The 131421-nt window shown below is 39.6% G+C and overlaps 2 protein-coding genes across 4 annotated transcripts; one reads left to right on the forward strand and one right to left on the reverse strand.

Moving 5' to 3' along the window:
• The first annotated feature begins 439 nt into the window (after positions 1–439).
• Positions 440–4916, forward strand: SPC25 (SPC25 component of NDC80 kinetochore complex). Of its 2 annotated transcripts, none has more exons than XM_083865416.1 (7): positions 440–578; positions 1218–1386; positions 1482–1547; positions 2305–2451; positions 2598–2702; positions 3009–3107; positions 4040–4916. In XM_083865416.1, the coding sequence occupies exons 2-7, from the start codon at positions 1233–1235 to the stop codon at positions 4177–4179; spliced, it is 711 nt and encodes a 236-aa protein (XP_083721542.1). In that variant the 5' UTR covers positions 440–578; positions 1218–1232; the 3' UTR covers positions 4180–4916. The 2 variants fall into 2 exon arrangements, with proteins under 2 accessions (XP_083721542.1, XP_083721541.1); XM_083865415.1 differs by lacking the exon at positions 440–578 and adding an exon at positions 852–896.
• Positions 4917–15427: 10511 nt separating this feature from the next.
• Positions 15428–110929, reverse strand: CERS6 (ceramide synthase 6; the record flags this gene model as incomplete). Of its 2 annotated transcripts, XM_083864754.1 has the most annotated exons (11): positions 15428–16952; positions 19753–19776; positions 20781–20937; positions 34252–34358; positions 37752–37880; positions 45350–45442; positions 47989–48039; positions 60902–60959; positions 75858–75988; positions 78265–78370; positions 110760–110929. In XM_083864754.1, 11 exons carry the CDS (start codon positions 110927–110929, stop codon positions 16791–16793), a joined length of 1188 nt encoding a protein of 395 aa, XP_083720880.1. In that variant the 3' UTR covers positions 15428–16790. The 2 variants fall into 2 exon arrangements, with proteins under 2 accessions (XP_083720880.1, XP_083720879.1); XM_083864753.1 differs by lacking the exon at positions 19753–19776.
• Positions 110930–131421: the final 20492 nt, after the last annotated feature.

The raw sequence follows: 131421 nt of genomic DNA on the forward strand, positions 1-131421 counted from the left end.
TATTCAAGAAGTTTGTACAAGAGTAATGGAACTAACAGTTGGTGGTCCCAGCTCAGACTTTACTATGCATTGCACAGGTGGAAGATGGTAATTAGTACTTTTAGACAGCAATCCTCAAAGCCATGCTAAATATACATTATTCTGAGATTATCTAAATAGCACTGGCATAAACTAAAATTAGGAGTAATTCATTAGCTATGGTAACAAAATTATTAGAAGTAGGTTTCATAATAAACTGAAGGCTGGTGCCTTGGATCACAAAGTATCAAGAGCTAAAAGGGAATACAAACAACTGGAGAAAAACCAGTCACACTGTCATAAAGACCAAGCTCACAGAGGTTTATGGCATTTGTTTGACAGGCAGGGTACAGGCAGGGCTACTGTATGGTGGTTTTGTTCACACCAAAAAGGACTGCGATTACCCCTGCAGGTAGTCGAGCTTCATCCACATTCTTGAGAGAACTCGCGCCAGGCGAATTAAAAGGCAATTCGGAAACTCACAAAATTTAAGACCGGCTACCGCAAGCGTGTTCCGTGGCTAAACCAGACACTGGAAACAAGCTGCGGTTCAGAGCAGCGTAAGTGACCCGGGCTACTTGTTCAGCACAGAACAAACTGATTCCTTTCACGGCCCCTTCAGGCAGCCCCCGACAGAGCACACCGACACGGCACGCCGAGGGGCAGGCCGGCGCTCACGGCCCCCGCCCCCTCACGGCCCCGTCCCGCCCGGCCCCGCCCGCCATGGCGGCCGCGCCCTTCACGGCGGCCACGCCTCGCGCTCGTTACCGCACCAACGGCCCGGCGGGCGGGGCGGGGCTCGGCCAATCAGCGGCGCGCTTGCTGCGGGGCGGGCGGGAGCGGCCGTTGGCGGCGGGAAGCGGCTCCGCTCGGGCGCGGTGGGTGCGGGCCCGGCCCGGGAGAGGCGCGGGGGCGGCCCCGGGAGCGGCGGGCAGGGGGGGCTGTGGGGGGACAATGAGGGGGCCCCGGGGGGCAGTGAGGGGGCCGTAGGGGGGCCGCGGGGCCTCCCCGGGCACAGTAGCCGAGGGCTGGGAGAGTTGCGAGGGAAACGCGGTTTCCACTGAGTCAGTGGTAACAACAAAAACAGCTTGCGCGAAGAAGTTTACGCGGAGCAGTAAAACCAGCCCTGAGCGTTTGTCCTGTGAGTTACTCCTGCTGCTGTTCTCCCGTGTCCTGACGCTGCATCTCTTCTCTTGCAGGTTTGGTACAGCGCTATGAGTAATGCACCGGCGGAAGATGAGGTATCACTCTTTGAAAAAGATATGAAAGAGTTTTGGATCCAGTTTAAAATGAGTTATGGCACCGAACAGAACAATCAGACTTCAGCGCTGAGAGATTTGTGCAAGGAGACTATAGAAGCTCTTTCAGGTAAAAAGGCACAAGGCTCTGTGGTCCTATTAACTCTCCTTCTTGCAAGTTATCATCAAACTTCTTCAGATAACTAAAGTAACTTTCCCTTACAGAGAAATGGTCCAAGAAGTTGAAAGAAGAGGACCTGATGATTGACAAAATTCGGGAGTATAACAATGGTACAGTTATTTATTGTATCCAATCTTTATATAATTAACAATACAGCTGAATAGTATGTTTAACTTCACATTTAAAAAGGTAAGTAATAATATCAGAATGAAGACAAAAAAACTCAAACATAATTGGTCGGTTACAGTGTAAATTTCAAGTTGAAAGCAATTTGTTTTAAAACTTTATTGATGGTGCAAAAATATAGAAGTTTTCTGCATAGAGCATGACTATTTAAAACAATAGAGTATCAGAATTTTTTGAGTGCAGTAGGAAAAATAAATTGAATTGCTTCGTAAAGCTGAGTATTGTGAGGTTATTTATGCCTTTTCCATATTAATAAGAGAATACTTTCAGCTCATCAGTCTATGGTTAACATGTCTGAATTTTGTAAACTTCAGAATATCACATAAAAATTATTGCAACTCTCATATCAGTCAGTGTTTCCTTTCTTGGCTTTTTTTGTGGGCAGGAGCCACTATCTTCATGCTTTGAAGATGTATAATAATGCTGGCACCAGAAACAAATTTCATCTGATTCAAGTAGCAGAGCAGCTCCATACTTTATAGTTTCTCTTAGGAATAACTTTCACTTTAAGCTTTAATTTGATGCTCTTGGTGTAGCTGAGGTGACTTCTCTCTGCAGCTAAGGTATCATGCATCCCATTGTGTTTTATTCATATAAATAATTTCAAACTACTTAAGTTTTAAAATAGCAGGGACATACTTAATCAACTGTATATATTTGTATTTTCTTGCCTCCTTTCAGAGATTCTCCAGCAGAACAAATACATAGCAGAAAAGGAAGAGCAGTTGACAGAAATAAAAGCGAAGATAAATCAAGAAGAAGAAGAGCAGAAGAACTTGAATGACAGCATCCAAAAACTTAAAGAAGAGTTGAGGAAGAAAATGGAAAGTAAGTAAGAAAAGGACAGTAAGTAAATTTTCTTAATAGAAGAAGGGGTTGTTTTCAACACTTGCTCTTTATGGGTTTTCTGCTGTTCTAAATGGTTTTATGTGCTTGTTTTGCCTTTGATACTTACGATGAATTTTAAATTCTAGTAAAATCTTCTAAAAACAAAGCTGCCAAGGAGAAAGTGGAACAAGTGAGCAAGATTAAAGCACTGTTTGAAGAGCATCTTGCATTGGAGATACGTAGAATTCACGGTAGGTTTCTGTAGTTTCCATAGTTTCTGTGTGCATTGATACAGTGTGCTTTGTGTTGGATTGTGCAGTGAAGAGCATACAGCTTACACACCTGAGCAGCTGGCTCAGCCCAGCTACCACAATTGTCCCTTAAATGGGAAAATATGCTAAGATACATTTGTCTTGCAAAGAGACCAGGGTTGCTTAATTTATCAGTGTTCTAAGAATATTGATGGAAACTAACTTTGTATTGTGATTTTTAGACATCATTGTGACTCTGTAGCACAGGTTAATGGTGTTAATTAATTCTGTTTGTGTTTATTTTAGATGAGCAATTACAGTTTATATTCAGACACATTGACCACAAAGATCCTGACAAGCCATATATATTTACCCTTTCTATAAATGAACAAGGGGACTATGAAGGTATGTGAATTTTGAATAATTAAATAAGAGGACTGAATTTGACACTTCTGTTAGAAAGAAGGAGAGGGGTAAAGTGAAGTTCAGTTGTAATCTTTTATCTTCCAATTGCTGAATGGAAAATCTTGCAGTGGTAATATTGTTTCTTTTATTATGTAATGGTATTAATTTATATGAAAATACAACTGCATATCTTCGCTGCTTTCAGTTTGTGGAGATGCTGTTTACTTTGTATCAAGCAAAGCAGGAGAAGGAGGATATACAGAGATAAGGATGCTTCATTTTGTAGCTTGTTTCTGCTACAGTGGTGTGTGTGCTGACAGGCATATTTCAACTTGTCCCAGAAGCCTAGAGGGCAGAAAAAAGGTGACATAGGTGAAAAAACAAAACTTGAAATCCAGCATTCCCCTTCTGTAAATCTTTAGGATTTCAAAGCTGGTTTGGCTATATGGATCTTACTTCAGTTATGGAATTTGAGTGCTGGATAGCTTCTAGACAGATGCTTCTGGGGCTCTGCCATGCCTGTAGGTATGAACTGAACAGATTCCTGGTTTTACTAATTCAGATTTAAACTGTTGAAGCTAAAACTCTATCACATGCTGGGCTACATCAGTTTACAATCTGCTTGCCTGCAGAGCAACAAAACGGTTTAGGAATGTGTTTCAGTTTTTCAGCAGGCTGTAGGTTCCTGGGAACTGCTGTAACAACTCAGGTAGGAGCAAAGCACTGAGTGAGAGGTCAGTAAATCAAAAAACCTGTTATGTTCTTTGAGGCTTTCTCTTTGCTGAAAGAAAATGAGGCTACTCAAAAATAATGCAGGTGGTAGCTAAGACATAAAAAGATAATAAACTACATTAGTATTTCTTAGGTGTGAAAAAACACTTGTTTATTTTCTTAATAGTAGTCTAATCTTTTGCAAATTTGTGTCATTATAGTGACTTCCTGTACTCCTCCTCTGGACTGTATTGCAGAGTTACAGCTCAAACTGAGAGAAACTAACAATTTTTCTGCATTTGTTGCCAACGTCAGAAAAGCTTTCACTGCTTTATCGTATAAACAGTCTGCAGGAAACTAGTTTGTACCTCTCTTGCTGGGTGTAGAGCACTCTTCTTTCCTTCCTGTTGGTGAAATGGTGTATTTATCCATGTCTGGCTCTTAATTTCTAAATAAAGATAATAAAAGCAGTATTTTAGTCCACTGTTACCTAGAGACATTTTGGATCATTCTTCAAACAACAGTATCACCAACTGCTGCCTTAACTGAATGTCTCGGGTGTTTTTGATCCATGATGTGCATTAATGATGTAATGATTTGTATTTAGCTACTCCAGGGAGATAATCAAAATAAAGAACCTTCTGTATTTGTGTATCTTTTCTAAAAGCATTGATGTGTCTTTCAGGTTTCTGTGTGGTTGAAATAGGCCTGAAACCTATTAAAAAAAAAGTGTGCTGAAGCTTAGCACTTACTTCAGTTACTTGTGTCGTAGGTCATTGTCTTGATTTTTACCCTGACTTGTTCTTTACAGTGGTAGCATTTCTATTCATGCATGGTTGTTTTTCTTCTGGTCTGTTAAACTTTGTCATTGGAAATCTTTTGACATGGCAAAGCCTGAAGTGTACTGTATTAATGTATGAAATATAGTGGTGACAGATAAATCGTGTGTACTTTGCATCTTATCAAGAAGGCTATTACTACTACAGTGCTCAGCTTTGATTTAAAATACTCTTTTTCTATCTTGTAAAGTGTGTTCATTTTTACAGAATATTTAAAAGGACTGTTGCAACAAGAAATAAAATACTTGATTTGATAATATACCATAGTTTAAATAAAGTCTTGACTAATTTCAATCCTAGAAATTCTAGTGAATCAAAAATTGATATGTAGGACCTAGTCATTTAGGTATGTTTAAATCTGGTGATCAGATCTTATCTGATCTGATGAGATATTCTTAGTACAGTTGGAAATATTTCCCAGTCAGATGTGAACTGTATTTTAAATCACTTGGTTTGTCTAACCTTAACCATACAGCTTGATGGATGCACCATAGACTACACCCTCATCTTCTAGGAGTGCCACATAACAAACGAAAGTAAAAGATACAATCTTCTATTTCTTCTTCCCTATAGGGCATAATTTGCTGTTTTCTAAGTAGTGCATCATTTTCCTTGGTGTGCCCTATTGATTTTTTTTCCTTGTGTTAATCCCAGTTATACACAAAGAGCAGTAAGAAGGGTAAAGGTGCCAACTGATGACACTGCAATTTTGGAACAGAATGCCAGCAGGGAATTACTTAGCACTACTATAATGACATCCCAAATCAAACAAATCCTTAGTTTCTGCTTTGTCCATAAACCCTGTGTCTTCCCTGAGAATTCTGTAACTGGCAATGGGATAAAGAGGCAAGGGATGGGAGCCTGACTTCAAGGTTCTCATTGTTCATTAGTGGATTTGCTTCCTTTTCAATCAGATTAACAGGAATATTTAAGTTGCAGGTATTTCTTTCAGCTAACTGCTTCTACACTAAATGCTGTAGGCCTTTTTATGGATGTCAGTAGACAAGCCAGGAGTTTAAAAGAATGCATTGAGCCAGCTCTGCACTTCCCACTTGTGTCATCTCTCCAAGGCATTATGGCTGCTCTTGGCATCTCTTCCTTGTACAGAAGCGTTAACTTCCATGTGGGAAAGCCTGTCCCTGCTGGCTTCTCACTAATGGCATTGCCCTCATATCCAGAATGACTATTCATTTTGAACCATACCCTTGCCCTACCTGTCTGTGCCAAACACCCCATAGCTGCTCTGAAAGTAAATTTCAGCATGCTCAACCCAATAGTTTATAGCTGTTGTGTGAAAGCAAAAAGACATGACACAACCACCTCATTTCCATGATTTGAAGTGGAGCTGTTTAATCATTAAGGGTGTACATATTGCTCATACACCCTCTGTAACATATGTGATTTGATCATCTTCACAGGAGAAAAACTGAAATGCCTCGAGTAATGAAGACAAATGTTCAAACTTAGTGCTATTTTCTTTTCTTTTTAATCCCAGGCATGAGTAGTTGGTGACAAAATGAATTTGTCAAGATTGCTATGCATGGAACATAAAATATGTGACAACTACTTTATTGGAATATACATTCTTAGAAATTATTTGCTAGAGAATATGATGTGCCTGGTTGTAAGTATCCTGTGTATATGCCTAAAGCAAGAAGTGTGAAATATTTATTGTGTGTAATATAAACCTTTACAACTCTTTTTGGAGCTAGAATAATGTACCTGCTTATATTTGCCAGAGAAAATCAGACAGTGATCTTACTTCCACTAAAACAGAGCGACACATTCCAAAAGTGGGTTAAAGCTAGGATAGTGTATATAATAGATATGCTGCTTTACTTACTCTAAAATACGTGTAAAACTGGCCTGTGACTTCCATGAAACAGCCTCATTCTAGTGGAATATCTGTCTTGACATTTTAAAACCTTTGTTTTCAATGTGCACTTAGTGCTTACAGAATGCCACACACCTAGATCTCTGATAATTTGGAATTTTCTATTTCCTATTTGTTATGAAGCTGCACAATACAGTGATATCAAATAATAGTAAAGACGACTAGGCTAACACAATAGACCGACCCAATATATATAGTTACTGGGAACCCAGTGTGCTGGATAGTACACAGATGCAGACTGAAATATCCGAAAGAGCAGATGGGAAAGCTCTTGAGCTCAAAAGCAGTATGCAGCTTCGGCGCTGTGACACACATTCAGCCAATTCTAGAGCTCCATTTATTAGCAGGATCTTAAGGCAGACGTAGATTTTAAAGATCAGTAAAGGCTTTTCCCATAAATCAGTTTGCCGAATGCTGAACATTGCTTTCCCTTTTGAAGTGCTGACCCATACTTAGCTACCAAGGGGAAAGTCTGAAAAGCATGGGCCATGAACTCATGCTGACCACAGAGCAAACTGCTGACGTACAGGTGCTCAGCACCTCATCAAATTTATCTCATGTTGTAAAAATCTGGGGGAAAAGTGTTGAATTTATGAGATACTAGAAATACACTGTGAATTTAGACTGCTGGGAAGACAAAGTAATATTAAATGTTAATAGCATATGTATTAGATATACTTAATCACTATTGTTTGTATGCTAGCTGGATGTCAGATTTGAAAACAAATCAAATTACTGTGAGTGTCTTTCTGGCTAACAGTTTTTTACACACCTATTCAAACGAGTGGAGGTGGTTACTCTTAGATGTTTAGATGTATTTTGAAAAGCAAACAAGTATTGGCTACACTTGTGAAAATCAAAAATTATTAGAAGTTATGTTGTGCTTGTGTCATACTCTCTTCTCTAATGTGTCAATAAACTAAATTTATTAAGTACCTTGAAACTGTGTAAATTAGTTTTGTCATAGTAATCCTGTAATATTGCTGTGAACTCACTTGTGATTTATAACTTTAAAAGCCCTGCAGAACTCAACATAACAAACATATACACACATAAATCAGTCCCACAGGCAGAGTAAGAGTATGTATTTTAACTCTGAATAAGCTATACTAAATGATTGTATTAGCCTTACCTTTTTAAAAGCAGTAGTTGCAATTCAATTATATGAGGCATCGCTGCTGAAACAGGATTGTATGCCTGAAGGGTTGGGAGAAATGGCTTTGACTGCCAGACAGTGACACTTCATTCTTTTTATCCACATTATCCCTAATCTGACAGCTCTACACACAGAGAACCCTTTAGAGTCTTCAGCTTATTTGTAAGTTGTTGCAGCAGAAGCAGAGGCAATGAAGCCTGATTTCCTACAGATCTGTGGGTTTGTCCTTACACAGTGCCATTCTCTTCACTGAGACATCTCAGCTCTTCTTTACAATCTGAGGATCAGAGCCATAGAACCACTCCCAAGTTATGTCAGTTTGGCCCCTACATTGCTGCTGCTAAAGCTGCAGAACGCCAGTTGCACTCGGCCTACTCTTCATCCAGTGATCTGTGACTCTCCTCTTTACCTGACTGCTGACTTTTAAGTGCATTATAAGGACAGGGATAAATTCAACACAATCTTCTTTTCAAATCTGGACTAATTGAGCAACATATTTGAAAGTTGTTGGGGAGACTGACAGAAGCTAAAAGTAGTGTTTAGTCATACAAGTGTGTGATGGTTTTTCATATGACATTTTTGACATATATATAAATAGTTATGCACTGAAAAGATTAATTGAAATAAGATACAATTAACATCAGTGTGATTTTCTTCCCCTTCAGTCACAGCATGTTAAACAATGCTAATTGCTACTGACTCACCTGTTTTGTGACTGATGGATAACTCTCTGTGTGGAAACGTGCTCTTTGATTTGCCTGAATGGATTATTTTGCACTGGCTACTGGATCATGGGCTCAATTCTTCATTATCCATTATCTTCAACACTACAGCTTCAGCTGGAATAACTGGCTGGGCAGAGAAACAGGTCTGTTAGAACACCAGCTCTGTATCATAATCTTGATGTAGAAGCATGCTACACTTCATACTGATGGCAATTGCAATTACCATAAAGGAATCCAGGCTTTTAAGAGAAGACTGCATATATTAACCTTTTGGCTAAGTCGAAGTGATAGGTGACCTCGTGGGTGGTTTACTAGCTAAGTTACAGCACAATACATTAATGGCAATGCTTACCTCATAGGGTAAAAACAGGGAAACAACTAATACTTAACTTCCCATGCAAAGCTAATGAGAGAAATTTGCTTGTCTAACTCCATGTATGACACAACCTCCTAATGGAAAGACAATGTAGCCAATTGGTAATTGTGGGTTTTTTTAGTATTGTATCAGCATGACTTCCTGGCCTGTATTTTCCTACACTTAGTGCAAAGGTAGATGAACCATTTCATAAGCCGTGTTTCTAAGGAAAGAGGAAAATCCTCTTCTGGCATGCAATTCTCAATGCTGTCAACTGCAACTCTGCAGCAATTACCTGTCATTTTAGGCTCCAGCCATCCCTAAGGTTAGTCCACAATTCTGCCAGTCTGCTTGGGACTCTAGTACACTAGGGATCACCTTTACTAAATGTAGTGCTAATGGCATCCCATTGAATCAAAATATGAAATTCACAGTCACTATGAATGCAATTTCCATGAGAAAGATGCTTTACTGTTCCCAACTGCTCCTGCTGTTTCCCTTTGCTGCCAGCAACCCATTCTTCTCCTAAATAATACAGTTAGCAGTCTATAATAGTTACCTGTCAAATCTTATAGAGGAGTTTGTAGTGATAGGAGTTCTTCTATGCAAAACAGCTCTGTGCTGGATGCTTGGGCAAGTTGCAAGAGTAGTGCAGACCATCACAGCTTAACCATATGTAATCTCAGTGGTTCACACACACTAACAAAAACCTTTTGAAAAAATGAGATTCAGTTAGTAGGAAATTGGTATTAAAGTGGAACAGTTATTCAAAAAAATCATGTGAAAAGGCAGCTGCTTCTAGTCTGGACAGCAGTCCTGCTGTTGTTTACATCCACCCAGTCCAGGGGGTGCCACAACTTGTGGCAACTTTCAATTCCTTTTCTGGAATTGAAATACGATTAAACTATCCCATAAATAAGCTATGGGCAGTGATCTTACCTGGGAGATAGTTCATTGAGAAACCACATATTAAAATGGGATCCAGGAACACCTAAATCCTTTGTATGAATTAAGTTTAAATGAGAGACTAAACAAAAATAACTATGAAACAGCAAGCCTTTCTGGTGGGAAACAGCTCCTTCAAAGATACGCTAGGGCAACAGTAATTAAAATTACCATTACTGGGAGTTAAAAGATGAGGTTATCTTCGTAATAGGCTCAGAAATAGGATGTAAAACTGCTAGTTAGACTAATGTGAGAAAGCCGATGCAAGTTTAATTAAGGAAGGATCACATTTCATCTTTGGATTTCAGGACTTTATTGTGAGGGGAGATTGCAAAAAAGTTGTGAAATATGCAAGAAATATGGCAGTTGTACAGGAACTTTGCTTGGTTGTTCTGGAAAAGGGAGTAACAACCTGCTCAGTATTTTCTGGGGAGACTACCTTACACTTTGAACTGTTTAAAAAGTATGAAACCCCCACCCACGATGGTGCTTTTCAGATGTCTTTGAAAGAGCAATCATTTGGGAATATAAATATGTGTTGCCAGCCAGTAGCTTAAAAGAGTACGTTACCTTTTCATCTAATCAGTGAACTATAGCAGTAATGTTCCAACTAGGTCATGTTGCTCTTATGACAAAACCCACAATACTCAACTTCTAATACATAATTTTATATTGCACTTTCCATTGATTAAAAGCTAACAGTTCTGTGTCACATGTAAACAATGACCTTTGAAAGACAGAACCTCAGGAACACATCTGTGTTGCACACAACTCTGCATTTAAGAAATCCCTCTACAAGAATCATCATTGGTTTGGCAAACTTCCTCATCATCTTTTAATGCTGCACCAGAGCCTGCCTGATAATGGTGTTTTGTAGGCTTTAATTCAGTGAGCTGCAGCTTTTCCTTAGGAGAACCACTGGGCAAAAGAGGCTCTTTTCTCTCACTTCCACAAAGGGTTAGTAGGTGGTGCTTTGCTCAATGACAGTTTCGCCTAAAAGAAAACATCTGAATGTCTATTTCTAAGATATAGAAATATGTCTTAGAACATATTTCTGCTCACCTAGACTGAAAAGAGACAGCTTTTCCAAAGTGGGCCCAGTTGGACATTCAAAAGTTATAACTATGCAAAATTTTGATGTTTAAATCCTAGAAAAATGTCCCTTTTTTGGTAATGAAAATCTTCTAATTTGTATAGAGAGAACTTGTCCTTCCAACACTTCTTGTTACAGTTTCATACAAGAAAAACATAAAATACTGCAGTGATGAACACAGCAAAGACATACTTGGATCAGTCCAAAAAGTGTGGGAGTCTACTGTGTGGGTAACAATCTCTGAGCTAAAACAAAAGAAAACATTGTCTGCATCTCATAGAAAAAATAAGAAAACAAGAACTACATTTCTAATAGTTATGTTTATTATGAAAGTGTCTCCAAATTAAAATAGCCAACAATACTGGTTGGTTCCAGAGATTTTATGAGGAATAATTATTCTCCATATTAGAAAAAACCCCAAACCCAGTCAAATAAAAGACAAAATCACTCCCAAAGTTCCACACAATAGCTATACATAAAAGGACTTCTAGCTAGTGCATAACTGTATCCAGAACAGTGGAGTTCCTACACATCACTGCATTTCTGAAAGAGTTGCTCAAGCACAGGATTGTCGTGAAAACACAGGTGAAAATGTGTCATCTGCCTCACCCTGACTTGCAGCAGTCAACATGCACATATGGTATGAGAGCTTGTGTGAATTTAAATCCCAGAACAGCAAAAGCTGAAGCTCAGCAGAAGCCAGAAAATGTGTTTTGTTGCACCCATTTTATGTCATGTAAGACAGTATTTTTTTCCCTTTTGTCTGACATATGTGATCATCGACATGACTCCAAACCTCCTTTCATGGTATTCCCTCCAGTTTTTTAATTGAAAGCAATTTCAAAGATTGAGAATTCTGTAGCGACACACTCAAACACTGTGTTTTCACTGCAACTACAATCAGAAATCTTTACAGTTTAAAGGCTATACATGTATACCACCTTTCCAAACCTCCACTAGAGCTTTTTAAAAGAAAGAGAAAAAAGAATAACATTGTCTTACTGAAGTTCACATTAGGTCTCTGTTCCAAATCAAAACCAGTCAAAATAAGTAATACAAACTGGTTTTCCATGGTTTAAAGGCAACTGTAGTTTGCAGAACATTGAAGTTAGGCCTAAGAGGGTCTACATTACAGGAAGGGTAAAAAGTATTTAATACTCCTCTCCCACAAATGTCACAGGAAGTAGACAATAGGAGACATACAAAAATGAGTTGTAGCAAAGAGATTAAAAAAATACCAAAGCATCAGCTGTATAAAACCAATGGTAGCCCATATTTCTCTGAGATACAGAAGGCTGTGGTAATGAGAAAATGAATGAAATGGGCATGAGGCTTCCTGTGAGGGCACTCTGTGTAAAACACTGAGTGTCTCAATCAACCAGCATTGATCATCAGTGACATGTGCTGCAGGGTCACAGCTTTCGCCCTCATGGCCTGTTCAGAACCAGAAAGTGATTTTCACCTGAATCAGATACAGATTTAAGACAAGATTCACTTCACTGTAAGCAAAGCTTTAGTGCATGTACTTGGGTCTCAGAAAAAGCATTTGGCATTGGCAATCAATCACATGGTCACAGAATGGTCACAGGCTGAGGCAGGAGATATGAAGCTGTGACACCTGTACCAATTCTGCTGGAATCATTAAATAAATATCAGGTAGAAAAAACTACAAAAGGGCAACAAGGAAACAGCATGGGGCACTTTGGTATTTTAAAACTAGCACTACTTAACATCGATCAAGACCCAAAAGACTCCAATGTCCACCCTTGTTGTTTGATCAGGTATTTTTACCATATTCTGCAATGTTGTTCTTTATGAAAAACAACCAAACAAAACCATCGACCCACCATGTATTTTTCTTTTGATACAAAATATGCCAATATGGGAAACAGCACACAAAGGGTAACCTGAATCTTACTTTACTATAATCTGGGCTGTCTAGGAGAGAAGACAAATTCTTACTATTTACTAATAAACTCTAATTTCCTCAATTTTCTACTTCGACATCTCAACCACTGTGTCTTGTACTGTACTATAAACAAGGAGCATAGAATTGAAATACAGAGAGGTTATAGAGTACAAACTCTCATTTATAGAATTACTAAATGACAATTCTACAAAAGGTGTGAATATACAGAACCTCTAAAGGTCTCACATTTACCATGAACCATGCGAATAATTTCAGTCAATCTTCTAAAATATGTGCAATTAACCTCTAAATACTTAATGGCCTCCAAATGCACCTTGCTAAGCTCTTCATCAGAAAAGCAAACAAATTCAAATGAAAAAGGAATCAATTGCATGGCATTTTCTCTGCAGAGTGGAAGATGAAGCCAAAGCTTTCACACCTATTAATTAAAACAGCAGACTGCCGTGTCTGATCACTAAATCACTTGGTCCTTCCCACTAGAGACAGAAAAATTGTGAATTTGTAATTTTTATGATAAACCTCTAGCTTGAAAAATCAGTCATGGTTTAGCACAGGTGGGTGAAGTTCTTAAGGCTTCCCCTTATCCTATTTCCCCAAATGTGTAATTTGAATTTCTTACCTCACTTACTTTCCAGACACATCTGTATGAAGTTTATCCTAGACTGCTAAAAACAGACTCTAAAAAGCCAGGATTATAGGGGGTAAGTATGTCATTGGGTGTTAGCTGAACCAAGGCAACTGTGTACATGCTTCAGCACATCACAGATGCAACTGAATTTAAACCTCAAAGGAAGAGTTTCAATGCCAGATGCGCCATTCAACAGTGGGGATCGAGGGCCCTTGACAGGCTTGAGAGGGGGGCTGATGGAAAACTCATGAAGTTCAAGCAAGCCAAGTGCAAAGTCCTACTCCTGGGTTGTGGCAGTCCAGGCACTCCTACAGATTTGGTGGAGAAGTGATTGAGAGCAACCCTGTGGAGAGACCTGGGAGTGATGGTTGATGAACTTAATGTGAACCATCAGCATGCACTCACAGCCCAGAAAGCTAAATGTATCCTAGGCTGCATCCAAAGGAGTGTGGGCAGCATGGCAGGGGAGGGGATTCTGTCCCTCTCATGAGACTCCACACAGAGTACTACAGCCAGGTCTGGTGTACCCAACATAAGGAGGACATGGAACTGTTGGAGCTTGTCCAGAGGAGGGCCATGAAGTTGCTAAGAGGATTGGAGCAAAGAGGAGAAAAGTTTAGGTTAGCTATTAGAAAGAAATTCATTATTTCAGGGATGGTGAGATACAGAACAACTTGCCCAGGGAAGCTGTGGATGCCCCAACCCTGGCAGTGTTCAAGACCAGGTTGGATAAGGTCTTGAGCAACCTGGTCTAGTGTGAAGTGTCCCTGCTCATGGCAGGGGGGTTGGGACTAGATGATCTTCAAGGTCCCTTCCAATTCTGTGATACCCTAACCACATACGTAGAGATGGTGAATCATCTCAAGGGCTGTAGCCTTGACCCTAGATCTGAATGAACATTACAGAGCATTTCTGAAGAGGACCAACAGGGACCAAAGTCCTCTGGCACAGGGATTGTTATTGGGGACTGCTCTATGCCCTGGTATCACCAACATTGCAGCATGTGGTCTATGTTGTGCATGTTGATAGTTCAGAGCAACATTCTGTTCTCATGTAAGACAAAATATTTTGCCAGAATGTCATTTCTGTAACCATCTTTGCAGAAGGGAAATGGTTCAGTGGAGGCAGCAAACAAGACCATGAAAGAGGTGTGTTTAAACTGATATTATCTATTACCATTTTAGCAGGTCAGATTTCACAAATTATATTCTTAATTTAATACATCCCAGGATAGTTTTATTTTAAAATCTTGGCATAATCTTTACAGCAATTACTACACAGCTGCAAACACCATGGGTAGGATACTTTCTATTGCAATCAGTGTATTTTCACATGTATAACCTACCATGCAGATAACTGTATGAAATCAAATGCACAGGAGACATGAAAAAAATTAGAGGAGAAGAAACTTTCTGGGGAGAAGGAGATTTAAGTAAGGCTCCCTTGCTCCCTCAGATATACTCATGGACATGTAAGCTATGCAGCTGCTGGATTTCAAGGTTATCTGGCTTTTTCAAAAATGCTCTGTGGGTAGTAGAACTGGCAGATCTTTTGTGATTTACAATTTCTGAGTTTTCTTACCTTTATTCTTTACTAAGTTGAGGTACTATTTCCATTCATGCCATTCCAATCTTGCTTTTAGCACACCTCCTTTTTCCTAACACACAGGAGTTTCTATGGTTAATAAAAGTTTTAGAAGTTTTCAAATAGGACAAATCTCAGTTTTCAAAAGAAAGAAGTGACAACACAACTTTCTTCAATGAAATCTGTATAAAACAGAGTCTTTAAACATGTTTTATGGCATCAGAAACCATTTATATTTTACTATTTGCATAGGTGGAAGGAATCAGAAATGACCTCAAGACTCAGGTTTCCATTTGAACACAGCACCCTTTCTATATAGAAGACACGCTTAAGATTTTTTTTCCTGGTTTGTTCCTTCCTTTATTCTTTAAATTTTATATATATATATATGTATCTATATGCATATACATACATACATACATATATATGTACGTCTTTGGTCTATAAACACATTGGTTCTGTGTGCACACACACAATACTGTTGAACAGTAGGTTGCATAGAGTCTGTTTCCCAAGAACTCTGCCTACTTTTGGCACTGCTGTCACAAATCATAGAAGAGTGTCCTTCAAGAGCTGTAAGATCTTTAGCATCCTACCTCAAACTTTGATCTAGAGACTGGAAGAAGTATGTATATAATGTTTAAAAAGATGTTTACTTAGGGTGTAACTTTGTCTTCTTTGGGACACTATTTGGAAATCTTGTATGAAAAAGGAATGCAAGATTGTTTTACAGATGTTCCCTAATTTTATTTGTAATGAAATACTGCTGAGCATGCAAAGGTTGCTGTGAATTACACTAAGTGAATTTTGATCAAGTTCTCACACATGTAAAATAAACTAATTCTAGTAATGTATGACATTCTGCCTTCTCCCTCTTCACCCTGCCAAGGAAGTGCAATAATTTTGAGAACAATACCTAGACTGAGCTGTGTCCAAGGAAGCAATGAACTTTTCATCTGCTGTTTTTCCATTACACCCTTGCTCTCAATCAGGTGAACATGCAAGAGCAATTTCAGGAGTTAGGTCTGGATTCAGAACGGTACATTTGAAGAAACACCTTTTTACATGGAATCTCTGCAAAAAGCTAAAATCTGCAGAGGTCAAAAATTGAAAGGCCAAAAAAAAAAGATAAGAATTAATTATCCTAAGTGCTGACAACAATGCTTTTGGGTATTTGCACAACAAATCAAGTCTACTTCTAATGCAATTAACCACCAAATTGAATTTCAAATTACGCTAAAAAATGTTCTACTATTACCACATTTTTTTCCCAAATTGTGTTGGAGGAACAGTAACTGTGATTTGATAGGCAGTTTCAAAAACCAGTACTTTAAAACACAAAGATAGCAAAAATATCTGAAGCAGATCTAAAAATCTAAAAAGCTATGCTCTATCTTACTGTAAGTAACAAATCAAGCAACTATTACTTATAGCAGATTCAGCAAAAGCAACAGGGATGGACAGAAGAGATCTGAGCATGATGCTCTCCATTACCAAGAATCCAAGACATGAGGTTTGAGAATGGATATTCCCTTTTGTCCAGAAGTTCCCAAAAGAATAAAAAATAAATATTTCAGACCATACAAGTGAAAATACTGCTCCCATTGTGTCAGTTACATACACATACAGCATGCCTACGTATACAGAATGGTGTGCTGTCTTCATCCACAAACAGGAAATATGGCAGTGCGCTATCAGAATGCTTTGACACTCCTAATTTTTTCTGCTGCTGAAATACATGAATAAACCGCATTCACAACTTAGAATTTGCTTCCAGTAGCAAACAGTTCATTCTGTTTGTGTCTCATGATTGAACTGAAGGATTAATGCTCCTCTGAGGAAGTGGCACCAGTAAGATACCCATTTGTCCCATTGGCACCGCTTGTCCCATTTGTGGCGACAGTGCTGTGCGGGGCCTTTGAGCGAGGTACTGTCTCCTCCTCATCTGAGCTTGACTCAACATCACTTCGGGAATCCTTTGCTACCTGTAGAATGTGAAAAAGAAGTAAGCAGTAGGTAACTGTAAGGAAACAACTCAGCTTTTTGGTTCAAGCGAATCAGAGAATTCACATATATTTTCAATTTGAGCTTTGAAGACAATGTCAGCTCTGGCACACTTTGCCTGCCTGCACTCACTTCAAACACACGTCTGCACAGATATATGCCACGTGCAAAGGCAGGGTGAGAACTCAGCACTGGTGCACTGAAGGTATATTGGCCAAGTGATCAAAGCAAAGGGTTTTGCACAGACTGAAGTAAACAACAATCCAAGCTCCCAAATTCAACATAGGCTCAGTCCCTCTGCCCTCCTACTAACTACAACTTTATTTCCTGTCCTTCATCTGGAATGCTGCTCTTTGACCTGGCAATACAAAATGTTAAACCCAACTTCCTGCTCCTTATCTCCCAACTCACTGGAGACCACATGGCTCCAGGTAACAGTGCTGCGTGTTTGCAGGAGGAGACATAAGTACTGCTTGAAATAAAACTCACCACACCAGGTAACTGTAGTCTCTGACTTCAGACAAATGGTGAGAACAGCACTTGCAAAATGTGGACATAGTCCAGTTCAGTCCCTAACACAGGAATCACAGTTCAACTGTGTGCCTCACTGTGTCACTGGAAAGGTGTTTCAGAACCAAATGCACCTTAGTTGCTAGGGATTTCCTGCTAATTTTTGGCTGACTTCTTTGACAAATCTTGAAAATCTCTGAAACTAGCAGAAGTCCACTAGATGTAGTACAAAAAACCAGCATCGACAGAAAGGTCTGAAGTTTAACCTGCCTGCAGCTCTACGGATGCCATTTTCATGCCTGCTTCTAATCCTGTTTGCATAGCTGAGCGTCCCAGTTTCTTCACAATCTATCCCTGCTGTGCTGGTTGCCACCATTGGGCAATTACAGCTGACTTTACTACAGCAAATAGACATAAAAGGGGGCAAAATGTATGATGAGTCTTTTTCCTGAAGAGCTAAAACCACTTGAAGAACAGGGCCACTGCGTGTAATTTTTTGCTTACAGTAATCCTCTTCTCCTCTGGAAAGTCTTCAAGACAATGCCACTCTCATGTCAGAAGGGGCCATTTGCCTTTGGGGCTCCCAGTGTTGCCCTTGCAATATCATAGTACCTGAGAGACACTATTCTGCTTGGAACGAGTGAAAAAAGAAAACAGTTCCCATATAGCTCCCAGTAAGTAAAGATTTTAATGTCAATGTCTAGCAAGCCCACAATTCTGACACCTGTCAAACTGGACTTCAGTTGGGGTCAGAAATTTGGTTCCATCCTTTACAGAGCTTCAATTAATAGGTTACTTCAGCGTCTTTCATATAAAGGGACTTTTATATTGCAGCTGGTGGGGGTATAGAAATACACTTAGAATTATACACTTATCAGACAGAAGAGAATGGTCTCAGGACACAGTACTGAGCACCTGTGATCTATGTGATGGCAAATCAGACGACTGAACAATTCTGCATCAACTTAAATTCTCTTAATAGATTCACTGCCAATTCTTCTGCTAGGATCCTGCCCCAAAGCCAAAAGAAGATTCTATGCTGTAGCCAGTTCTGCTAAACATGGGATCTGTTCTCTTTATTTTTAAAATACAGCAACAAAGCAGGATCTTTGCACTTAAAACCTGATATCAATGCAACACGTCTTGCAGTACTTAATACTTATCTGCAAGATATTTATAATGTGTTGTGAAAATAGTTCTAATTTTTATCGCAGAAATTGAAAGAATGACACAGTGAGTGGAGAAGTAAGTTAAGATCTGAAGGAAGATGAATCCTCTCTATGTATGTCATACATATCCATCTCTAACCTGGTCACTGTGCTACTGCAAGTGTCTAACTGCTCTAACTCTGTACAATCTCATTTTTCTCCTGTGCAATTGTTAGAACTACAAGGTGTGATGCCAGGGGAGAAATGATGCCTCAAGTTTTAGCTTTCATGTTCTTCAGATTCTGTGCTGCCTAGGGGTGTAGTTCTGAGCCTCATATTAAGTGCTAGTAAGCTCTCTTCACAAAGTAGGAAGGCAAATCCTTTTCCTGCTGAAGACCAAGGACAACTTTCATGCCCAAAAACATAAACAACAGTGGACTGAAGGGAGAAATAAGAAGGATGAGACCTCACAACCTGAAGCTGTAATTGGACAATTAAACCCCAATACCAAATGGACCAAAACTTATAAAAGTGTAAGACTTCGTGAGCAGTCATCCATTTTGTGACCATTCTAAGTCCACCTTGGGTGTAGCCCTGGTCAGGCTCTTGTCCTGCCCAAGGTGTATCTTAAAGGCCTTTAATAAATACCTACTTTATTCTCTAGCTCTGTCCAGTCTCTGTTTCAGGTCAGCCTTCCCAAGGCATCAGGTGAAGGATTTATGGTCTCAAGGTGTGTGTCCTGAATGCTGACAGAAGAGATGCTTATCCTGCTGATATATATATGTGTGTGTATACACATATGTATGTATGTATGTATGTATGTATCTATCTATCTATCTATCTATCTATCAATCTATCTATCTATCTATCTCTGTATGTAAAAAGGGTGCGGCATAATAGCACCCAGCTACTACAGACAGAAGTGGGTTTGAATGGTTTTAGGTGATGCATAGCCAAGAAGTAAAAACAGCCTTTAAAGATAGTCTTTACTTAAATATATAAATACAAACAATGGATAAATACCAAGCAGAAACTACAAATTAAAAGATTTAAACTAACCTACACCACAAACACCAGTGTTATCAGAATAAATCTTTTGCATAGTAAATGTAAAGAAACTTACATGCAAGGGGTTCCACTTCCCAGCCTTCCAGCACAGCACAAGGGAAAGGATAAACAAGCAGAGTATGAGAGAGTAGGAAGCAGTCTGAAGTCACTGGTATAATTCAGACACGACAGCTGAGGCTAGTAATTGCTAAAAGCAGCGAGGACTAAAGCATGGCCTCCAGGCAAAATACAGCTTGTGAAAGCACTGTCTTTCATAGACTGAATGGCAGATTCTGGGCTCTGCCAATGCATGGCTGAGCTCTCCAGTACATTCATAGAAAGCGGTTTTCTGAAGAACAATCCCACTCACTTTGGGGTCAGTCACATCAATGCGCTCTGCTCTTCAAGGGCAAAGTGTCCTGATTTTACATTATCTCTAAGGGTTAGTTCTACCATCTGCACATAAGCCCTGTATCTGCACAGCAACTGTAATGGGGTTGGTATTTCTGGGAGTGACATCTTCCTGTCAAATGTACAACTGGCAGCAAAGACACTAAATTCTAGCCTGAATAGTCTTGCTCTGGGAATACTAGAAATAAAATACGTAGCTCTTTGCAATAGATCATTAATACCAAAACCCAGAAGAGGCTGTGATCTGTAACTTGTGCCACTAGCAAATGCAGCAGAATATAATTTTGTGTTACTATTGCTATCACTTACAGCTGTGAAATGAACATTTTGCTAACAACTACTATAAAGAAAAAAACCAGAACTGGCAGCCTCAAGAAAGCAGTTTACTCGTTGGGTTTCTATAATCTGATTTCCCTAATGTAGTTTAGTTCAGTGTACTACGTTGTAAAAAAGAAGTGCGGAAATAACAATAAAGACAATCACTATACAGAGTATTATTAACTTAGATCTGAAATTCATTAGGAGTGGGAAAAAGTTTCCAGGAAAGGAAAGAAGAGTTTATCTAAAACAAGAGGTGTCTTCAGTAGCATGTTATGGATTAGGGAAAAAAACCTCAAACCAAACCCAAAGAAAAAATTACCTCTATTGATAATGAAAAACCTAAAATCATGAAACAGAATTGTGTTGTCTTACCTTGCCCTTTGAAATAGCTTTGTAGGCTGCCTTTATGATTAGGTAAGACCAAAGACAGTGCAGAACTTGAAGAACCATAAGCAGCACATTGAAGACCCACAAGGCAGGAAAATTGCCCAGTGCTTCATACAGTTCAAACAATGTTGTATTTAATATCCTAGGAAAAAAAAGGGACAAAAAAATAATAACACTTTCCTTAAGCCAACAATTTCAAAGAAGTTATTTTTAAATCAAAACAACAAGTGCTTGATTAGATGGGATCCATACGGACAGTGGATCAAATGTTGCTTTCAATATTTATTTCAATATTTGATTTGTAAACATTGCATACAGAAAACAAATATCTCAATGTGCATTTCTTCTCTTCCTCTATACAGCTAGCAGGTGGTGTTTGACTCAAATAACTCCTTCCCTGATTGATAACAAAAATTACTGTATTTCATGATTTTGAAATAAAGTTATTCCACCTCAACTGCCTCCAGTAGGGGTTTGGTGCCCCCGTATTAGCCACTATTTGCACAAAATCCGATTTGCATACCACTTATTTACAACCAAAAGTAAAACTGAGCAGTTACATAAAGGAGAGGTGGACAGTGGGGCAGTGAGGGATGGGAGACCTTATTGCAGCCTTTTCATACTGAAAGGAGCCTTATAAAAACATGGGGACAAACTTTTCAGCAGGGCCTGTTGAGATTAAACAATGGCTAATGGTTTTAAGCTAAAAGAGGGTAGATTCATATTAGATCAAAAGAAGAGGATTTTTACAATGACAGTGGTAAAACACTGGAACAGACTTCTCAGAGAGGTTGTAGACTCCCCACCCCTGCAAACACTCAAGGTCAGGTTGGGCACGGCTCTGAGCAATCTGATCTAGATGAAGGTGTCCCTGCTCATTGCAGGGGGGTTGGGCTAAAGGGCATTTAAAGATCCCTTGCAACGCAAATCATTCTATGATTCTAAGAAATTCAGGCAGTTCTAGACATTTGAACTGAATTTTTGAGAATTAGTATTTCAGATGCAGGCAGTAAACTGATGTTGTAATGACTTCTGAAGATTTATGAATACAGCACTAACTTTCTGCCCAAATACTCTGCCACAGCAGGTGATTTCAATTTATCTTAGCAAACAGCCTGAGAGCAGAGTGGAGAACAGACAACGGAAACAATGGCATTTTAAAATCAAATAATGATCTAGGAATGGCTGTTAATTATAGGAGAAAAATAAGGCAATATAAGGATTTGTCAACCTTCATCCATTTCCCCTGCTGATGTAGAAATTCATTAAGAACTCCACTGTCTATGTTCTCCCCTCCTTGTTTTAAATACACCATCCCCAGCAGTCACTAGATGGCGCGTTCAGCCCGGCCAACACCGCAGGCTCGGGGCACCGTCCTGGGTAGGGGAAGGCACCGGGACCCTGCACGGGCTCCAGAGCAGAGAGCTCAGTGGAGAAGTCAGGGATACTGGTTTCAGCTTTTTAATAAACAACCACATTTGCCACAATCCTTCCCAGCAACATAAAACAAGTTCAGGTAGTACTAACATGAAATACGTAGAGACAACAAATCCAGAATACAACATTTAGTGGTAATGATTTATGTGTATAACACCATTGGTCAAAAATCAACCAGTGATTTCTAATATACTGGCCTTAATACTGTAGGGGTATTTCATACTACTTCTACCTTTTTACTTTTGCCTTCTTACACTGCAGAAGTTGATGTTTTATAACCTTCCTATACAGCTGTGTTTTTACATTGTCTTCTGTTTATGGCATGAATGCCAGAAAATGTTTTCCAGTTTGCAAAAACCTCACCATATTATTGCTTCTGTTGGGTAGAACTCTTCAGTCTCAGCTTTGTGCAATTTGTTCTGCCAGTGGCAGATCTATTTGTCACAGCAACACCCCCCTTTACAGTTCAAGTGGACACACTCATCATATAAAAAAAGAGGTGAAATCAGCACTGTTCTGCTTCACCAGTGCTTACTGCAGTTCTAACCATTATATCAAATTCAAACTTGAAATCGACAACTCCTGTATATAAAGTTACCATTGTTTACACTCAACTGTCTTTATGTCTAAAATTTTAAATGCTACAGAATTGTAAAAGAAGCTTATGCAAGGTTTCTGTTTCTATTTTTATTAACTGGACCAAATTTGTCTCTGAGGACTTCCACAGAAGTCAAATAAAAAGCATTTGAGATGAGCTAGACCACTCTTGCAGAAGTCAGGAAGGAAGCAAGGCCAAAAAGAGTGCTTTTGGTACCAAAAACAGTTGCATGTGCAAATGACTCATATATTGTGTATCAGATAGCAAAATGAGCCTCAATAAAAAAGCAGACTTCTTTCTAATCTGTTCATGTCTGGCAAACTAAGGACAAGACTGGAATTCTCCACTAAAGCTGCAAAAAAGATCTTATTAATTGCTCAGCAATGCTAAGAGGGTTCAGTGGTCTGATGTGCAGGCTAGGTGTTCTCATGGAGCTAAGGCTATGTTTAAGCACCTATAGAGCAGACGCTGAGCGAAAAACACAGAAAACTACAGAAAAAATGGAGGTAAATAAACTCTCAAAATAAATAATTTCATATTAGAAGTCTGAAATGGGGAGAAAATTCATAAGGTTATTAGTCAGCATATACAAAGAAATTCTACTTGCAGAGACTGAGAAAGAAAGGGAGGGAAGACAGGTTAGATGCACTTTCCATCAATTTCACTGCTACAAGTATTCAATGGAAGCATTTTAATCGACTACACAAATAATAGGGACTGAAAATAGCAGCATGAAAATGGATTACAAAGAGGAGACAGTGCCTATAAGATGTATATGCAAATAAATCTTAGACTCAAATACTCAGAAAAACATTTAAATCTGTAAACACACTTGCTGGGACTTTTCAAAGCTCTCCAGTGGTTCAATCCCAGCTTTTCATAATGAAGGTAGAAACTTTGATTCTTGGGTATCTGACTTGAAGCAGCTGAACTTGATGTCACAGGGGAAATTACTTTAAGCTGCTTTCTGAAAATTTTTGTCAGCATTTCTCAGATCTTTGCAATTTGAAACTAAATGTTAGCATCTGCTTTTGAAAATCATTTCTGGACTGTTTTTTTCCTGAGCCTCTGGAAGATTTTGATAGCTGGAGAACACAATGCAATTTCATAGAAGGTATTCTTCCCTTGTTAAATGCATCCCAAGGAGGGTTGTGCACCTGGCTGTGTGAAGCTCTCAGTTTAGTGTCTTGAATTAAGCAGTATGGCTGATGAAAGCAAATAAAAATAAATTTACCACTTAAGATCCAATCTACTCTTACAGAAATTTGTGGTATTTTTTCAGGAACACTGCCACAATATCTGAGCCACTGGGAGAGATAATACTGTAGTTACTGTACTACCACTCTAATTAAACACTCAGAATAAAATGAATACATTTTCAACAACTACTAAACAATCACCTGCAACACATCAACAGTAACACAGGTTTTTCCTCTAGTCTCTAGCTCTTCATCTAGCCAACAAAGCAGTACTTGGGACACTGGAGGTAACAGATCCACACTGACTCATTAACATTACACTCCCTTCCCACAACTTAGCGGGGCCCAAATCCAGGCTCTTGGGTATCAGCTACTAATTCTTGGCAAGCTGATCCCTTGTCTTGCACCAAGGATGAAAGGAAAACCTGGAGATGAAGGGAGATAAAGAAAGAGAGGAATGGGTGGAAGAGTAGAATCCTTATCTATATTGTCTGAGAACTGACAAGAATGTGCTGTGTTTGCTTCTGAAAGGATCCTGAGAGGAATGAAAACATGTGAAAAGGAAGATCACGTGGAAGGAGTAGGTACAAAGCAGGATGATGGGCACTATCATGACATCCAATAGGAGCAGAAACTGTGCAGCTGAAATTAGTGCTACTGCAAGTTGCCCTTCCTTCTGTAGCACTATCCAGTGACTACATATTCTGCTGCAACATGCTGAATTAAAGTCACTTTGTTAACATAGCACAATAGGCAGAAGTCTCAGATATGACCAAGGACAGCACAATATGACACCAGCTTGTCTAAATAATTCAGAATAAATGTCTCATCTCCATTATGTGTATATTAGACAACAGTATTCTATATTGCAGCATAACACTTGTATTGAGACACCTTTCAATATGCCATACATTACCAAGAAAATAGATAATTGCATTCATGTAATTATGGAGTTACATCAATTATCCCATTTAATGCAAGTAACTCAACAGTACTCCTACCAGCAATGCTTCAAAGTTTCTGCCTTTTTTGTAATTTTTCCTTTAATAAACCAAATAATTGCACTTACTTCTGCCCCCAAAACATTTGTAGTTTATTCTTTTATTATATGTGGTAAAAAGTGACTATGACCAGAGAACAGAAAGTCAGGAGCTCGAAATTGTGGATCTAGCTGTTATATTAACTTATGTGATCTAAGAAATTTTCACATTTCTTTACACAGTTCAAAGAATTAGCACACCTTGTTGGCCACATAAAGATGCTGTGAGAACTATTAGCTTGTTTATAAAACACTGTGGACTACTTCCTTAACAGATGCCATAAAACTGACAGGTAGAAAAAAATATCACTGAGATTCACAGATAAATGAAGAGCAGTGGAGTGTGAGAGCACATGTATGGGCACATGCTGATCAGCCACAGGATGATAAATCAGATACATTTCATCAGTGGTCAAGATTCATCTCTGGGATTTAGACCTTGATTGAAATCTAATAGGACTTCCTATCCCAGGCTGCCCCAGTTACCTTTAATGACAGTGCTGAACAACAGACCTTTACACAGATGTTTCTGCATGAGACTTCAAATGAGTTAAACATATTTTTACCTGAGAAATATATGGAATCATACACAAAACAGTCAATAAATTGAGGAAACTTTGGTTTATAGCACTCCATGTACTGGAGTCTTCAAGCTGCAGTATAGCTAAATATTTAATTATAGCAAATCCAGTACATAAGGGCTATACTGCCAAGTTTTTCATCTGAGTTTCAGCTTGGCCAGCTGCTGTGTCTGTATCACTGTTCTGCTTCTTGGTTCTTGCTGAGTGGGAGAACAAGCTTGTTTCCCTTTTCAGATCCTGCTGTCTCTTACATTTTCAGCCCTCCAGAGTATCAGCACATGGCAAATATGAGAGGAGTAGCAGAGACCCACTGTGAACAGGGAAGAGTTAGATGAACCAGTCACCCACACAGAATCAATGAAGCAGGGAAAGAAGGACTGGGAGAGAAAGAGAGAGATGATCTTTTAACAGCATCTCAGACTGATTAATTAGATTGTTTGGTTGGTGATGCTCATTACCCTCCTTTTAGAGAGCTGATGAAAGACCTCTGCAAAATGCACGACAGAAAGAATATAAACTATTGAGTCAGTATTTAGAGCAACATTAAATCCACACACTTCAATTATATCACATGGCATTCTGCTCACCCACAGCAGCCCCACATCAGAGGATTTTCTGACATGGTACTAATACATGCTCAGCTGCTGTGGAGATGGGTGGCTCCTGGCCTAACAATAATCAGGAACAATACGTCTTTGCAGAAATTACAGCCCTGCCACTGAGACTGTGTTATTTTAAGCCCTGTGTGCAGATCAATAGGATTTCCAATTACTTAACTAAAATGATGGAGCAGGCAGGAAATTATTCATGTTTGATGTACTGTAGAAGAGACCTGATCAAGCTGTCACTGTCCTGGTTTCAGCTGTGCTTTTCACTCACTTCCTCCTCATCAGCAGTTACTGCCCATTAGCTGATTTTGCAGCCACTGGTATGAATAGTAGCATTTACACTCTTGTGGATAGAAAAACAAAGATACAAGGTCATAGACACTTTCACAATCCAAACCCAAACCTCAGAAGAGTCTTTCAATAGATATCAGGATATGGAGAGAATTCAAATTTCTTAGCAGAATTTATTTATACTCAGCAATATGTTATATCAGTAATGTGTTATGGCAAAATGCTTGTGTAAAGGTCCATGATAACTCATAGGTACTGAGGAATGATGTTATGCTTTTCTTCTTTGAAGAATAACATGAACCCCAGGCAAATGGATCTTGATATGTGTTCTCTGTTGCTCATGTAAAAGTTCTGTATGTTCCTGAAGATTTTCAGATTTTTCAAAGAGGAAAAGCATTTGTTGTAAACTATAGTTTCCAGTCCTTGCAAAACAGTGTCAGAGTTCATATAAAAAAGCCTTTCTCATGCTCCTTTCTGTTGACTAAAAATAAGTGCAGTTGTGTTTAACTATATGCCACATCAATGTCTGTGTAGTCATCCGTAAACTGTTTTCAGTTCAACCTGATTTTCTCAATAATTATCTATACTTTCAGAGATATTATGGGTCAAACCCTGCTATTGTGCAACACTGATGAAACCTACAGAATGTGCTCATTTACATGGGGGGGCTGGGCTCTCCCAAGGTGTTCAGCCACAATGACCTTCTCCTAGCTGAACATGAACGAGGTACCAGCTCTGTCATGGCTGTTGATCATGGTATTCAAAAGTAATTTACAATTTCAAGCTGGTAAATTAATTTACTCCCCCGCTTTTGCACAGCTATGATCTTTACATCCCACACATGTCAGAAGTTTGCAGTAGCATTGTTCTGCTTCTGTATTGACTCTGCAGCACCACAAAATATGTGTCAGTAAGAGCAAACCCTGGTGCTAAAGATAACTCTAAGAGAAAAGGGACTGAGAAGAGGCAGAATGTTTGCACAAGTTCAAACTACCTACCTGAGCAGATTTAAGAGTGGCTAAGATGTCTGACCACATGAAAAATACTCATGCTGCTTCCCTTGTCCTGACACATTTACACTTGGCAGAATAATTCTGAGCAAGAGAAGTGCCACTGCACAGGTATCTGTTCTGTTTCCAGTTGGAGCACAGGTTTTAGACAGGACATTTTTCTTAATAAAAGGAGAAGTAAGAACACTGACTGAATAGGCTATCCTTGACAACAGAAAGCGTTATTATAGCCACAGAGTACAGTCTGTAGAAACTGAAAATGAGGATAAGAATAGTTTTGAAAGTCCGATGAAATATTTTTTCATATAAACTTTTCCTGCTGTGATCACATGAAAATTTTAAAAATGGCAACACTGTGCAAATGCCACTTTTTGTTATTTACATTGCAAACTGATGATGGTGAATGACACCTCTAACCTTTCCATTTCTTATATCTCCCCTGTAAATAGCTGGATCTGTATTAACCTGGTACTCTAAAGATTTCATCCTTGCTTCTTGTAAAACTCCAGAGGCCTGAGTTCACAAATGCTGTAAAAGATTTGAGGAAATAAAATAACTAGGCATTAGCAAGGATAACATCTGATAATGTTTTGTCAGAAGCAGATGGGATGATAACATTATATACGCTCTGCTAAAGAGCTAAGACAAGAGTTGTGAGTAAATTTATAGAGACTTAGTTAATTAAACCTTCTTTTAAATCCATAAATTGAAGTCTATGAGTTCTTTGAATATACTATTGTTAGTTTGCCAAAACCTTGTTATTAAATGCTCTTGATAAACTGATTGATTATAATTTTCCTGCTGAAACTACAAACAGACTGAAATGTAAGCAGATAAGATAATTTTTGCTAGTTCAACAGTATGAATAGCATCAGGAATCAAGTATCAAAATCATAATTTATTCTTTTGGTATCTGCTACCCACAAGCAACTTATGATTGTGCTCTGGTTTAGACAATATTCTGAGCAAAACAAGCTTGAGACAGTGTCAGAAGAGATTATCTTAAAAAAGTTATTCTATTATACTAGCTAGGCTAGAAAGATTTACAATCCAACAAGAGTAACTAAAACCATTGCAAAACAATTGTGTTCATTCAAAGTGCAGACAAGGTCTGACCAGCTGGGATTCATCTGGCTACCTGAATTCTTACTATGTGATGTAACTGACCAGGACTCTTGCTTTAACTACTGCCTACATATTGCTTTGGCACTGTAGGGTACTTTTAAGGGTAGGCTGGAGTTTTATTTCACCAGTATGTTCAGAGGAGTGAAGCAGGGTGACTCTGCTGGGGTCCACATGCTGTCTTCCCACACAACACACGTACTCCAAGGGACAATCAGGAGAAAATGTGCCAGGAGAGAAAACCAGCATGAAAGACAACAATTCAACTTCACTACTTGTTAAGAGCTGTACAAACACAGTCACTATCAGCTGAAGAACAAAACTAGAAAAAAGGGAGGGTTAGAAAAGCTTTGTAGCAGCGGCTTCATATGAGAGTTCTGAACTGCCCTATTTGCTCAGAGAGAAGCTGATACCAGGATAAAGGAAAGGGAACAGTGCAAACTGGCAATACCATATCATTTGTTCAGCCATGTGCATGTGTGTGCATTAAGGACAGGGCTATGCCTCACACCAGTGCTCAGCCAGTGGTGGAACTCAGGAGGAACTATTCTGCCAGTCATGCAGAGACAACTGCAAGTCTGCTAATAAGTCTGGTAGTAATTAATAATGAACTACAGTTCATTACAGCTCACCATGGTGAACAGAAGTTAATTGTAACTCATGAAGAATCACGCCAGGCTTGTCTGGTTCATGTAGATACTCACTGCCATGTAAAGGCAATTAGATACTAGCCATGAGCCAGACTGTGTGCACAGTCACGAGCAAGCTTTAAAAATGAAACATTAGCAAGGAACAAAGTTGTTCTTCTGAGGATAGGCTGACCCATATTTACGTAAGGCACACTGGCACTAAAATCTCATATAGCAGCCATACACTGCAGTTGATGAGGAGACATACACCTGAAACAGCTTTGAATTTTAACAGTGAGAATTATTTTTTCCATTTTTCTCCCCAAAATATTTCCAAACAGACTCACAAACAGAACATTCAGCTAAGATGTACCTACTGACATCAAACAAGACTATACCAACTAATCCAAGTAGTTGGCTGTCCATCTTCACAGCTTTTAATGTGATACAATACTCTGGACACTGACAATGTATGAAGAGATGAAGAACAGAAGGGCATAACACAGAGTGCCTGGATTATACCAAATTTGCCTGGAGGAGAACTTGGTGGACAGCATATGCAGAACATGACCTCTGCTCCTTATAATCTGCTTCAATCAGGCTTTCATTTAAATCTGCACCATTAAGGCATTATTTTACATTTCTCAGTGCATGTATGTAATATGTGCAAGCTGAGACCTCACAGGTCACATGAATGCCAAGACTGTTCACTTGTGTCCTCGCCTTTTCACAGCAGCACTTGTCAGCAACACTTCCCTGAAACACAGGTTTTTATCTCCCAGACAATGTAACTCATTATAAAAGTAATCAAAAGAAGTGAAAAACTCAGAAAATAACTGCATGCTAGTAACTAGTCAGAGCAATTTGAAAGAGCCTGAATTTAACTGGCTTGGTGCCTTAACCTAGTAAATAAATATAAACCCAGCTTCCCTGAGAGCTTGAAGTAACTGCTTTACCCAGCCTGATTAGACTAGCCAAGGGCTCACATAATTTATATGAATTTTTTGGTTGGGATTACTTTCATTCTCCATACAATCCTGGATCACTCGAGAAGGCATCATGTTGCCCCTGACTCATGGAGAGCTGTGTTCTATGTTGTAATTTGCTAGAACGGTGATTATGTGCAAGTGGGAGAATTTCGCAAGCAAAATGTCTTGTCAGTGAAAATAGCAGCTTTACTCCTACATTCACTTAGCAGCAGGAGGCACAAAGTATCCTGGGGTTTTTGAATTATTGCTGAAATGAACTCCAGATGCCTGCAGAAAGACTACTAAATATATACCTAATTGCCAGTTTCTTTTGTCTTAGCCCTGCTGTTAAACACCCTTCAAACAATAGTATTTGATACATTCTGAATTCTTTATTAGCACCTTTATGCAAAATGAAATGGCACTTGTGCAAAGCAGCAGCACAACAGCACACCAGTGCTTCGGAAGTGACGTCTCTGGAGCCTGTCTCGGGTATTCACCTTCCTGTGTGGGGGAAGTTTTCTTATAAATTACAGTCTTGCTTTTACATTACATGCACATTGGTTTTATACCTCTCAGCTTTTATGCCAGAAAAATTTGCATATTTATGTAATATTAATCAGGCACCAAATTTTCTTATTTTGAATTTTCAGCAAAGGAGAGCAAAACTATACTTCCTGGCCTGCTGCCACTCCAGTGAGTCATCTTTGCTGACATGCAAACTAATAGGGCTGAAGATTCAGAATTTCTGTTTTATAGAGGAAAAGGATTTGGAAGACACAAGCTCATGTATCCCATGGTTCATCCCTGCTAACTCTGACTCCCACATGCATTGCCCACAGTACAGCTGAGAAGAAGGAAACTGCCTCTGGCTTTATCAGGTAGCCATCAGGAATACATACATCAAGGCTTTGGTCTGGAAATAAAATACTCTTAAAAAGTCAAAGATCATATATACCACACTAAACTATTTGCATATCCAAATAAATAAATAAATGTATTTTTCATTGATTAAGGGATACGCTGCTTTGGGCATAGACTTAGTTTTCTTCATGGTTGGTGGTACAGGGCTATATTCTGTATTTGTGCTGGAAATAGCATTGGTAATTCTAGGATGTTTCTGTTATTGTTGAGCAGTGCTCACACAGAGCAAAAGCATCTTCTGCTCCTCACACAGCCCTCAGTGAGGAGAATAGAGGTGCACAAGGAGTTAGAAGGGGACACAGCTGGGACAGCTTTCCCCAGGGAAACTCCACACCATATGGTGTCATACTCAGCATATAAACCTGGGGGAAGGAGGAAGGACATCACGTTTAGAGTGCTGGTGTTTGCATTTCCCAGGTCACCATTACACATAGAACCATGCTGTCCTGGAGATGGCTGAACACCTGCCAGCCCACAGGAAGTTGTGGATAAAAGCCTTGTTTGGCTTTGCTTGTGCGCACAGTTCTTGCCTTAACCTACTGAACTATTTTTATCTGAGCTCATGAGTTCTGTCACTTCTACCCTCCTGGTTCTCTCCCCCATTTCACTGGTGGGAAGTGAGTGAGCAGCTTTGTGGGGCTTTGTTGTCAGCTAGGGTTAAACCATGACAAGGCAGAGGGATCACCAGGGTAACCACTCTGGTTGTGACAGGGAGTACACAGCACACTGTCAGCTGCTGCATTCCTGTCAATGGACAATCCCTGGCTCAGTCTTCTTTACACTCTTCCTTCACATATTTCAATATTGATAAAACCCATTTTGAGCTTTCTCTTTTCTGTGCTAAACCGTCCCACCTGTCTCAGCCTTTCCTCATGAGAAAGGTGTTCCAGTCCCCTGATCAATCTTGGTGACTATTTGCTGGACTGTTTCCAGTAGCTTTGTGCCTCTCTCGTGCTGGGGAGGCCAGAACTGGACACAGCTCTACATGAGGCCTCACCAGGGCTGGTAGAAAGGAAGGGCCACCTTTCCCAGCCTGCTGCCCACACCCCTCTTAATGCAGCCCAGGGTACCAGCAGCCTTTGTTACCACAAGGGCACAGAACGGCCTCATGTTCACCTTGGTGACCACTGGAACCCCCAGTCCCCCTGGTGCAAGGCTGCTTTCCTGGTGGTCAGCCCCTAGAAAATACTGGTGCAGGGCTCTGCACTGCTTTTGCTGAACTTCTGAGGTTCCTGTTGGCTGGATCTCCTGCCTGTTGTGGTTCCTTCCCTTTGGATGGCAGCACAACCCTGTGGTGTATCAGCCATTCCTCACAGGCTGGAAGATGAGCAAACTTGCTGAGGGTGCACTCTACCCAATCATCCAGTAATTATGTAATTACAAGCCAGCAGTTTCATCATAGAAGGTTATCAGGTTGGCCAAGTATGATTTCCTCTTTGCAAACCCATCCAGCCCTCATCCGACTGAGCCTTCCCTAAAGCACAGTCACGTACTGCAGTCTCCAGTGGCAAAAATGCACTGGTGAAATTGGGTCCTCCCTCCATTCTTCAATATAAAACAGAAAGCAAGGGACAGGTGAAATACTATGAGCAGGAATGCCACCATTTTTCTATCTGAAATCATGGAAGTAGAAAAACTACCTTATTTCATTTACAGAAATTCAGTGAATGGCCCAGTTGGCTTCAAGGAAGGACTGAGCAAGGAAAGCAATGCTGTTAAAGAAAGAAAAAAACTGCTCCTTGAAGAAAATAACAAGTATTTCTAAACATGCAGTTTGTGTGTCTATCCATTTTCATGTTTTGCCATGTTTGTTCACCAACTCACAGCACATTAGGGACTGAGCATTATGACAACATCTTTGGAGTCATCAAATGCTAAATGAGACATCTACATTGCAGGGTTAAGCAGAGCTGATGACACAGCTCCCTAAGGGCATCTCGGTCTTACCCTGTTTGCATTAACAAAATCTCAAAGAGGTGCCATTAGAGAGGTTTGGAAAGGAAACTCTTGCAGGGAGGTTGACATTGGCATCTGTAAATCCTCTGCAAATCTGAATAAGGAGCTTGGTAGTAATCTAAATAAACTCTGCAACGGATACAATTTGTGGCATTCTTGGTGCTTCCCAAGAACAAAACTGTCATTGTTATCTTCTGATGCAATGAAGACCTCTCTTACTTTCCAAGAAATGCAGGTATCTGTGCTAGTTCTGTTTATAAGAAAGAAAGAATTGAGAATAGCAAAGAGCCAAGACCAACATCTTCTCTCAGCCTTCCTCATATAAAGTGCACAGGCTGCAGAAAAACTTTAATGTGCTTTTACAATGAAGTACATCCATATGTTTCCTAACTAGCCATCTGCCCTCTGGATGCAGAAGATCCTAGCTAAAGAATCCAACATCTATGTTCAGTCTGTGTGGATGCATGTCTGTGTACCTGCAATAGTGTGTGCACATGCAAGCAGCTGACTGCCTGGGACGACATGAGATTACACTAAGAGCTGTGTAACTACTTTCTCAACATATGTGTTACACAGCTGCCCCAAGAACCCCAATTCAAAGGAGAGCTGGAAAAGGAGTAGCCTGCAGTATCGTAATCTGCATGGCAATAACATCCTTATACTAATTTCAGCAGGTCAGACTTATTCCACTGTGTTTTTCTTTAAGCTGAAAGTGTTCATGAAGTGTGCACTGAAAGCTATTGAGAATATCCTAGCTTCAAGTTTAGTTGCTGGTAGGTTTTTTGGTGACTATTATTTTCATTTTCCTGTCATTTCTTGCCAACACAGCCAGCCATCTGCTAGTCTGAAGCCATGCTGTCTCCAGCCCACTTCTACCTTAAAACCAGCAGAAGCCTCAGATGTTTCTCATCCAGCACACAGTAAACACAATGGCACTCTAGCAAATAGGCTATTTCAGCACCTGGTTATGTCTGAAACTCTCACTGGTGCTTTGGGAAACAGAGTAACAGCAATGACTGGTGTTCAATAATAACATAGTTATTTCCAAGCTTGTTCGGTGCCTAGCATTTCAGGAAAACAATGTCCTTACTCACCATAAGGGATATATGCCAAGCCTACTGACAATGAAGACAACAGCAAATGTAAGGAACAGAAGGTCACTCAGTTTTTGACACTTGCAATAGTTTGCCATTTTGGCAGCCTGCAAAAGAAAAAGATGTCTCTTTACTTCCATGAGGACAACTGAGTTCTCTTGTACTGTGTATAAGCTGTAAGAAAAAGAAGAAATCAAACTTATATGAAATCACTAACATCTTCACTGGGCCACCTCACAGTGATTTTGGAAATCCTTTCCACCAAGCATCTGGAAAATACCTTCTTTGGAAGAAAAACCAAACCAGACTGCATAAAACTAGAGTATGTATTTAATTTATTTCCCACTTAATTTCATTTTTGAGATTCTACCATTTCAGAATCGCAAAACTCTTCTAAACCTTTTATTGAACCCCACTGTGTTTATGGTATCTTTGTCCCCAAACTTCTTACCTGCTTATCTCTCACCTTTCCTATATGCTCCACTGGCATTTTCAGCATCCATCCACCTTCCATGTGCCCCATGCTCTCTGGCCTTCTAGTAGCTGCTATATATAAATTTCATCTCAATTCCTCCAGTACACCCCCTATATTACATTTTTCTAAAGCATCTCTTCTTCCCTTTCTGCCTATACAGAATAGTTTCCATTTCAAAGATTATACCTCTCCCCTTGAAGTCTTTTTCAAGGCTCTCTTTCCAGCTTCTGCTTTCTAACTTGTTGCCTTATGCTTATATTCACATGCTTTTCTCACTTGTCTTCATGCAGTCTTCTGATTCTGTCCCAGTGAAGGACTCACTATTTCATTACTCTTCTCTGAAACTGCTCACTACAACACTGATCTTCCCAAAAGTTTCTTTACCCTTTTCTCCCTGAAGAAAATGGTATCTAGGGAAGGAAGCTTGTTTTAAGATGTCTATGCTGCTTCCACAGTGTCAATGTGTGCAAGCAGTTAATTATTTTTAAATAACATCTGTTTTGAGACAGGGAGAGTCTTTCTTCATGCTTTCTGTCAAATGTATCCAGAAACCCCACTTAAGCCACTGGGAACCCTTTCAAAGCTCCTTTCTGAGAGGACCTGCATCCAGCTCCCAGTATCCCAGAAGATACTTGTGCAGGCCTTCCAGAGTGCTAGGAGGGAGCAAAATTATCACAACTGTGCATACAGAATACAATTCTGAATGCAGAACTCAAAGCAGAGAAACAGATAATCTGGCTGCTGAAATGAAACCTGTACATTTGGATGTTACCCAATTTCTGCAATGTTCCCACTAAAAACCTGAACATGAAGAATATTCCTCACTAAAGGAACCAAGTTAGGAAGCTCCCAGAACAAAAGGAAAGCCACCAGTTCTGTGAAGAAAACATGACCCTTCTGAATCAGCCCTATTTTCTAAAGGACACAAATGAATTTCCTAGCAATTTGTACTCACAGTCTAGTTTGAGGGGAAAGAGAAAACTTTGGTGCTAACAAACAAAGCAAAAGCATTACTAATTTCTTTGCTTTTCAGATGACGGATAATTCAGTCCAGGAATTCTGGATGTATTTCCATGTGGCAGTCTGAAAAACTGGTTTCATAGTCCATGAAGTTGATATTACTATAGCAACTTGTAGTAGTGTAATGTCATTTCTCAAGAACAGCACAGCTATTGGGACATGGGCTCTCAAATAACAAATTATAATAATGTTACCGATTATAAAGATAAAGAAAATTATAAAGATAAAGAAAGGCTACAAAAAAAAAAGGCAACGAATATGTTGTGGTTGGATGGAATTTGGCCACCTAAGGCAACAGAACATAATTTTCTGAGTTGAAAAACCATGACTACAACTGACTAACACAGCATTGAATTTTCGTGAAAATCCTACTATGGTTCTTCCATACTTCCAGATACCTTAAGAGCTGTGGAAAATAATCTCACCTCTAGTATTCCCACCAATGCACACGACATTTTGCAATGAGAATAACAAAAATGGTGCATTGCAGCTTTCCAGTGGATGTGTTTCATTATGAAATGAAACATGGATGAAAGATGGACAGTGTCTAGTGGTATCCAGAAAGAGTTTTTCATTTTTACAAATATGTAATAGGTAACACAGGTCAGGTGCACAACTGACCCACCATGAAAAGACACTTAACCAACTTCTTTTGCAGTTTGATAGTTTTTTCCCTCTGCACTGACTTTCCCCTCAGTAATGTCAGCAGTGTGCAAGGGTCCATCTCCTGTCATATGGCACCAGTGCCAAGACCCACTGCCCTAGCAGAATTTCCAGGCAAACCAGACTGAAAGAATTGACTAGAAAGACCACTTAAGCATGTGCCTCATGAGGAAGCATATCTGTCAATGTGTCCTACTCAGGTGAGAATACCAGCAATCCCTGTTCCTCTTAGTGAATGAACAGAGGGTTTTAGCTAGCCTAGTACAGCTGCTCTCCAGTGTTTTTATAGTTCCACAGACGCTGGTCTGATCTACAATAAACATCTTTAAGTACTTCTTTCTCATGGTGAGAAAAGAGGATTGAAGAAAGTTTAGGTGAAGTCACAGCTAGCTACACATATTGCTAAAACAGAAAAATAAACTTGCAAAGATGTGATTATTTTTATAACGAAAAATCCACATTCTCTTTTGCTTTCTATCTCAGGCAGCCATGTGCTTTCTAGATTAAAAAAGATTAAAAAAAAAAACGTATTTACAGCGCTACTGAATCAGAATGGCAGGATCTTGATTTTGCAATATGTGACTCACGCAGTGAGTTGATATTCTTGCATAACAGGTATCCTTGCAGGTACTTGAATAAAAAATAATTTCAGACAAAACAGTTATTAACTTTGGAGGAGAGTTTAGAGACAGCCAAATTCCAGCATGACCCAGAGCTGTCTAGTAACTGATGCAGATAAAGGATGATGACACCTCTAAGTTGCCACTATGGAAGTTACACACCATCTCGACTTAAAAGAATTGCAATCATCTCTTCTTCTCCAAATACAACTGCTTAATGCTGGTACTGGGATCCAGACGCATGGAAACCTGGAAAATCAGAGGTCAGCTCACTGGCCACACCCAAATAAGCCACTAAATTGTCAAAACACTGGGCAGAGAGCCCAGCAAAGCAGAGCAGAAACACATCATGACCCCTTGATCCTTTCGGAGACAGGGTTATTGCTCCACACACCATGTCACAGGGGTTAAGAACCAGCTGACCCACTTTCACCACTTTTCAGATTTTCCAACTTCAGCTTTTGATGTTGTATTTAAAATCTGCAGGTAACCCTCCCCAGCATGCAACACATTACCAGTCTCTGCTCTGTACAAGCAACATATCAAGGGATAAACCAGAAACATTCTGAAATCAGAAACATGCACTGCTACAAGCAAGATATTTAAGCATGGAAATACACTATATTAATCACCATTACCATCTTGAAATGGCTTAGGAAACACTTGTTCTGCATAGCAAAAAGATTCTACCTACTGACAGGATGACATACGAATTATCTCACCTCTAGGACAATATCAGCCGCATCATGGAGACATAAGATCAAGGTTCCCACTCGTGTCAAGTTGGTTACATATGAGAAGGAAATCAGGCTGACTGCTACAACGTGATGTGTAAACATGATTCCAAAGTCCTAGAGCAGCAGAAGCAAGGAAAAGACACAAAAACAAAACAAAACAAAAAAACAACAAATGAAGCAAACACTGACATTCTGTATTCATATACAAAAATGGATGGGTGTTTCTTAAATCCAGCATTATATTTAAGTTATTAAAAAAGCTACTATATAAGTGCATTATACACCCTGCTCTATATTTCATTTAGACGGAATAAAATAATCATTGTATATAAGCCAAAAGCAAAAACATTATTGACAGCTAGGCAATGACCACACTTCTCAGTTCATAGTAATTTAACCTAATAAAGTAAACATTTGCAATTGAAGTTACTTTGAAAAGGCACATGTACATGCAAACCAAATTCCATCATACATTTTATGCACCAAGTAACATATGATTATAACAATATATATAACCATGTGCCAAATAATGCACCATTCAGAAGAGAGAAAACAGCTACAAAGGAAGGCTAAACACATTTTCAGTGCACCAGGACAACAGGCATCTGCCAAGGACAACTGAGAGAATTCCAGATCCAAGCTTTTATTTGTTTGTTTTTAATCAAGATGCTTTGTCTTCACACTGTAACAGGGTCAGGAAAGTCTTCAAATGAGCTGGTGCATCTCTTCCTAACTGGTTCTAATCCACTGCCTCCCAAATGACGCAGGCTAGCTGGTCTCCAGATCAGTAACTCTCAGTTATTTGGCCAGAAAGTATCTGTTACTATTGAAAAATCTGAGAGCGGTGATGCTCCTGTAAGTAACATCACATTCCCAGACACTTGCCACGGGGCAGATAAAGCAGAGGGAACAACCTGCCTGCCTGGACTATGCTCTGATTAATGAGAGACTGATTAATGAGAGAACAGGACCCGCAGAGATGAGACTCTTCTCAGCAAGGCAGGCACCAAGTCAGTAAAAAAGTCTTGTTGGCATTTGCTGAAGTACCTGCACAGCTTTGAGAAAGTGATATAAAAACCCTTAAGAAAATATCACAGGCAACATTTAACTGGGAAGTTTCTCTATGCACCAGATGCAAAGTTAGCACCATGGCTCCCAGCAGATCTAGTGCCTCTCATGCAGAGCTGTCAGAAAGGAGAGTGATACAAGCAGCCAAAAGGAGCAGTTCCCTCAGGCAGCCTGCTCACCAAGTGTATTGGAAAGTGGAATTTGGCTTTCTCATAGCTTTTGTGGGCCAGTCCTGCTGAGCTGTGGTAGTCTTCAGCTAAGTGGCTCACAACAGAGAAAGCAAAACTGTGCCTTTAAAGGGGCAGCACCTGGTTTGCAAAGGAACTGAAGGTACCTGTGTCGGGCAGGAGCTTTCCTATGGAAAGTGCCATGAGCTCCAACTAACAGAGGCGGGCGGCTCTGGAAAAGCATGAGCTCCAGCCCCTGACTGCACTGTCTCTTCAGTACTGAGAAGTGTAACTGCACAGCTCTCCTCGGGAATGTAGCAGGCACCACTGTTTTTAAGGATGTACAGTGCCACTGCCTCTCAGTACCAGCATGTGCCTTCCCTGCAAGGTACACCTGGAGTCCACGGAAAAACCTTCAGCTTGAGCAGTCTCACTAACTGGAGAGGGACAGGACCTGCTCCCAGCCTATCGCTTCCATTTAATGCTATCAGGTACTACAAGATCCTGTTTCCTGCTCCTCAGTAGGCACCACAAGTACTTTCAACACAAAACTGAAGAAGGGTAGGAAGGCAGGGAAGGGGAGAAAAGATTAAAAAAAAAGCAGAGACTCATTTGCCAGTTTAGTATACACCAAACATTTCTCAGCCAGGTTATCTGGCCCCCAGAAGCATGGAACACAATAAAATACATTCAGCAGTCATATCAAGCCATTGCTTTAAATCTGTTTTCTTCAAGCAGACAAAAGAAAAAGACAATTAAAGGTTGTTTCCCTTTCTGAGTGTCCTAAGGGAAAACAAGGGGATGGCATCTCAGTCATTTCAGTAACTACAAACCCACAGATGGTGCCCATTTCACCATCTCACAATAATAAAACCAGCAAAGCATCTACCTTATTCCATGGGCTCAGAAGTAAGCTAATATGGCTATATGCCTTATGGCCATACTCTAGCCTAGCTTTTCACTTCCCTCACCTGCATGTACTATGGCACTGTTCTTAATTTTCCTTCCAGATGCAATTATGTTAGCACATAGGCAGTCCTAATGGGGCAAAGAGTCAAGTAGAAAATTGCCTCTGTTTTCACAGCTGACACATTCATGTTCTACAAATACTAGATTTCTAGTCCCTCCTGGATATTCTTCAAGGCATTCCCGACAATATGGATTATTCCTAAGCAATCCTAATGTTCTTGGGCAGCAGTCCTCTGCATTTACATGAGTCTTCTTAAGAAAATGCTGTCTGGGGAACTCCTGTAATAATGTTTCCTAAAAGAGAAAATTACTTGACTCTGCCACCTCTGAAACAGAAGTGCTGGACTGACCTATGGAAAATTGTTGGAAAAAAACCTGGTAATGATACAAATAAGACTGCTTTGTTATTGGGATTGTTTCTTTCGTGTTTGTGACATTTCTTTAACTCATTAATTAATACTATGCTCTGAGAATGCTACCTGTTAGATTTTAATTATACACAAGGTTAATGAAGATTTTAGTTACACACAAGGGTAATGAACACATAGATACCAAGTGATAATACCTGTGTTCCCAGCTTACTCCAGCACTTTCACACATATATAGTGGAAGAGCAGCTGTACAGGAATGGGCTTTTTAATATTGGGGTTTTTCTAGTTAAACGCATTTCAAATCATATGTATGTTTGTGAAAGATTTATTTACAGAAGATTCATAGCCTCCAGTTGTAACTGCTGGAAAATGTCATGTCCCTATGTTAAGAAAATCTGTGGCTAAGAAAAGGAGAAAGAACCTATTCTAGACACCATCAGTGGGAAGAACACAGGGCAGACAGCAGAGAAACCCTGTGGGTCTCAACTTGTAGACAAGCCCTCTGGAATTAAGGCCTCTGCCACCCACATTTGTTTAACATGTCATATTCACTCATTGAACTGCCAAGTGGCCATAGAACATTAGTGCCACTGAAGGGGAAAATATCACCTTCATGGCTGATATTACAGATCAACAAGGAAAGGGAAAGGTCTGCAAAACATATCCAATCTAAACTGCTTCCACTGAAACAAAAGAAATCAATTCTCTGTGTCCAAGAAAAGTCTCTTTGAAGAAAGAATGCTAGTATCCTAATTTAGCAAAATATAGTGTAAATTTTCAAGAATAAAAAAATCAGTAGCCGAGAAAATTAGCAGCTACAGATAATTTTATTCTTGGAATGAGTGAACTGTCATTTTTTTTTAAAGTAAAACAGAGAAGCTCTAGGAACTTCCAAATGCTTGAAAATAAAAGGTGTGAATACACAGACAGGTCTGCTAGACCTTCTACAAACCTGAGTAGAAATTTTATACATTCCTTTAAATGTACCTATCAAATATTTTTCTATTAAACAATACATGAGATATCCAGAAAGCATGTAAACAAGCCTCATTGCTTTTTAAGGTTCATCAGGTGCTTGTGAAACGAACAAACTTCCATTTTTTTTCCAGTGTTTTACAAAACAAGAGCATGGGAAGCTGGAAAAACATGGTAAAACACCAATTCATACTAGATTTCAGTCTTTGAAAATGAACACCCTTAAGGGAGAATATCATTACAGCAACATAGTAGATATTTATGAAGCTAAAAGCATGCCATTCTAAAACTTTAGAAGTTGATACACACAGTTTACTGACTTAATGCCAATAGTAGGTTTGTGCAATGGCCTAGTTTGCTCACACCTCCGGTCAGGCAAAGACATTCTGGCGGAACTTGTAACACCTAAATAAAGATAAACAAGTATTTGAAAGTAAAAAAACCAGCTGGAAGTAATTTTTGAAGTCATCAGTTTGCTGTCAGAGAAGAATAAAATGGTAACAGAAAAAAAGCAAGTACATTTCTCTTGATCTACAGTAAGTAAAAGACAAGTGCTGGAGTTAGGCCAGTGCTGAGGGCTGCTGCTTCCAGCAAGGAACCACTGCACCTCTCCTTCAGACAAAACTAACTATAGGCAAAAAAGCACTTGGCTGAACTGCAGTGCACAAGACTCCCTGGGCACTTCTGACCACCCCAGAATACAACATAGACACTGTGTTGATTTTAAATTATTTTTATATACTTTTAAATACAGCCAGCACTGAATTTAAAGTATTTAAAACGATAACCAAGACTTAGATAAGAATATTCCTTTCACTGTAACATGAAAATATTAACAGCTCACTCAGGTTGAGAACTGTTAATCTGCTCCATACAAGCCAATTGTGAAATATTACAACTGCACCCGATATTAGCTGGGAAATTTCCTGCTTCCTGTTAAACAGATCTCTATTTCATATGGGCACCATTCCACACATTGCATACTGGGTGCATTACAAGGTTTCCACATTTTTTTCAACAAAGCCTTCTTTTAAAAGAGAATTACTATGGTGTTGAAAGGACTGGTGTCTCTGTCAAGCTTGTACTCCTTTTTGTCAACTATTGTTAAGTCTTTAGGACTAACATTTTTCAGCTCAGTGGGTTTCCTTGGCAGCTTGCATTCCAAACAGTTTTACAGTGTGACACCGGGGCACAGCTGCATTTTTCCAATCTGATCTTCCTCGTTATCAATTTTGCTTACACTACAAAAAGAGCTTTCTCCACAGCCCAAAACGGTGAGTGATCTAATAGGTCATTTATAAATACCACATCTCCACTGTTTCCTGCTGGTTGCTGATAATGAAAGGCTTTTGACTTGCTGTCATTGCACTGCAGATGTTGTGCTCCTGCTCTCCGCTGGACACTGCAGGTTCTCGGACACAGCAGGTGCTTGGGATGCTACTTGGATCTAATGCTTTGGGTTCAAGCATCCAAAGCTGTGGCTGGAGTGTTACTTGGCTGTTAGCGATCTCCTTCCCCACCTCCATGTCCCATCCCATTTCCATAGCAGGTTGCCCTAAAGTTTTTCTGATAACAAGTACAAGTCATCTATATACAACTAAGAAACAGACTTGCCTCCTGCAGCTTAATTTATTAGTTAATGTAATAGGTTGAAACAGTATGTCCCTGCTAGGACCTTAGAATTCTATAAAAGGACAGGGACCTATGCGGGGGGTGGCTGGCTGCGGGCACCCCTGGCCCGAGGGGAGGTGGGATCTCTGCCTCCCACACTCTACGCTGGGCCTTACAGAGTAGCTGCCACGGCTGGCACCATTAGATGGAGGGATGGAAGACAAGGTGTCCATCAGCCTCCTCCCCACGGCATGGCCTTGGAACATTTGCGGCTGCCGCGGCAGAGATCACCTGGCCACCGCCAGCCTGGGCAAGCTGTAACTCTTTCCTGACACAGACTGAGACTTCACACCCTAACCCTTCTCAGAGATGAGAGAAAAGCCCAAGTTGGAGACATGTAAAGTAACAATATGGAGACCGCAAAATCAGTAAAGGAAGAGTGACTTTTTTTTAAAGTGATAGAGATGATGAGTTGCCTTGGTTCTAGGCTGAAAATCTCCTATGGATTTTGGTAACAGGATAATCTTTTAAATCGTGGACAATATAAATTGGAGATGATGTGTGGATTTGAGCAAAGGTATCTGTGATGAACTGGGTGAATATTTTTGTGCCCCCTCTCAAGAGAGAGATGAGAAGAAGCCCTCTGCCAGTGAAGAAGTGAGAAGACCATCTCAGTTCCCTGAGTTGAAAAAGATCCTTTGTTTTTTTTGAAACAGCTCATTTTTAAAAGTTACCACCCCTATTTGTGAAATCCATGGCCCGTAGGTAGTCATGGGAAAGGCTGTGTGATATGGGAAGTTCCACAGATGCAGATTCTCTCTGTGAGCTGCTTTTGTGTGAAAGTTACCAAACCACAGGAGTGACTTCTCTCTCTCAAAGACTGTTTTATAAGTGGTACTGACCTGGAGTTCTGAGTTTTGCCTCTTTATGTTGTTTGTAGAAAATGAACAGTTTGTAGTGAGAGGGTTGGTTTTATAAATTAATTTATGTTGGGGTTTTTTTTTGTCTTTTCTTATTTTTCTCCTCTTAGTGTATATTAATAAAATCTATCTGGTTTTGCTTCTAAGGTGAGCCTGCTTTTGCCTTTTTCTCCCAAAATCCAATCTCTCAGTTAGCAAACAAATTTGGCAAATGTAAAATCACCACATAAATGGTACCGTGACTCAGATAAGCAAACCTAAACCACAACAGTCAATACTACTCTTGATTTAAATTCATCTCCACTATCATACAGCTCCCTTAAGCATTGTTTACCTCGGTTTGTGAAACAGAGAAGTTATACTCATTTCAAGCTCATGATTAACAGAATGTTTAGCATCTACAGACAATGCAAGCAAGAGATTTATATGTATTCATCATAAATTGGTTGTTGTATTTACAATTACTCTCCAATATCGATGTAAATTTTGTGGATGCTTTCTTGAGATTTCTACTTCTGGAATAATCTGGAAATCCAGAGAAGTGTGTTTCTATAAAGGTAGCTCTGGCATAGGACTCCCAGGAATATACTGTGGTTCTAAATGACAGGTAAGTTTATTCAGGTCATACTGCATCCTTCATTTACTCTTTTCAGAGTTATGCTTCTGCTGAAATTCTAATAAACAGGAATTTTTCATTAGCATAACCTACAATAATTTATTTAAATGACAGCTGAAGGAAGCACATAAAGATATTATAAAATCCTTTCAAATGTTCAAAAAACTAATTTTGAAACATCAAAGCCCCTGCAAGAATAGCTCAATGGAGTGTTATTACATAGGAACTGTTGTGTTGCTTCTTCTGCTATGGACTAGGATTCTCTTTGGAGAAGAGAACTTGGAATATGGAACAGGTTACAACTAATTCTGGAAAAATATATGCATTTGGACAGAGTTGGTTTTTTTTTGTTTTTTTTTTTAAATTAACAACACCCTAATAGCAATGCTCAGCTACATGACTGTAAGGGTAAATATTAAATATAACATCACTTTTTAATATTAAATGATTTTGCTGTCCTTTTGTATAAAAAACTGAAAGCCCTTACAGATCTTATCGCAAAGTGGTATTATGAATTTATGAAGCAGTCTTGACCTTTTCCTAGTATTTCATTGTTTAACTCCTAGAAGAAACAGTACATCTACCAGATACTTGCTGTTCAATTCCATTCAAGTCACTGCATGAAGGCAGAAAGTCTTTTGACTTCTATTTGCCCTTCAATATTTTCTCCAGGCTCTTCTTTCCATGTGAAGAAAAACCTCACATTATAATAAAAAGGAATAGATTAAGATAATCCCAGTTTCTCAGTGATTAATATCTGCAAGAGTTGAACACTAAAAACAACTGTATTTCCAGCTCACTGCACATGTAATACAGGTATTCCTCAAGTAAAAAATGATATGTTAAAGCTTAAAGCTTTAGGTGTTTTTAATCTCATTGTTCTTACCTTTCTTTTGACGTCAATGAATTGGGAAAACATTAAGGACCAGTAGAATGACAATTCAACTATGTAGTAGTAATGAAGGTCAGGCATCAGTGGCTGAAAGGTGGAGATGAGAAAAGGTTAATAGAGTCTAACTGACATTACAGGCAGCCGTGGTCTATAGGAGACACGCTTAATCACAGGGGATTATTGAATTATACATAAGCATCCTATATATAAAAAAAAAAGATTATGGTTGCCTCTTTCAAACTTTGATGGCTCTGGAAAAATAAAGCTCCCCAACATACTCTCTTCTAATGTTTTAGCCCTGACAATACTGTAACACCAAAAATTATGATGATGTCCTTTGGGAACCCAGAGCAAACTAAATTCTGAGTATTCCTAAGTCTCTTTTGAAAGTTTACTTGAAATATCTTGCTGTGTATCAGTAATGTGGGCTTAAAGCATAGCAAAAATACAATGCTAGAGTAGACTAGAAAAAAAGTAAGTTTATAATGTCATATAAAAAAGCTAGTTTATAATGTCATCTGCTCATGATGAAATATGGGCTTTGAGCAGGGCTCTTTATAATAGAAATGCCTACTTTTGAAGAACTTAACCGTTTTCTGGGCACATACTAACATTTGAAAGAAGAAAATAAATTTATCCAAGCATCTTGTCTGATATACAACATGGTTACAGAGTTGTTTCAAAGTAAAAGAAATAAAAACTAATAATGCATAATCAAAACCAACCTGGGGTAACTTTAAAGAAGGTAACTGGTGGCACACATAAACTCTTTGACCCTCAGCCTAAGAAAGCCCATCCTAGGAGCTACTCTAATTTCCATGCAAATGTGCCTCCATGATAGTCAAGTCTTCCATGGCAGTGATACACAGGGACACTGGCAAAGAAGCTCCTGAGGGCATCTACCAAGGGATCAGATAAATCATCTCCAGAGCAGCTTGCACTGGCACAACTATGCAACCAAGCAGGGTATGAGCTGTTTCCATTGGCAAGAGGTATTTCAGTTGCACCTTTTATTCCCATTCCCTTTTGCAAACAAGTTCTTTGCAGCTGAAAGCCAGTCCTTGGATTCCCAGGAAATGCTCTATGGGTGTTATTTTAATATAGACATATGCTTAAGCTTTACGAAAAATGTGTAACTCAAAATTCATCCTTTAAAGCCATTTCTTGGGCCAATATAACCCTTTTCTGAGTTAGAGAGACTGCCAACAGACTTTTAATTACATGTAATTAAAAAAGGAAAAAAATAAGAGCTTGCAATGAACTGCAACTATTATACCCATTATTGCAAGGGAACTCACTGGGGAAAATTTCTAGTAAAAAATTAGGATTTTCAGCTGCTTTATTAATAACAGCATTAGAATTTCTAAAGCCATACACAGCGATAGTGTTAGGCAATTCTAAAGATGTCACATTCCTTCTTGGATCAATAGTGTGTTTAACTTAGTTCAAATGTTAGGTTCCAGGTCTCCATAGACTTAACCTCAATAACTTAACCTGTGCTTACAGCTGTTGTCACCCAAATGATCCATTTGGCTGTATCTACAGTAAAGTCCAGCTGGATTTCTGCAGTGCATTGCTAGTAATTTACAAAGGAGTTGTAGCAAACAAAAGATTAGAGATTTTATATAGTTATGGAAAAAACCCACAGAACAAATTGAAAATCCAGTACTTAGCCCTGATTAGCACCCAGCAGACATTTTTATCTTCAAGACAATGATTTTCATAATGACTTTAATTTGATAATTTGCTTACGTTGGACCCTCACCGCTACTAGAATGATATTAGATATAGTAATTTTAGCTCCCACACTCTAAAAGTTGTAACCAACTTTCTAAATGACCTTGTTCTTCTGATAAGTCTGGTAAACATATGTTCTTCAATGAGTAAGCTTCATGGTCTTTTGTTATCAGTCAACCTCTTATTGCATGTAATAAGTCAAAAAACGTAGGAAACAGGGCTGAGAGGCACCAGTGACTGCAGCTGTATCAATCCAAGAAACAATTGTATGTAAAGTTTCAGCACTTCCCCCATTCAATTTCTGCTGCTGCTTCCCTAGAGTTGTTCAGTTCACTCTCCAGTCTCTGGGTGGAATTTAAGTCATTATTTCTTCTGAGGCTACACGACCAAATTCCTTCAACCTTTCTTGGATCAAGATTTCTGCTGAACTGTCTCCACTGAACTATTTCCAACAGAGACACAACCTTCAAGAAGAGCAGCATCCAAACACAGTTCTGTTCAGTCTGTCAAGGGCTGTTGACAGGGATTCATGTGTCTTTTGGACAATACTCTTCTTCATACTTTCCAGTCAGGCAATTGTGTTTTTTTCCCCTTCCCTGCTCTTTAGGGATAAAAAAAAAAAAAAAAAAAAAAAAAAAAGTACCCTAGACAGGTTAAATTCCTTAAACTGCAAACTCTTCTCTGGAGCTTTTAGAATTTAATGTGTAGAATTCAGGTGTGACAGCTATGCTCATCTTTCCCATCTTGAACTCAAGCAAGATGGGAAGAATCTAGCAATGTTCTGAACTGCTAAGTAGCCCACTCACACAGACATACTGGCACAAAGCTCCACCATAACAAAAACAGAGCTCTGCAGAAGTGTCATGCTTGCTTTTAGACAGCACTGTAAATTTTACCTGATATGGATACCCGCTCCAGCACTGCCTGGTGTTCCAAAGCCAGGGTGTCTGTAAGAAAGAAAAAAGCAAAACAAAGGTCTGTACACACCACCTTGTGCTATGTTAAGTGTATACATTTAATACTAACAAAGGGCAAAAATATAAGAACAGCTTTGAACTTGCATTTTTTGATCGAGGCTATGAAAACCGAATAGAACAAGGAGACTTCTCAGAGTTTCACGGCATGAATTAGGGAAACTTGCCTGTTTTTGCTTGTACCCCATGACGTCACTTTTGCAAGAGTGCAGACTGAAAGTAACCAGTTTGTGCTTGGATGGTCAGATCTCACACTATATTCTCAATAGCACAGGATATTTTGACCTCAGCCTGCCTAAATATTTTGAAGAAGATTCCTTGTATGTGCCATTATAAATAGGCATTCTTCCGTATAGGATCCATCCTTCATCTTTACATAGCCTTATCTGCTCTACATTCGAGTATAAAGGGGACAGAACATCATTAGTAAGTCTCCTGGATTAAGGCAGCACACAGCATACACTAACAGCATTAAATGCTTCCCCTAGATCACAGTTTTTCAAATAAATCCTCACTGCCTGAGAGAAGGCATGTTCTTGTTTTCACCATCAGGTGGAGCAGCACAGCTCAGGCAAACCGCAATTCCATGCTCATCCAAAATACAATGGGTGAGTGTCAAGGCAAGAAAACGGACGCTAGGCAGAATGTTAAAGCCCCAGGCTGAGGATCAGGCTAGGTAGGAATGATTTTTGAATATGCCCTTTAATGAAAAAGAAGATAAAATAAAATTTTCACACCCATGGCCCCAGTGCTCCTGAAATGGCAAAGAAAAATTCCTACAGTAACTCAAAAGGTATACCAACATTTGAAGTAACAGACCTCCCAAAGTTTCTGGTAAGCCTCTCTCAAGGATGCTGTAAGAATGATTGAAGTCCATCCAAACCTATCCTTCCCTCCATTATAAGTAACTTCACGGAACCAATAATTGGTTCAAACTTCTCCACAGCATTTACTTTGCTATAGAAGTAAAATTGTACTCATTTCATGCAATAAAAATAGTCTTTGGAAGCCATAGCACCTCTGGAAGACAATATAAAGAATCTAAAATATTTCTGTCTGACAGCTGCCTAAATTAGATCTACACAAATATTCTAGGATAATTCATAGTTTTAGCCAGGTTTGAAAAGCTGTAACTGTCTTTCATATTATATTCAACAAAAGAGATGCTTCCTACCCAATTATTTTGCTGCCTAAATTACAGGTCCTAGCAAAAAATGCATATTTTTTTCTTTCAAATATTATGACATCTTAAGGCTTCTTCATCGAAATGTTTGCTGCAGGAGCTACAGATACAGAGCTTTATGTGCAATTAAAATGCTGATTGCTTAATAAAATAGGCCTTACTTGATGAACCCATAACCACAAAGCCCTAAAGGGTATCACAACTGACAAATAATGTAATGTATGCATTAAGCCTCAAAGGCAAATACAGCAGAACATATGCCCCTTCTGGGCCACATAAGGCTCAGAAAGCCATGCTGCCATCTCAGACAAAGTGCTTCTCAGTAGCTGTTTGGAAACCTAATGGATCCTCTATGGGCAAGAGCACTTAAAATAGCAGGGCTCCCACACCACGTTCTTACCCTTCTTTCCTCCCCAGTCGCCCCTCTCCCTTGACTTGCCTTGGCACCTCTAAGTTGCTCTTAACAGCTTTAGCAGCAGCGCACTTTGCTTATGCTTGTCCTGGAGGATTTTAGGGAAGAGGCAGAGTGTCAGAGGATGTAAACAGCTGTTCAATCGGTTGAGATTTACAGTATTAAGGAGCAAATCACCATAATTCCCTTACAGGAATACCTCTTAAAAAGGGAATGACTGAGGATTTTGAAAATCCAAACAAAACAAAAAAAACCCTTCCAAAATTATCTCTGATGTTTGCATGCTTAGCCAGAAACCTTGGGTTGTTTTGTATCCATTGCCTCATTCACTTCTCTCTAGAGAATGCTTTTAATTCACTCCTGGCTTTCAGAAAGCACTAGGAAGTGAAAATCTCCAGGTCTTGCTCAAAATACTGCTAGTATCTAGTATGTGAAAGGTCAGTTTTGATAGTAAATGGAGGGAAAAAAAAAAAAAGAAAAAAAAGCAGTACAATAAAAAACTTCCCATTTAGGAGTATCACACAGAGCAGTTATGCACCTGATTTAGTCATGACCATTGAGGGCAGGGTGTAGCTCCCAAAAGGGTTCTTCCAAAATTCTTAGGTAAGAAACATCTTCTGACTTTTCCATCAAATAAAGAAATCTGGCTGCTGTTTTTACCAGACTCCTGCATGTAAAAATCCAGGAACATCATTACAAAATCCCCACATTTCACTAGAGCCAATTTATGCTCAAAACACATTTCAAATCAAAGTACGACATCTTTAGTCCAAAAATAAAAGATTTTAAGTTGCTTTTGAAATTAGAGAGCTTTTGAACCTGTAAAACAAGACAGAGCATATAATGTGTACATGTTCACTACTCTCATAAAAAATATTTTTATATGGCTTGGTTAATGTGTTTGAATACAATTTTGTATCATTTGTCTCTGACAGTTACAAGCAATATTAAATGGAACAGAAATTAGCACTATTATTTACAGTCAAGATAATATATACTTTTAGCAAAGCTTTACTGATCTTATTTTTGGGGGGCTGATATAGGCAAAGATGTCAAAGATGTCTCACAGCATTCGTATCTACATCCAGCAAGTTACAGCAGGTCCTTGCTCTTTGCAGAAACATGTGGTACAAAGTAAGGCCAGAAGATTTCCTCTTCATTAGCATTCACTTAACCCCAAAAATGCTGTGTGCAACTTACTCTTACCCCAGGAGCAAACATTCACTGTCTGACACGTGTACAGTACATGACACAGCCACACTCTTTTCCTCAACAGCAGCTGCCTTCTCCCAGCGCAGGCAGAGGAGTGGCTCCTGCTCACACAGGGAGACCCCTTGGTGTATCCCAAGCTTTGCACTTCAGCTATTCAAGAGTGCAACTGCAACAGCAGAGGAGGAGACTACCAGCTTTCTGTTCACTACAAAATACAGTGATATTTAACACTTTTCACACATTTTTTATTATCCAGGAATTGAAACTGATAGCCTTTTAGTCAACAGCACCTTTCATAACATTAGCAGAAGAACAATTCTTCATTATTAACAGGGTTTTTGGGGTGATGGGTAGCAGTTTTTTGGTTAGGTTTAGTTTGTTGGTTGGTTTTATTTTTGTGCATTTCTACTTGCTTAAATTAAATAGTACCTCAATTCTCATTTTTCCCCAATTATGGCTAGGGATTATAGCATTTTTTTTCTTTTTCAATGTATTAATAAACATTCCTCTTAGACATCACTCAGTTGAATAAGCACTTGCTGAGAGGTAATTTGAATTGCTCGATTTCTTTTTTTTTTTTCTGCAACACCTGCATCCTCTTGGTGTGGTATGCTGGATGGCTGCTGACATTAGAAAGAAAGTTAAATTACTAGGAACACAAAAAGTGTCCTTCCTTACTTTCCTCTGCCAGGGGCTCTATGTTCTACTATTAAAATTACTTCATCCGTGTATGGCAAACCCAAGTTATTCTCTTAGATACAAACTCCACAATGACCGTGGGCTTCCTTTTCCATCTTCTTACTTGACTCAATGAAGATCAGCATAACTGTAGACTACCACAGCCTTTCACTCTTAAGGAGCATATATAGCCATGACAATATTTGCTTCTGCATATAATGTACAAACAAATACATTCTTTTCCTTTTTAACTACAGAAAAATTCCTTGGTATTAATAGTTGTAAAATAAGCCACTGTTTTACAAGTTACAGAAAACTACCTTTTTTCTCACAAGTATAAATATTTTGCACCTTCTTTGTCTCCAGCAGAAAGAAAGTGAAGCTTTTACTCATTGTTCCTGATTTTCAGAAAATTCGTAAAGCTACAACCAGAACTTTCTGAGTCAGCTTTTCAAGGTTTCTGTCATTATCCACTAAGTCTGCCTGGCCTCCAAGGACTTCAGACTTACAATGTTTTGGAAACTGTGATTTCCTAAATATGTGTGCTTTTTCCTACTATCCTCTGAAAAATTGCCCTGAATATAGCAACATCTCTTGTTACTGTTGCATTTGTTTTGCTACTACTTAAGAATTTCTCATACTAAAGTTTGACTGATTTATAAAACATATAAGACAGTTTCCAGTCTCTTCTGGCCATGCAAAGCAGGCTCTGAGGGCACAACCTTAGCAGCCAACGATGCCAAGAGCACAGGCTGAACTGTGCAATGAACTGACACTCTGCAAGCACCACTGCAAGCCACCTACACATCAAAATTATGTGTGCTTCCCTCTATCCACAAAATCACTGAGTTCTGACAAAACACCATGCTGGGAACAAAGAGAACTCAGCAAAACAACAAAATGCATGGCAACTATTTTGCATCAATTTGTGCATGTTCTTCCTTCCAGTGACTGTAATTTGGTTTAGGATACAGTTGCTTCACACCAGGAATAGAATTTTCATAAATCCTTCACAGATCTAACCAGTCATTGGAATTTCTTGGCATAGCTAACTACAGAAGTGAAGACAATATGACACATTGTCAGCGAACCTCCTGAGGTTCTCTTTTCATATATTGTGACTAAGCAAGCTGTTTTAAGTTTTTGCAGAACTGTTTTTTTTTTTCTCTAGAGTTTAGTGCTTTGTGTCTGTAGAAAAAAGATTTTTAAGGGAAAAAATGCTTCTGCAATGAAGAGTGCTCAGTCTTTCCTCAACAATCTTCACTGTTGACTTCCAAACATAATTAAAAATTATACTTCTGCTAATGGGAAATCATAAAATATAGAAGAACTCATAAAGGCCAAGATTAATAACAATCACTGGAAGATGCACTTGACATTCAAATGCAAATACATGTGTGCCCAAAAAAAAAGGATTTAGAAAAAGTATGAATTCAAGTTTTGATGTATTTACATAAAATGATATTTGGAAAGGCAGGGTAAGCTCCATGCACACATCCAATTTTCTCTTTAAAAATATTGTGTACAGAGATCTGGAGCTTATGTCTTGTGTTGATAAAAATTTACTTTCAACTTCCTTATGCGAAAAATGAAGCTGGCAAAAGGATCTTATAATTAGAATCTGGAAGGGTGCTAACATTGATTAAGGCAATGCACTGAACAGAACAATACTCCGGACAGAGAAATTGGTGACTGTAGCATCTCCTCCCCCTCCTCTCCCAGACAGCCACCAGTCCCCTTACCAAGCCCAGTGAGCAAAATATTTGCTCTCTTTTGTATACTACCTTTTGTATTCCTCTGATACTTGCCCTGCTAGTTGCTTTGTAGTAAAAAAACTTCTAAAAACTTTTGCCTTCATGTGTAATGGCAACATTTTCAAGGACTGTTTGGTCATGAGCAAGCTGAGTGGCCAGTGGTGCTACAACATTTTAGAGCAGCTGGAGGTCTACATAAATATTACAGGAGCTAGGCTAAAGCTCCCAGAAACATTATTCAATGTATTTTGTAGTTCCTCAATCTACACTGTAGGAATTGTACATAAAACATAGTGGATGCATTCACCCGAGCACTCCAGACACCTGATAACCCTCTGATGAAGCAAAGCAGCTGCACACCCACTAGCTTTACAGCTGCCTTCTATTTTTGATCACAATGCCAGACCACATCAATTAGCCTAGCATTTGCATCTAAGAGGATATTTATGGATTTACTTTTTTTAAAAAGACAACACATAACTGCATGCCTGAAATTAGTTTGTTTAGAGAGAGTACTTAAGTTTACATTGGAAAACCTTAGCTTCATAAGAGGGAGATCTGCAGAAAATTAAACCTTTAAGAGACCAGGGAAAATCCCAAGAACAAATCATTAAAAAAATAAAATGGGGCACTTCAACCCTTATTGATCACTGCAAAGTAGCATGATTTCAGACTACTCCTAATTTTCCTACAGGATGCAGCTTCAACAAAGCTCCAGGGTTTCCAGTGCTCTGATACTATGGTTACTCAAGGGCATACAGGAAAGTGGTTGATAATTAAACTCACCATTACATATCTACTTTCTGTAATTATGTTTCTATCTGTGGCTGCTCTGCCGGAAGAGTGCATGTGTCTGATTCTGCCAGCCACTGCCTTCCAGTACCATGTGTTGATGCAAAGTGTTTACCAGATTCATTGTACTGATGATGATGTTTTGGAAATCCTTAGGCAGCTGCTTTCCTTTGCAGGATTCACCGTGGCTTGCTTCACTGACATATAACATGCTCTACCACTGCATGCAGTCCACAGAGGGAGATAATTTTTTAATAATAAGAGCAACTCCATACTGAGGTAAGCAGCAAGATAAAATTTCATGCCTAAACCCAAATGTTAAGAATGTGGTATTTATGAACCCTACACTGCATACTGGAAAAACACCATATATAGAAAAGCCAAACAAAAGCCCCAGCTGATGTGTTTTGCTGTACTTCCACACAGGCACATTGTAGCAAGGTCTCAAAATCATCCCTGACAGTCTGAAAATTAGAAAGTTACTGCAACTGCAGAATTTTTAACAGAAAATACAGGTTTTCTCTAGTTTCCCAGGGCCAATATTTACCCCTAGAGAGGCAAGGATGTGTTTGAATCACATGGTGCCATTATGGGCAGGTGGTGAAGAAGACCTTTCATTAGCGAACTACCCACTCTCCCATCAGGACCAATCCAACTCCTGGCCCCACAGAGAACACCCCAAGAATCACATTTCATGGTGTATATAATAATGCACAAGTACTAAGTACTGAATGAAAAAATCCCAGTGAGACAATCTCTCTCATTTTGTATTTTCCTCTATCAGAAAGAAAGGGTAAAGGTTAATGAATTTAAATATAAAAACACATTTTGCAAGGAATTTTTTCCTGCTCAGTTCTGAGTCAGTGACCATAATAACATTTCCTTCTCTAAAGCAAACAAAGACAGCCAAAATAATTTCCCAAAATGTCTAAACCTACATAAAATGTTACATTCATGTTCCTTCTGTTTTTCACCTTCCCCTCCTGCTGAGGAAGTGTGAAGACACAAGTCTTTTGTTGTTTCCATTTGTCATCTGCTGGTGGATCTATTCTGACATGCAGTTTTCTGCAACTGATCTATTAAAACAACTAGCAATAAGACTGGCTGGTATAAGACAGGGGAACTATCATAAATTGTATATTATTTTGTTTCATAAATTGCAAATTTGTATTAAGTTTTAGTATTAAACGATAAACAATAAATTTGTGCCACAGCAAAAAACCTAAAGTAATTGGGCAAGAGGAAAAAACTTTATCTTCCTCATCTTCCAGAGCCTACAATTCCTGGGGACAGGACAAAAATCCCTGTTGAAACTCCAGAAGTTACCTTTGAGATAACAGCATTTAAAAAACAGAAGCAAAACTCTGAATTAGATTCAAATTTACAGCAGATTTTTTTCTCTACTGCTTAAAGATAAAATGGAGCAGCTTAATGACTTGGAGCACTAATGGTATAAAAATACACATTGTTCTACAGGTTTTACTGATTTATTTGAGAATACAGCTCCCTTCCTCCAAGTCATTCCCTCAGTAGTGAGTTCAACTGAACAAGGACAACACAAAGCACCAGTTACATTAGTAATAACCTGTTCTGATATCCAAACATGTACTCTTTGCTCAGGTTTAATTAGCTGTGAAAAACAGGACTGTTTCACTAATTTGAATAGAAAAGCATGAAAAGCTCATGGCAGTAGAGTGCTGAGCTAATACTTTGCTACAGGTATGAATGAGCCACCTCAGTTTAGAGATGAATTAAAACTGTTTTTATCACAAAAATGCCCAAATATAACACTTTGTGAAGTACTTCTTGTACATCTGCCATTTTTATGATATGACCCTGAAAATTTTTCAGTCTTTCAGAAAGCTGGGCTGCCAAGAAAATGACTACTGTGCTGAAGGGAAAATTAGCAACCAGTCCACAGGGGCACTTGAGGTGTGGCAGGCTCTCCTTCACTGCCCGGAATGACAGTGTAATGCACACACAGCAGAGATGCTGTACATGGCTCAGTACCAGCTTAACTTGCCAAATGGATGATTACATAGCATTTACTTACTACTCTGATGTTATTAAATACCCCCAGCTGGATTCAAAACAGATAAAGTGAAATTCAATTCTAGATGTATTTTTTAAATTAGTGTGTTGCTTTTCCTTCCCATGATTATGTAAAATTTGTCCTCATTGTCTACATTTCAAAGTCCTGTTGCCATCAGTGTCCTATTACTGAATTAGGATCCCATTGATATTGTCCTTTTGCTTTTTCTTTCAAAAACCTTCAGTTTCCTTTCAGCCACAAATAAATTCTGCCAGCTTGCTTAGCTTAGTGCTCTTTTGCCTGATCCAGTTATTATCTTAACTTCCAACAGCTTATACAGTGAATTATTTCCTATGCTGACTTGCCTTCTCTTACAAAGCCTCATTGTCCAAAATGCATTCATTTCCTTGTTGATGTACACAGAGGTACTGCAGTCATTTAAAACTAAGCTTCTCCAGTAGCTTCCATCTTTCTCACAGCATGACTCATGATCTATATCTCAAGCATCCAAAACACTCTATTTATCTCTCCTAAATGTCCTCAACAATTTTAATGCTCTTTTGAAGATATATCTGAATGTGCTGGAAATTCCTTTTCCATGAGATGGCATCTAGCTATGGTCTTCCTGGAAACCGTTTCCACTCGCAATGCTTATTTAAATATGTAATATGGCATTTCCCCTTTCTCACAATAGCATTCTTCAAAAGACTCTAGAGCACTAGTATTCTTTTTTGCTCACTCAGTGAATTAGGAATTTTTTTATTTATCACCTAATGTTCAGCCCTGCTTTCATGGAAAGGAAAAAGATTATAATTCGATTTAAATATCCAAAATTATTTTAGCTTAAAAATTTTCATCATTTACAGAAACTCAGCAATTGGTTTTACAAGTAAAAAATAAAAAAGGTAATAAAATCCTCCAGAGAATCCAAATCAATTTTAAACCAAGCACAATCTGCCAAAGGCAGGCTTTATTTCCTCCCTTAGTTGTCTACGTATCACATTATCCCTCTGTTAATAGCACAGTAAAATATCAAATATCAGCACCGTGTTAAGAGGGCTCGAGAGTGGCCTCTGGCATTCTTCATTTAAATGAGAATATTTATCCAGCATTGGGCAAATAAGCTGACTGAACAAAAGGAATTACAAAGCTTCAGTAAGAGATAATATGACAACCTTTTGAGAACAATGTGGGAAGGAAACATGACAACAGATTCAGACTAGAGCAGAAAAAGTGCCCAACAGAATACCTGCTTCAATTGATTCAACAATGAAGGAGAAACCAAGGGCTCTGGAAGTAAACCTCCTGCTTCCCAACTTTTGCCACAGTGTTGTTTTCAGCTCTGATTGAAACCAAGGTGGTAGATATTTTCCAAACTCATGCTTTGGTATTTCAGCATTAAATCCAGAAAAAAATAGCCTGCTTTAAGGAGTCTTATTCTATGAATCAGATGATCAGACATAATATAATCCAAACAGTGGCATGAATTTTTCCAAGATGCTGCATTTCTTGTATTGTTCTGTTCCACAAAATATCCAGCAGCATTAGTTTCATGAAAAAATAGATGCAGCAGGTATGGCAGGATAAGGTGGAAACAAAACCTGAAATACTAACTATTCTGACATAGGTAATTTTTTTCTGCTCCAAATGATGTAACACGCAATGTGCTCTGCAAATAGTTTTCCAGTAGCTGAGGAACTTTTATGACAAAATCAAGTCTGTCCTACTGCTTCAAAGACTGAAAACTATCTAGAGCACTGGACATGTTGAACACAGCGATTTAATTTTATGAAGTGGCTGTGCATAACAATCATTATTTTCTTGATCTAAGGTTAACAGTCTCAATAACAGGTGAACTGTAATACAGAAACAATGTCAATAACTAGCCACCACTTTATTGACCATTTCTTTTTTTGTATTTCAAATTAAGGTGGTCTGACTTTAGGCTCTAAAATTCTGGAGTATGAGCAATCTGAAATGGCATTTACAAATTCTACACTACTCTCTCTGGGCTGTAACATGTGCATGTATCACTGCTGCTATTTTATTCCAGAAAGAGGCAATGAATATGCCAACTCAGCTAAGCAGCAGAATGCAACATTCTCTTTCACAAAAAAGCATGAAGCCAGTTTCTCTCTACATGCACAGAGAAACTGTGGGCCACTAATGAACATCTGCTGCCACTCAGAAGCTCACTGGCTCAGTGGTTAGTGCACACAGGAGGATAAGCACTTCATTTTCTTCATCTGAAACATCCTATAGTTTCAATAAAGAGGAACTTTCATAAAAGAAGAAGTGGAGCTCTACCTGTCAGGTTTTTTTTCCTTCATACTACCCTGCTATTTTCTATTTGCCTTCCATACACTTATGTCCCTCTATACTTTTGGAGTCAAACTTACACTTCAAAATGGCTTTCCCTGTTCTTTTGCAAGCTACATGTACCACTAGAAATTGTAACTACCCACCAGACAGTTCTCAGTTCTTCAGCAGGGGATGACTCATTAGGAAGGACACTCAATCAGCTGCATTCATACAGAAGCTTGTTGCACCCAGCATTTTTTAAATATAGCCACAGCATACTTGTATCATCTTCAACACCAAATTTGAAAAACAGCAAGATTTGTTTATCCAGACAGACAATTCTTTTCCAAGTAGAATATCTACATGCAATTTCAGGTTTCCCAATCTCAGTATAGACTTCAGAAGACTCACAGAAAATTCATCCTCTTCTATGAGTTTGTAATTCTCATGGGCAATTAAAGGAAGGAAATTAAATGTGAAAAGTCTATATATGTCACCTGGAAGCTTTGCTCCCATATGCTTGTAAAGATTTTTCATTTTACAGCATTATACAGGCACTGCTTAGCACCAAGGATGAACAAGCAAGAAACAAGTCCTGAACTCTTTGCTCTGTTTCTTTATCACCAAAGATAATGATACTTTTTTCCATTTAATTGGAGCACAATCAGACCATTAACACTTAATGAGCAAAGCCACCATTTATTTAACTACAAATACTACTGAGGAAAACAAAAACATTATCTCATTCCTATGTTAATGATAAGGAAAGCAGTCAGTTTAATGCCACTGGAACTTAATGTCTTGTGTCACTACTGGTGTGGTGCTCTGCAAAGAATTGTTTTGTAGACATGCAAATGAAACAAATGGTAGAGCTGAAAAATCTCGGTTTCATTCAGAAAGGGAAGAATTTGCATGTACATGATCAAAGCAGAAATGTATTTGGTAACTTATCTTTTATGCTTCAAATATTAGTGATTTATAAAGACACAAATAATGTGATAGTGAATGCTGGCTTCAGTCCTTCAAGGCCAAAACATCTCATTCAGAAGTCTGAAAACTAAGATGGGATGGTCACATTGAGCATTTGCCATTTTACCAAGAATGAGGATTGGAAAGGTGAATGCTTCACATTAAATGATTTTATGGGCCACCCACCCACTCTGCAGTCACAAATAATTTAAACCTGCTTTAGGAAACGATGAAGACTGGAGCTGGCAGCTAGTAAAAAGCTTCTCTTTCAAAGTTGGTACCTTGATCCGTTTCCTCACACAGTAGAATACTCATTAACAAATCTGCTTTTGAAAATAATATTTGAGGTAGAAGGTGGACAACTTGAACTCTTTAACTACGATTACACTGATTCTCTCTTCTCATAAAGTATCAGAAATGACACAGGTGACTTCAAAACCTGATTATGATGACCTATTTCATCCCTCAGTGCATTAGCCATCACACTGCAAGGCATGCTCTGAAACACAGTGTTATGGGATCAAGCGACCATACGGCACATTAATGGATGAAGTACACATAAAATGTAAGTGTTCAAGGAGGCAGAGGGAGAAAGCAATTGCATGCTGCTCTGGCCTACACTTCCCCTGGGGCTGACTACTGCAAAATAGCTGAGACAGCTCTGATGTGCCCTCTCTACACAGGAACATCATTATTCCTGCTCACACCAAGTTGCTTTGCACCTGGGACAGCCTCAAGAACTACACACATAAAAAAGATTAGTACAACCTCTTTTACTTACAAAGCACCAGAGACATTCTGGATACATTTTCTTGTGCCAAGTTTTTGACCAAAACAAAGATTATGTGAACATACAGAGTGCTCACATTCCCCTAATTTCACCTCCTAGAATTACAGAAATATGGCCTGGCTTGCACAGAAGCTCTGAGAACTAGTCACACTGTAAAAAGTTTGCATCACAAAACCGTATTACTTTCTACTGGAGGGTTAAAAGACCTGTGTCAGAGTGCTTAGAAGCTTTTAATACCCTTCTCTTTTTAAATCACCTGAAACACAGCACTGATGGGAAACTCCACAAAAACTTCCTTCCACTCTACATTAGAAAAAGAATAGGCAAAAAAAGGTATTTTTCTTTCTAAAACACTAATGCATTTTGTTTGTTAGTAAAAAGTAACCTCTGTCAGAGGCATTTAAGCAAGGATGATGATGAATCTGAGATTAATACTTTGGTAAGCCTTACTGCTAGCTTAATTCCTATAATGAAAAGTAATCAAGTGAACTAGGCATGTTGCTACACCATTTTTTCTTTTAAAACCCCATTAAATATTGATAAGAACTTATATTCCTTACAAATGTTAGTAGCAAAGCATTTTATGAATGCAAATTAAATTTTAATTTTCACTCCTCAAGAAAATAGACTTTATGCCTGTGCTTTATATTATACCTGCACAGGCCTTCAAGTTTGTGATATGTTATGAAAGCATAATAATATAAGTGCCTACCTTTTTCAGGAACCGTACTCCATAGGTAAATATATAAAGGTAAAATGTAAATCTCCACCTGCAAAAGGTACAAGAGATTAACTCTAGGATACCAGGTTTACATATTTTACAGTTCAACACATGATTTCTTATTTCACCACCAAACCACCACACCCTGGTTACATTAACAGAAGTTAAAGCAAAAATTTGGTCTGGTTTTCTACAACTTTTGTTATCAAGCACTGTGTTCATTTGCCTGCTTTTCCTGGCCTCTCATTAGCTCTCTGAAAATACTTGCTAATTGTATCTAAACAGGGGAAAAAATCTTCACACATTTTCAAGGACAATTAAGTTTTTAAAAGTTTGATGAAAACTAACAGGACAGTGGAGGAGAGAGGACAATTTACCCATCTGTTGCAGGGAAAGTTCATCTCTTATTAGACACCAGGAAAAAGATAATAAGAAATTTTATTAAGAGTTCAACAGGTGACTTGGGAATACTGCATGTCAAATAGACTCTTTAGTAACAAAAAGTGTCATTCACAATGAGCTGGAAATTCACTTGGCAGATTCCAGCACTTCACACTTGGTTTTAGGGAGCGCATTAGTGTTCAGATAGATATGATGGATACAGATATATCTCCATAATTTACATCCACTTCCCATGCATCTCTTGATAAAAATTATCTACATTTTCCCAAATGCACTCAGAATAATTGCTGAGCTTCTGATTTTTCTTTTCAGATAGAGGCAAACTAGAAGCTCAGAACAGGATGCCATGGAAAATAAGAGAAACCACTAGGAGATTTAATACAAAATCATCATTTCCCCTGTCTTTCTCCAAGAAAAGAAAAGAAGTCTTCAAGAAAAGAAGACAAGACAAAGTAACTTCCTATCTTTTGGGCCCATTACTCACTTATGAAAGAGCTACTGGAATTCTCGGGAAATAAAATCACAACCTTGTGCTGTATGAATTCTTAAAGGAATTCCTGGTTTGTTTTTTTTTGTTTTTTTCTCAAGGGTTGGACTGACTACATACACATGCTTAATATAAGCACCAGAGAAGTAATATTCATAACATTTATAGCAGGATGAGATTTAGCTACCTTAGTGTGAAGCAATGCTGTAACGTGAATCATCTTCAATGACATATTTTACAGCACTTACAACTTTCTCTCCACTGGCAAAATTATTAGCTTCCAGTTAATTGGCACTGGAGTGCTTTCAAACATTACTGGAATGGCTACAAAACTGAAAATGTTCCTATGTAAAACAAGGTTATTTCAAATCTTTCCCTTCAAAGCTACTTTTACAAGTATTTAGAAAGACAGATGTGTCATACATAAATTATCCTCTGACAACTTGAGAAGAGTGCAGAGAACATCAGTGAGATTTAAAGTGTGATATTTCAGTTGAATAAAAACTCTATTTTACACTGTACTCTCCATAGCATTACAGAAATTAATTTATTAAACTGATATGATAGAAATAGCAAACCCTTCAAGGGTTTGGTCAGTCTAGTAAGATGGCACACCGCTTTCAGGCTGGCACTTTCAGGATACTGTGAAAATAGAGTACTTGGAGGCAAAATGTTATTTGTGCTGGCAGAAGCCTTCTGATCATGCATGTGAAAGAGAAAGCAAGGATAGCATTATGAAGGAAGGATTTATTTGGGTGGAAAGTTTCTCATTAGGCCAGTCCTACAGTCAGTAAACTTGCCATTTAATTTCAAGGTTACATATATCTAGTGAAAGTTTGAAGGCTGTCACTGAAAATATAAATATTAGGAGGAAAACTCTGTCTAACCTATTCACTGATGAGCACTTTCAGTGCCCTTCCTTCACTCCTAAATGTGAGCAGCTATGATAAATTCCTTGCAAAGAGTTTTATCACCTTTCCCATTTCTCCAAGCAAAATTCATAACATGCTTAAGGGTTTTTCTATCTTGCTGTTGGGAGATGCGATACTCCACAGAGGAGTTCAAAGGTAGTTTGATGTATTTGAAATATGTTAATAGCTGAGTTTTAGCTGGTGGATATCAGGGATTTTCCAGTCTGCATGGACATTTGGACATCTCTGATTGCAGAATTTCCTGCAGCTACCACCCCTCAAAAAATAAAAAAGACCCTTTCCCAAAACAGGCAAATTAAGAAACAGCGATATCCCCATCTAACTCTCCACCCACCTCCCAAAGCACCAACACTGCTATAGATTTGTGCTAAAGCCATGGATTGCCCTGGAGGAGAGTTTCTGGAGCTCCAGAAAACCCTCAGAGCCAAGAGCCACTGGGTATTATTTGGGCTTGCTGAAAACAGTCAACTTGCTTCAACCCTTCAACTGCAACAAAGGTGATAGATGCACACAAGGATATATATTCTTCTTCCCTAATTTGCCAAACAAGTGGACTTGGATTTAGCACCAGAAAATGAAGCAAGGCTAAGAATTGAGTGAAAGACCAAGCTGGTCAAAGTGCTAAAATCATAGAAAAAAAAGCTCATTCCTGCTAAAGAGCAAGCACAAAGGCTATTCTACAAACTTCTGGCTTGGTCAAACTCCAACAAAAATTCCAAACAAAGCAAAGCTGGAATTGGCCCCCAACATGTTTAGCATCATTAACCAGCTAACTCTGGTGGCAGCAGATCAACAAAGGACTTTCATTGCTCTGTAGCTGGCAGCCAGCTGCTTTTTCTGCAAACTTTAAAGGGCAATTCTCCCAGCTCAATATCCCAAATGGAATTTCAGTCTCATACAGGAAAGTCCAAGGAGTTTCCCACATCGTTTTACCAGTACTTATAGATGGTTTATTGCTGCACTTAGCAGTAAAACATCCATAGGCCAGGAAAAATAAATGAATGCATACTCAATAATTTGGGATTAAAGACAGGGAGAAAGGGTACAAGAACTAGGTTATGAAGCTGCATTATTCACTCCAAATCATACAGACAAGGACAGAATGTGAGAAGTACCTTTCATACAGTGCAGATATGTCAAAGCAAGATTCCTCCAAAGGTGAACTCTCAAATCAATTCTTTTGCAACAAATACTCTAATATGAATGATAGATTTCAATCTACAGTACATCTTTATGCCTCTATTTGGGTCTCACTGAAGCCCACTGATGAGGAAATGCAAATAAAGGGAAAAAGTTATGAGCAGTAATCACATCTATTCCCAGGAAAACCCAAAACATCTCTGCATTTTGGGAACTTGGGCAAAACATTCTTCCTGTCTGCACAGGACATTGTAGAAAAGAAGGACATCTTTCTTAAGTGTGAGCTTATTGAGTCTTATTGCAACTGAATTCACAAAGCGGTAGTTGATGAAGTGCTGTCTTGAATTTGTCCTAGGTAATAGTCTCAAATCTAATGTTGGAAAGTGCCTCTAGCCTAAGCACAATCCAAAGAGTTACAGACTCCAGGAAAGGGAAGATGCCTAGCCAGTGGTACAAAACCTCCTAGCACCCTTTCCAATATCCTGCTTAAGGTCCTCCTTAAGCATCACCAGCCCATGCTGAGTGTCCACATGTCACTGGGTACTGCAGCTGTTTGGTCACAGCTGGTTGTCTACAGGGAAACAGGGAAAACAACTATAGCAGCAGCAGCAGAGCCCAAGAGACTAGGAATAGAAAGGCAAGATGTGTATTAAAATATCTCTTGTTCCCCTTTCCCTCCAGCAATATTCTCTGCCCTATTAAAGACATACAAAGGAGGCCACAAGGTGAAGCACTCCACCGTGGGCAACTGCCACATCAATTCATGCTTAACTGAAAGATGAAAATAGCTGAAGCTTCTCTGCTTTGTGAGAATTTACTCTGTCCCTCAGACTTCAAACATTCCTTTGGTCAGTTGTATAGAGACAAAATTCAAATTACCCATACACACACAAAGTGTGCTGCTTGAAAGACTTAGGTTAGTTTAAATCCAGCAAACCTGGATTAAAGCACTCAAGGCACAAGTGCTCTGAAAGATCTGACCTGTCTGCTCACAATAAGGTTTATGAGGTTCACTTTAGTCCTCCACTAAAAGACTTCCAAACTGAACCAGGCTTGCATCTGGTCTGCTCAAACTCTGAATAAGGGAGATCAAATGGTTTACATATGGACCTTCTGGCAAATTCTTCAGGTTGTGATGTTGCTTACCAGGCCAGTGCTTCAAACATGAATGTGACACACTGCAGCAAAAAAGTCAAGCTAAAAAGTGACTTTTCCGTAACAGAAAAATAAATTCCTTTCTAATGTAGTCTTAAAAAGAATGCTGTAGAGTCCCTCAAAGGTGCAGCAGTAGATCTGACTGCTCTTGTTCTACATTTGAATGCATTCCCAATCCACAGCACAGCCAGTTTCTTAACCTCTCAACCCTTTTAACTTTGAGCTGCTAATGAAATTTTAAAGATGCCTCAGCATGACACAGAACATCATCTAAAAAGATGGAAAAGTTGGAGAGCCTCCACCAACTAACCTGATATACCCCATGGTATGCTCAATTCAGCAAAAACTATTTAAGTGCCCACTTAAGCAAGCACTTAATTGATTTCATGCACATGTCTTGTCAGGTTCCCTTCATCACACCTCATCACACCAATGAAATTTTGTCCTTCAAATTTTTCTCGGAATTTTTGCTCTGAAATGTGAAATTAAACTTCAGCTAACCAAAATAAAAAAAGAATTGGTCAAGCAGTGCTCAAGTAAAGCACCCCTCTACTCCATACTTTTTGCAAAGCTCACCACATGGGATTCATGCTGTGTCAGGAAGATGCCATCCTCCCTACAGACCTGCTGTCCAGCTGGGGGAGCTCAGCATGGGTGTTCTTCTAGGAAAAATGGACACTTCTTCCTAGGGCAAGGGTGAAGAGACACAAGGCCTCTCTGCTCCTGCAGTTTTCCCTTTCCTCCCCTTCTTTTGCAGGAATACTGAGTGGCCAGGCTATGAACACTGGCACTCCTGCAGAACTTTGCAGCACCCACCTTGCAGTGCACAGTGCTTTTATGGCTCTAAAGCCAAACCAGTGTCTGCTGCCCAGCAATGGTTTGCAAGGATCCAAAACTATCCAACTGCTAACAACAAAACATCAAACATAGCAAATTCAGAACATTAACAACATAAAAGCCATTATGCTTCCAGAATTGTAGCTGTTATTTACAGAGATACCTTTGCCTTTGATTTCCTACAGTGAGGGCCACAAACAGCAAGGTAAGAATGCCACACTTCAAAATATTAAAAAACATTAACATTAAAAAAACTTCATCATATTTAGCAACTAGTCATAGGCTCACCACATTGCCAGCAGTTGAAGAAACTGGCTCTCTGGCTCTGAAAACTATTTTCAGAGAAACTGTAGATGCCTGAAGTCTTTCCATGGAAATACACTTCAGCAAAAGTCAGATTTGCTGTTCTCCATCATCCACTGCTCAACTTCTGGCAGTGGCTGACAGACCACTGGGCTCAGGCTTTGGGCTGAAAGTCAAACTGAGCCTCATGTAAAGTCCAGTTGCAGGTCTTGGTTCTAGGATGAGAAGGCTTGAACTGCCATTACATAGCTTGTTCCATTTTAATCCCCACAATCTGAATGGGCCCAGCACAAACATGTAGCTGGGTTACGGAATCATTAGCTGGGACTGAAAACTACTTTTTGCTGCAATGGTTTCCTTTGACTGTGAAAAGTATATTCACTGGGAGAGTGCTCAAAGGAGAATTTCTGAGGCTGAGTTTAAACAGTATTCTATGTTTATTTCTTTTAAATGGGAAGCATTGCTGTGTTCCACAAATGCTCACTGTGACTTAAAGCAGTCTATGCTTTATCCTCAAATTGCATTTTCCTGGTCCCCCAAATACAGTAGGACAGCCTCCAACTTTCTGATTCATTCAGGAGGATTTAATCCGATTAATGTTGCTTCTGACATATCCAGAGGTACACATTCCTTTTAGACGACTACCTCTAAAGACAAATTTTTTAGAGGATGATCCTAAAAAAAATGGAATTAGAACTTCTGGATCAACTTCTTAATATTTCTGACATTGTCTACCAATCTATTATACTACAACTTTAAGTTAAAACCAAAACTAAACACAACAAACAGCATCCTTTCTCCCCTAAACCATCAAAAAATTCCCCTAAAGATACTGAGTTTTAGGCAATAAATCATGTAATAATACACGACAGAGCACTGAAAAATAACACTTAATCCATCTGATAAATGACAGCTTAAAAGCACACTCCACTAAATCTTTACTTATCTTCAATCCTGGTAACTACTCTCATACAAAACTGCAAGTAAGACTGTATGGTTGATGGAAGTATCTCCACTATTCCAATTTCCTGCCTCCTCAGATTTCTGTAATGATAATTTGCTGCATTTCCACAAAGCCTGACAGCTGCAAGCAGACATAAAAAATGTTAATTAAAAACAATACATAGGTAAATAAATGAATGAATAAAATCTTCTTGCCTCTTTTGGCATAGTATTGCTGTTGAGTCAGTCTGGACCATTCAAATGGTAAATAGTTCCTGCACTGTGGTTAAGCAGATGCTATACAAGGAAGAAGGCAGTTATGCACAACTCTCTAATATGTGCAAAATAGCAGGTATGATAAATTGAGAACACTGTATTGCTTTCCTCTTCAATCTTCTGGATTAAGACTTGACTGTCATCTGATTTTCCTCTTGGTTGCAGTTTGAATCAGTTATTTAATATTTAGTATTACAGTGCCACTTGAGACCAGTCCTGTTCTAAATATGTACTCTCAAAATGCAGCTCTGCAAGTCTTAAGAGCAATATTTAGTAGTGCAGAAAAGAGGAAAGGAAACACAGTACTAAATTTTGGAGTGATGCAGTTTTATAAATAATAAAGTGTGTTTATATAATTAGGCCAGAAAATATACATAATACAAAAAGTGGTTTGGTAACTCATTCTAGGTTATATAGTTCCTGTTTAATGGTTATGCAACTGTTCTCTTCTGAATACTTTCAGGGCTACATAAAATAAAGGACTGATAAAACCTCAGAGATCTATGATCATAGTCAAATCCTGCCCTACAAAAAGGTATACAATATGGAAAGCTCATGGGAAGCACACAGAGAAAACCCAGATGTCGCTGCCATGCACCATCCCTTGTGTTCTGATCAGCAAACCTGTTTTCTCATCAGAGATGTTCAATGCAAACAGCTGATGAGTCTTGGAGAGAGAAAACAACTGAAAAGCCTTTCTAACAGAGACCTCTACTCTCCATTCTCACTAATGATCTCACAGGTCACTGTCACCTGCTTTCAGACACAACAGCTACTCACTGTCCCACTCTTTTACAGTTCCAGAGGAATGAAAACTTGAATTTTCCAGACTGCATTTGAATTTCACCTAGCAATGTTGTCCTAGCCATGATGGCCAACATTGTTTGTATGCATAAGGCAGCTTTGTGACTGCCTTCTTAGACCAACTTGCATTACCTGTTTTCTTTTGTTCCCATGCTGAATATGTCACTTTCCTGTAGCATTGTGTGTGCCCCAGAGTGGTTTTTAGTCTGCTAAAGCAGAAGCTGAACCCTTAGGAGTATTAACTTTGTGGAGGTAGGCTGGGTGTCAGTGTTGTTTCCCCATTTCCCTGAGGAAGCCGCCCGGCTGTGCTTCGATCCATGCAGCACATACCAAGTCTGAGCACAGCAGCCACACACCCTCTTATTACATGGGTAGAGATCAGTCTGCTGGGGAGGGTCTGCTGTGTCTTCGCATTCTGTACTTCCATTTCAGAAGATAAACCTCCCCAATTTCTAAGTGGAAGTTACAGGGCTATCATAGCTAACTAAGACTGGAGGATAAGCAACGTTTTTTAGCAGTGTGTTCAAAGCTCATCTTGTCAATTTTGTTCTCCCTTTTACATGCCAAAGAAGTATATTTACTTTGTCATTTATGTTTCTTCCCTTTCTTTGTCTCCCATTCATTGCTTGTTGGATCACTGAAAACTTTGGAAAAACCTCTACAAGTTGCTCATTACAGTGAAGGGTTTTTTTGGTCCATTTTTCATTTTTCAAGATTTATTTTCCTTCATTATTCCAAGCACTGTACAAAGGAACAGAGACAGGAAATTTCTATACTATTTTTCTTGCAAAAATGTTTTTATGAGAGCAGCAGCAATGAAACTAAAGAAGACAGAAACCCAAATTTACCAAGAAGCACCATCTAACCCAACTATATTCATTAGTCCTAAAGTATTTAAATAAGTAACCATAAGGGATAGCCCTAAAAATTTCAAAGCACACTTTCTGCAGCACTTCATACGAAATATTTCCTGCCTGATAGTCACAATTTCAGGCTGTTTCAGGGCCTGGTCTTAGAAGATTTACCTGCCAGTAATTTGGACTACATGAGCTGATGCATTACTTGAATTCTCTGAAGAAAATTAGTGAAAAATTTAACTCTCATATACCCTTTTTTTAATTTGCTAGTTTCTTGAACTTCAGGGAAGTGAAAAATAAACATGCCTGTATGAGCAAATCCTGGTCACTAGTCAATACCAGCAGAAGGGCCTGTCACACTGACAGTACCAGTAAAATGTAATGAGTTCATGGATTTACATAAAATGCAAAGCAGGAGCATAGAGGTGAAGTGACCAGAGAGGTCCCAATTGCAGCCTGAGCTCTGTGTGCTGTCACAGCAGGTCTATAGTGAGACACCAAAGCAGAAGACAAAAGCTCTATCAAACACTAGGTTACCCTATGCCTGTAGCTACATTACCTACCACAGCAGCATCCCAAATAGCATTAGACAAACTAGCAAGTTTCTCATCTCCGTCAGCATTATGTACATGTTTGCACAGAGACCACTACCACTGCATATACTCACCTACAGACCACTGAAAGCCCCTTTCCATTGGCAGACAACTTACTAACACAGAAAACAGTGTAGTTATATGCCTAGTTATACGTAATGAAAAATGCTAAACAATGTGGAAGCTAATACTCTTCTTAACTCTGTGTCCCTGTGAAGAGGCATAGTCCATGTATCTATAAAATGAAAGGCAATCAAAGATGAAACAAAACTGTGTAACAACAAACACAAGGGAGAAGAGAGAAGTAAGGATTTACAGTGTATAAAATGAAATTAATTGATTGCTGTGTATAAAATAACATCTTACTACCACTTAACTCTTCAGTGTTTCAAGCCACTTGTCTTCAGTGTTTGCCAACTTCATCTAAAGCTGACGCTGACTGAAGGCAGCAGTCAGCTTATCTCTTCCACAATGAAGAACTAGACAATTTAAGGTGCATAGAACACAAAAAAGCAGTAGCTACTGCAGTGTTTTCAGTTTTCCTTTTCTTGTCTTGAATTTTTATATTGTGACTGTAATTTTGGATTTGTGTTCACATTAACTAGAACTTAGGGAGGAATTATTTAATTTCCATAATATAAGATAACGGTGAGCACACACAACCCACAAGAGAATGGAAACATAGTTAATTATAACCTTCCTTAATGTACAATGATCGTGTTAAGTGATGGTGTCTTTGCAGGATGAGCACATGAGTTAATTTAAATTGATTAATTGTGTAAAAAACTGTGTCACAGAAGGCAATAAGGGCAGGGAATTCAGAGTTTTAGTAATCCAATTTGAGGGAAGAGGGAATTTCATAAGATGCAAAATAGTAAGCGCTTAAAGCACTAAAGTCTAAAAATACAGTGAGCATATTAGGAGGACATGACACGGACATCTTTGCCTGTCTGCTCCAGCAGAATAGCAGGGAAAGAAGCCTGGCAACTCCTGACACTTAACCAATGTTGTAATTTTCCCCTAATACCATGTTTGGGCAGTGAGAAGTCCTGAGGCCCAGCTTGAAAGGACAAATGGTGATCACAGACCAGATTCATATACGGATATGGCAGACACAGCAGGAGAGGAATCATGAGGGAAACTGCCAACCTTACCCAGTGCTGGGGTCTGTTTCATATGAGCCCTGAGCTAACTGGAGCTTTTGAGCAGCATACTATGGAGTTACAAGAAGTCTGCTTCCATCTTCTCTTTCTCCAGATGATTCAGCTTTTTAATGCAGCAGGATAAAAGGGCAACAAGAGCAAACTTAGACCCAGTATTTTACTATTCCAAATTAAAAAATGATAGAAAGAATGAGATAAAGGCTATAAACAGCCATAGGTGCAGCGGTTCAGTAGAAAAGCTTTCATTCACTCAGCCTGTGTTAATCTAACCCCTTGTCCCAGAGCTGGCAGAAGGAAGAGATCCACTCAGAGAACCACATGGCACAACATGCCCTGCTCCATCACACCATGTACTCCCACACTCTCGAACATCAGGAGGGGCCAGGCACTGAAGCTGCTTCCCCTGGTTCTCTCCTCCACCACATCAAAACCTGAGCTTTCACCATGGATACAAGTACTGCCTATGCTTCCCTGGTTTCCCTTCTGTTACTTGACTGCATACACACTCTCCACAAACACAAGAAACAGAACTCCAGCAAGATTATGACCCACAACAGGAAAATCTCAGTGATGAGCACCCTATGTGTGCATGCAGGGTAACCTTTAACCCCAGAGAGTATGGTTGGTCACTCTACAAAACAGCCATACAGCCAGCTGTCTGGAAGGGCAAATCCAGAAGGCAAGGATGCAGAGCTCAGCAAGGTGGCCTTTACTGCTTATTGAATCTACAATGGCAACCTGTGCTGCTGAACTGCAGCTTGGGCCAGCCTGTACAAGTACACCCAATACAGATGTTCCAAGAGACAAAGCTGAAAGCACAAACCCACAGCAAACCATGCTGTGGCAGCTGGACTTGATTGCCCAGAGTCTGCCTTTGGAAGTGTGAGTGCTAGGCAAGCTGTGTGTTGGAGAGGAGGTACATGGAACACGTTTACTATTGATTTATCAGAGAACAAGTGTTAGAGAAGAATTATAATCGCTGTCAGTGGCTGCACTCTGTTCAAATCAGAAGTGTGTTAGAAGCTGGTTTAGGAGAGCCCGATGCTATTAAAAATTCAGAGCTAAAAGCCTATTTATTTTCTAATGCTTTACTGCTCAACACAAAGCACAGACTGATGAATTTTTTCATGCATTTTGTTAAGATTTGTATCAGCACAGTTCAGAATTTCAACAACAAAACAGCTGTCTTAATTTCCTTCCCTTGCACAGTTATTTTTCCAGTACAACTTTGCAGGAGAGATTTACTCTGCTAGTGACAAAAGCACTATGCCCAAGAAGTTTCAAACAGCCCATAAAACTTTCACACAAATATGTGTGAAAAAAAGAAAACAAACCACCCCAATCTGTATTTCTCTATATCTATAGAACATACATGTGCACACACACACATACACATATTCAGTCACAGATAGATAAAATATTCCTCCAAAGCAACATGCATAAACAAAATTTCAATTCCTTAGGAAAAAAAATGTCTAGCTAGCATATGAGACAGAGGCTCTTCTCTCCCCTGCATCAAAACTAAAAGACACCCTACTTACAAATACTTTAGTATCCAAGCTTCCTCTAGAGAATAGAGGGAGGAAAAAAATAGATCTTTGGCTCTTCAGTCTGCACATTTCCATGTTTTCACACGCAGAATGTTGCATAAATCAAAAACATCTCTCTTGGCCATATGTTTCTTCCAGCCACTCCTTAGAAACCATAAAAATGCCTCTAATAAACAGCTTGCTTAAATGCACATAGCTGTAGGACAGACAAGTCATCACCCTCATGATATTCCAAAACCTCAGACTAATAACTTACACCATCACAGGTTCTTTCTCTTTGCTCCTGACAACAAGGGGGGAGGACAGAATGCTGTCTCTTTCTATACTACTAAGTCTTTGAGAAAACCAGACATGCCTACACACTGGTAGTATGAGCAGAAACAACACACTGAAACTGGGAAGACACTGGAAGTGGTTTAGGAACCACTACTGCATTGGCTTTCTGACACATCCAACATTAACAAAGACATTCTTGGATCCTGTATTCTGTCTGGCAATAAGCAAAGTAATATTCTTGATGTCAGAGACATCAAGAGACATAGGGACAGAGAGAAAAGAATAATGAAAACCCAACAGAAATACATGGAAGCAGAAAAGTCCATTTTGCACATTCAGTTGACCACTTTGTTTCCTCCTTTATGCATCTTGGATTTTTCAAGTTAAAGAAAGGAGCCCAAATGGTCTAAATTTACAGAATAGAAAGAAAAGCTATGGACAGACTATCCCCTGCAGTTATTATAGCAGGCTAAGAGCCTGAGCTTTCCAATCTGAGGTTATACTAGGTGGATACCTTTCCTAGTGACTACAGAATGTAACTTTAACTCCAGGTTTCATGCCAGAATCACCAAATACTTGGGATGCAAGGACTGACTTGCTAGTAAAGTGCTGCATTTATTAATTTCTGACTGGATCACTAATCACCACCTGGTGATTATATATATTAATCATCACCTAGTGAAATTATTTATTTCATATTTCATATTAGTACTTAGCACCATAACATCTGAAAGCTTAAGCAGGTACGTAATATCACTCAAATCTCACCATGAGGGTCTCTATGGCTCCAATAATCAAATTACACCTTCTCTTTCAGATTGACAAAAAAACCTCTATGGTGTGAATACTGGTTGAGGCTCCTGGAAAAGTAATTTATTTTATTTAATTTATTTTCACTATAATGAAATACTGATACAAACAGTATCTACAAACAGTAGATTTTATTGCTGCCTTTTCCTTCATATAACCTTCATCTGCCCATGGCCCAAATCTGACAAAGACTGCCAACAAACAAATTATTCCATTTGGAAAAAAAAAAAAAAAAAAAAACAACAAAACCAAGGACACCAACAACCCTGTCCCCCCAAACCCAACCAAACAAAAAACCCCAAACAAAACAAACAAAAAAAACCCCAAAACACAAAACAAAACCAACCAAACAAACCCACAAAACAAAACCAACCAAGCAAGCTCACAAAACAAAACAACAAATAAAACCCACAAAACCAAAAAGAACCTAAAAAACTCACCCAAACAACCCTTCCTCCTCAAACACTATAGGTTTTGGAGTTTCTCTGCACTCTGTTTATGACCAGAATTGAAATTGCTTGAAAAGAAGGGAAGGGTTAGAGAAAATGAGAAATCTGTGACAATAAGAACCCAGTAATGAAGTTACTGGCATGTGTTTGGGGCTGGATCTTTGGCGTCATTCATCTTGGGCAAGCATGTTTATCGTCAAATTTCTCTCTCAGCTTTTGTAACATTGAAGCTACTCTACCTTAGATAGTGCCCATGCAATTCATTTTCAAGAAAGATAAAGCACTCAAAAATGGCCTACAGCCCTCCTGGCACAGCTCCTCTTCCCTTTCATCATGGAAAAGCCACTCTAGTCTCAAGGAATGCTTTGTCTAGCAGTATATTGAATAGTCTCCATGTAAAAAGAGTTGGAGTTCTTTTTAAGCAGATGCACATTTGCTGTATGTTCTTTCACTTTTCTTCCCAAGCCACAGTCAATCAGTGCTGTTGCCAGCAAAACCAAAGCCTTCTCTGGAGGGACAGCAGCAGCTCAGCAGTATGAAAGTGTAGGCAGGGATCACTGTCATTTTGCTTGCTCTGCTCTTGCTTATTACATAATGGCACATTTCATTCTGTCAAAACTCTCCACTGGCACCCAAATTAATGAAGACTTGAGTGCTCCCCTTCCCATGACTGTTGTGGGAACATGTACTTTAGGTAGCTCACAGTTTCAAGGCACCTGCCACACACAGTCACTATATCTGGAATGCCACCCCATTAACTCAATAGCTATGGAATGGCTACAGACCTCATACCACAGCATTTCTTCAGAAATCAGTTGGAACTTTATTCTAAAGTACCTTGCTTAGATGGACAGATTAAACTAAACAACACTTTAACACCCATACTGAAGGGATAAAAGGGCAACCCTGGGTTCTCAGTGGTAGTCTGACTACATGCCAACAATTCTGTCCAATATGTGTCAGGTCAGCTGGTGGCACACAGTCCATCAGTGGAAATGCTCCCAGGGCAAGGCACACACAATTGATTGCCACATTGCCACAGCACTACATACACGTAGAAATGAAGAGGCAGCTCCCACTGCACCTCTTGTAAACCATAAACAGATAGAACCTGAAGTATCCACCTACTATTTATGCCATCTTGCTTCTTTTTGGACAAGTTTCATCATTACTATTAAGTCCACAGATTGCAGAAATGCCAATGGCTCCCTCTAAACAAAGCTGGCACTATATTCTGTCAGCACTTCACTAAAGCTTGACCTTACCTTCAAGTCTGCATTCATAGCTGTCATTTGCATCCTATTTTGATAATGTAAGCCACAAAGGAGCAAATTCAGCACCCATTACTATCCCATCCATGCCAGTATTTCATGGCATGCTTAAATTTTTCTACCTGTAGGTTCACCCAAATGTGCTAGCAGCATTGCAAGAGAGCAAGGTCTTTCAGCTGAGTTACAGAGGAAGCAAAATATACAACCCAAGTATGCTACTTCTAAGGCTAATACAGCAATAATTTTTCCCAAGACTCCACTGTTGACAAGTTAACAACTACAACCCTTCCAGAAAAAAAGGTTGTTCTTCACTGATCTCAAAAATTAGTAATTCTAAGGCCAGCAGCTGCTGGCAACAAAATGACTAGGTCTATCCATAATCTCATCATGCCTTGATTTATTAAACATTAAGGAAGGAGGATTTTAGCTGTAAATGCCAAAGAAAGGACTTAAGCATTCTGACAGTTAAGTTCTCCTGTTTAATAAAGGGCAAATATTTTTAGACAATTTATCTTTAAATATCCAAAAAAGTAGAAGTCTGACTCCTTCAGGAGAATGAAGATTATTTTTCTCATTAGTTATATTCCACCAATTTTTATAATTTTCTAATTGTCTACAAAAGTACCTGTGAAAAAACAAAGGGGAAAACTGATGAGAACAGAGGCTCAACAAGACTCAAGAAGAGAACATGCATCCTTACATGCTCTCACAGAACTTCCTAAGGGTGCTGGGTTTTTCCTGGTTGCGTCTTTGTCGAAACCAACGTTGAATGCTGCGTACATCCCAGTCCAGCTGCTTGGAGAGGCCCTCCAGCCTCTTCTCATCTGGATGCTACAAAACAGAGAAGCACAAAATTTTTTTTCTTGATTAACTGCATTTAACACCTTAAATTCAGAACGACTGTAATTGACTCTTGTCTTCTTACCAAGGCTGTCTGTCAGACACATGGATACAGAGAAATAAGTTCACAGAAACCTCTACTGGCAAATTCCCATCAGAATACATTTACAATGACAATTACTATTTACAATGACAATTATTAACTTAGAAGGACGGACACGGTAATATGACATGCAGGTCCATTACTAATAAAAAACTTTAATGGGACAATGGGATTGAAACTTGCTTGAAATTTGGAAGTGAAGTTTAGTCATAAAATACCTTGCATTTCTGGAGCAGTGGCTCTTAAAAACACCCCACTGCCTGCCATACACTAATACCTGTTCCACTCTCCTGCATCAGGATCTTTGTCTATCAACTGTTGCACCAGGGAAGATGGTTTAACTGACACAGAAAGAAAATAAACCCCGTGTTCCTGCATGATAATGTTAAAAAAATGAGGTCATTAAACAAAGTGACAACTTCAAAAGGAAAATCACCTTGACAACAGGGAGAGAGAATTATTTTCTGTAGAACTAAATAAACACAAATATTCTCCAAAGCAGAAAATGTGCAAGTCTCATACCATTAGCATGGCTGCAAACCAGTGCAGAGGTAAGGCAAAAAAATCTGAGTCTGTCCTTAATTTAAAGAGCAGTAAAGGATGGTTATCCAATCATACAGCAATTCTACATGTACAGTAAAGCACATGTACTACTTACATATTTCTCCTGATCATATAGTTTTTAAATAAACAGAAAAATGACAATCTGTTTTCTGGAACTTTAGCTTTATTTCTGCAAGCCAGTTACAAATATTGAATGAAGTACAAGACCTCTTACAAAAAAGAGCTTTAAATTTTTAATTGTTCCAAGACATAAACCAGCAAAACTTCTGTTAGGCTGAAGTTTTGTCTATCAGCCTCCAGGAAGACACAGGAAAGAGAGGGAAATGAAAGGATGAGACAAGAGAAGGTTGAAGTATTTGCCATTCATCTCAATAAAGTTTTTTAGTCAACCAAGGTATCTACTAGTTTTTCAATGGAAGGTTAAGAAAAGTAATTCATGTAACCTTAGAAAAATGAAATGTTTGATGCAGTTCTAGGGAGTTTGACTTGAGAGAACTGCTGTATAGGATTCAAAAAAGGCAGGTAGCTAAATTGGACAGTTTCTCTGAGATCAGCCAGCAGACTCTTGCAGGAAATCAGATACTTTCCTTTGGAGCTCTTCACAGACACACGTATTTCAGGCCCTGTGTCAGACTACCAGATTCTATGAGGAAATATTAAAAACAAACTAACAACCCCATAACAAACAAAACCTAACCATTCTTCCTTCAGCTGAGTCTGTGTGAGAGTATATCCTGCAGCTTTCAGAAACAGAGCACATGCAATTCCCTCCCTGAGAACAGGAAAAAAGTCACAGCAAGTGCCATGGTGATCTCTGGATTGTGTAGGACACACAAACAAGACAGATCCACACCATATTTCACTGTCTGTGACATTGAACCCAATTTTGCCCTTTATGACTTTAACACTCTCTGAAATTTACACTGGTGCCCAGCTGCAGCCTGGAGCCAAGGTGGGATTGGAAAGCTCCTGCAGAAAAAATTGGGAGGGGAGGCTTGAAAAACGTTGACAGAACAACAAACAGGTTGAGATGTCATATGGTGACAGATGTAGAGACAGATATGCAAGTTGTGGGGGAAAATTTTGTGCAAAAAAGATACGCAAGCTGTAAATAAAACATTATGCAGTCAGTCTCTCCCACTTTTCCATGTCATTCTCCTATAGCTGGGACACCAGCAAGACAGGCCTTCCCCTAGAAGGAGTAGCTTTGAAGTTTAATGGAAAACTCAGTATCAATATTACGGGCTTACAATTAGCTTTTTTTTCCCCCCCTAAAAACTCCAACAATTTTGCAAAAATTGATACAAAATAGATAAGAAGCAAAAACAGGTAAGCAAAAAAAAGTAGGTGGCCATATGGCATCTACAAAGTGTTTCTGTGACAATTTTTTTTTTTTTTGATTGAAAGCTTAAAAGAGACATCACAAAGAGATACACAACCACTCAAGCTGGCATATTAATTACATACCCAATATTTGAATTTCTGATCTGAGGTGTAAAAATGCAGCACTGCATTTATCTGTTAGCTTTGTGTTGTTCAGACATAGTTTACAGTGCCACACCTCACTTCATAAGGTAAATATTTTAGTTAGACACACTACCTTTGTAATAGCTGTGAAAACCTTTTCCAGGATAGCGTTCGGTTGAGCTTTCTGTGGTCCATTGGCTTGGACTTTAAGGCCTAAGGCACATGGTTTAGCAATGAACCTGTGAGAAACAGAAAAATGAGAGAAAAAAACCAGGTGAAATCCTTCAGTTATTTACTTCATTACTGTTATCAATCAATGGCATGTGGTAAATGGGCAAGCATTATAACCCTGCCAACAAAAACAAGACTTAGTTTTACAGCTCAAAAGCAAGCTCATATGGGCAATTACATCGCAAAGTAAGGAACATCACTTTGAAGGATGAAAGGAACTCCACAGAACACATGAAACAGAGGATTTTCTTTCAAGTTGTGAAGAAAGGGATTAGAACAAAAGCATGAGAGAAATGCCTCCTAGAGAAGCACCAACTAAAGAAAAGAGCAGGGCAGCTTATAGAGATGAGGAGCATATGATATTATCCTCAAAACACAGCCTTTTTAAAAATCAGTTTCCAAAGTAGCTACTGCCTCAGGACTCCTTTGGCACAATGGAATTTCAGAATCCTGAAAGGCAGCAAGCACTTAAGCTGCCCAGTTAATACAATTTTCTAAAAGTATAATATTTACGTGGTACAGAGACACAGGCAATACTTTTCTGCTGAAGTATGAGGCTGTCCAAAATCCTAACACCAATCCGTAAGTTCTCTGAGACATTTTATAATTGAATTGCATAATTTATATTACATATACTCCAAGACCACCACTCATGAAAAATTAAATTATTTGTAACTATGAGTCTAAATCTAGAATTCCCATGAAAGCTAAAAACTCTGTATAGGAATCACACTCATATCTGAACACGATGAACTTTTGCCATCTTTGAAGTATTTAACTCATTATTTCACTTTAAAGGCTTCTGTTTCCCAAAACATCATTTGCCAACAAGGACCAAAACAACATTTGGTACTTAAGTAGTTCCACATTTATCCAGCTGAATGACCACAAGCTATAAAAAATCCTGGCATTCTTACCCACACACAAGCCCCATTTTAAGCACTGTTATGAGCTACAACTGCTGTTTCTGACATATTTAAGAGAGCACAGCTGATTAAAGGGAATTAAGAACTAGGCAATTTTATAGCGGCTACAGCAATAGTATTTGGTAAAGAAAGATGGGTGATGCCAGACCACCCTGTTTTCCTGGAGAAAAATTCTTGATAAATTGACACTCTTTCCATATGAAAGGCATTTCTATAGCCTGAAATAATGTTGGTGACTGACTGAGAGTGGGAAGACAAATATTCAAAAACACGTGCAATGTATCAGTGATCTTACGATTTTGTTCCTAGCGTGTTACAGAAGAAAAAAACCCTTATACTGTGCAAAACCTTGGTGGCAATCTAAAGTGATTGCAGATTGCAACCACTGTACTAGTTCCATAGCATTAACCAAATTAAAGGCACTGCATCAGGCGTAAATACCCTGCTTTAGAGTTAAGAGCATTGATGAATCCAGTTTCACTACTAAGCTCAAGAAGGCAATCCAGTCTTCTGCTCATGAAAGAGAAGCATGTAAGCTCTGCACATCTTAGATGTGAAGTTTCCACATTTGAAACTTGTATGTTAGTTAAAGTATAAGCTGATAAAAGAAGTGAGAATTGTATTCTTAAGTTCAATACACACATAACCAAATGCTGGTCATTGCTGCTAGCTGATAACCAAAAAGAGAGCTGAAGAAGCCAATGGAATTTGATTTCAGAAGTTTACTTTACTAAACTCTAAAACACTTTACTGAATTCTAAAACACTTCATCCTGTAACTACAGAGCTCAGAACATTAACATCTATGTCCTTGTTTTGTAACGGAAAGCTGAAAACCAGCCAGAAATTCAAATCTTCATTATTAAAGACAATAAAAACAATTTCCCAAAGAGTAAGCCATAGAGCTTGACAAGAGTCAATCCTTAAAGAGACAATAAATGCAATGTCAATCAGTGTTAAAGCTAATTTTACAAGGCCATAAAAGGAAACATTTGAAAGTAGAGGGGTGGGCGAATGCTGCAGGCAGAGCAAAAACAAATAAAAGAAATCGAAGACAACTGCAACAGCTTTACACATTCACGGAGAAATCCTAGATCAGCTTCCACCATCAACAGCATGATCAAGAAACAGTCATTAAATAAACACAAAATCAAAATAAAAATAGTTTCAGACAGATTTTCTGTGCACTTGTTAGATCAGTCTCCTCTGAAATAAGACACGATTTGGGGTTTTATTTGTTTATTTGGAGGGTATGGGGGGGCTTCTGTTTGGTTGGGTGGGGTGTTTTAATTGTTTGCTTGGGGTTCTTGCTGATTTTTTGTTTGTTGTTCTTTTAATAAAATACATCTTTCCACTTCTGTTTTCCTTTTATCCTTCTCCTGAGTGAAGGAATGTGATAGCCATGATATAACTTCAACAGAAAGGCAGTTCCCTAAACATGCTACTTTAAAAGAAAAAAGAAGCAGATAAAAAGTCCCAGTTAGAAAAAAATTCAACAAGAAGTAATTCCAACAAGTTTCATGCTGAGCTGATTTTCATTCAAATCTAAGCAAGCCAGCTGGGTTTGCTTAAGCAATTTGCTTAAGCAATTCTTAAAATTACATGTCATGTTAATGAATAGCCTAGGTAAATCCAGGACAAAGCACAGACTCAGTGGGGTTGTTTTTTTACCTTAAAACTGTAATATAGATGGTATACCCATTACCTAAAACAAAACATATTTCCTAAACACAAACATGAGCTTTTCTGCCTTTGTTGCTTATGGCTTTTACATGCATGGGAGGAATGGGCATGTGACTTAAAGCAGAGCTTATCCACAGTGCACAGCTGCAAAACACAAGATTATCTTGGCCAGATATGTCAGTGATGAAGGGACAGGGACAGCTACAAAAAACCCACACAGGTCCTGCTAGGACACTCGAGAGAAGCAGTTTTAACTGAAACATTTTATACATCTGCAATACTGAGCAGGTTTGACCACTAATTCAAGTATGCATGAGCCAAGCTTTGTCCATATGATTACTTTTAGTGGGACTTATAAAATGTGAGATTTTTTTTTTTTTTAATACAAAAACTTAAACAAATTACAGTATAAAAATTGTTTTTCAAGGCTACAATAGTAGAGTTCAAAGTAGTTTAAAGTACAGTTCATTTAATAGGGTCCCAAATTTCACGGGTGTCAGAAAAACCATCATTAACATGACACTCCTCTGTAAAAATTTATATTGATTTATAAGTAAAGAAACAGAATTAATGTTTGATACATGTACAAACTATGAGTGTTTTGCCAAATGCTGCACTTTGTAAAACATTGTTCATTTTTTCCATTTCTGCTAACACTGTAAGACTGTTCCCTAAACAGTAAAACCCATGGGACTATTTTTTGCATAAGGTACTGCAATTAAGAGGGAGTAACTATTGTTAAAGAGTAAAGAGAGTAGAATTGAGTATATTGCCAGCTTTTGTCTTTAAAATATGGAAATCTGAACAAACACCATACTAATACCTCCTTTTCAATGGATTTCAGTACAGCTAAATTAAAAGCTGGTATTCGATTATGCAGAAATTAAAGGACAAACATTTTGCCAAATATAGCCCCATCTATTCTGGATCTAGAAAGGAAAGACTAACACAAAAAAGGGAATCAAAATCAGAATTCAAGATCTTTTTCAAGGCAGGTTCCTCATTCACAGCCGGAAGCCACATTTAAAACCAACCCAAGGCGAGGCAAGGAGGCGCACTGAGGCAGCTCAGAGGAGGCGGCCACTGCAGAGCAGGGCAAAGCACAGAGCCTTGGCAGCCACACACAGCCCAGAGCTGCCCAAAGGCCTTCTCTGAGTGCTCTGAACCCCCTCAAGGCAGGCACTGTGCCGTGTCCTTCCTGTCCTTCTCAATTTGCTTATCTACAACAGCAATGCCTCCTACCCCATCCCAAACTTAAGAGATCAGTTTTTCCCTAGAAAGGAGTCAAAAAACCCTTTGCAAAAATGATCCCCCACCTTCACCAGGTTATAAAAAGAAACACCATTTTCACCAAAAGTGTGTCAATTTAATCAAGTATCGTTCTGGGTTTCCCCAAGCAGGCACAATTACTTCATGAGGGACACAATGATCCCACCTGACCACCAATGCTGGGGAAAACAAAACCCCAAACCTACCAGAATTAATTTGAAATGTTACCCCTCACAAAAACTGCGGTGAATGTTAAGGTGTGCAGCACATCTCTGAGTCATCCCAAGTATAACTGAAGGATCTCCAGAGGTCTCTTCCCATCCCAACCATTCTGTGATAACAAACCATTGTTAAGTGGTAGGCTCTGATTACATACATACAGTATCTCTGTGAAACAGGTAAAAAACCTCAGACACTGGCATGGTTTGCTTGCACGAAAGGCTGCTCATTTGATAACAACAGCCAGATGTGAGCTCCAAAAAACCCCAAAAAACAAAAAAGCAAGCTATTCCTTGCCAAATACACCCATAAAAATATGTCCATAAAATGCCATCATTTCCTATCAGTATACTTACAAGTATCAGGGAAGGCAGTTAAACCAGCAAAAATTCCTCACTGTGCTAAAGATGTACACAAATCTATTTTGAGGAGTCTGGCTCCTTTTTTGAAAGAGTGATGCAGAGCAAATTTTTCCAGCTCATCTACTTTATGCTCACTAAACACAGATTATTCCAGGGATTTATGATTACAATTGTCTAACTTGTTGGACATCGCTTGCTGGTTTTAAACAGAAGTAATCTAAATTTGCTCTAAGGATGGATAAAAGCAGAAAAGGCTTCTTTCTGAGCAGATGCTCAACTGATTTACTGCCACAATACTTAAAAACAAGTACTGAATTTGTTTTGTTATTTTGGTATAGCTGACCTAGTTAACTCAGAAGTTACTTGTATTAGCAATAATTAAAATAATTTTTAAAAAATAAAACCACAGAAAAATCTTACTAGTCCTAGAACAAATTCAGTAGATAAACAAGGTTGTCACTTCAGTATACCTATCCCAGCAGCGGTTTTGGCTTTATGCTTCACAACAACTTAGGTTACCGGAGATCTAATAGGATACAATGTCTGAAGCACAGGCAAGGGTCTTAATGGAGGAAATCTCATCCAAAATATATGTACACAGGAAAGTGAACTTCGCTGAAATTTTTTGGATGTGCTGAGAAATAGGTCAGAACTTCCACAATGAAACCATCTCAAAGAAAAGAACCTGTCTGCCCAAGCAAAAAGCCAAGCACAAAACTCTATGTCAGCAAGAGCCTTCTCCCACAGAGCATCCCAAGCAGCGTCTCAGCCTTTTTGACTGAACATATACATCTAAAACACACATGTCCTCATGGTGCAAAGTTAAAAATACTCCCATTTTCTGGAGATTTTGATCCAATAACAAAAATGACCAGTAACATCTGGCTTGAGCTACCTTTGCATACCTCCTAGCTCCCATCACAAGCTGCAGGCCAGACCCCACTGATCACTGACCCAATTCTAGACCCTGGTTACACATCCTGCTAAACCTTTGTGCCCCATAGAGTTGGGAAATCTATTTAAGCCTTTCTCCAGGTTAGTTCATAATGCCACTGACTCATGCAGGGAGTGTCTGGCCACCAATATGGGACCAGCCCAGCCTCTAAAAGCAGTCCTCCAGTTGCTTTTCCAGTCAATATGTTACTACAAAAATGAGAAACAAGTAAGGCCAGTACTTTACAAACAGAAGTAGTCCTGTTTTCCAAATATGGAAGCAACTTTTAAAAAATACACGTATGCATAAAGTTGTAAGCATTTCAATTTCTCCTCAAACTGTAAGACTGAAGTCAGGGGGAACTACATGCTCCAGAATAGCAACAAGCACTGCACAAATGTAGACAAAGGTCACAAATAAATATTTTTGCAGCCAGCTGTCTAATGCTTTCTTTCTTTGTAATCTCTAAAAATAAAGTTTAGTCACTCTGTAACTTTCCAAGCAGAGATGAGGGAGAGAGAGAAAGAATGGAAGGGGAGATAAATTCCAGTCCTCTCACCTCTCACACACGGCGCCTTCTCTCAGCTGCCCTCCAACAGCATCACCAAGGCTGTAGAAGGTATGGACAATACAGTTCTGAAGGTATCACTCTCACCCTTTTTGCACTTAAATCAGGACACATGTGTTAGGGTCAATGGCAAAATTCAGTCTCCAAAACTGTAGCCCACTGCTAAAGGTCAGTGAAGACAAAAATATTCTCCCAACTTCTAGAAAGTTGTGGCTTAGGGACTTTTTAGACCAAAAAAGGCATCTTTGCACATAGCAGTCCCCAAAGAGCTGATCCTTCCTCCCCAAGCTGCACTAGTAGCTCATTGAGCCTGTGAAAACTTTCCACGGTCTATGGCACAGCTCCCCAGTGTAAATTCAGACTCTGTGAAGATAACTATCCCACTTAATTTTGAACTCATTGCTGGCCAGTTTTGTTTTTGCTTTTTCATTTCTTGCACTGGGTAAAAATGAACAGTCAGTCCCAAAGCATCCTTTGTCACTACTGACACTATAGATCTCATACTCCCCTCTGCCACATTTTAAAATACAGAGCTGATAATGACACTTCATTTTGCCAAGTGTGGGACAACCAAAGTAAAGAATCAACCATAAAACATCTACATAAGAGAAGACACATGGTTTAAATGGGATTGGATGCTGGACAGGAAAAATAGCAGGAAGCCAGCACAGAAAGAAATGACTGACAAATTAATTTTTAAATTCCAGTAGGTTACCCTAATACAATGGCACTGTCCTAATCCTCCTCGCCTTGCAGAATTACTTTATCTTTTACTTTGGTCACATCTTTATATGTGAGAAAAAAAAAAGTTAAAAATTGTGACCAATCCCCATGTCTACACTAAAGGAACAGCCAAGGCATGTCATCCACTGGCCTCTTGATAGGTACACACTCTTGTAGTACAGTTCTCCTTTATCTACCAAGGCAGATTCCAAGGTGTAAAAGAAACTGCAGTTACACTTGGGCACTTGGCAAGACCCGAAAGCTGCTAAGCAGCTTATACCAACTGTTTGAAGCAAAACCCTCAGCAATCATTTTAGTAAATAACATGGCTCTGCCCAGTAGAAAGTCAGTGCTACTCCTCCAGGTTCTCCCATGGTAGTTCTCAGCCTGATCAGCATATGGTAACTTGTCTCATCAATGACCTCTTAAATTCTAATGTATTTGCCTTACTCTGATCTATTTATTGCCAGAAGGCCAAATAATGAAGGATGTTGTTAAAAATCTCTAGCAATCATTAACAACAAACAGTCTGTCTGGTATTATAACTAAAGACCTTACCAAGTCACAGAACAGAACTTGAAGAGTTCAGCAACACCTTCCTGGAAAGAATTAACAGGTCTCAGAAATGTTGGGAAATTATACTGTTCACCAAAACCAGAAACTTACTAAGTTTCTGGTTTCTGTTGGAAAACATTATTTGAAAGCAGTGAAGATAAATAATACTTTATATTAAGTCCCTAAAATATTTCCGTGCTCGATGGGCACAAGGATCCTACCTCCTGCCCTGCTCCATGGGTTGTACAACCAGGCCCTGAGCAAGAGCAAGTGCTGCAAGAAAAGTAAAGCCAAAACCTCTGTCTGTCTGCTCCAAGTGTGCATTTGTGTTTGAGCAAATGACCCAGCCTGCCTGCATGACTTGGAGGCATGCTCTGCTCCTGAACATTGTCATCACATTACCTGGGAGTGGCACAAATTTAAGGTCTTAACAGAAAAGCACACACAACAAAGAATTTAAATATTTGTAAGTTTTCTCCTTGTCCTTATGCAAGTTCAGCTTCTGTACTGCTGGTGGGCTGTCATGGCAGAGAGAATTTCAATTTGTGCCTCAGTCTTACAGCCAAACCACTACCTCTGGTGCAAATCCTATTTCTTCCACCTCAGGAGACAGGACATATTTCAGGAACTTTCCTGCTCTGAGTAGAGTGCTCACACTAAATCTTTATTCTGTTCCCTCTGAAGAGGGAATAGGTCATGGATACCTCCCTGCAGGATGGTTGTACTTCTTTAAGTACTTAAAGTAGAGATGGTTGGTTTGACTTGGAGGTTAAGCTTTGATTCCAAGAGCTAGGTCAAAAATCATAAAATCTTTTGCAGGAGCTTCAAGAGGAATCAATTTTTATTCTTGCTGGCAGGTATTAATCACAAAAAAATGATCATAATAGTATTCATTCACTGTATTTTTTTGTATGTATATGAACACAAATACGTATGTACACTGGAACAAGCATACATATATAAAACATATGTAATGGCATATATTTTAATATATTTGTGTATGCATACATTTAATATATATGTGTATACAGAATAAAACTTCAGCATAGTGTCTGACTACTAAAATACAAGAATTAGAGCCTTATTTCTTTCCAAACACTTTACACAAACTCAGAACAAAACCCAGTTCCTATATGGTACAAAAATCTAGTTCTTCAATTTATTTCTAATTAGCTACCAATACAAAAAGGTAAGGGATACATGTAGCTATTCAGGAAACCTATTCCTAAAAGAAGCATACAGCCAAACAACACAATAAATTATTTTCCCTTTTTTATCCTTAAATTGGTATTACTTAAGAAAATAAGGACTGTTCAAAATTCACAGACAGAATGGGGCAGGTTCATCCAACTCATTCCTACCTGCACAGGTACCACACCCTAAGCAAGGGCAGCCACCTGAAGTACTTGGGCTTCCTCTCTCTCACTTGTCCCTTTCTGCCACTTTTACTGCAGCCACAGAAGCAGATTTGGGCTTCAAGAAACTGAAGGCTATCACTGCACACTACCCCAGAAGAGCACGGAATTTTCACCTGGATCAGTGGTCTGATCCAATTCACTCTATCAACACAGCATCACTAAACTGAGACACTGGCAAACTTGAAGATGAATTTCTAGATGCTCAAGCCAAGTCATCACAGGACCATATTCAGATTCTGCTTTGGAAATCTGATTTTGTATTTCTTACAAAGTATTCTCTTCTGAGGAAAAGGATCAAAAAACGTATCAGATACCTATAATTAAAAAGATTTATTGTAATTTTTCCCCAAAAGAAGTTCTTCAGGAAAAGATTTATTAAAATATTTATACAAATGCTCACACCTGAAATCCCAAAGACCAGCTCAGATGGACCCCTTTCGAGAAATAGTTTCAACCTACATTTTATGATCATTGAATACCACATGGACTGATGAAAACATTCAACAAATACAAAAAGTAACTAGGCCTCACTAGCTGCCAAGTCTTCCTGTACATTTTCACCTTACTATTCTGAGTACTCTTAAAGCTTTCTAGTTTGATTGCCAGCTCAGCAGGACACTCTTTTAGAAAGGCAGGGAAGCAACCTGGAAAGCAGCTCTGTATGCAGAAGGGCAGAACACCCAGCCCTCCAATTGAGTTTACTGACCCTCTGACCCTGTCTTGGGGAGTTGGAGAAACTGGTGCCCACCAGAGTGCAGAAAACACTACACTGCAGTGTTTGAAATGCAGAGACTTATGTTTTCTGCCTTCTGCACTAAGGCTGTCCCAAAGTAAAACCTGCCATCACAGGCAAACAATGAGTCCTGCACACAAAAAGCTCAAAACACAGCTGACAGGCATCTCATTGTACTCCTAATGCGTGATAAACAATTAGTGATCGGACAAAACGGTGCAAGAACAAATCCCATTAACAAATAATAGGATTTGTTAGCGGATCACCCAAACGACACTTTGGAAACAACTCCCTGGGCTGCTGCAGCCAGAAACCTCGGCCAGGGAAGGGAGCCACGCTGCAGGACGCACTGGTGAGCTGCATGCACAGCTACCAGTCATCTAGAGGAGCGCAACATGCAACAACAATGCTGACCCACTGGTTTTGACAGCATCTGAACATGCTACAGCATGTGTCAAATGAAAGAAAAAAATAATCTCATATCTTGGGTATTTCTGAATGATTTATACTTTGAATCCATAAGCAACTGTATTTTCCACATCAAAACACACAAGAAACTGTTGCAATCATATTTTATTTTAGCTCATTACAAGATTTTTGTCAGCAACTTTGCACAGTACAATTTCAAATGACACATGACTACAGGACTTCTGGCTAAAACATGGTTCCCTAATAGTATTGCAATATAAATGCCCACCTCTACCAGCAGAAGTTGAGGAAAAAAATAACTGGGGAGGTGGGTACTTGACCTGACACTGTAACACTGTCCCCAGTGGTTGCTATTAGATGCCACAAATAAGTGATGCTAAGATAGTAACAGAAAACAGCTTTTTACTGTTAAGGGTTTGAATAAAAGGGGAAGGGTGCCACGTGCTGAAAACTAGACAGAGCACCTATCTGTCCTGGCTGGTCACAAACTACATGTAAGACAATAGTTACTCAAAGCCTTCAAGTGGCAAGTAGCTGTTACTCTTTGTATTCCTGTTTAGGGTGCCATAAGCCTTTTCATCTCCTTTGCATCATTAGAACTGTCCTGCTCATTTATTTGTTTTTAAACACACCACAGTGTTTTTATCACACTGCTTCATCCCAAGCAGCATGCGCTGCTTGGGATGAAAACCAAAACTGGGAACCCATATGAGTTATATCATTACAGAAGATTTTTACACAATTGTTGATCATCAGTTGTATTTTTTTAATGGCAATAAACGTAATTTCTAAGGTTGTCATCGAATAATTCTATTTTAACAGTATAACTACAAAGGAAAAAAAAAATTCCCTTACAACAAGCTCTGATGGCAGTGTCTGGGTGCAGTTTGAGCAAAGCAGCAGTGTCCATGCTTTTGAAGGCACAGATGAAACTCACCCAACCACCAAAACCCTCCCAGCAGAACATAAAACAGAAACACACTGCCTTGTTGGGGATCAAATCTTCCACAGATCTTCAGAGCTCTTCCCACTGCTCTGGGTACTGCAGCAGACTGAGCATTCTGGTGCACATGGACAATTATAAGGCAGCTTGGCCAAAAAGACACTAAGTCTATCCAGAATGTTATCTAGTTTGTTCATCTGACAACTCAAATGGAAGCAACAGCCAATCTCTCACCCAGCTAGGTTAGGGATTAGCCATGTGTAATATTGCTGCACTTGAACTGTGGAGTGCTGTACACTTGGCAAGAGGACAAAGAAAGGAGAAGATGGAATAGGGAGAAAAAATATCCAGGCAGGAGTTACTGCCTGGACTCATTTTGAAGCCTTGCCCATAAGAGTCTATCTGCTCAGGCAAATGCAGATGTTATAAGCTTATAGCCTATCATATGCACTTGGCAAGTGTGCTGCCAAGACTCTCACACTTCCCTGTTGCATACACTCCAAAACACTCAGCATGCACACCAGTTAAGTATCTGCACAGTGCCTGAACTGCAGTAAGGCTCTGCTAGTACTCAGTATATGGTAATTACTAACTTTACAGAGAATCACAGATCAAACTCTGTCTTCCCTTGAGAACAAATTGGACACGACGTCTACATCCAAGATACACGACCGAGTATCTCAGCCCAAGACCATAGCTCAGAGTGGGACTGGGAATGTCAGGCCAGCAGATAGGATGCCAAAGGAGGATACTCAAAGCAGATCCTGTGAGCAGGCACCTCCTTTCAGCTGCTAGGGTGACAGCCACTTTCTTGACATGCATGTCAGCCATCATCCCCTAGAGATATGTTACTGACACAGCCTGGCTCCCAAAAAGCACGACTGCTGACTACCAGCTACAGCCAGGCACACAAAAAGAAGCAAATGTCTTCAGAATACCCTGGACTATGGCATAATCCCAAATTTTCCTTTTGAATAGGAAACAGGGATGAAATTATTCCATTTCAAGACCAGCTTCTACCTACAGGGATATCCTTCCAGCTTCAGGGAGAAGCACTTGCACACCAAAGTGGAGAGGAAGAAGGAGGGCTGATAAATGGTGTTACACCAAGGTCACAGCAGCATGCATCCATTTCCAAGCCAAATGCAGCCTAATTATTGACTGACACATATAGGCTGGCTAAGGCAGGAGTTCCCATGAAGCCTACAGAACCTCCCCTGGTCTAAGCACCACCTTTGCTCTGCTCTTTCCCCAACACTGCAGTCTCCTTCTTGCCAGCTGAGAGCTACAAACTCTTGCCCTTTGCAAGAGCCTCTCCAGCTAGCACAAACCAACACTGGAGCCACAGCCAGTGCAATAAGGGAGCACAGATCACAAGCAAAGAGTGAGAAACTGCAAAGCAGCATAAAGCCATATTCCAGGGCCATTGCCTACGGCACAATGAAAGAGAGCCTCCGGGCAGAGAGATAAGGAAGCCAGGCTGTAACCAGCAAGGATGGGTTTATGCAATCTCCTGACACAGTTTCAGCTGTATCTCACCACAGCTTCAGGAAGAAAAGTCAGTTTCCTGGTTTTCAATTGGTTATGGTTTTCCTGTAGCAGATGCAAGCGGTTGAAGAACCAAACCAGTTATTAAGAAATGCAAACAGGTAAAAAAAACATTGTTGGCCAACACCAGAAACATGTTCAGTTAACCAGGTACTCTAGAAAGAATCTGTGATCAAAAGGAAGAAAAACATTATACATAAACCTATTCAGCAACTGAATATCCTCCTTCAAATGTCTGTTGTAATGTTTATTCAGAGCATCTGGAGGATCAAAGCTCTGGTCAAAGCCTGTCATGAATCCCCATGCTGATGCAGAATTTAGTACTAATCCCTGGTGCTTCCCTGCTAAATAAGGGAAGAAAAAATAAACAAACAAGCAAACCAAGCAAAGGCCAGGGCAAGTGGTATAAATAGATTTAAGAAGACCAAGTTATTAGTTTAGAGATGCTATCAAAAACTTTAAAACAAAAGTCTTTCAGCCACCTTTAGCTTTGTGTGCAAAGCAGTACCACGTAACTCCTATGCAAAGTAAAAAGTGACCATATTTCACATATGTAGTAATACTGCAGGCAGGACAAAAAATCAAGCATGTAATGTCATGCAGGAGATTGGGCAGCAGGACAGAAAGCAGCAAACCCCACAGCAATCCACCAGAAGTAGGTGCCTTCCCTTACTTCCTCACCACATATGCATATTTCATGACACTGTATACAATGATGACAAAATTGTACTTTTTAACACACCAAATTTGAACATTCAAAATCAGTGCAGCTGTTCACATGGGGGAAAAAAAGAAGCTCTTCTAAAGCAGCAGATTTATAATTGAGTCTGTCTGCACAGCCATGCAGATTGAAAAAACTAGGTCAAATCTTTTGCTAGCCAATCTCACTGCCATTTCTCCCGAGTCCTCCTCCTCTTTAGATTTCAGCAGTTATTGAAGGAATCAATTAACAGACCTGTCATGCAGGTCTTGAATTGCTTCTGCCTGGTACCTATCAGGGGTCATTGCTGCAACTACAGATGGAAGGGGAAAAATTAAATCATTACAGTTTCTCCTATTCACAAATCCTAATCCTAGAGCACATGTACTCAATGCTACTAGCATCCATTAGCAATCAAATAAATGATGCCTATCAGAAAATAGATGTAGAAGGAAAGGGGCAAGAGACAGACAAATATAGGCTAGAAAGAGGCAAAAATAGAGGAATTGCTGTGCTTTCACTTTTGCTGTGCTTGCAGCAAAACCATTATAGCATCTGCTGCTTTTAATGACATCTTGCCAGTGTATTTTGTATAACTTCATGGTGAATAATTTTAGAAATCTCATAAATATCTCCATTTTGACACTAGATTTCAAAGAGAAACTATACTGGGTCTATATCTACTCATCACCCTCTGTATGTTTAAACAATTCTTGTCTGGAAAAAAGAACTCACACACTGGAATTCATATATTCACTGTCACAAAGGCATTAAGTGGGTTTCTGAATCTTCACAAAATGTAGGGACCAAGTAGTCCAATTGCAGCTTACACATTTTTATTCATTTCACTCCTTCTGTTGCAGAGACAGAAGGGACTCTATTTCATCATCATAACAAAAAAAAAAAAAAAAAAAAAAAAAAAAAAAAAAAAAAAAAAAAAAAGAGCCATTTTGTATCAAGCAAATACTAAAACAAATCACTCTTGAACCGTATTTCTACCACATGCAATATGCTACTTGACAAGTCCTTGCAAGAAGGCAAAGAAACCAACTTCCTGACTTACTGCAGTGATGGCCAACCTAACTGGTTTGGCAAGCCACATACCACAACCTTCATACAGTTGAATGCCACAGGGCCACAGGAGTTGACTGACAGCTGAAGCCTGTGCTGGACCAGTCCCAACTCTTACTGGCAAGCATCTCCTCTAACCATGTGGTGACAGCAGCCTTGTGTGCTGCTGCTGTTGCTGCCTTCCATGGGAGGAGGACTGGGACAGCAGCCAAGGGACTCCAGTGGTGGGAAAGCAAGTGCTAGGGCCAGAGAGGAGGGTGCAGCTGTTAGGCAGGACTGCCTCACTCATTTGCTTTGATGAAAAAAAATGACCATTGTGGAATGTGACACATACAGATTTGGCTGGCAAAATGCACAATCAATACAATTCAAGTCTTGAGCCATTTTAGTCCAAATCAATGGAAATCATCATAATTTCACTTTCCACACAGATGCTATGCAGTGTTTCTATTGTGCTGCTAAAGCCTTTTTCTCTCACCAGCACACCCAGGACTATCACAGACCACCCAGAAAAACCATTTGGAGCACAGTATACAGCTGAGCAGCAGACTACACAGACTGCATCCTAAATTCTAGAATGTGCACAGGAAGCCTTTGTCTTTAATTTTTTTTTTTTTTTTTTTTTTTTTTTTTTTTTTTTTTTTTTTTTACCATTCCTGCCTTTGGCTAAATTCCTTTGAAGCTAAGGCTATGTTACACATAACTCATCCGAATGAGCCCCATTTAGCCTTTGCTTCTGAGAGTTATCTTATCTAAAGCTGCTACAGCTGAACTTTCATTGTCCTGAATAATTTTTCACCCTTAACTCAGCAAGCCATAAACAATTATTGCCCCAGCACCATAGATAAACAACTACGGAAATATTGAAGAAAGGGTGTGGTCTATCTTTTGGGCTGATTGATTCGTGTTTGTTTCATTAGGTTTTTTGACAGTGACACATTTAGAGGGGGGAAGCATCTTGGATTTGAACCCAGAAAGACATTAGGAATTTGTTGAATGCAAACTGGATCAGAAGGTAAGCAAAGAAATGGCAGTGATGGAATTCTTGAGGTAGATACGAGGAGCTGACAATGTAAAGTAGGAAAAACAAGCATTCGTAAGAGAATTGTCAAACCAAAAACCTTCTGGAACCACTGCATTGTTAGGTAGCAACATTTGGCATACTTACTCAGTTTTGAAGCCTGTACTTTAATGCTCAGTATTTCTCCTTGAGCTGTGCTCATGCATGATGATCTAAAACAGATCTTTTGCTTCTAGAAAAATGCAAAATTCATCTTGTGTTGATCCTTTGAACAGTGGTGAGCTAGTATGTCCATATTTACCTAAATGATACTTTCTTCATTTCTCTTTCATTTTAAATACTGCCCCAGAATGAGAAACACTGTCTGAGATTCAGACTATCCTATTCAATAGATAAATTGTACAATAACTTGAGAAACATCATTTGCATTAGTATGGTTTTCTGTTCCACAAATCAATCAGAAACTGGTGCTGTTCTTTAACAATGTCTACCAGATCAACAAAGTCAGATAGGTTTGCTTCCTGTATGATGTCGTTTGTTTTTACTTCTAAAATACTGGCTGAAATTACAAAAATTAAGCCAGAAATTACTTTTTCCTTCCTTTATTAAAAAAGCTACTCAAAGTAATCTTTTACACAATTTAACAACAGTTCTCAGGAATAGTCAAACTGTTTAAGTAAAGAAAGTGAATTTTTTCAGTTGTTTAAATTCCTTCTGTTAGATCATTAATGTTTCTTGCAACTGATAGTCTAATGACAAGCTTAACAAAAGATCTCTTCTATGAAATAAGTGTTTCTCAATAAAGAACTAAAATTTGCAGATTTTTTTCCTAAGCCTCAGTTATTGGGAAAATATCTATGAATCTTTCAGAGAGCAGCTCTTATACTTTATTGGGTTCTTGCCATTACGAACATCTGCTCAGTCTATAAATTAATTGCTGAAAACATCTTGCGCTTCTAGATGATCCAGGCAATCATAACTGTTCTGGGTTGCTAGAGAACATTACCATTTTTCTCACACACACAGACACACATTCCTCCTTACAGCACACCATAAAACAAGAACAATTATTTGGCATTATTCTTAATGTCATAAAAGAAACTTCTAGCGCTAATCAAGTCGTAAGTGTAGCACACTATTAGTTTCCCTAGATTATTTAAGCAGTACTTTTGTACTGTGATACCTTAAAAACATGAAGGATGCCTTGCCTAGCTGATTGGAAATATTCTTTATCTTAAAATCAAGAATCCTTTTATCAGTCCTGGTTTGCCAACAGCAGAGTTTGCCAGGCAGTTGCAAAGGACAAAGAAAAGTCCACTTTAGACTCATTGCAAATAACAATATTTCTCTTTCTCACAAAAGGCCCAGCAGATTCAAATTTCACCTACTTGCTCCATGCTCAAGGACTCCCATTGTTCTTGGCTATATTGAGGTTTGTCACCTCAGCTGTAACTCCTCTGTTCTTGGAACTCTCAACTCACCAATCAGAAACTGGATCATTTTAATACTATTTTTAACCTCTACAGATGCAAATCACTTTGCCCAATGACACTTAACATAAATCTCCTTTATTTCCTTTCAGACCAGTTCCTGGTCTTACTGACCATCCAGGGTTTTGCAGAATGACAAGGATCCAATCTATCACTGAGATCTTCCAGAAGTAACAGTACCTACATTTTCCAACCCAACCTAGAAGGTTATTATTGACTTCATTTGGAAAGAGAAGAAAGGGTGCTGTCCCTCTCAGATAAGAGATTTCTAGATGTTATCACAAGAGAAAAACAGATACCAGTCCATAATCATTTTGGGTCACATTACCCAGCTGGCATCTCTTAGTTGTCATCTGTCTTCATTAAAGATTCTGCAAGAAGGTAGGGGTAATGCCTGGGCATGCTACACCTTTCCACGTGGGACAGGACTGCAAGGATACAAACACTATGGCTTTCTTACTGCCAAAAAAAAAAAAAAAAAAAAAAAAAAAAAAAAAAAAAAAAAAAAAAAAAAGTAAAATTTGAATTCTTCTGAAGAATTTTCAGGTCTGTTTCATGAACAACTCGAGGAAGATAAGACATACACACATCAAGCCTCTTCCTTGCCTAGGATGTAACTGTTCTCATACACCTTTGAATTTAGAAGTATATCTGAAGGGAATAGTTGCAAACACATTGTTTCTGTTGACACAAACAAATGGGTGTGCCTGGTTACACCACATTTCACCCAAGTGCAGAGACTTACATCACAGTCATGTTTTCCCTGCACACAGTGCATCTTTAGTCCCATTCCCCTCTCCCACACTCCAGAAGACACCTGTGTGCTTCTTCCAATTCTGCTTCTCTGCCCCATTCCCACCTCTGGTCCTCAACCTCTCCATTTTACTTAGCAAGTACATGAAGAGTTTGGTGAGTAATTAGTTCTCTAAACTTTAAATTCCTAGTATGCAACAGAAGTGTCAAGATATTGAAGAGCAGCAGATTGTCACACCACAAGTCATGTGGTTGCTGCACTGCATCTCCACAAAAATTATCTACATTACTCACACTCATGAGGGGGTTGACTTGTCGTGATCTGTCATCCAAGATGCAAATATTTATTGATGGCACAGAAGTATTCCAACTTCTGCTTTTATTACTCATTCTTTTAATGCTGTTAAGAGGCTTTGGAATGCCAATTTGACTCAGCTTGTTCTGCAGTAGGACCAAAAGAACTTATATTTTATTATTATTTTGTTTATACCATAAATAATCCACCTACTAAACAAAGATCTAAACCTAGACCTACAAACTGAGAGCTGAAGCACACTCTACTAGTAGGCTATTGTCATAATATAAAGCCTAAGAGTAAAAAGTCCTTCATTAAAATTACAACAATTACAAGAGCGTAACTTTGTAAGTACTTTTGATTTTGTGTCCTAGATACCATTCATATGTCCAAAAGCATGATTAAAACTCGTATTTTTAATGAGCTCCAAAATTTATTTCTTTTTAGCCAAATAAAGAGGACATATCCCTTTGGTATAGAGCACTGCCACACACAGCAGCCCTCCTCCACTCACAGGCCTTCATGCCAAGCATTATCCCATGCTTAATGTAGCATGGGATAATGCACAGCATTACCAGCATCAGCATTCCCCTCTGCTGGTTTTTCACTTTTACACAGCCTTATTAGACACAGGCAGTGATGCAGCCATTGTGTTATTGTTCAGACCTTTCTCAACTGTTCATATGCATTAAGTTCACTTTATAGATCTGCATCAGAAAACACCCTTTCAAAACAGGCAAATTATCAACTCTATTATTACTACTGTTGCTAATACTATGCTTTCAATACAATTTCTGAGGTAAGAAATGCGAAAGGAAAATGTGTATGTCTTCTGGGCACACTGTAAATGGACAGTAAAGCAAGGTGATACCATTAAAATTAAGAAAGTCTGACAGCTTGCATTTTGCTATCATGAAGAGTTTCTTTTAAGTAATAAGCTAGAAAATTTCCAGGCAAAACATCATTCAAGAAGGTGTTAAGAAGTAAAAAAAGTTAGCTCTTCTGTGGCTGTTAGAGCTTAGAGCTGCCAAGTGCCTTTTTTTTCAAGATTTGAATTCTCCAAAACAGATTTCAGTTAAGGATTCCCACAAGCCCTGCATGTTTTGTAGTTAATTTCATCTTCTTCCAGATCTGCCCTTGTCAAACTAGGAATGAGACTGATAAATGGTGCTCCTTTAGAAGTGGATGCTTCATAGAGCTGAGGACCACTGCTGATCACTGAGATCTTATACATATAAGTATTATCTAAGCAAGGGTAAGAAAATTATCCCATAAAACTGCAGTGTGAAGGTGATATTTTTGCGTTTTCCTGCTTCTGCTCTATCCTCACATACTCCAGACATGTTCTGAAATTATCCTAGGACAGAAGCAACTGCACCTCTAAGACCAGAGTAAACTGTCCAAGAGGAAAAGAGCTTAAGACTTCAGCAGGATGGCTCACTCTGCATCAGGTTCTAAAAACTTCTTGTTATCTGTGACAGTTCTCACTAAAAGATATGAAAACTTTTTAGAAGCAATAAGCAGTTGCTTAGTTATGCTCATAGTAGTTATACTCATATCATAAAAAGAGGATCCCAGGACCCATAATAGATTACTCAAAATAATCAGCAGAAAACACAAGCAAACTAAGTTTTAGTCCTCTACTTGACTATAATACTCAAATTTAGACCCCCTGAGATCAGGAACCTCACTCTTTCAATGACAACAGCAAAACCAGACCAATATACTCTTCATTACTCTCCCACAGACCATAGTTGTGGAGGGCCATTGAGAATGCAAGGTGAAGTAGTTTTCTGGTTGGTAACTGCTCTTCTGTAGGCAAAGCTGAGACGGAACATTTTCCAGGCCTTCAATTGAAGAAAGTATGGTGAATGGAAGCTGGAAGAAAATACAGGGTAATCCAATGAATGCCCTGTTCATTATGCAAGTGTACTCATTCAGAGGCCTCTTTATGTCATTCAGTGTAAATAAATACCTGCAGCACTACCAGGCAAGGCAAAAAAAGCCTTGTTGTGAAGCAGAGTGGCAGACTTGTTGAGACAGTCATGGAGGTCATCATTACAACCTATTTTAATATCAACATGTACACACACCCCATAGTACTCTCTAAATCACAAAATCATCATGTGTGGAGCAAACATCATAATCACCATAAGGATGACACTTATCTTGTTTGTTTGTGCTCAGAGCTCTTAATAGGTGTTGTCACTCTGGCAGTAACTACTTTACATAGAATGCCTGGGTTCACATTGAACTCCCTGTCACATGGACTGACAGCAATGCAGTTGCAGCACACTGCCTGCTAGGGCAACACCTGAATACTTCTTCCAGGCCACCCTACACGTGTAGACAGGAGCCACAACTACTGCACTGATGTATCAGATCTTCTTCTCCACCATAAAGCAGCTTTGTGCAAGAGCAGAACTGAGGCAGGACACAGGAAAGCTGCCTACTGAGCAGCAGGCTCAGTCTTCAGTCCCTGTCAGAAATGTTCTTCTTAATATCTTCTTAGGCAAGGAGTAGCAGGGCTAGCATGTGGTCCCTTTCAGTGCTCCATCACCATACAGCATGCAGCAGCACTTCTTACTCTGTGAAAAAAGAGCAAGTCATTCTAGTTGACCTCAAATGTTAACCAACTTTCTATGTGTGAGGATTTTCAGACAAAATTAATACTTTTGGCTGCACACATACTACTAGTCCTGAAAAACTGGAAGAGGGGGGAAAATGTGGCACTTAGTCAAGGAAAGGAAAATGCAATGCAAAAAATATTTATATATATATATATATATATTTGTATATGTGTATAGATATAGAGATAGAATTGTTTCTGCTTCCTAATTACTAAACCAGCAACCTAATTACTAAATAGATTACTATATTACTAAAACTCCATGGCTACACATGACCAGGCATAATATCATAAATTTTCTGGCCTTCCACAGAATTTATATGCTGATAAAACACCAGAACTCAGCAAAAGTTGATTTCTAATTTATATTGGCAGATCAGACTCAGGAGATTTGAGTAAATAATTTATATTTAAGTGTAATACAGATCCTCAAATCAGTTCAACCACCCTCAAAGAAACTGTAATTTACACTCCCGCAGATCTTACTGTAGGCAAATAATCTGGTAAGACTGTGTTACAAAACTCTCTTTATGCATGTAATACAGTTGCACAAAACTAAGGCTCTTTTTACATTAAAATTCATCTAGGAAAACAAATGCTAATGTTGGAAGACCAACAACCAGCCTGATGTATGGACTCCGGGATGTTTCACAGAAAGCTCTATGAAATCACTGGGATGGGAGCATGAAAACTCGACTCTTATTTTTTCATGTATGACTTAGGATTTACCAGTCCATGTGCACTAGGCAGGCCTAAAGCTTTTCAAGCGATTCACAGGAGGCCCAAGAGGAGTTAATACAAGTCTGAAAAAGAAGACAAGATGCAAGTGGTACTATCTGGATTCCAAAGACTGTTTTTATATATTAAGATGAACTAATCTCATTTTTTATTTGAAATTTCTACATGTGAACAAGAAAAGGTAAGACGTTGGATACTACTTCCTTGGCTCTTCATTCCACCAAGCCTTCCCCAAGACAGAAACCCACCACCATAAATAAACAAAAAAGTCAAAATCCAGAATAACACCTTCCTATTGTGGTCAAGGTCCCAAGTCAGCCACGGGCATTCAAGGGAAGCAGAAGTCCTTTGCATATTGTATACTAAACACTGGATATGGAGGACTGAAATCAAAGAATCACTTTATTGACCACATAGCTGGCAACGTCCTTGCTTTGACAGATACCTCCTCCCTGATTACAGTTTCTCAGTGTGCTGTGCTCTAGTCTGAGAGCTGGAAGAGGATGGCAGATTATTTAACAGATGTCATTTGCTTAGTCAATGCACTTGGGTTATTTTCAAACCACTTAAAAAAATATTTCCTGGTATAGATACAGGACTTTACAGAAAGAAAATGTGAAAGAAGCTATGGTTTGTTCCTGATAAACACATGAACGGTTTTGAGATGAGGATGGCCAACACATTGTTTTTCCACCAAACTAAGAAATACTCTTGATAAAATTAGGATCAGCTTGAAACCCTCGTGAACTCCTAAAAATAAGTGTAAAAGCAGATACTTCAAGGTAAATTTGAAGTTTACTTTCCTTTGAGGCAACTTACGTAGGAGATTTGTAATTAGTATTTAAAGCTTTAAACCACTCTGGTGTTACACCTGAATTAGTCCTGTCGGGATACAAGCCAAAACACTTGGAACACTTTTGTGATGGATACAAGTGGCTGGGTTCTCTTCGAACCTTGGAGTCAGCTCCCGATGGAAGAGTGAGCAAGATGAAGTAGTGTTCTATTCTGCTGGCACATTCTTCATCTTGACAGCTGAAGGCTTGAGATTCAGACCCTTGCTGCGACTCTAACAAGCCATCGGCCTATTTTCAAGAAAACCAACCTGTTAGGAGGTAATTTTTTCCTCAGATAAGACACAAAACAAACAAACAGAAAAACACAATGAAACTTTCTGTGTATCATGCATGATACAAACTGGTTAACTCTGGTGAAGAATGTGTGATTCTGGAGGCTGGCAATGTGATAGAGATCTCATTTTTACCTCTACATCCTTGTCTTGTAACCAAACCCATTTATCAGTGTTGGCTGAAAGTCAGGACATCTGTTCCTGATGAAATTTTGACATTTCTAACTTTCCATTTCATTCCAAACTGGAAGAAAACCAAGTATTTTTCATGTTTCCTATAAATGCTCTAGAAAATAACAATTCCAGATTAGCACACATGACAGTACCTCTAATTAGGAAAAAAGATATGTATCTTGTGTCAAATATCAAACTGTTTCATTACCACCCCAAAAAGTGACATTTTGAAAGACCTCATTTTCTAGAGCAGTCAATATTTTACATCCACTCCTTATAACTATATTTTGATGAAATTATATTTTTAAAAAATAGAAAAAGAAGCACATTGCATCAATGATATGATGCCACTGTGCTATATAAATTACTCTCTGTCACACAGAATATACAAATATATTTTCAACTATGCATATCATTATATAAAGAATGAGTGAATGTGGAACTAAAGACTGACTTCTCACTTTTTTCCCCCTAAGTCTGATTTACTCTTATTAGCCTGAACACAAAGGGAATAAAAGCCTTTCCAGTAAGCCATGTGATATCAGCTTTCTGTAATCTAAGCAGCTCTTTCTGTGATTTTTTTCAAAACCAAAATTATCTTAAAGATATTGCAGTGTTGAGAAGAAACAACTTAAGTGGAACAAAACTAAAATTATCCTCAAAATGGCCTGTTATAATCAAATTTTATGCTGTAGGAAACTCAAAGCATTGATCCTGGAAGGGAATAGAATGTGTTTATTTCAAAGCAACTCAGACTTCATTTTGGATACCCATAAGGTAATTCCTGTCTTAGGTAGAGAAGGCCCACATCTATTTCTCAATTTACATCCCATCTGCTTACACACCAGACTACAATAAAATCAAAAGATCCATCCTACAGAAAATGGAAAATCCAGATGTCCATTCAATCAAATATTACATGCTCTGCCCTAATTTTCTTCTATAGGTTTCCAGTGATCTTTAACTTAATCCTTTCCTGTTCAGTTTTCCAACACAGTTTACAAACTTCATCCAGACATCAATCTCAGGAGAGCCCTGGAGCACTGAGGCCATTCAGTGAGGTTTATCATTTCAATTGCCAAGGTTGGAAAAGACCTCTGGAGATCACCACATCTGCTGGCTGGTCAATCAGTTCAGACCTATGCCCATGTTTTTTTCAGTATGTCCACAACTGGAGACTCCACAGCCTCTCTGGGTAACCCGTCACAGTGTTTCACCACCATCCCAAGAGAAAGTTTGTTTAAACAGAATTTCCTGCATATCAATTGCTTGTTGCCTCTTGTCCTTTCACTATATACCACTAAGAAGAATCTTTGTCCACCAGCATTCCCAGGACTCTATCTACAGTTCAATTTGTCATCATCATAACAGTGCAATCACCGTTAATTTAGTACAAGTGTTGTAATACTGGGAAATATTTGGCGCTGGAACTGTTCATATTTTCAGGCTACTCTCTTATCATATCAGTTCTCACCCTTCTCTCATACTACTGTGTGGGAAAACTTGACAGATAAGAATCAACCACTCAATTACCACTCAATTATTGCTACAATATATACACAACACTTGTTTCTGCTTGTGGTCTAACCACCTGCTTTTCTTCTTCTCAACAGTTTCTTTCCAACATGATGCCCATAACATTAATTAATTATACCCAACTGGACCTGATCATCTCATCCAGCAGCATGCTTTGGACAACCACAAGTGTTGAAGCAGGAAGTTTGAGAAAAGCTAACAGACAAATGCAGAATAGCTTGTCAACAAGCACATATTCCTGACCCACTCATTTCCTATCATTTTTTTTTCAACAGAAATATCTGGTCTTACCAGTTGAAAGGAGGATTCTGGTCTTGACAAAGCACTGGTCTCATCTGCTATAGCAGAGCTCAGGAGAGTTGCAGCCTTGACAGTCAAGAGATGAGAGGCTGGAGCCCTCCAGCTCCCCATATGCACCAGTCTCCTCCTGGTTGAGAACTGCTCCCTGAGTTCACCCACCACCCCAAAAATTTCTGACCTCACTTTCATTTCATGTAGACTTAATTTTATCTGCTTTGTCACACTGTAATGCCCACTGGTTTAGACTAGCATTCCACATTTACACTGCCCACTTACAATGTTTCAGGAGTTGCTATATCAAGGCTAATTTCTGTGCATCTTAAGGAACATACCTTGTTCAAACAGTCTCCTTAATAAAAGAACAGCAAGCAGTCTATTTCCAACTATGGAGGCAACTGAGGCTCAGCAACACATACATCACACAGTGACAACAGACACAAGGAAAAGCAAGCACTAGGGATATTACAACGCACCACTCTGATCTTCCTTTCAAATAACTTCTGTGATCGGGAACTGCTTTTGAGTAAGCTCTTTACTTTGAGCTATAGAGCACAGTCTTATTTCCAAATAAGCAATTCCCTGCCACTGCAGGAAAGCATCTCTCATTAGCCTAGACAGTTTAGCTCATTTGTACCATTTCAAGGTAGACAGCATTGGCACAAAAGCAGTTTTCATAGTTTAAAGTTCTGTCAAACACCATAGGAAAGTATAAACTGAGGGTAGTCTTTGCTTCCACTCTCTTCTCAGTGAGAAGGCAGAAGTCCCATGGACATGGTAAACAACAGTCCCAGTGAAAGTTCAGGTATCTGAACTTTCTCAATGTCATACAGAACTGAATTCAGTCAGGGACAGAGGTGAAAAGGGAGTGAAGAGATCCCAATGCTGAAACGAGGATTTCAGCATCATTTCTATTTTTCTCTTTCTGCTTGTGGAACTAGAAAATACTAAGTGCATCTCAGAGGATGGCAAGTGGGCAGTGAGTAGATTTGATGACACCACATTAGGCTATTTCACTACTGATAAAAATAGAACTACTAGCTCTTACAAAAGGTAGATAAACACTACTGCAAGCACAAATACTCAAATAGTCTCAAGAATGTTAAGATGTTATGCCAATGAACAGTTTCCAAGCTCTAACTTCTGTTTGTGCACCAGTGTTCACTATGTCAGCTAGATTTATTTCTTTTAATATAGTACTATAGGTTATTGCCCTCATCCATACAGGAGAAACCAATACAGCAAAGATATTATTAAAAGGAAGCTTCTACTGCACTTGCACTGAGAAAAAATTCAAGTGATTTAGGTATTTTGCTTTAACTATCCTAGTGTGACCTGTGAGTGCAAAGAAGGCTTTTCAACACTTCAGACCAAACTTTAATGCACATATTTTATAATATTAAAATGAATTTTATGTTAGTGAACCTGAAAGACAATTAATACAAGGTAGTCTGCAGACCCTTAGCATTTTTTTCCTCCCTGTGCAAAACATAACTTTGATTAACAGCCAATATACATAACATGGTTAACTGGATGCTACACTCCTTCACAATTCTTAAATTTTCTTAGTAATTGTTCAATTACCTTGAGAGTTAAAATTTGATTGTGCTAATAGTTACATAAGGCCTTACAATTGCTCAGAAATAATAAAGCTTAACAACAGCAGAATTTGCCATATATTTGCAGAATAACTACATAGGAAAAAAAAATACAGTTTACTCTCTGTTTTTTGTGCAGGAGTCACAACTTTGTGTTACAGGTCCACCTCAAAACCATCTCTAAAATTACAACCGACTGTGCTAAATACTCCAGGTTCTCTCACCATGGCTGCAATTTGACTACTTCAGAATAACCAGAAAGATATCACCAGAAACTGATGGACACCATATGGTGATGATTTAATCTTCTGTAAGGACTTTGTGCTAAAAACACTTCCTCCCAGTGGACAGAAGTTCTCAACCCATCTGATTGTCAGAAACCTTGCTCACCTTAAAGCAAGACATTAGTGATTCCTCCTGTTTCAAATGATCAGAGACCATTCCTTTCCCTTGACCTGGCTGTCCCCCAAAATCTCTAAGTGAGTGAACGAAGTCACTCTGGTGGGAGACACAAAGCAATCCAGGTGTTAGATCAACAAGTCTAAGGAATTGTTGATACATACCATATGCATCTGATTGTCCATAAGGCATCAGCTACAGTCTTAAGCACACCACTGGATATTATATAAGGTTACATCACTTACAAAAGCTACATAGTTTTATGCTGTAATTTTAAATTTGTTCTCACAATTCCAAGACCATCTCGAGTCAGGCACAGAAACACCAAATGCTAATAAACTGACAACCTACTGCAGGCATGTGATATTTAACAACTGAGAAAAACGAACAAACCTCCCCCCCAAAAAAATATGGCCAAATAAACACTGTTCAGCTCAGGCATCAGCCCCATTGACAGGAACTGAGATAGATTTAAGGGAACAGAATATCCCAAATGTTAATTTACTAAATACTTTGTATGGACTAATAAAACACTGGTCTGCAGATGTATAGAAAGGGGCAGCATACCAGAAGCTCTTCTTTTTCCAAGGATAAATCCTTGGCAAACACCTGTTAATCAGTGACAGAGGCAGAAGTAGGAGCAGCAGAGACACAGGTAATGTGGATACAATTGCATGGTTACAGGAATCCAGGCAGGGACCAAATTTGAGTTGCCACCAGTAATTGGAGCCTGAACTCAAACAAAACCCCACTAACAGTGGCTCTGCCTCAGTAATAGGCTCCTAGCACCCACTAGTGAACTGTCACTGAAACCTTTCCACTGGCAGAGCTGTGGTTTAGCTATCATACTTCTCTCACATGGATATTGTAGGGATCGCTTTTAATGGCATTCTCTTCTGAAGCTCAGCACACATTTCCCATTTAACGCCCAATTTTAAGATCAACACAAATCTGTAAATGGCCCTATATGAAGGGCATTCAAATAGTGTGTATTTTATCCACCCCACCTTCTTTTAAAGGAACATTCTAAGTCTATGTGTGGACACACAATTACATTATACAACAGAGATGTGCACCAGCCAGCACCAGCAGGACCAGCAGGTGTGAGGATACACTGCACTGGTCTAGGCTGGTAAGACAGACAGGCCAAGACAGACACCAGCTCTCCAGGTAAAGCAATCATTCTGTTGGGAAGTGTTAGTCTGTAAGTGTTAATGGCTGAAGCTCAACCCTGCAACTCTAGGAAACAAAAACTGGTTACATAAAGAAAATTATAAATGACAGAAAATTAGTAACTTAAAGAAACAGAGAGAAATGGATAGTACAATCAGCAAGATACAAATGCATTTTAAAGCTATTTACTGCTAAGGCTCTACTGTTACTTTTTAAAATGAAATTGGTTCAAAATTGAAAAGAAATTTTTTTTTTTAGTTATTTTCTTTCCAGTGTCTGTCTTTTCATACAAGTTAGCAACTTCAATATTCTATTAAACTTTGACAGAATTAGCATTTAATAAATAGCAATCAAGCAAAAAGAAAAAGCCCTACATGTCATCTTATGAAAAAAATAAATTATTAAAAAAAGTAAAGAAGGAACTGAGAAAGTTATTGTCAGAACATACTCATCCACTTACATACAAATAAATTACACCTGAATGATCAGATTTTGCCTAACACACAAGGAAGTAAGCAAAAAAATATATAAATATTACAGCCTAGAAAAAGGTTTCGGCAGAAATAACCATCAGTGCCCCACCCAACCTCTGCAAATGAGGTTTTGGGCTGCTGGAAGTACAGCAAGTTTGTACACTCTCTTCCAAAATTTGCATCCTGTCTAGCCTCTTTTTTGTTGTAAATAACCACCGATACTAGATGTCCTAGAGAGTACAAAAATCAAATCTGTATGTATACTCTACACACTAGAAACACTTGTGAGACTTTATGTACTGTCACCTGAATGAATTTTTATAGTTAACAAAAAATATGTGTATATGCCCATACAGTCATTGTATCATGTCACCCAGATCCACTAGGAATCCTATTATCATACTAAATGAAAATCAGCTGAGGTTACCTTTGAGACTGAATTATCATTACAAAAGCAAAGTTTCATATAAAAGCCATGAATTTCCATATGCTCAATGTCTACATTATCTTGACCAGAGTAATAGTAAATGATGTGGCTAGTTCAGTTCAAGGCAGTGCAACTGCAGGGCTGCTGCTATATATAATCAAGTTATCTCTGACCTTATGAGCCATTCCATCAACTGCAGAATATCAGCATCACCTTTGAGAACTGCTCCCCATCAAGGCTAGATTACAATAAAAGCAGTATAAGCCTAGTTTGCTGATTCATAGAGTGATTTCATTAGATCTGAGCCCAAACTGCTGCTTACAAGATGAGGAAAATAAAATATAGTGCAACTACAGTGCAAAGATGAAATATGAATAACTTCAATAGATGAGCCAAAGGTAAAGAAAGCAGTAATATCAGACTACTTGCCTCAGAAGATTGCTGGACCACATCAGAAATCTGTTTAGCTAGGAATCCTTTTGGAGGATTCAGTCGACTTCTTCCTTAAGAGAAATCTCTAAAACAGAAGTGTTACCCTCTTGCTTTGTGTCCAACAAGCACGCTGATTGCTGAGTGAATACTGTTTTTGTATAAGCACACACTCCTCACAGAGGACATGCCTAGGAGTTTAGGAAAGGATCCTGCTTCTGAGCAGTGAGGTCCAGCACAGAGGGAGAAGAGCCATATTATCCCATAAAAAAAAGAAGACAAATCATATTTGCCCAGAATAACAGGTGTTTCTTTATATTTTTAGGCCAATCAAAGCTACAACACCCTGCTATTAGTTTCAGATAAGATAAGTTTCAATTCAGCTTTAACCTGTCTTTCCCACACTAGAACTGGAAAGGATCCAGGGAGACGAAGATTTATTATTCAGCACTTACATTACCTGAAGGCATTGTATAGTACAGGGGGTATCCTTAATTGCTTACATGCCTTTAAAAAAAGTAGTAAGACACACAAAATGGGTGCATACTATGGGGAAATAAGGTCCTACATTACCCACTGCATTGCTAAACTTCTGCCATCTTCCAAATTACCAGGTAATCCTATCGTCGTGCTTAGTTATTGTAATTTTCTAAAATTTAGTTCGTGTTTAAAGAAAGAGATGAATGAAAAGGAACAGAAAAGAGAAAAGGCTGTTAAAGTATTTTAACACCCCATCTGTAACTATCATAACCTCAGCAGATACATCCACTAAATCTCATGGCTATGAGATTATACCTCAGACCAAAGCTTATTTCAGGAGCACTCATCATCAGATCCACTTGCTGAGGTGACTGAATATACAGTTAATGTTCTAATCCACCTTTTCCTTTCATTCAAGAAGACTGGTCAGGAATAGCAGGACCAGGAAATCAATAAAAAGTAACTCATTAGGAAAAAAAAAAAAAACAACAACAAACCTATCTAGATTATTTTCTTGGCTTGATTAGCTGATTCACCTAACCAGTTACAAACAGCAACGCTCCGTATAGGATTAACTTTGTAAATAATATGTGTATACGTAAAGAACAAAATTTCCAAGTTCTGTAAGTTCAATTCCACCTGCAAATGTGTACACAAAAATACATATGTATATAGAAAAAAAATCCTATACATCAACTTTCAGCATTGCAAGTTGTATCCCCCAAACATATCAGGCACTTTGTAGGGAAAGATGTTAATTCCAACTCCCCCAAACCGTATTTCTTACTATTGCAAGGATTCAGGAAGTTAGTACCCCTTCCTATGTAGCAGAGGAATAAACCATACTACTCCAGCAGCCTAGCAGTCAGGGGCTATGAAGCAGTCTGAAAAGAATGGCCATAAAACACATAATCAAATTCTTAACACCTTATGTCTGCTTACCTACCAGTGTATAGAGTTATAAGAGCACCTGTATTAGACTTAGGATATCTTAGGATATCTTACAAAACAAAATAGAGAATACACTGATGTTACAAATACTACAGCACAGTCATAGATCTAAAATAAGCCTAGTTTTTAAAATGTCTTACAGAATATATTTTTATTTTTTCTTTAGCTGCTACTATTGCAACTGCTAAATATCTGCAAGGACATGTTGCAGGATGCAGCACACACATCAGTCATCCACAACTTGAGTTTAAAAAAAAATGTTTTAATACAGAGAAGAAAGAAAAAAAGTCAATTTTAAAGATATTTCTCTCTTCCCCTTCTAAATCTTGTATAATTGCAAACCTTTAATTCATGATGTGCATGAAGGATTCCTGTAGCTCCCAACAACCAAAGCACAGAAATCTGAAAAAACCAATTAACAATGAGCAATAATAAAGCTTGATCGTTCCCCCATTGAAAGCCATGCACAATCACCCTGCTTTCATCGGTGGAAAGAGGTCCAGTTGTTTTTGCTCGGCCTGCTTTAATAAAATGCTCTGCATGAAAAATCACTGTTGTACCACGCCATGTGGATTAATCCCACACAGAACAGCCTGATCCTACTCTCACAGCAGTTTTGAAATGGATTTTAATTTTAAAAGGAAAAAAAAGGCCTAAGTAATCGCTAATAAAACAACTTTGGAGGTCTCTCACCTACATCAGGTCACCAGAGTAAGTGTATAGAAACTACTACATAATCAGAGTAGCTTCAACACTGCTAACAAGAGCCACATCAGGATTAGCAGAAATGTGAGTTAAACTTGAGGCTGAAACTATCTCTGTGACTAACTGTTCCTCCATTAAAACACAGTCCTGCTGTGATGCATATTGCAGCTCAGATGCCAAGAGATGCAATATCATGCACCCACTTTCAACACTCAACTCAAAAGGGTTCCAAAAAAATTTTAATTATTTGACACCATCTCTTGTACTCATTACTCCAGTGGTAACTCTATTGCAGTATTTAACTCAATTGTTTCAATTAACTTTTCACAACCTCAGATTTTCAGGCAGATGACAACTTTTGCTGTCTTGTTCAGCAAATCTGTAAAATAATGCAGAAGATAACGAGAGCCTGTGACAGCTTATTTTTCAAAACAAATATGGTCCTCTCAACCTCTCAAGCTAGGAGTACAGGCAAGTTCTAACCAGGGAGAGGGAACGCTTAGGAAATGTGAAGTGGTACGTGGCAGATCAGCTGTTTGATCATTTTTAAAGTATCTTTACAGCCCTCCTCTGGCATGTTGCAACTACCGGCCTTCCTTTATCTCCCTTGACTACCCTAACAGCATGCCTGAGAAGACAACAGTGAAAACATGTAGGTGTTGGCACAAGGAAGGGTTCTTTTGTTCTCTGCTGTTGGGGGAACAGCACTTGGCAGGCGGAGCAGGAGTGAGCGCCCACCGGGCCCGGGCTGACAGCGGCCCCTGCCCGGCCCCGCACGGACCGCTCACGGAAAACACTGCTGACCCATCGCTGGCCTGGCGCCTCGTGTTTAACTAGACATACACACCGATTTATGTATTTGGGAAACGTGGTTTATGAGTTCAGCAGTCTGGAAGAACGGTGAGTTCGGTTCAGAGATGAACAGCGTCTGGCGCGTTTCATCCCTGAGCTCGCACATCCTGAGAGCCCCGGAGCGCTCCGACACTGGGCACTGTCACCATCTGCACTGGCCCCGCACGGCTCGGCTCGGCTCGGCTCTGCTCTGCTCTGCTCAGCGCGGCAGCCCCGCCTGCCCTCACCAGAGCTGCCCCTTCCCGCCCGAGGCCCGGGGCTGCACGGGCACCGCGGGGACCAGCGGGGCTGGGCTGTGACAGCGGCCCTGCTGCGGGGCACGGGCACGGGCAAACTCTGCTGCCCGCCGGGACCCCTTCCCGCCGCGCCCGCCGCCGCCGCTCTTCTGGCGGAGCTGCCGTGAGGGGGGCGGACGGGACCCGCCTCAGCCCCGCGGGGCGCGGGCCCATGAGGGCCCCTCTCCCCCGCCCGCCGCGGCCGGAGCAGGTGGCGGGAGCGCTGCTCCATTCCCGGGCAGACCTCGCCTCCTAGCGCCCGCCCGGGCCGCGCTGCGGGCTGCGGGAACGCCGCGCCGCCTGCCTCTCAACCCCTTCACCTTCCCGCATCGGGCCCGCTACGTGACCGCCCGAGGGGCAGGGATACGGCCAGGGCCCGGCCAGGCCGGCAGGGAAGGGCGGCGGGGGAAGACGCCGGGCTGACACGGCTCCTCGGCTGCCCTTGGGCCCGCCCAGCCCCGCCGAGCCCGGGGCGGCGCGAGGGGCTCGGCGTTACCTTTCGAAGAGCAGCCGGATCATAAAGATGCAGAAGGCCAGGGGGAAGGCGAGGTAGAGGTCCTCCGCCTGCGGGAAGGCGGCTTCCTCCGTGCTCTGCAGGTCCGCCCAGGTGACGTTGTGCGGCAGCCAGAACCGCTCGTTCCAGAACCAGGCGAGGATCCCTGCCATCTTTGCTTTGTCTGCCGCGGCGCCCCTCGCTCCGCTCCGCTCCGCCCGCGGCGAGGCGCGTGTGAGCGGCTGCCGGGAGAGAGGAGGATGGAGGAGGCGTGTGCCAGCCCCGCAGCCGCGGATGATGCTGCCAGCGCCGCCGTGCAGGTTCCCCGCCCGGCGGGGGCCCCGCCTGTCACCGGGCCGGGCCGGCACCCATTGGCTCCGCCGCCGCTCGGGGCCCGCCGGGCGGGCCGGAGCCGCCTCCCCCGCCCCTTTCCCCTGCCCAACACCGCACCGGAGCCCGAAACACAAGTGACGGGACCCGAGCAAGAGGAACCCCGTCCCAGGGGCACTGGCCGCGGCCGAGGCTGCCTGCGGCAGCGCTGAACCCACCGAGCGCAGCCTCTGCCTCAGCCCCTGCCCTGTCCCCACCGCCCTGCCGGCTCCTCGCCCTGTCCCCACCGCCCTGCCGGCTCCGTGCCCTGTCCCCACCGCCCCCACCGCCCTGCCGGCTCCGTGCCCTGTCCCCACCGCCCTGGGGGCTCCGCGCCGTGTCCCCGCCGCCCTGGGGGCTCCGTGCCGTGTCCCCACCGCCCTGGGGGCTCCGCGCCGTGTCCCCGCCGCCCTGCCGGCTCCGTGCCGTGTCCCCACCGCCCTGCCGGCTCCGTGCCCTGTCCCCACCGCCCTGGGGGCTCCGCGCCGTGTCCCCGCCGCCCTGCCGGCTCCGTGCCGTGTCCCCACCGCCCTGCCGGCTCCGTGCCCTGTCCCCACCGCCCTGGGGGCTCCGCGCCGTGTCCCCACCGCCCTGCCGGCTCCGTGCCCTGTCCCCACCGCCCCCACCGCCCTGCCGGCTCCGTGCCGTGTCCCCCACCCGCCCTTTGGCCGCCCAGCCGGGGCCCGGCGAGCTGCAAAGGCTGTCACCCGGCTGGACTAGGCAGGTGGCAGCAGTGAAAAGCCCTCTATGAATTCTGCACAACCCCCGGGCCGGGGTCGGCTCCCGCAGTCCGGTCCCCGAGAGCGAGCCCTGCCCGGAGCGCTCCCCCGGCCCGCTCGGCTGGGGGTGTTTAACCGCGAACGGGACTGTCCCGGGTGGAAGGACTCTCAAACATTCAATGACTTTACTCTGAATTTACACCTGTACAGCATACAGGTGTAAATGTGGCCCGGAAAAGCGTCGGCACACGACTCACCCAGCAGTAAGACTGAGATTAGGACTGTGGCTTTGCATTCCCGACTAAAGAAAGAAAACCTTTTTCGTTTTACGCGGATTTTTACCTCTGATTCCTTATCTCATTGCCACGTCTTGCTAGAGATAGGCTGCGAGAGGAAAACTACAATTGATTCCACTAAACTTTGCAGCAGGTTTTAGAATAGCTACAGCCACAGGACTGCACACGCGTGGTGGCCCCGGCACACACAGAATTACTTGAAGGAGTAGCTCCTGTACCATTGCTGTTTTTCTGCCCTGCCTCAGTTCATTTTAGATGGCTTCTGTTTTCTTCACTGTGTCATCATGCTTACCATCAGGCTATTGAATACTGAGACACAGACCTCTGCACATGCCATACTTCAGTTTTATCATCCTGCTTTTATGTTTTATGCTAACTTCCTCTTTGCACCCCACTGGCTCTATTTGCCCTTCCTGAAAAATTAATTGCACAGCTCCTCGTGTCTGTGCTGACATTTCTGTGCTGAATAAAATCGTAAGTCAAACATAATGCTGTGGAAAATGCCACATCAATTTAAAGGAAGCAAAAAACTTCTCTATGTGGAGATAATTTCCATCTAGGACATTTCAGAGAAGCTTCAGGAAATTATTTGGCAGAATGGCTGACGAGCCATGCAGGTAAACCTGCCAGTGAATGTTTCTGTTTTATTGATGAGACAATTTCCTAAGTGTCTGTATTATTATTCCAATTCAGTTCTTGTGGTTGCTTCTTGGGGAGAGAGTACAGACACCAAGTCCTTCAAATTGTCTGGAAAAAAGTGTGATCTTTTTTCTGCCAGATCTGCCTGGCCCCATCTTATCCTTCCCTTTGTCTCGGGATTCTTCTCTGACATGAGCTGTCAAAATCCAGGCTTTGCTGTAATTTCAGATTGGAGGGAAAGCAGACCATGAGTTCCACACCCCTAATGAAGCTTTCCTCAGATAAAAATAAGATTTTCTGACCATAAGAAAACATTTCTTCACTCAAATCATCAAGACTTTTATCCAATACCAAAAAATTGTCTATCCTTCTTCCTTCCAACTTCTCTGCCTTCTGTTCCCACAGTCAGGTTTCACCCCTTAGTCAGCTGACCTAGAACTCCCATAGGATTTGACCTGGGAGCTTATCTTTCAGCACATTCTCACAAACACCTGAGCTGGCTCCTGCACATACACATATGCATCTCAAATCGTCCAGATCACTCCATTTTCTGAATGGATGTGCATAAGTGAGTTTCAAATGGAGGTATGAGGGCACATCCTCAGAATGGCCTCAGAAGCATCAACTTTGAAATCTGATTAAAAGTTCTTTAGATGTCGTTTTAATATCTGTCAATACACAGATAACCATTTACTTCATTAATAATTGTGTTTAAGGCAAAGGTATTTTTAATCAGAAAATCGGTGTCATTATCCCACAGCTCAAGGTGACCTGTCTTTTTGCAGCCTATTTCAATATTCCAATCAGTTTAGAAGTACATTCAATATTTATGTCTGTTCTCATTCCAATCAAGTAGTTATTTTCCAGTCAGCACTGAGACTCACAAGTGCGGGTGCTTAGCTTTGCTTATGTAAAGATAAAGGAAATATCTTTGCAAAATTAACTTAGCAACAGTAATAATCTAATGATGCATAAGAGGTTAATTTCTGCTGAACAATTAGTGTAATTGACTTTTGTGTCAGACTAAAATTATGTTAGGACAATAGATCTCTAGGCATATCTGAAAATGAATGACAGTTTGGAAATGTTTGGAAGGATGACCAATTAAAAGCTTTTAATTGAATTCAGACTGTAGCTGTAGCCAAGATATGACTATGGAATAAGAATGCCTGGATATTGTGCTTTGAAGGGAGATATTACCACAGTATTTTTCTTTCTTGCCCCTAAAGTTATAACATCACAAAATGGAGCCCAGTAGAACTTTAAAAATTGTGGTTTCATATGAAGTCTCATATCTGGAAGGAACTTACTCCAAGATAGTGTTAAAAAAATTGACTATCCTTAAAGAAGGTCAAGGGCTGAAACTAAGACTTCTTCCTCAAAAGCCCAGCCTGGGCACTTTGTAATTACTAACAGGAGTTAGAAATAGACTAACAAAAACAGATACACAGATTCCCCAAAAGTTACTGGATTTACGTTACCATTCCAAAAAGGAAAAGAGTTAACTGACAGCCTACAAATTGCTAGTTCAAGACCTTGACCATATTGCTGGGCACCTGGAGGAGTTTGTCCACCAAAACAGGAAAAGCTGCAGAAAAACCTCTTCATTTTACAGGATTGCTGAAGATTTGGAACCAGCCCAATTTTTTTAAAAAAATCTCATTTAGTCTACTGTATTTCTGGAGTAGCTTCAGGCTTACACATAGGCAACTGTGATAAGACTCTGGACCCGTCCCTTTAATGAACTGGGTAGTACAGGTACCAATGAAACAATTCACTGAGACTTCTTGTTATCCAAATCTGAACTGCATTGTGCCTAAACAGAAGAGATGGCTGTGGTTGATACTTATAAAAGCATTGGTGCCAGCCCCATTTCCATAGGTCAGTATCATTAGACTGTTAATGATGTGCCAAGCAGAAGGAACTGCCTGGGTGTTGTGTGATTGCTCTGTGCCCTCCTGGGGACGATGAAGGACCATGGGCACAGGGAAGTGACAGTGCAAGTCATGGCAGTGATCTGTCATTCTTCTAACATGTCTTCTGCCTGCTGGTCACAACAGTTTTGTGCTCCCTTCTCGCTTCTTGTGTTACTAATTTTGCCAGCTTTTCTAATAATTTCACCTAAGGATCACTAACAGAGCAGCAGTCTTCATTACAAAAGCTATGCTGGGCCAGTCACATCAGTCCTGACTCCTGTATGGGGTTGTATTTGTCTGAAGAGACTATGTGGCTTCATCCAACTACCAAACAACATGCCCTGAATTAAAATCACTAGCAGAGCTCTGTGTAATAGCCCTTAAAATACAGCAATACAGAGGTGTCTCCAGGTTACATCACTTCATAGCCTTCCAAATGTTTTATTTTGGCAGACAAGCAAGTTTTGTCACTTGGAAAGACATGCCATGGTAATTAGTTTGGCTGCCATGGAAAGATATGTGGACAAATAGCCCTAGCTGAAAGAAAAGTTTACAAAGCCTTGGGATGATTTTTGCTTTGTACTGGGCTCCAATTAAAGTCAAGAGCTGAGGAGCTGCCCTATGAGGATGGTTCAGAGGGAGAGGAGGAAGCAGAGATTGCCTGAGTCAGTATGACTCCATGCTTCATTTGTCTTTATTGTTCACTTTGATTTGGCTTCCTGCTCTAGATTTCTAAAGAAAGTGTGCCAAAATGTATGTTCTAATTATGATGCCATCATAGTTCCCTTGACTACAATGTTGCTTAACTACCCAAATGTATTCTACACTGAACTGGGCCCACTCAAACTACAGTTAAGAGTAGTTACGACCTTCCATACAAATTTTAGATAAATTTTCCTGAAAAAATCTTGTAATGAGGTTAGTACAACTCTGAGCAAAGACAGGCAGCTGGAAAAAGTGCTGATTTTATCTTAAACTAGATCTACTGTGTCAGGCTTCAACTGGCCCTTCAGAAACATCTACTTCCTGCTGATTCATGTGGCCAGGTTTGGGCTATAGAGTCCCATTAGAATTTACTTAGTAAAGGGACTTCTTAAACCTGCATGACATTAAATTTACTGTATACTGTATGCATCTTGTTTCCTCAGCATCCAGACACTCTGTGGGGCTGCAGACTTTCAGTAGCCAGGCCTTGTCTCCAGTGCTCAGTGAAATCTGGGCTCTGACCAACCACACTGGTGTGCCTGACTTCCCAATGAACATGCAATCTGGAGTCTCTGCCAGCTTTGTGTCAGCTATGAGAGGACAGACAATACCTGACTCTCCATGCAATCAGAGCTCTAATCTAGCATAAAAAGTCAGCTACTACAATGCTGACCTGTCACATCATTTACAGGGAATTCGCATTGTCAGTGTGAACTTCTGTGAGATCAGTACCTCCCGTCTCGTGGCTGCAAGCTGTGTTCCAGTCCTGGCAGCCAGGGAATCATTTGCTGTCTTATTAAACCACAGTCCCCAAAATTCCAGAAATTACTGTCAGAACTAAATTTTGTTATTTTCTAGTCATTTTCAGACAGCTTCCAAGATAATTACATTCTGCCCAGAAGAACATTCACCTGGTCATCTCAGATTTTTCTTCTAAGCTCATTTAACATCACTGTCACAATGTCATCTTGGTAATACTTTGTGTTCATACCTGAATGAAGCCAAAGCTATTTAGTATTGGGTTTTAAGACCCTCATCTGGATGTAAATTACTATTTTCCTAGGAGCTAAGGGACATTTAATGGGATGGCAATAAATTTGTATTTTCTTATCAGAGATTTAAATATCTTCCTTATGAATTTCACTATACTTCTGTCAGAGCTGTACAGAATTTCATTTTAACCCAAAACATACATTTGGATTGACTGAAAATATTGCTAAATTAATGCTGAATTTATTAAATTAGCATTTTAATTTCCACAAATTATCACATATATATTCTGACATTTTTAAACCAAAGTGTCCATTTTTTATTTCATAATTACATTGCAAGAATAAGGTTATTTCATTTTTTATGTGACTTGGAAGTAAAATATAAAGACTGGTTAAATCAGATGCACAATAATTGTTTGATACAGGTTTATCTTTAAAGCTCTAGGTAGTAATTAAAGATTTCCTTTAAGTACTGGCTGTGTCAAAATTCTCAAGATTATAGGTCACATATTATTGCACTTAAATCAGTTAAGTGGAAAAGACATCAGAAAGCTAAAGTGATAACTCAATGGGCCACACTCCCTGCTGGGGTAACTACCACTATTTGTGCTCTGTAGTGAACGTGATAACTTATGTGTCCTGTAAATACAGTCTCCACTCCACAAATGGAAGCTGACCATCTTATCTCCTCCCTCTGATCCAGGCCACAGCTATTATGGGCACTGACACAGTAGATTAGTTAGGCATGGCTTTAAGCATTTTCTGAGTTGGAAATATGATATTCTATTTCTATTTTCTCTGGACTTGTGGAGAGGCAAAACAAGAGAACAACACTTCAAGTTTTCTCAGATTTATTTCAACCCCAGCATGTGTTCTCCCTTTTAAAATTTCATGTGGGATAACTAATCAACAGAAAAATGAGAGCACCTTCATCGCAGCTATGAAAAAGGGGTTGTTTTTATTCCTCCCATGAAAACAAAAAGCACCAACAAACATTTTCTGCCATGTCATGTGTATAGGTACTATATTATTACACAAAATGTTATATATACACGTTGATTTAAAGGTTGTATTTAGTCTTTGACCACTGTCATCATTTTATCTCTTCCTGGTAACACTCCTCCAATTAGTAGCTGCAGCCCGTTTATATTCTTCAGAGCCTTTATCTCCCTCTTGATAACCAAAGCTGCCTCCAAATCAGCTGGTCAACTCAGGCTGATTGCTGCTTTGTATCCAGGCACCGCAACATGGACACAGAAACAAAATCTGTTCAGGGATTTATCTCTCCTTCAATTATTCTCATCCACAGTGCCTTTTTTGGGGATAAATAGTGGCATAGCCATTTAGCAACTGTGTTTTTGATAAAAAGTGTAAGGATTTATAAATGTCAGTTCCAGCATCCAGGAGACAAGATGAGGGAGTTGTTCACCCTCACGTGGTCTTGCTGTGTACAGAAATAGGAAGCCTGCACGGAGAATGTAATATAAATACGAGTAAAAATGAGTATGTTGCTTTGTGCAATAGCCCAGTAGACCTCATCTGGATATAATTAGATCAACATTTTATCAAACAGGACTAAAAGTGGTTATTAGAAACTTATTAACTTACTTTTAGCACAATATATGTATGTAGAGTTGAGGTGATGTTTTTAGAAAAGATTCCAAAGCTCTAATGTCTTTGTCTCTTTTGACCTAGAAGGCAGAGTTCTTAAAATCATGTAGTGTTAAGAAAAAAATCCTCTAGGTATTAGTGGTTTTGTGGTTTTGTATCATTTGTGTGCAATTACAGAATGGGTCAGGTTGGAAAGGACCACAGCAGGTCAAGCGGTCTGACCTCCTTGCTCAAGCAGGTACATCCTAGAGCACAAGATTGCATCCAGAGGGTTCTTGCATATCTCTAGTGAAGGAGACTCCACAACTTTTCTTGGCAATCTGCTCCAGTGCGTGGTTACCCACACAGTAAAAAAGTTCTTCCTCATATTCAGGTGAACTTCCTGTGCATCTGTTTCTGCACATTGCCCAGTGTTGTCCAGGATACCGTTTGTCTTCTTCGCCACCAGCACACTCTGCTGACTTATGGACAGCATGTTGTCCCAGGTCCCCAGTCTGTACTGGTGGATGGGGTTATTCTCTCACAGATGCAGGATTAAGAGATCCTGCATTTGCCTTTTTTGTATTTCACTTCTTGTCTGCCCATCTTCCAACCAGTTGAGGTCTGGAAGGGCTGAGTAACCCTCTGGGGTATCAGCTGCTCTTCCACTGTGTCATCAGTGAACTTGCTGAGTAGGCATCTGCCCCTTCATCCAAATCACTGACAAATAAGTTAAACTTTACTTGACTACTGAGCCTTTGAGGACCACCACTATTGACAAGCCTCCAATTACACCCCATGCCACTGATTATGACCCTTTGGGATATGCCGTTCAGCCATTTTCAATCCACCTCACTGTCCACTCATCCAGTCCTTTTCCTGAGTTTGCCTATGAGGATATTGTGAGACACAATGCTGAAAGCCTTGCTGAAGACTTTTGACACTGTTGACAAATGCCTTGCAATCCATTTCTGAAATCAGTGGCAGTTTTGTCTCTGACTTCTAAGGAATATTACCAGACTCATAGAAAAAGCAGGGGCTGAGCCTATGGTTTTCTCTCTGTCGTCAGGTTGTTGCTATTTTGCTGTAACTAGTGTACTTTTAAACTTCATATAGATTGGAAACGGAAAAATAGGAGAAGGCTATTTTAACTGATTATATGTGCCATCTAATGAATTTCTATAAAACTGACCTGAACAAATCAGGTACACCAATTAGTAACTTTCTGGAAGTAGAATTTTGGTGGAGGGCACCCTTTTGCCACATGCAGTGTAGTTGTACTATTTCATTAATTTCCCAGTTAAAGGTACATTATTGTTGGGGCAAGTGGTCTTCATTCCAGACTAACTGAATTCAGGTATCACACTACATGCTGATAAGCACTGCTGCAAAACACTGCTTTTGCTAATGCTGCCTCCTTACACTCTGGCTTTTGTTGCAGTGCTGGGGAAGACTTTCCTTCTACACAACAAAGAGTGTCAGGCTGGAATTTGGGTACTTTGCAAACATAAATTGTACATTGGAAAGCACTTTTTGTTTGCTAACCCACTTCATAAAAGATCAGAATAAGTACAGCTGCAAAAGCTTGGGAGTTTTCCCTGGTGGACGAGATCCATATCCAAGACAGTTAAATTAAATAGGAGTACTCTCAACCAAGTAAATGGAGGTAGCTGAATAATATCAATTAATTTTGGCAGACTTGCCTTACAAAAAAACCAAACAAAAGCAACAAATCCCCAAAGTTCCAGTCAATACAATGATGGAAATCTTGGAAAAGATATTCCATAGGGAAAAAATGGTATAACTTAATTTTAATCATAATCTTTTAACTAGCATTCTCATCACTGTCATTATTTGCTATTGTTTATCAATAAAAGAGGCTTTCATTTACTAAAAGCCTAAGTAATTAAACCTCAGGAAGAAAATGCTGCTTCTAGATATAAGAACTCGTCACAGAAACAAATGAAATAATGCAAACCACAATGCACTCATTTCTAACTGTGCACTTAGGATATCAGCAGAGGATGAAGATGCAGCTGACTTGCTGCCATAGTGTTGGCAGGGGGAGTAGGAAAGGGAGCTACAGGGACATAGTTCAAGTAAGGTAAATACTATCTTTCTTTATCCTGTTGCACCTTCCAGTGGATTTGATCACCAAGTACAACTTACTTTTGTTCTGCCCTCGGGAAGAGAAACACTGACATTATTACCACTGAGCCCACATCTCTTTGACGAGGTCAGTGCCTTCTGGTCTTGCCATAACCAGTTCAGTTTCCTCGGTCTTCTTTTTTGGACCTCAATTTGTGCTGCTCGTCATATGCTGTGGCCCTTACAAATGGGGAACAGAGCTGCTGCCTCACTTATGGAATCAGATATGCCTGCACCATAGCAAACTTTTTCAGGAAATGACAGAGCAATGCAGGCAGTGTCCTGTAGCTATATAATTTCAAACACAGAATCTCTTCACATGAGCTGTGGTTAAGCAGATTCAGACACACAGAGCTGCATTGAATTCCAAAATATATCACCCTCCTCCCTTCCCCAGTTTGCCTGTCTTTAAATTATTGCCACTTACTTAAAACATACTAATGCTGAGTTATATTTTTCAAGTCCTCTAGAGGACAGCTTGGAGACCAGGCTATTGCATGATGGGGACAGGATGGGCACAGTTCTACCATTTTAATGAAAATATTGTGTAGTTTCTGCCTTGAGTTTGCAGTGAAAAGTAAAATAAAAACTTTCTGGCATGTTATTTTGAGTCTTATGCTGTGCCTTCCTGCTACATGAGTGTTTACATCCTGTTTGAAGTCAGTCAGCAGGTACAGTCACAATACAACTGCTACAATCCTCTGCTTGTTCTTGTATGTATACAAGACTTTCCATGTGCCATAACAGCATGTTTGATGTATTTATTCCACTACAATAATATTACATAAGCCAGTCTGAAAGTAGAGGGTCCAAACAAAGTCTCGTGATTTAACCAACCCTCAACACACATATTGTAAGATGTATACATGATAACATGTTGACTCAGGCTCTGTAGTATTATAAAATGTTGAAAAATCCCACTTCATAAATACAAGTATTTTGTCAGTAACTATATACTTAAGTTTTAATGACTTTTAAAAGTAAAGGAAATATAGTAAAATAGGAAAATCTTTCCTGCTGTTCCTTTGGTAAATTTAGTTTACTGTGTTGAATTGTGTTTCACCAAACCTATGACACAATATAGAACAAACTGAGGAGGAATTAAAGGATCATAACACCAAGCACTAATCAAAGTGCAAGCATCTGCAAGGATGGGCTGAGCTAATAACAGTGTGGATAGTCACCATGTGAGGGAGCACTTAATGTCAATTTGTCAACTTCTTTTAACCACACTTGGCAGTGACAATTTTTCCTTTTATTTTTGCTCCACCAATCAGTAACTGTAAAAAGACCAGCCACCAGTGCTTTGCAGGTGTTCTTTTGTAACAAGATAACATTAATTAGATATTTAAATCTGTAATTGCTGTTTATTTCCTTGACTTTCTGCATCAACAATTTCTTAATGCTTCCCTTCTGTGGACTTTTTATTAGCCTCTAAGCCATTTGTTCTTTTTCACTTGCCTGGCTCTCTTCTGTTCTTTCCTATGTATGTGGTCGTTTTCCCACTCACTTATTATTCAAACTCAATGTTCAGCAAATTTAAGCCATAAAAATATGTATCTTTTTACTGCAATATTGAGACAGTTACTGTGTTTATTAGTGCACTCACAGAATTATGATGTTCTGTTTGACTTCATGCTGATTTCATTACTAGAATATCCCAGGAACCAAAAGAAACCAGCAGAGTATAGAGGTAGAGGCTATTTTAAATAGGAATTAAGAGAGTACTAAAATATGCTTTTAAAACCACTCACCCAGAAATATTGAAGATAGTTGTCATGTTTACCAAAACATTCTCAGCGTCTTTAGTCATCCCATAAGCCAGCAAGGCAGATATGAGCAAGGATACATCTAATACCGATTGGATGTGAAACAATATTACCAGATTTTCAATTTTAGGATGGAAAAAGGTATCAGCCATAAGGAATGCTTAGTGCCAAGGAGACAAATGGATTTGTGTTTTTTAAAACCTCATCTTTCATTCTTTGTCTACCTCAGCATTTGCTGTTAATTCTGCAAAAAGCTAAGATAACAGAGAAAAAGTGGCTGAAAGGTGCACGAGAAACACTCCTGGCAGCAGAATTTTGTTGCCACTGACTTCAGAGGAGCAAGAGGCAGCACTAGCAGAAGATTGAGCTCTGATGGTAACTCTGACTGACTCAAGGATCAGGCGAAGCAGATATGAAGGGGACTGCACTCAACAATAAATTATTTAAGGCTGATAAGGCTCCTGTCTGCCTGGAAGGAGTAGAGATCAGTGACTTGTCCACAGCACTTACCTTAAGGGACACTTCATATGCTATTTCCCAATCTAGTAGCTAAAAGCACTACAAAAATACCTTATAGAGCCATAAACCATGAATGAGTTTTGCTAGTAGAACAACCACTGAGTGCCCTCTTTAGGTTGGCCATGTCATAATACTGGATGACAGTACACAGTATGTCTGTGTTACTCATATAGAAATACCCTAAATGGAAAGCAGGCCCACCTTTTTTATATTGTTAATTGTTGATTGTTTCACTGTCATTACAGAAATGACCATGAGTACCATGGTATTTTCCAGCAATCTGTTAATAGCAAGTTTCTTCTCATCTTGTCTCCTGCTGTTGACACATATCAGGATGGATACTGAAGAAAAGATTCTTAACAATCTTTGTATTCCCAGTCTAGCCGTTAAAGGCCTTAAAAAAAAAAAAAAAAAAAAAAAAAAAAAAAAAAAAAAAAAAAAAAAGTATGCATAACTTGAAGATACTTTGGTGATTTTACAAGCAGGACAAATGCATCTCTCTACATGACTCAAACTATATAGTTATGCCAATTAAATGCCACTATTCTTCCCCTGGTGCAGTAACCAATACTGTGCCAAAGACCAACTGTCTAGCAGCTTTGACTTCTGAGTTTACTATTTTTCTAAGCTTAATATTTGAAATCCCTAAATCCTGTGACCTTCTCTTTTAATGTAATTCCATCTTATACACATGACTCTACAGCTGCTTCTCAGCACTGATCTTATCCTATTGATTTTGTCTATTAAATCACTAGATGTATTTCCTTCCATAGACCTACTATAGGATTGTGAGATAGTGACTAAGAGATTCTTTTGTCACCATAACTCTTGGCTTATTTCCCAACACATTGATTCATGCCTTCTCCATCATTTCATTTAGATGTAGGTTTCTAGTTCTCCTTGATTACAGATCTTCTTACAGGAATATTTTATCAATTTTAAGACCCCTCCTTCTTAAAAAATGAGCTATATGTAAGGAGGTGCACAAAGGAGTTTTATGTTATTTATAACTCAGCTGGTGGGACAAGATTTCTAAACCAAAACACAGCTTAGTCTTCCTGCAACTCTAAGCAGCATGAGCATACTATTACTTCTGAAATTCTATTGTCTCAGTGAAGTTTTTATACCTCCCTTAACCTTAATTTTTACATTTGTAAAATAGCAGAAGCAGCATACAGCATTTTTTGTCTTCAAGGACAAACAAGGAACTGCATTCCTCTTTTTTTGAGGCTAAATCTAAACTAATTTCACAGGGGAAAAAGGAATGCTGAAATCTGAATTACTTCACAGCATTTACCACAGCTGGTCTCTCAGAGCTTCTGTTAGTTATGCCATTTTTTCTGATGTCCTTGAGTTGTGTGGCTGATAGCCACATCAGGATTTAGTGCAGGTTCAAGTATTCTCCTATCCAGCTAACCACATGCATCTACAGCTCTGCTCATTTCCCTGGTTCCAAAGGCAGCTGTGTTGGTCTGAAATGCAAACCAGAAACAAAGTATGGCTGAAAATGTGTGCAATCCACACCAACTAGAGTCAGAACAGTAGGGTTTTACTTTCATGATGTGCCTCTGGAAACAAAGAGGACAGCATGGAAGCAGTAACTTGTGCTCCCTCTTAAAATATTTTGGTCATCCTATCCTGATCCATGCATCTGTGACTGCAGACAAGGTCACAAGTTCTTCATTTTCAGCTTCTCCTCCAGGCCCAAAAGAGCATCCTCCATAGTCCTGCACTGATTCTTGTACTTGTGGGCTAGCAGACAGCAACAAACAAAATTTAATGTGGAAGGGCAGACACTGAGTAAAGAGGAGACATAATGCATATTCAGAAATGTGCAAGGAAGGAAAATAGGCAAGAAATAGGAGCTAGAGAGCTGGCTGGTTACATGCCTTGGTGTTTTTTGCATAACTGGAAGTTTACTGCACATATCCAGGATGGCTGCATCCCATTTCCAAGCCCCCGGCTTATCAAGCCTGGCTGGGCAGCCCTTGCTATCTGAAGTCAGATCTGAAGAATGAAGAAAACATATGTCATCTGTCCTAATTGCTTGAACAACAGAGATCCAGGACTGTAGAGAAGGGATTACTAAAATGAGGAAGGGCACTTTACCAGTGAATTGATATTAATTACAGGCAAAGGAACTAAGGATACAATATTCAGGTCATTGCATCTCTGTCACATGCATTGCATCTCCAATGGCTGTAGAGACTTAATCCTCATCTATCTGACTTCACATTGTGAGGGCTAATTGGCATTTCTGCATAAACTATAATATATGAAGTGTGCTAGTAAATTTTAAGAGTCCTTAAAAAGTATTAACTGCTGAGAAAATTACTAATGTATTAATAATTTAGTTCTGAAAGTCATGCTACATTTAAACATTCGTCTTAAATCATTTCAAATTTCAGCAATAAACACCTACAAATCACCCTTTCTGAGAATCAGCAAAAAGACAGCCAAAAGCTAAGGAAGATTAGCATTTGGAGGAAAAAATAATTGACTTGCCACTCCATTATGCTTCAGGCTTCTAGACTGGGATTTACTCAGAGAAAAATCTGTTTGATACACCTTTTGAATTCTTTGTCTTCTTATGCCATAACGTGGGGGAGAACAGGCTGTGGCTCATCAGGCAGCTGGGAGGGACAGAAATTATCAGCTTCTTGATTGGCTTCTGCCTGTCACTGCTACATGCACGCCTGGTGCCCCTCCACAGGGGTGGCCCTGGTGGAGCACCTGGCTTTGGCGCAGTGTAGCCCATGCTGCCCTGTCCTCCCACCTAACCCTGGGCTCTCACAGGTGCTGCCTCCCATGCTAATGGGCCAGCAGGGCAAGGTGCAGGGTGTCCACTCCCTTTTGCAACTGATGATGAATGAGGAGTACACTAATTAAACGTAAACAAGTAGAGTTACACACTTCCAAAGAAAACTGCACACTGCAGTGGCACCTGTGTGAACATGCCAGGAGGGAAACCTGCCACAGGGATGAGCAACAGCTGCAGCCCACATGCTGCATACATGATCCGGGTTCTGGAAGGCATGGTGGGACTGTCCCACAGTCATTCACTTTGGTGGACCCTTGTAGGTGTCATTACATGTCAAAGTTCTTTTCTGTGACAGACCTCCCCAGAGGAGAAGTCATTTCATTCCAATTGCTTTGCATACATTCACATAGCAAAGACAGAGTCTTCTCCTGGGGCATTTCTCCTGACTTCACGATAGCAGACAATTTACTGAAGAATGTGCAACCTCTACCATATGTTAAAGTTAACCCCAGGGCTAGATGTCCAGGAGAGCATTATGCAAAATTGAGACCACAATTAAATAAAAGCCAAACCACCAACCCTGGGGAGTCTGGTGACCATGTTCTGGCAGGAAAGTTGGAGGCTGGTAACGATATTGTGTAACTCCTTGGATATCTGAGTGATGTGGCCCCACCTGTAAGGCAAACTCTGCCGTTTGGAAATCTGGCCTCCTTGTGCACATGCTATGTGGAAATCAAGTGTTGCAAATAGTCAGCCTTCTGGCATGCGAGAGTTTCAGGCAGTGGCATTTGCTGGCATCAAGATCATATCCATCTTGCCAGGCTGGGAATGGGGAGAAAGGGATACCCCATTGTGAAAAATCCTTCAGTTCACTTGGCAGCTGTTATCCTTATGTACCCTGTAGCTATGCTCACTCTACTGACACTCTGCTAGAGAAAGCTTTAGTTTAGCATGCACTGTTTATTAACACCTTTTCAAATCCTAGTGTAAACCAAGCTGTGAAAAGTTTGCTGTCATGAGCTGGTTAAAATTAACCCTAGCATAAGGTCCAGGGTTTAGCTTGAAACACTAACAGCATACAAACCACAGACTGTCATTGTACCAGAATAAAAGCAGTTACTGGGTGTTTGCTCACCATTTAAATACTGTGTTATGAATAGTAATATCTGGAAGAAGTGTATTCATTCTTCTATAACTGCTTTGTTTTGAAATACTAACATAAACAGAGCAATTTGTATTTTAATATGTTTTAATTGGAGACTTTTGAAACACAAATAGTTTCAAACTACTTCCTTCTGCCTGCACCTAGCCTGCTCCTCACCAAAGGGGCTCCTCACTTAAAAGAAGACTGTCCCAGTACCTCACTCTTGTCCCAAATACAAAGCAATCTCCCTACGGAAAAGGAGCAAAGATACTTCAAAAATTCAAGCAGCTACAGCCAGAGGACACTTCCCTTTGACACAGTTTTACAGAGGCCTCTCCTGTTTGAGGCTTTAAGATACCTACTGCACAGAAATCCTGCTTTGCTGGGAGAACCTCTCATAATCCTTTGGCCTGCTCTACCATGAGGCCTACAGAAGTACAGAGCAGAGGCTCTGGAGCAGAGCCAAGCTGATGAGTGCAGGAGGCTGAAGAAAAACACATCGTGTCAGGGAGAGCCACTTGGTGAGAATCCAGCCCAGAGGGCTCAGGGCAGATACAGCCTTTGCAGGTGGTCTGGAAGGAGGCTCTGCAGCTCTTCTGACACATAGTGCAGGCCATGGCAAACAGACTTAAAGGTGCATTCCAGCATTCTAAATTAGTGTCTGAAATTCATCATCGGGCTACTTTAGTATTTTGTATCATGATGATTGATTGTCAGTGCAGTTAAAGCAATTAATACATTTCTGGAAGATAAGGTCAAAAAGTTAATATTTTGATGTGTCCCAGAACAAATCAAGAACTTGGCAGCTGAATCAGACCAAGGATTCCTTTTATCTGCCAGCACTCAGTACAAGGAGTTTCAGAAGAGTATGTGAGACCTCTGCAGCCAGCATACGAGGGAAACATTGTGTCTTCTATTCTCACCCCACATGTGCTTTACATTTCTTCCTGATCTAATTGAGATTTTTTTAAATACATAAAAATACCTTTCAGAGAGCTTTGAACATAGTTAAAACTCTGGCTATTTGTTATTTAGAGAAACTCTATCAGTTTTCAGCCTTCATGATTTTCCTCATGCAGGAGGAATATAAAGATTATATTAGCTGTCCAATGTAGAGCCTCATTACTTTTGTATGCCTCTTCTTCAAAGTAATTGAATGTTGCCTTGTTCTTTCCTGTAAAAGTACTGCAAAGTTTCAAGTAAGTTCATAATGTTATTTTTATCTACCATGTTCTTATTTATCTCCATATTAAAGCAAACATATCTTGTATTTTTAACTTGTCTCTACGTGAGAGTTTTCCATTCCCTTGATTCCATTCCCATCTTTTTTTACCTTTTTCTCTGAAACCACTCTACCTACCTCTGTGATATCCTTTCTGAAATGTAGTTATGAAGACGATGCAGCTGGTGCTGCAGTGTCAATACAAACGATGACAGATTTTTTTCCATCACAGTGTATTTGCTATTCTTTTCTCCCTCTTTAGTGAGTTGTTTGCTCTTTTGGCCATCAATGCCCATTGATAAACCTGTAGTGATACTTCATTTTAAGTTGTAAATTACTTTGGACTCTTATGAGACATATGATTAGTTTAATTTTTCACCTTCAATCTACAGTAGATTGCGTATCTCAGCACTGAAAAATTTATTCTGTCTCATCTGACAAACTTCAAAGAGACCATTTAAAAATATTCCACTCTCTTCTAATAAGCTATTCTTTCTCCTAGATAATTTCCTAGATGATGGCCTCCTAGATAATTTCAGCTTCTTTTCTGTTGTGGAAGTAGACTGGAGTGATAAAAAGGAAACAATTTTTTAAAAAATTCCTTTTTGTTTACCTTTATATTATAATTTCACAATATAAAAAGTGCAAGACTATTATGAGTTTGGCGAGATCGTAGGGTAAGTTTTTAAAGCTGCTTTAATACTGTCTTTTTTGGCAATTATGGAACAAGCCTGTTTGCTGTAAGGTTTTTAAAACCTTGCTTTAAAATTTATTTAGGAACCCTAGTAAATCAAGTGTATTCAATTAATTAATTGAATACACTTTTTTCCCCCAAACATAAAAAAAATAAAAAATCGCAAATAACTTTTTATTAGTTACCTAAATTAAACATAATGATGCTGTTGTATTAATATAATAATGGGAAAATTCTGATAGCTTCAATGATACCAGAGTATATGTGCTTACCCTCCTTGTTTGATACTTTCTGGCTGTATCAGCCATGACAAGCCTTCAGTAACACTTGTGTCAACAATTTGACCAAAGATTTCTTTGAAGCTGAGAATTAAGTGCTTTGCTCTACACAAAATGAACCATTCAGCAGTACTTCTCATAATGAGTACACTATGAAATACTTTTTTGAAATCTGTTTAGCTGCCTAACAACTGGGCACATAAGTACTTTTATCAGAAGAGCGAGCTCCTTCTATATCTTCATTTCAGCTTTCAAAAATTGATTTTGGCCTTTATTTCAAGTACATTCCACTGCTGTCTCAAAACAGAAGGTTACAAGCTACTTAAATGCTTGCAACCATTTATAATTTTATCAGGAGGAGAAATCTGTAAAAACATAGAAAAATGATCACTTGATTAAGATATAAGAATAAGAATGGGAACCAGAACTAGCTTGAAAGCCAAGGAATATGAATTAATGTTTTTATGTCTGTGAAAAGAACACAACATGGCCTCAGACAAATCACTTCATGTCACTGAAGTTCTGCTTCCTCTCCATCTGTCAAACAAATAATTTCAGTCTGCAGAACAGGAAAAAACGTAATTTTCACAGTAAATTATGGTAGTGTATGGTATTACTGGCAGAGTCCTACGGTCCACTAGGACTCTTGGTAATTAGTCCTGAAATTTGGATCCAATGTGCATCCAAATCTTCTTGGTCTGTGCAGAATTCAGGCATCATTTCTAGCTTGATCTCTTGCATGTTCAGTGGAGGCAGGATCTGGCAGCTCAGCTCTTCAGTGTTCTTAAACTATCCATGGAGAACTGAGGCCTCCCAGGATACTTGTTAGAAGCACCATTACACCAAGTGAAATCTATTCAAAGCAAGCCCCCATGTGCCTCCAGAAGCATTTACTCTGATCAGATTGTACCACCCCAAAAGATTGTATTCCAAAACCAAAATGCAGACAAATGGCAAGAGACAGGTTTTAAATAACCTTGGCCCAAATTACAGTAATACTGATTAAAATAAATACATGCCTTAGAATCATAGAACTGCTAAGAGTAGAAAAGACCTTTAAGATCATGGAGTCCAACAATTAACTATGATTTTGGAAAGTGAAATGATTTCCATTTTCTCTTCTTTCCCTCACTCTCTCCAACACTTGAATCATTATAATGATGATTGGAACATAACGGGAAGTATTTTTACTTTTAAATTTTATGATGGTCACTTAAGTTGCCATAATGACACTGCAGAGATATTGCCTGGTTGATTCTAAGATTTGTGGCATATGAGAACTTTGTTGAGACACTTACAGTAGAAGCCATAAACAGATTTAAAACATGCACCACAATGGAAAACTGGGGACAGAATTTTCAGTTGGTAATTGATTAAAAGTTACTTCTTCAGCCTCAGGTCCTATTTAAGTAATTTATCAGTTTAAGTGTTGCATGGCCCACAGTTTCTGCTTTCTGATGGAAGATTTTATTAAATCAATAATGAAATAGATATAAATTTCAGCTCCATAGTCCCAATTTAATTTGGTACAATGAGAGAAAAACACAGCCCTGCTGTGTTCAGCAGTGCCAGGCTGGAAGATCTCGCAGCAGCCAGCAGTGCTGGTGGAGTGCAGATGCCCCTTTCTCAAGGAGACTGAACGAGCTCCTCCAGGCAAGGGCATCCAGTGGAAGCAAATTGCAGCTCCCTTGTGCCCTGAGCAGCCACTCCCCCAGTCATTGGCATAGCTCAGCAAGCATACCATAGGATGGTGGTAATGGAGGGGCTTTGCTGTTTGTGAATCTGTTTTATATTTGTTTCACTTGCCTGTGCCTAATCTTGCCCCTTCTTGACCACAGAGCAAGAGGGCTGGATTCTTCTGAGGGAACTTGTCTGCACTGCTTCTTCTTTGACTCTAGGTCCCACCAGCAGCCCCTATCCTTTGCAAACCTGAACTCCCAATGGACAGAACTGAGTTAAAACAAAGCCATGACTGTTAAGGCCTTGAGTCCATCACCACACAATGTTGCCTTCCAGGGATTGCACTGCCTGTGCTCAAGGCCCACTCTGACACAGCATGGCTTGGTGGCCTGAACCAGCCTGCAGTGAAAGCTATAAGACCTGCCCTCCTCCCTTGGCTGGGGTTGTGCCAGACTGTCCCCTGCCACTGGTCCTGCTGGCACCCAGAGCTCCCACATTACCCTGTCCTTGCTGCACCCTGATGGACATAGCTGTACACAGTCACCTTCTAGAAAGCTTCAAGTCTGGGAACACAGCCAATGCTAAACAAAACCAGAAAATATATTCTCCCTTGTATGCACCTAAATGCATGTGTGCTTGCCCTGTGGTCTGTGAAAAGTTCCAGGAATAAGCCCATGGGTAAAAGTAATCAAAGTTTGTGGAAGAGTAAGGAACGGTATTGTAAAGCTATGGTGGTACAAACATGAGAGATTACATCTTTTATAGAGCATTGATCAACCGTCACACTTAGAAACTGACAGTCTGCAAGTGAGGTAGGTCTATTTGCCTCTGATTACAGAGTGTCCCTGGCCCTGTCACCTGGCTGAGAGAAATCAGTTCATTCTCTCCCTGCAGTTTGGGGGCACTGCTAAATGATGCTGTGTGGCAGTTTCTGCAGAGCCTTGAAGTTTGATGGGGTGGTGGAGCCTGGGCCTGTGTTGATTCGGCCCCTGTAGGAAGCCTGTCTGCCTGCCCTGCAGTATTACTCTTCCCCCATTAAGTAAGTGGTTCTAGCATCCAGGCTAGCCAGCTTGGCAACTTTTGGGGCACAAGGTTAAAATGCTTCAAAAGCTGAGAAAACATTAGCTCTTTCTGTTTTGAAACCTCTCATTTGAAAGTGGTAGTTCTTTGTGTTTGCCTGACTTGTCTCTACAAGCAATATGAACTTATAATTCATCAAGAGAG

The sequence above is a fragment of the Zosterops lateralis genome (assembly GCF_965231275.1).
Source record: "Zosterops lateralis genome assembly, chromosome: 7".
NCBI lineage: Eukaryota > Metazoa > Chordata > Aves > Passeriformes > Zosteropidae > Zosterops > Zosterops lateralis.

Bases quoted from the DNA above. Each gene is read 5' to 3' on its own strand.
- SPC25 (XM_083865416.1), top strand. From the start codon at position 1,233: ATGAGTAATGCACCGGCGGAAGATGAGGTATCACTCTTTGAAAAAGAT. The intron at 2,452-2,597 runs GTAAGTAAGAAA...TTTAAATTCTAG, and splicing joins GTTGAGGAAGAAAATGGAAA to TAAAATCTTCTAAAAACAAA. The intron at 2,703-3,008 runs GTAGGTTTCTGT...TGTTTATTTTAG, and splicing joins GGAGATACGTAGAATTCACG to ATGAGCAATTACAGTTTATA.